The 120,437-nt window shown below is 38.9% G+C and overlaps 3 protein-coding genes and 1 long non-coding RNA gene across 6 annotated transcripts; 3 read left to right on the top strand and 1 right to left on the bottom strand.

Moving 5' to 3' along the window:
- Positions 1-4,225: 4,225 nt before the first annotated feature.
- Positions 4,226-5,599, bottom strand: LOC121904401. Its single transcript, XR_006098218.1, has 3 exons — positions 4,925-5,599; positions 4,679-4,786; positions 4,226-4,536 (listed from the first exon to the last, which is right to left on the bottom strand). It is a non-coding gene; the product is annotated as an uncharacterized LOC121904401 (long non-coding RNA).
- Positions 5,600-10,539: 4,940 nt separating this feature from the next.
- Positions 10,540-54,488, top strand: msh3 (mutS homolog 3 (E. coli)). 3 transcript variants are annotated; one of them, XM_042421360.1, is made up of 25 exons: positions 10,540-10,757; positions 10,860-10,977; positions 12,192-12,493; positions 13,471-13,692; positions 13,970-14,086; positions 14,210-14,327; positions 14,509-14,648; positions 14,906-15,072; positions 19,056-19,165; positions 19,361-19,475; positions 19,872-19,956; positions 22,019-22,128; positions 23,569-23,701; positions 26,466-26,653; positions 27,865-28,033; positions 28,249-28,313; positions 30,235-30,351; positions 30,619-30,726; positions 31,845-31,959; positions 32,600-32,757; positions 41,234-41,420; positions 51,659-51,785; positions 51,929-52,097; positions 54,060-54,167; positions 54,210-54,488. In XM_042421360.1, the coding sequence occupies exons 1-24, from the start codon at positions 10,662-10,664 to the stop codon at positions 54,139-54,141; spliced, it is 3,318 nt and encodes a 1,105-aa protein (XP_042277294.1). In that variant the 5' UTR covers positions 10,540-10,661; the 3' UTR covers positions 54,142-54,167; positions 54,210-54,488. The 3 variants fall into 3 exon arrangements, with proteins under 3 accessions (XP_042277294.1, XP_042277293.1, XP_042277295.1); XM_042421359.1 differs by having other exon boundaries at positions 54,060-54,488; XM_042421361.1 differs by lacking the exons at positions 51,659-51,785; positions 51,929-52,097; positions 54,060-54,167; positions 54,210-54,488 and adding an exon at positions 40,995-41,066 and having other exon boundaries at positions 41,234-41,314.
- A 429-nt stretch (positions 54,489-54,917) lies between these two features.
- On the top strand, positions 54,918-101,465 carry rasgrf2b (Ras protein-specific guanine nucleotide-releasing factor 2b). The gene is made up of 29 exons (XM_042420124.1): positions 54,918-55,562; positions 70,641-70,747; positions 72,263-72,410; positions 76,716-76,805; positions 77,000-77,136; positions 78,296-78,412; positions 78,581-78,660; positions 80,950-81,143; positions 81,293-81,402; positions 81,496-81,614; positions 82,891-83,051; positions 83,162-83,228; positions 83,622-83,758; positions 84,283-84,365; positions 84,714-84,962; positions 86,512-86,604; positions 88,179-88,666; positions 90,382-90,507; positions 91,879-91,968; positions 92,722-92,828; positions 94,093-94,205; positions 94,902-94,962; positions 95,567-95,670; positions 96,497-96,581; positions 96,684-96,881; positions 97,353-97,432; positions 97,529-97,646; positions 97,734-97,802; positions 98,964-101,465. Exons 1-29 carry the CDS (start codon positions 55,287-55,289, stop codon positions 99,054-99,056), a joined length of 3,900 nt encoding a protein of 1,299 aa, XP_042276058.1. The 5' UTR covers positions 54,918-55,286; the 3' UTR covers positions 99,057-101,465.
- Positions 101,466-108,183: 6,718 nt separating this feature from the next.
- Positions 108,184-112,971, top strand: LOC121904033 (creatine kinase U-type, mitochondrial-like). Its single transcript, XM_042421526.1, has 9 exons — positions 108,184-108,326; positions 108,760-108,958; positions 109,041-109,136; positions 109,236-109,457; positions 109,621-109,706; positions 110,823-110,946; positions 111,199-111,333; positions 111,428-111,553; positions 112,816-112,971. The coding sequence occupies exons 1-9, from the start codon at positions 108,184-108,186 to the stop codon at positions 112,930-112,932; spliced, it is 1,248 nt and encodes a 415-aa protein (XP_042277460.1). The 3' UTR covers positions 112,933-112,971.
- Positions 112,972-120,437: the final 7,466 nt, after the last annotated feature.

Consider the following 120,437-nt stretch of genomic DNA (forward strand, 5'->3'; position numbering starts at 1 on the left):
GGCAAACATTCAGACGGTCTGTGTCAGAGTGAAAATTTGGAAACAGTCCAACATGTTATTTTCTCAGCAAATACAGAAGTGAAAGGCAACAGATATTCAGTGAGTTGTCAGATCTGGGCCTTTCAGCTTTCCCTTTCAAGTGTATTTTTGCATCTGAAATGAATTTTCAACCTATCGGTAGAGCAATCGTAAGATTTCTCCACGCAACTGGCCTGTATTCAAAAATATAGGAGAAACAGCAAACCCTTGTCTGTGGAGGGCAGCATTTGTTTTTCAGTGTACACCCTGCTGGAAATTCATTAGAAGAAGCAGAAGAAGAAGAAGAAGGAGAAGTTTTCCTATTCCCTATTATGGGCTGTTTTTGAAGGTAAATATCATGTAAAATGTGACTGTTGGCACGAAATATCAAGTGACAGACATTAAAAAGTAATGGATACCTGCAGATTGTGAAATGCTGTACATTAATGTGTCTGTATTTGTTGAATGTTGACAGATATGCAGACAGTGTCTAGAGCATAGTCTTGTGAGGAACCTGATCTAATTGCTGTAGTGTCCTGTGATAAAGAAAAAACACATTTGGCCAGTGCTAATCGAGTGACATCTGTGGGAGCAGCTCCTTGCCCTCTGCTGGTTTGCCCCCTTGATCCTATCTTATGCCAACCGTGTGTCACACCATAGAGTCTAAATGCAAATACCCCCACTTCATTTCCCTGTGTTCCAAGCTGTATTTGCATCCCATCTGATCACTGCCTCACAATACCCACTATTTCCATCCTGTCTGATCACTACTTTTGTTTTACTGTATAAAAATGCTCTGGCCCAGCTCTGGCCCAGCCCACCGGCTCAGATCAGCTCTGTGTCTGTAAGTTCACCAGTGTGTGGGCACGCTGCATGAAACTCACACTGACCACATCCCACTGAACTGGACTTGAATGATTTTCTTCAACATCCACCACCACTCTGTTTGTGCTCTGGGAGAGATGCACTAGTTAGTATGTATTCATGTATTGTATCAGTTGCTGGAAAATTTCCGCTATTACTATTTTCAGTTGATTTACCTATAAAGACTGTCATATAGGCCTACCTTCTGTTTTACAGAAGAAAAATGAATATTTTTTGTTTGGATGTAGGGCACACCAAATATTTTATTTTATTTAAGTCTATAGTGGAGAGAGACAGTTGAGCTTTCAATGATTTGCACTGCAGTTGTGGTGTGAGAAGTAATCAAAGGCATCAAACCAGGAAGTCAGAAATCTGTCTTCTAATCTGCTTTGTTAATCCTCAGGATCAAACACTAACCAAATAATTTATTAATTTGCACATGATTGTTCATATTTTACGTCCTGTTATATCACTTTTCTTTCTAGTTAGGGTCTCATAACAAGACTGTTATTTGATGTAATGCAGATTATAAAAGAAATAAAACAATTTAATGGTCAATCATAATTATTTCTATTGAACAAACATGGATATCTTAGTGCAGTATTTCTTAATTTCTTCCTGTTTTTCCCACTTCTAAAAAAGAAATGTAGCTTAACACTGTGTTATACAGAAGATCAAAGAATGATATTTGTAGGTTTAGGTGTATAAAGACAAAGAGGTCTTATAGTGTCAGAAGAGGGGATGCATCATACTGCAGTATTTTGTGTAAAAAGAAAAACTTGAAGGCTTAGACCTTTAAAACATTTTTTTGGTTTAGAAATGTCAATGCCATGATGTGTAGGTTTTGAAAATCATTACTTTGGCACCATCTTGTGACCTTCTGGTGGTAGTGAGTTTGAAGTGGAAGTGTTTATTACAGCGCCCCTTCAAGGATGGGTTTACAAAATTTCAAGTCTGTGTTAAAATAAATATTCAGGTTCCCAAATGAACATTGAAATAGGTTTTTCTTGCCATGATCATCCCTCCTGTTCATACTGGTCACTAGAAGATCCCTTCATAATGCACTTACAATGTAAGTGAGGGGTCACAAAATCCACAGTCCTCCTGTGTAAAATTGTATTTAGAGGTTTATCTGCAGCTAATATGAAGTCACACCATAGGGTCTAAATGCAAATGCCCCCACTTCCTTGCCTTTTGTTCCCAGCTCTATTTGCATCCCATCTGATCACTGCCTCACAATACTCACTATTTACATCCTGTCTGATCACTACTTTTGTTTTACTGTATAAAAGTGCCTCCCTGTCATTGCTCTGGCCCAGCTCACCGGCTCAGATCAGCTCTGTGTCTGTCGGCACGCTTCATGAAACTCAAACTCTACAGACCACATCCTGCTGAACTGGACTTGAATGATTTTCTTCAACGTCCACCACCACTCTGTTTGTGCTCCGGGACAGATGCACTAGTTAGTATGTATTCAAATTCTACACATTCATTGTAACATTACAAGACCTGTGAAGATTGTCAATTGTGAATTTGTAGGCTCTTTCTTTTATAGGAATAAGCCATTATAGTTATTTTGCACCTTTGTACTAGCCTACTTATTTCTGCAGTCTTTTGTAGTGGGTGTTTTAGCATCAGTAGTTCATGGTTATCAATACTACTACTATACAGAACCTTGGTGTTACACCTTAAGCAGAAGTGTTACAGTGTATAGAGGAGAGTCCTCAGCTAGTACTGATGTAATTCATCTACAAAAACTGCATATATAGAAGAGAACCTTTTGCATGTTTTGTTTTAAAGCTTTTATTATTATTTTATCCCAACTGAACACCAAATTTTGCCAAGACCCCAAAAAGATATTTCTGTGTCCTGTAATTTCCTACATTGTAGCTCCTCTTAAAAAACAGAAAAAGAAATTTGCGTTGCCAAATGGTAATTTTAAAATCCGATTGGCACTCAGTCTGCATTGTTAATCCTCAGGATCAACAATTAACTGTATAATTTATCAATTTGCTCATGATTGTTCATGTTTTGTTTTATCACTATTCTTTCTAGTTAGGGTCTCATAACAACGCTGTTATTTGATTTAATGCAGAGTATATAAGAAATATCACAATATGATGGTCAATATGATGGTCAATCATTTTCCTTTTTTTTCCCACCTCCACCTAAACATTGATTAAAAACATTAGACTGTATATTAAAGTACTGGGCTTGTGCTCCAGTTATTGCACACTGGGAGGTGAGGGGATAGCGGTAGAAGCAGCATTGTTTAGTAGAACCACAGCCCTGGGAAAGAAACCATTTTTCTTCCTGGAAGTCCAAGCTGCAATGTTTCTCCTTCCAGACAGCAAGAGGTTGAACAGGTGGTGGTTCAGGTGGGATGGATTTTTAATGATATTGTGAGCCCGCTGCAGGCATTATAAGGTGTAGATTGAGTCCAAGTTCAGTAGATGGATCCCGATGATTATCATGTGCTGTGTTCACTATCCGCTGGAGAGGTTTTCTGACAGCCTGATGGTAAACCACACTGTCATGCGGTATGTCAGTATGTTCTCAATAGCACTGCAGCAAAAGTTTGAAGTGTAAGGGGTGGTATAGTAGAAGTGGTGATGCATTGTGCTGCAGTACTTTGTGTGACAAGAAACCACGTGTGCTTTACAGGAAGCCTGAAATCTTTTATGTCTACTAGTGTGCTTTGTTAACCCTCTGGATCAACAACCAAACATGACAGCAGTGATATGCTGCATTTGATATGGATGATTCAAACTTTCAGCCCCACAAACTAAGTAGACTAACTGCTGGACATTTTCTGCTATTATCATTTTCAGTTGATTTACCTATAAAAACCATCATATATATGCCATATTTCCTGTTTTTCACCATGTGTGCTTTACAGGAAGCCTGAAATCTTTTATGTCTACTGGTGTGCTTTGTTAACCCTCAGGATCAACAACTAAACATATAATTTATTAATTTTCTTGTGACTGTTCATTCTTTTTCTGTAAATAATGATGTGATCTGCCTAATACTTAAGAATAGTTGAAAATATGAACTAGAAGGGGAATTAGAAGGTTATGCATGCTAATATTTTCTGTAAATAATGATGTGAACCGACTAATCCTTACAACAAGAAACAAGGTGGTGATGCATTATGCATATATTTATGTCTACTGGTGTTCTTTGTTAATCATCAGGATCAACAACTAACCACATAATTTATCAATTTTGTCAAGATTGTTCATACTTCATGTCCTGTTTTATCATGCACACTACTATTGTCTGTAAATAGTGATGTGAAATGCAGCTCCTAAGGAATAAAACAACTTAATGGTCAATCATATTGTGGTTTTATTGAAAAGATATACATTTTTTGTCATTTCAATGTCATTTACAGCTTTTACATTAAAAATTGTTTATTCTTCCTGAGTTGTACAAGTTGGGTGAGAAAAAAAGTGCAGGATAGAAATAACAACATATTTTAAGCTGTAGCTGCTGAAGAGCCTCAAAGAAAGAGAGTGATGATGGCTGAGAATACCAGCAGGAGGATGAAACTGGGACCAGTAGGTATGGCATTGTTACACAAGTCCCCTTCACAGCAAGCTGCAGGTTTTTCACATATGTCACTTGTAAGGCAGCCCTTTGCGACTAAATCTGCAAGACATGATGGAAAAACCTAAATTTCAACAAGAGCCCCCGGACATTTAGTACAGAAATATATCTTGTCAGAGTTGATCATCTCTTTGAAATGCTCAGTGTTAGCTATAAATACTTACAGTGTGTAAAAACAACTTACAGTTCTTTTCCACAGAGAAACAACGGTTTGAGGTGCCAGTGCAAGTTTCAATGAGTGTGCAGGATTCAGGTTCAGTGTTTGAACATGTGTAGCATTTCAATCCACGTGCTGTGCAGAAATACAAATACTGTCACGCACAGTTTCATATACTTAGGATCTAAGGATAATCATGATACTGATTTCCACAAAAAAGAGGAAAATCATTAGTTTAAACATCTTTTTGTTTTATACATTTTAAGTTCCCACCAGTCAAAAACAGGTGTTTTCTCCCTCAAGCAGACACTCATCACCAGGTTGCACCATGGTTCAGAAATGTTTCCAGTAAGAGAATATGAAGAGGAGAAAGAGAGAGAAAACACAACACAAAGGAACTTGCTTATTATGAATCCTTATAACGTTCCAAAACTACAGTTCCCTTTAAAAAACAGAAAAAGAAATTTGTGTTGCTATATTTTAAAATCCCATAACTGTTAAAAATATTTCCATCCTTTTGAGTTAATAATGAACATCTTCAAACTCATTCATTTATATAATAAAAAACAAAAATAATAATCCCTGTCACACTTCTCTAAGTTATGGACACCACTGCCTTTTTCAGATTCTACAATAACCTTCAAACATTAACACATTTCATTTCTTTGTGTAACAACATCCAACCAAAGCATGTGAATCATGAGCTTTTCTTACCTGTAGACAGAGTCAGAAACAGGATCAGAGCTCCATAAAGCTGCATCGTGAACAGATTGTCAAACGTATGAGAGGAGAACTGGAGAGAAGATGTGCACTCTTCTAAAGTCTTCCTTTATATGTTTCAGAACTTGAACACTTTCATTTCCTCACAGTCTCCTCCCCAAGTGAATGCCAGTTGTAAAAGTGACCTCATCTTACCTGAGACAGCCATCTTACATGTGCTCTTGTGTAAATAAAGACAAGAACTGAAAGTGATAAAGTCATCGTTAGTAGCAGATAAAATCTCTTTTGTGTGATATGAATCCAATTTGCCATTTCTATGTACAAATTATAAACCAAATATTGTGAAAATTTTGGGTGTGTTTAAAATGCTGTTTTAGCTGTAAAACTTCTCATGTGGAGGACAAACTTACCATGTAAATTGGCAGAGTAACAGCAATTTTCAGCAATATTACAAGCTGTGGTACTTGTGCAGGATTTAGACTCAGCCATTGTGCATGAATAGCATTGTCATCCACATGCTAGATCACAGCTGTTTTTTTACTCATTCACCCATTAATACTATTGATTCAACCGATCCCCACAGGGATTTTGTGATCATATGCACCCAAGAGTTGAAGGTGTTTCCTGTTGCAAGAAGAAGCCCAATCATGTCTGCAGTTCTGCTTTTTTAAATCCTTAGGTTCAACAAAAAAAATATAATTCATCAATTTGCTGGTCAATATTCATATTTTCACATTTTGTCACTCATCTGTCATCTAGGGCTTCATAACAAAGCTTATGTTTGCAGTAAGTAGCACAAGGAATAAACATTTAATGGCCAGACATATTGCAAGTGCACATAGCAGGTGCATTAGACTCTATTAATTCATAGCTTTGTATTGAAAAGTTGTTTATTTTTCTGCAGTTGTACAAATTGGATCAGACAAAAAGTGCAGCATAGAAATAACAAAGTGTTCTAAGCTGGATGCTCTTTCAGAGCCTCAGAGAAAGTGTATGATGATCGCTGAGGATACCAGCAAGAGGATGACACTGGGGACACTGGGTGTAGCGCTGTTACACAAGTTCCCTTCACAGCAAGCCATGGTACCTCCACATGCTATGCTGCTTTGGCAGCCCTTGGTAACCACGTTATAACCTGCAACACATGATGGAAAACTTTCAGAAACCAGCTACTGAAACATGTTATGATGTAATTAGCCACCATTCATTCAGTATTACAAAATACTGTATTGTATCAGCTGCATCAGCTGCTAAATATAAAATTGTCTGGTGTGGAAGAGGAACTTACCCTCTACTTTGAGAGAGAAACAACGGTTGAAGATGACAGCACAAGATTTGGTGTCTATGCAGGATTTAGGGTCAGTGGCAGTGCATGTGTAGCATCTTAATCCACATGCTGTACAGAGACATATAACATTATAATCACACATATTAATTCAAGACATGACACATCTAAGACTCACAGACAATACCATCAATTTTAACTTATTTCAAGCCACTGATCATGGCACACTGCAGTAGTTCTTTTTCGTCACCCTAAGATCAACCAGACTCCAGGAAATCACATGACTGTGACAAAGCGGGTGAGACCACATTTGTCCCCATTGCACTTTGTAGGCCTATTTCTTTCCATACATATAATTTGTTTAGCCAGTATATGTAGCATTGCTTTCACATACTATCTTGGGTTTTGTTTGTGTTTAGCATTCTTCTGTTGCATTTACATCTGCATTTATGGTTTAATCAAGACTGACAAGTATTTTAGTTCACTTATTGTTTATTGATTTAAGTCCTGAGTTTCTTGAGTTATACATGAATGTTTCTTACCATACCTACCATGCTTTCCAGGAGTTGAAGGGGGACTCTCCCAATGACTTCCTGCTTTTAAGTTCTTGCTCACATAACCAGTGAAGTCATGGGTTTGACCAACAATGGGCGATATATTGTATTGAGTTAAATATTTGGTTTAGTATTTATGTAATTCTTACTTATTTTGGCTTGTAATGAGAATTATGTCATGGATGATGTGTTTACGTATACAGTGTTAACTGATACAAGTAACATTGTCATATGCTAGTTGGTAAAAGGAAATGAGACGCCTGCAAGAAATATGGTTCAGCTTAGATAGATTTGAAGGGTCAGTGTTTGGGGATAAATGTTGATTTAAGAGAGAACAGAGATGAAAGAGGATGTCCGTGTAGCTGTGCATGTGATCATGCCTCATGTTTAAGTTATCATGAGTTAAACCAGAAAAATTTCATTTTTTGAGACACTTGTTTTTTTGTTTTACTGGTCGGATTAACTCGTTAGGAGTCTGCCTCCTATCACCTTTCTTGACACTCTGGCTAATGCAAGCTTCCTAACAACAACGATAACCTGTAAAACATTATATTTACATCTTTACACTTTAATATTCTGACCCTTTAAAGTCCCTCTCCACTCAAAAATGTTTTTTTTTTTTGTTCCTACAGTTGGATGTTTAAACTTCACTGTGCAGAATGATGTATGTACAAAGTTTAACACTCGAAGGCTGTGTTGTGGAAAGTTTCTCTGTGCTCATTAAAAATCTGATTTTAAGGTGTGGGCCTACCTGCACGATTTGTGACATCACAGTGCACAAACACTGAGAATGGACTTAACAGTGAAGTAGGAGACATCTTGTGTCCAGCAGTTAAACTTTTGAAATGAACAATACTTACTTATTCATAGATTCTGGCAGTTTTAATGAGGGAGAAAGAGGAGATGCCTTTATAAGGATTTTAATGTAGTAATTATACTTCTCTTTCGGTGAAAACACACCCGACATACAATATTATTCCAAGCAGAGCATTTTTGTATGTCTTAATATATGTATGGAGGGAATTTTAAAATGGTAGGAAAGAGGTCCAGGTGTATCTGAAGAACTAAACAGCTCACCTCCGTCAGAAACCGACCACAGAGTCAAAAAACACAGTAACACTGAAAGTCCTGTCTGTGCGTAATGATAGGCCTATCTGTCCAATCTGGCAACGACTTATGATAATTTATAAATGTTATTTCTTAAAAGGTTTGCTTTAATGATTAGAAAGACTGTGTTTATTCCAAACTATTTCACTGTATAAGTTATAATCTGTGTAACAGCTGACCTGTCGGACACAGAACATTAATTACCGCGAGATGCTGACGGGATATTTAAATAATTAATGATGTTACAGCTGCTGTGCCACATGCGTAAAAGCGCACTCTCTCAATTTGGAGAAGCACTTATTGATCAGCCCTAACGACGCCACTGCGTAGCTTCATATTTAACAAGCACACTTGATCATGTTCATCAAGTTAAGATGTTCACTCAGAGCACATATAGATATAACTCAGTTCTCACCTGTAGACAGAGTCGCAAACAGGATCAGAGCCCCATAAAGCTGCATCATGGACGCAGAGAAAAACAGTTAACTAGCCCGGGAGGAGAACTGGATGGAAGCCTTCCTCTTTTTAGTCTTTCTTTCCAAGTCCACTTCTTTTAGAACTTTTGCATTTGCATTTCCTCACAAAGCCCTCCCCCCACTTCCCCCATCCCCCAAATGACCTGAATAACGTCGGCCCTAGAGTGACCTCATTATCCCTCAGACAACCATGTAGATTAACACTTACAAAAAAAAAAGAAAAAAGACAAGAACTTAATACTGCAAGATAGCCCACCAAATAATAATATTTGGATGCAGTACCAACCTTTTTCTTTCTTTCTTTTTTTTTTTTTTACCAAAAGGTACCAGCTTTTATTTCTCAACTCTTGCCTTATTTTGTTGCGTCTACAGATACTGAAAAAGCACTCTCGCTTCCTGAAAGTTGCCCTAAAAATACAGTCTGACTTGCCAGCAGGAGTGTCGTCAGCATGCAGTTTGTCCAAATAACAAAAACTTAAGAATTTTCCCCAGATATGATAACTATCTAAATCCTAATGCAACGAAAACTATTAAATTGCTAAAGATCTAATTAGATACATGTTGTTGTGAGAATAAACCTTACCTGTCTTATGGGAAGATGGCATGTATTGTCTCAACCAATCATGTTTTTTTTTATGACCAACGTTTTTTTTTTTAATTATTATTTGTTTCCATAACCTCACAACACAATAAATGACAGGAAACAGTACATAAACCCAGAACAAGATATTCCCCAACAGTGAAAGGTTCAACATGAACAAAAAAGGTAAAAATAAATATATATTCATATAAATAAGGTGCATTAAAAGTCTACTGTTTACACCACACCAAGATGAGTCAAGCCTGGTAGGTTCAAATACTCGCATAGTGGTTACAACTTTTCACCCATGACAGTCCAGCGTTGATTGTTTAGCAGAAGAAATCCGCCTTAACCTCATATGGGTTGTGCCTAATTGTGTATCACATAATAAGCTCAATAAGTAATAAGATTGACATATTTTCCCCATTTAATGAGGTACATGTCTATCCGGTTTACCATCCAGTAAGTCAGGCTGCGACTATCCACTGGTTTCTATTCCCTAATTAGGAGCTTTGAGTCCAGCATGATGACTGTATGGATCCACCTGGTCTCAACCAATCATGTTTTGAAATAATTTGATATATCATAATTATCTCAGGCGCAATATTATAACAATATATCAACAATGACTTTTATCTAGCAGCTATTCATTCTTAAGATGACACACAGTATTACACCAGTTTCCTTGCCTATACATGGTGTACATTGTTGTGTCTAAAAGTGCAGATCTGAAACCAGTGGTCACAAGACAGGAAGTAATTTCAATTGATTCAAAAATAAAAGCGTAATAATTATCCAGATAAGATTACATGCCACAAGTGGAAGAAAAAGTGTTCAAATTGCACTTTATCATGACTTAGATAGTCCAGATCTAACTTGTTCACATAACACTGGGTATTTAAACTATGAATGTGCGTCCATTTCATGAGCTCATGTGTGTTTTGGAGGCACAATTTAATCTGCAGTATCGCAAAATAAAAATATTTCTACTTCAAGTACCTCCAGTCCGAAAGATATAAAAAAAACAGTCTGTAAAAAAGATTAAAAAACATGCAAAATGTTGCGACATGGGCGAGATTAATTACTTTATTTTGAAAAATATAACCGGAAGCTCCATATATTGTGGTTGCTTGACGCTGGCTGCGTCATTTACGCGCCTGCGTGATCTCAGCACATGCGCCGCTCTGTTTTGAAAAGCCGGGACAGCTAAAGCTTGTCAGGCCACTGTGCAGTTCTGCGCGTGCACACATTTATTTATAATGAATCCAATAAGAGGCCAAATGTAAACATGCCAAAGTCTTTGAAGAAGTCATGCACCGCTCAGACCTCCATTAGCAGGTACTTCAACACTCCAAATCCTGCTGAGCAGCTTTCCAGAGGCAAGGTGAGGTGTGCTTTGGCCAGATCAGACCAGATTAAGTTAACTCTGAGTTTCCTAATTACTCAATCAGACTGTTTTTCTGCTTTTTTTTCTTGTTTTCTGCAGCAAAAGCTCTCCTCTCATGATGATTGTGGATTGCCAACAAAACGAGCCAAGCTTTCCCACCAAGACCAGCAGGTGGAGGATATAGACTGTGACACTGGACCCTGTCAGAGCACTAAAGGTGAGTGCAGTAAACCTTTGAAATCCTCTTCCACTCAAAAACGTGTCTTTCTTCTTGCCCCTTCAGTTGGATGTTCAAGTTTCACTGTGCAGAGTTTGACACCAGAAGGCTGTTTTCATATTTATCTGTTGAAAGTTTCTCTGTGCTCATTGAAAATCAGGATTATGAGCAGGATTTGTGACCTCACAGCTAGTTTTGAAGTCAGACGTGGTCCAGTATTCAACTTGGTGTGAAGTGTGATGTGGAGACTTGAAGCCTCCATTGCATTAACACTGAGAACGAACTTTTCAGTGAAGCACATTCATTGATTCTGGAAATTTTAATCAGGGAGCAAGAGTGGATGCCATTTTGAAGATTTTAAAGTGGTAATTATACTTTTTTTGTGGAAAAACCATATCAGACACACATTATTGTTCCAAGCAGAGTATTTTATGTGTCTGAATTCATGCCTGGAGTGGATCTTTAATAGAAAATGCATAGGATTTCTTCTCATCCCTCTTGTAGGGGTGAATATAAACAGAAGGGCTGAGCAATTAATTGAAATTTTATGGAAATTGCAATATGGCCTACTGTAATTTTCAAATCACAGGAGGTACAATATTTGTTAAAGGAGAAATGTGTGTGAAAATACTATTTTAAATGAAATGCTGTCATACTGCAGAGATGTCCTGGCCTACACATTATATTCTACAGATATATTCTTTGTTTGGTGCAGATCCCTGCAAAAATCACACCATAATCATTTTAGTATGTTTTTCAATGAAAATGAGAATAATGACGTAAAAGTTATCATTCCCGCTAATGTTGCAAATCATATCACAATTGCATTATCAGTCAAAATAATCACAATTAGATATACACATGTTTGGACACACCTTCTCATTCACTTGAATGAGAAAGTGTGTCAAACTGTTTGATTGGTACTGTAGGTTGAAGCCCCTTCACAGCTCCAAACATCAAATTTCACCGAGCAGTGTGTGCAGTGGTGTTAAATGCTGCTGTTGATTTGTCATAGTTTGATAGTGATGTGAGGCGGAGCTGCTCCTGGTTTATTTTGGTTGCTTAAAACCTGAATTGCTCTTAGATTCTAAGGTGTAGAATAAGGGCAGGAACAAATCTTTCTGAATGCATACAGGTGAAGATGTATTAGAATGCATTTATTAGGATTAGGTTACCTAACAATGATGCTTAAACTGTATCTCTTCACTCTTCAGAGACAAAGCAGCTGTCGAGCAGAGGGGCAGGTGGCCTCTGCTCCTCCACCTTGGAGAAGTTGAGAGGCTTCACCTGCACAGCTGAGCCCAGTGATACTGAGAGGCAGGTGAAGGAGACGGGCGGTGCTAGCAATAAAATCTGTAACCAAGGAAGCAGCGGCCAGTGTCCTCGAGACGTTACAGATCAACACAGCAGTAATAACAGACTCCAGCAGACAGAGGATGAGCATGTGGATGATGAAGAGGAGGAGGAGGAGGAGGTCAAAGAAAAGGAGAAATCAGCGCTGGCTGCCTCAAAACAGGTATTTAACATCAGCAGCAGGTCGGCCCAGAGTTAAATGTCAAGCTCTCATGATGCCAGTCTGCCTTGCTAAAGTATCCAGGAGCAAGGTAGCACAGGATCTGCCTCTCATCTCTGACCTTTTTAGAGGAGGAGAAACAAAAAAATCAGTTTTCCTATAGAAGATCAGTGATGTGCTGCACACAAAAGTTTGAGTTTCGTGGTGCAAAGGGCAGCTTTAGTCTGAGATATCTTTGAAAATACTCCATGACAGAATAATGATTAGGGGCTGCAACAAACAATTATTTTCGTCATCGTTTAATTTGCAGATTGTTTTCTTGATTAATTGATTGATAATTTTTACTATAACATTTCAGAGAGTTGTGAAAAATGCGTGTTATAATACCTATTAGAATGCCTATTAATGCCCGTTAGAGCCCATTGTGACATTTCCAAATGTCTTGTTTTGTTCTGTTTTGTCCGTTCAACAGCCAAAAATCCAAAGATATTCAGTTTACTATCACGTATGACACATAAGAATATGAAATCCTCACATTTGAGAAGCTGTAATATTTGGCATTTCTGCTAAAAAATCACTACAATGATTATTTGATTATCAAAATAGTTGTTGATGAAATTTCTGCTGCTCTAATAATAATAATAATGTAATAATAATAATACATTTGATTTTAAGCCCCTTTCACATAACCCAAAGATACTGTACATACAGAAACACTATGTAGTTGCATGTTAAATAGCATTCACTGCATGTTTAAGCTCCAAATATTATGATAAAACAGCAATGATCTAAAAGAAAGACATTTAGTACAAATAAAAGATAAAGTGAGTGAACACGCAGGAGTGGGAAATGGAGAACTGAATGGTTTAAGTGGGAAACATCTGGACACAAACTGTTGCTACTGAAAAGACAAAGTGATTGACAACTGGGTAAACTATTGTTTACAAGTAATCTAGGTTTTTTTTTTTTCCTATTTCCAGGGGTTCTGCTTCTCTCAGTTTGCCAAGCCAGGAGGTGGAGGTGGGGGAGGAAGGGCTGCAGAGCTGAATCCTCCGTCAGACTCTAGCGCTCCATCCAGACGTTCGAAGAGTGTGTTCACTCCTCTGGAGCAGCAGGTCATCCAGCTGAAACAGCAGCATAATGATGCCTTGCTGGCTGTGGAGTGTGGTTACAAGTACAGGTTCTTTGGAGAGGATGCAGAGGTGAGAACTCGGTATCATCTGTGCTCACGATACTGGGAGGAAATTAACAGTATTAATACAAATGTATATTGATGTTTAATTGGCAGAAAGACATGTCAGTGTTTTTTATTTTTGTGTGTAAGTGTCCTTTTTCCGCTGGTGGTATCTCACTTAGTAATGCTGGTTAAAGGATTTTTCCTGTGTTGATGAGTGTCATTTTTAAGGGTGCCCTCTGTCTTTATACACACATTTTTCTATATTTTTAAAAAGGCATTAATGTGGATGTGTGTGATTACAGATCGCAGCAAAGGAGCTTAATATCATCTGCCATCTGGATCATAACTTCATGACGTGCAGCATTCCCACACACCGCTTGTTTGTTCACGTCAGGCGGCTGGTGTCTCACGGACACAAGGTATAAAATACATCTTGCATATGGTTCCTGTTTAGCTGTTTAGGATCAGAGTAGCCACTGCTCATAAGCTTCTCCACGCTGTCTTATTGTCCTTATAGCTACGATATTGTCTTTAATTTCTAGGTGGGTGTGGTTAAGCAGACGGAGACATCTGCGATCAAAGCCTCAGGGGCAAACAGGAACGCTCTGTTTGCTCGTCAGCTCAGCGCTCTATACACAAAGTCCACTCTGGTGGGAGAGGGTATCCTTACAGACTGTCAATGTCGTGTGTGTGTGTGTGTGTGTGTGTGTGTGTGTGTGTGTGTGTGTGTGTGTGTGTGTGTGTGTGTGTGTGTGTGTGTGTGTGTGTGTGTGTGTGTGTCCTTAAAGCAGCCTTTTGTAACCTTTTATATCTAAAACATTGTCCTTAACAATGTGTTGAGATGTAAACCCGGTCTGCAGACTGGCGGATGTGGAGGAGGGCGAGTGTGGTGACGTGGTGTCGGACCCTCCTGACAGCTTCCTGTTGTGTATCAGGGAGAGTTGGGACAAGTTGAAGAAGCAGTTCACTGTGGGGCTGGTGGTGAGTCTGATGAGCGCTAATTTATATGGACCATTGATGATCAGAGTGTTCAGTTTCAAGCAAATGAATATATATATGTAGTATGAGCATTTTGAATGTATTATTTCATAGCAACATGATCCTGGAAAAATTACTAAAATGCTTCTATAATTCAGAGAAAGGAGTCAAAGACAAGAACATTTTTAACCCTGGTTTATGCATGTTTTTTTTTTTTTTTTGGTATTTCTTTAATGTGTCCATCAATTTTGTGTATGCAGGCGGTTCAGCCAAGCACAGGAGACGTCTTGTTCGACTGTTTCCCCGATGGTCAGTCTCGCTCCGAGCTGGAGGGTCGTCTCCTGAAGATCAACCCTGTGGAGATCCTGGTGCCCTCTGACCTCTCAGAACAAACCCACAGACTCCTGCAGAGCATCACCAATGACAGGTAGTCAGCTGTCTGGGCACTAGGGGGCAGTCTGCACCCATTTACTCCACCACAGTGGATTCTCGCTGAAGTGCAGAGCTGTGTTGTTTATCTGTGTGTTTGCAATAATGTGTGTGTGTGTGTGTGTGTGAATGTGTGTGCTTAGTTTATTTCATTCTGGGGGATTGTGCTTAGATTTCCCCAGGCAGGTAGACAGTTGTTTGTCTGGAACTCTGTGGGCTCAGTCTGGATGAGGAAATCAATGCAGGCTCATTGAGAGGTTGTGTGAAAATGGCCCTCAGCTCCACCGCAGGGCTAACCAGAGGCCAACTTGTCTATTTTAAAAGTTCAGAGACTGACTTTACTCCTTACCTGATGTTTTTATAATACTTTTTACAAAGATAAATCATTTTTAGGTGATGAAAACATTGAAACAAAAAGCGGAAGTTAATAGAAGTTGGCTGGCAGCAGGCTACTATTGATAAATGTGTGAGTCTTTTTTACAGTTTATGTACAGTTTACAACATTAACTGTACCCAGAGAAGTGGTGGAAAAAGTATTCAGACTAAAATTATCAACACTTAGGAATTTAGCAGCAGTCAAATCCTCCCAGTGGTTAGCTGAGCATATGCACCTACAGGCACAACTGGGAGTTGTTAACTTTTAGGTTGGACTAATAAGCCTCAACTGAGTCTTTGATGCAAATGCAGACTTCCATTTAATGCAGTCCAGACTACTGTGTTTAAGAAGAGATAAAAGGTTTTCCCTTCGCTCATCGGCTGATTAACAACACGGCCAGCGACAGTGACGTTGAGCTGATGTATTCCAGAAACCTGTTGCCTCCTATCGTGCTGCCATCCGGCTCCCCTTCACTGACAGTCTGCACCCAGCATGTTCACACGAGTGGGGATGATTTCCTCTGGAGGCTGCCTGTTGTTGCATTATGCCAAAATGAATATGAAGCGAGGGAGTGGGAGGGAGTGGAGTGGATTGAATTAGAAGGGGATGGCTGGATAAATGGAGGGATGTCTGCTACTTTCTGCCTCTCTTGTCTGTGACTCCTTGATTGTGCACATTTCTCATTATTCACCCTTTTCATTTCAGTGGCTATTTTCTGACCTTTTTTTTTTTTCTCAGTTGAAATTTCATTCTGGAATTTTTTTGTTCATTTGTATTCATTCCTCTTTTTCTTTCTCTCTCCTCCCTCCTCCTCCTCCTTCTTTCAGCCATCCGTGTTGAGTGATTATAGCGGAGATGGGCTTGTAAAGGCCAGTCCAATTATTGTGTTTGAACAGCACTGCTCTCTAGCGTTGTGCTCATCGGAGACAATACTCTCCTCAATTTGCAGCCTGTATCATACAAATACAGGGCAGCTTTGTCTGTTCAGCTCAGACAGAAAATTCATCACATTTATATTCATACACGACACTCAGCTATGTCGGGCCAATTACAGATCGCTACCGTTGGCAACCCCCCAAGATATTTTTCCAGGTGATTAGTTTCTTTTACACTGGAAATAATGACACTTAAAATGCACAAATGATTCTGAAATAGATGTTTTAATTTAGATCATCATTGGCACTGTTAATATCACATTAATGTCACCCTTTGTTGATTTATATTAGGAACCCATTAAAAAAGAAATACTAAAGCAAGAACCACCCAGGTGAACATTTAAAACAGGATTTTTGTGGCCACTGACGTTGGCTCAAAGGCCTCCGTGTCTCTGGGGTGGGCTGACGAGACGGGCCCCTTGGCAACGGGATGTGTGTGTGTCCATGGAGCGGCAGGTAATGAGTCCCTGGGTGGTTGGTAGTAGCTAGGTGCAGTATTAGTTGCTTTACTCATCTACAGCCTGGAGTCATGAGTCAGGATCAGAGCGGTGAAGGGGATTAGAGCGACTGAAAAGCTCACTGGCTGATGCTGTCAACACAAATGTTCTTGCTTTCTCGCTTTTTCAAAGATTTTAAGTCGATGACTGATGCTTGTGAAAGTTAATTTTACATTCTGGGTACATTGTAAGACAGCAGTCATGTATCAGGATAGACCCACACACCAACTGACATAATGTATGTGTTTTGGTGCGTGTAGATTTAAATGGCCACTATCAGAGCTCCATATTCACCCTACAGCAATAGATACTAATTAAGCACCTTAATCTGCTCTGCACACTAACCTCTGATCTCTGGGTTGCAACATCTCTGACTTAACCTTTAGCCATCCTCGCTTTTGATTGATTACCACCATCATAGTGCTCTGAGCATTTTAAAAAAAACAAAACAAAAACATCAATGCCAAAAAAGTGGTGCGTCACTTCTTGATGTGAAGCACTGCAGAGTTTAAAGGGTTAGTTCAACAAAATTACAAAAAGAGAAACATATTTTCTTGGTTTATTTTATGCAGATTTTAAGATATCTGTCTCTACCACTGTAACAGAAACTATTGACAACATGCTTTGTGAATTATCCAGAGTAATGGCGCTGCTGTTTTTGGAAAGGCACACTGCTATTAAATTTATTGCCACAGTAGCAGCATGGCTCTAATGTTCGTTGTTTTTTTGGTTCATCCACCACTTTGGTCCAGACTGAAATATCTCAACATTCAAGCTTTCTAAAAGATGAATGCCATTGACTTTGTTGATCACCTGATTTCATCTAGCACAATCATCAAAATTATAATTTGTTAAATACTTTGGTTTAAATACCTGCAAAACTGATGATTAACTAATTTCCATCAGCCTCAGCTTTGCTTTATGTTTAGAGCTTGTTAGAAAACGTTAGCATGTTAACACGCTAACCTAAGATGGTTAACATGGTAAACATTACACTTGCATGTTATCATTGTGAGCATGTTATTGTTATTGTAGTGTTGTGTGTAAGTACACTGGGAGCCACTAAACCGTAGTCAAATTCCTTTTATGCTTAAACGTACTTAGTCAATGAAGATAAAGATGATTCTGATGTTAGCATAAAGCTAAAAACACTGTTGGGCCTGAGTACAGCCTCACAGAGCTGCCAGCGCAGCTTTGTTTAAGTGTAGTTGTGTAAATGTAATTTTTCAATGCATTGAGCACAAAAGAATAACGTATTGGGGTGGAGGCAAAGATCTCAAATCAGACCAAACCAAAACTATTTGCAGGCTAGATACCACGAGTGTCTGTTTTTGTAATTAAAGTGAACTAAACCTTTAATTTTGACTGGATTTATGAGATGAACTCAAACCACTGGTCGAGTGTTTGCATAAACCTTAACCAGTGTCCAGCTTTGTAGTTTCCCGTGAACCTCAAACTCAACTTTCTAAACCCTGGTTCAAAACGACGGTGTCCTGTTTGGGTTTTGCAGAAATGCTACACTGCGCCCCTCTGTCTCTGGATCAATACCAGCAATTGCCGCTGTTCTTGTAAACCTCATAATATGGTTGAATTGACTGGTTGAATGATTAATGGTCATAGTTGCACTGCTGGCACAATATGCGCATACGATATTGATCACTTTTATATGATCTTTGCTCCCAGTCCAACCAGTGGCTGAGGTGAAAGATGATGATTCCTCTATGTGTGTGACTGTGTGTGTGTGTGTGTGTGTGTGTGTGTGTGTGTAAGCATTAGGAAACGGAAGAATGAAAATGCTTCAGCACTGCGTCCAGAGCCACGTGTTTGCCTTGGTTGCCCCAGCAACAACAGAGCGGACAAAAGCAACAGAGTCCTTGAAAGCAGCAATACCGTGCGAATGAATTGAGCAATAGGGAAATGCGATGGAGCGACAGGGAGATGCAGGGAAACTGTGTGTTTGTGTGTGTGTGACTGAGGTTTGTATGTGTGTGTGTGTATTGAGCTAAACAAAAGGACGGCTGGAACACTCTGTGCTGCTGTGTCTCGTTTTTCTTACACAGGAAGCTGATCAGATAATAGATATTGTGTTAGCATCATTTGTCTGTACTGAAAGTCACAAGCACCACTGACCTCTTGAACCTCTTCAAGCAGTGTCATTTTTTTTCCCTTCCAGTGCTCAGGCTGATGACAGAGTGCGAGTTGAGAAGAGGGACAGCGCTCAGTTTGAGTTTGCCACTGCGATGAACACAGTCACAGAGTTCTACTGCCACACCCAGGACAAAGGTGTGTGTTTGTGTAACTGTATGAATCTATATTTTTCAATCTTTTACTCTTTATTTCCTCCAGTTAATCATGTAGTCTTATTGAGACCAAGACAGCCTGTAACACAGTGGATGTGTCTGAGGAGTGGGCCTGTGACTCATGGTTGTGTTGTAATGATGAAAATGTGGCATGTGTTCATGTGTCTGTGTCCTCCAGGCTCTCGCTCTCTGTCGAGTGTAGTATCCTTGGAGAGCCCAGTGATCTGCTGTCTGGGGCCTCTCATCCAGTATCTCCAAGAATTCAACTTAGAGAGAATTCTTAGGAGTGAAAGGTACGCACAAACAAACAAACGCATACGCACACACGCTTAGCAACACGGGATACAAGCTTTGTCACTATCAGGGGTTTACACTGGTCAATAGATTCCTAGGATAGCGTGGGATTTTGAGAGACGTGATGGACTCCACAGGACAGCAGATTTAAGGGAATTTGTGCAGCGTTTAGCTCTTTCTTTTCCACATTTACAACTTTTTGAGATGAACACTAACATTTCACAAGCCTAGAAGCACCATTTTTCAGTCAGAGTTGGTCTAATTCGATTTATGGAATAGTTGTGGAATCATCGCAATCTTTACATTTTAAAACAACTTCCCAACAGATACATTGATAAGTTATTGTTATTTACATTGTGCAGCTACATTGTCATAAGATTTTGTGCTCCATGTAGCTCATTCCGACGTCTGAACTCTGAGTCGGAGGGTATGACCCTCAGTGCTGCCACCCTCAGGAACCTGGAGATCCTCAACAATCAGGTAAGATAAGATAAGATGTACCTTTATTGATCCCCTGTAGGGGAAATTCAATTTGACACAGCAGCACAAGGGAATGTAGTCAACATCAAAGCAAGAAATTTCCATGAATACCTGCATATCAAAAAGAAAGTAACAAATAAAATAGGAATAATAGACACAACAAAAGTTGACAGTAGTAGAATAGATACAGTAAGCACATATTTTAGTTGTCATGGCCACTAATCGAGCATAATGAAGGGGTGAAGTCTGTTTGGATGATACATGGTGCGCACTGCACCGTACTGTATGATCCCCTCATGTATACTAATTGCTAAACAGAAACATCTGCACTTTGTCTTTGGACGTCTGGTGAAGAAAATGATGCTTTTTAAATTACATTGGTGAGAGCCAGAACTGTTTTTTAGTCCAGGTCAAGGCTCAGTCATGAGTCGAAATCATGTTACAAGTCCAGCGTCAGATTATTAAAGTGACAAAGCATTTCAACATTTTTCTTTTAAACTTGTGTGAATAGAGTATTTTACACGGCTGAAACCAGGTCATTTTACTACACAGGCCTAATTATTACTTTTTCATTGTGTGTGGCTATGCAAGGAGTGCATGCTACTGTCTCATATATGCTTTGTTGTTCTGGTATTTTACCAGGTCAGAATTTGAAACTTCACCTGTATGCAGGTGTAGACAGTGTTTTTGTAATTACTCAAATATCCAGAAGGGGGAGACAAAAGTCCCGCACTCCAGCTTTAAACTGCCTTTTTTAATTTAATTTGGAAATTTATATTATATGATTTCATGATTAAATAACGTTCCATAAAGCAAATCAAATCTTGCATAAAACAATAATGTGGCTTTACATCATAGGCAGAGTCAGCATCCTGCTGTACAACACAAGACTATTAACAACAAGCTTTTCTGCTAAAGTCTCCTTCTTATCTAACTTATAAACATGAACACACCTCTTGTCCTGCACCTTAGCTTGTTGAACAAGCCACCAAACATACATTTGCTAGGAAATGTAAACATACCTAAAAATTTGACCTCTGTTTGGTTAGATGCTGGTTTGGTCATTGCCCTTCAAAATCTCTGTTAGCAACACACAGTCTGCCCATGCGTTGTAGCTACAGCAGTTGGTTAACTTTGTCTCTGTTCCGCATGGTGTAGCACCTACCAGTTAATGTCACTTAAATAAGCCTCAGACACGCCCCCCAGTTGGCTAAGACAAAAGCATTTCTGATATTTTTCAATTTAAAAAAACAAAAAACAAAAAAAAACATGTTTACATGATTTTTGACTGCACAGCGGGATGATTGAATGTGATTGTGTCTTCTGCTCTGGTTAGAGCCAGGTCGAGGGAAACTGCTGAACAGAAGTGCACATCAGTTAAAAAGCTTGAACATGATGTTTGTTACATTCACTTAAGTAAAAGCCTGGAGAGTACTCTGACTGACCTACTTTACTTGCATCTTCCATTTTGGCAATCTGTCAGCACAAAGCCGTGTCCACAGTTGGCCAGCTAGAAATATCATGCAGCTTTCCAGGTAGATGGACACCTTCCAGTGCAAATACTTTCTTATATACTTAATGTCACGACAACTGTCCACATGATTTTTGTGCAACTCGGAGAATTCAGTTTATACTCGTCATTGCACCGTGGACTGTAAACATTTAATGGGTGAGTTAAATTGTTCCTCCAATCGCAAAACAAAATGTTCAGTGACTAGTCAGGCTTGCGTGGGTGACGGCCCAAAAGTTCAGCACGACTCTGCCGTGGCATTTGTGTCAGACAAGTAGACATCCTGTACAGTACACGCACAGACATCACACACGGAGTTCAAGCTCAGTTCAAGTCTTCCCAACTGACTGCTTGTGGCTTCGATCACTTGCTCATGTCTTGAATTAATGACATCATAATTTACTTTTTCTTCCTCTCTGAAAGAACCATAGTAATGCTGGATAATGTCACATTCAAACTAAACCCTCTCCTCTAACTTGTTGCAAGCTGTGTGTATGTGTGTTATATTACGTGTAATTGGTGTTGTGTGTGCGTGTGTTTGTTCGACAACAGACAGATGGTGGTGTGAAGGGCAGTCTGTTGTGGGTGTTGGATCACACTCGCACTCCGTTTGGGAGGAGACTGATGAGGAAGTGGGTGAGCCAGCCCCTCACAGACCCACAGTGAGTACAGGAGCCCTCTGACCTCTGTTGCAGCACGACTGTCAGTGCCGAACTGTTTCAGCTTCTTTCTCTGTTCCTGTTATTCAGTTTTATAGTGCTTAACAACACATCTTAACAGTAGGAGTTTGGGGACTTTCTTTCCATGATTAAGCCTCTCAGGTGCTTATTCCTATCCACAAGATGCTCTACCAATCACATGGTTTTGTCATGTTTAGTTTAGAGATGGTTAAGGTTAGAGTTAGAGCTATGTGTTTTGTTTTTCAAAGCTGCTTTGCTGCAAAAAGAATTTCCTCATGTGGGACAATAAAGATCTGAATTGAATGGTTTGGATTCTGGTTTGTCAGTCTGAGTGCAGGCTGGAGGATTTTAACACAGCTTGAGAAGCCTAATCAAAAAGATTCTTACAGGAGCAGCTTTGCGTTCGCTTCGTCACAGTGGGACAGAAATCGAAGTATGGATTGTTATTATTTCATATGAATGATTAAATGCCATTTCAGGACCAGGAATAATTCTTCATCCAGCAGAGCAGCTGCTCCTCTTTTTTTGAAACACTGCAGGGTAAAAGCACACATAAAAAGCACTTTAAATAAAAACACTGCAACGGACTCAATAGTGCTTGTGTCATAAACAACCTCTCAGTTATAATATTGCTGTACTTCTCCAGGTCTCTTCTCTGCCATGTAATTTTATTATCCATTTATTGATTGTGTGAGTATTCTCTCTGTGTGTCGCTCCCTCCCACTGTGCAGGGATTATAGTTGTGGATTGGGCACTGCTCTCAGATTATACAGATAGCTCCTCTACAGAATATCAACATCAATAAAGCCCAGATTACACCCGAGCACATTAATTCCAAGACACACAGCACAGCAGCACATATCAATGATTGAGTGTGAGTTGATGCTCATTTTATAACATCACTAAGCTTTTCTCTGTGCTTTTTTCAGTTCATTTTTGCTGGATGTTTACGATCACAGGCAGGTTTTGTACTCATTGTGTCTTTTTAAAATAAGTTTTTTTTTTGCAGGAAGTTAAGTGTAATTTAGAAATCAAGGCAACTTGTTTAAGCTTTAGACAAACACATTTTAGTACTCTAAGCATCTACTTCATCATCAGAAGGTATGTGGCAGAGATGGCAACTAAAGTAATTCAAACACAAATTAGAAAATGAAGAAATTTCACTCACGATAGTAACACTGCAGTCACGTCTCTCACAGATGTTTGACTTTAAGCAGTGCCTGTTTAGGCCATCAGTAAACCACAGCACATCTATGCTAATCAGAGGCAATTTTGCAGTTATTTGTTCTGATTTTGAAATGTCTTTTTGAAAAAAAAAAAAAGCTCATGACTGGGTTTAAAACATTGATTTTCATTCCTCCCTACAGTTCTGTACCTTTCTTTCATTTCCTCTTTCATTTCTTTCCTTCCATAAACCCTCAGGTCTATCTCCGAGAGGCAGGATGCGGTGCAGGAGATTCTTGAGTCGGACTCTCTCACTTTAAACTCCGTCAGATCCCTGCTGTCACATTTGCCTGACCTGGAGAGAGGCATCTGTAGCATATACCACAAAAAGGTAAAAAGTAATAAACAAAAAGGGACAGGGTTCAAAAGCATGACCCATGAGACTGAGACTGATGGATCACATGTCTGCCCCACTTACACACACTGGTTAAAGGAAAATTCAGTTTTCACAGCCTGGGTCATATTTTTGTCATCATTCCTATCAGTTATTTTAACATTTACTCACCAGCTTAAGCTGAAATATGTGTATCCTTTAAAACTGCTAAAAACATTGGCTACAAACTAACGCTGCAAAAATCTGAAATTAGAAATGTAAAATAGCACACCTCCTTTTTCTTGCTATTTTGCATAAAAATGAAAACCAAGATAATTTTCTCCTTCTCTTTCTCTCTCTCTTTTTTATGGTGTGCTTCTTGATTAACAACAGGGAACAGGCGCCTCAGTGGCACTTACCCGATTGTCTGACACAATCTCATTTCCCATCGGACCCATCTTTGAAATGTCAGAAGGCTTCATCCCACCTGTGTGTCTGTGTGTGTGTGTGTGTGTTGTACAGAGATGAGAGAGGCACTCTGATCTTAGCTTGATGTCTTATTTCATGCTCAACGTTCTGACTCCTTCATATAGAAAAAAGAAAATCATCAAATGTCACTGAACACACACATACACACACAGAGGCCTTAAAGGTGACATATTATACTCCATTTCACCAAGTTAATATAGGTCTCTGAGGTCCCAAGAACATGTCTTTGAAGTTTTTTGCTTAAAACACCACTGATATTATGCATTCTAGCATACCTCTATACTCCTCTGTTTCAGTCGTGTTCTCGATGGGCTGTTTCTGTGTCTATGCAAATGAGCTGCTGCTCACTGCACCCTACTCTGAAACTGGTTGTGGCTTTCCTGCTCTGACACAATGCCAGATTACATGACCGCAACAAAAGAGACCGAGGGCTGTTGACAGTATTCATATTCATACTGGAACTGCAACGGAGCTGCAGTAGCGTCACTAGTACTGGTATTACACTAACACTAAGTGTTTCTGTGGACCAGAATGGGCGTATTAGCTTCAGCTTGACTTTACACACATTGCCACAAAGGACCACTACAGCTTTATGGTCTGAGAAAGTTAGCTGCTGGGTGCTAATCAAAGTTACACAATGTTGCCTAGCAAAGGAATACCTGCTGTTTGTTCATTTCTGTTTCACACGTGTATCGTTACCTTCATGGTATGTCTATCAATTACATTTACATAATGTTACAGCAGTAACACACACATACAGGCTAGGATCATGGAGCAGAACAGGCTAATATGTAACAAACCTTCCATAAAAAGCAACATGAAAAAACAGTTATCACCATCCAACCTGCTACTGTCTTTATTCAGCTGACTTCAAATGAGGCTTAACATTCATACAGTTCATCTTGACTGTCCCTCAATATTACATTAGTCCAACATTGCTAGCCATAATAGCCACACAACATGCTAATGCCAAGTTCAACAGGGCTAACCTGCTAAATAAACAGTAAAACAGCATAAAAACTTACTTAAAACTTACTGCTTCCAAGTTTGAGGTCGGGTCATGGACAGCCGGTATGGATCCATCACACACACATATAACAGTTTTCTGGTCGTTGTTGGGACATTTCCATCAAAAATAAAGTGGATCCAACGCTTCACTTCCTCAGATGATGGGAGGACATAAAGACTGTTGTGTTGATTCTTGCAGCCAACAACAGAACTTTGATTCAGATCAATATTTGATTCAATAGGCTTTCACTGGGTGGTCGTCAGCCTGCTGACATCATAAAGGGAGCCAAATTTAAACTGTGCACACACATTTACTGAGAGAAAAACATATCTATATTGAAAAGACACGAAAAAGTGTATTTTGCATAACATGTGACCTTTAATTATCACTTTTCCCATTTGTAGATAAATGGGACTGTGTGTAATGGCCTGTGTCCCTCTGGCTCCATTGACATAATGCGAGGGAGGGCATGCTTGTGGTCTCCAGTCACTTGTCTGTTTGAATTCATAAAAGAGCAACATGGGGGCTGCTGACATGGGGGACCATTAAAATGGCAGCATGTGATTAATACCATAAACCATTGTCGGTGTGACACTCATTAACCTTTCATGACTTGGTACTATATTGTGACATCACTAATGGCAATAATGAGGCAATATAATCTCCAATATCCCCTCTTTTCTGACGCATTTCCATGCAGAGCATTGATTAATCATTATCTTGTTCCATCTTAAATGATTTTATTTTCAAAGCTGCAGTATTGATCGTGTTTGAAATATTACACACTGTACTTTGTATTAAATTCTAGACAGAACAGTGATAAATAAACAGTAATAAAGACTGATAGATATTACATAGTGATGACTGAAGTTCTGATTATATTCTGTATCTGCCGTTTGATGACGTCACTGTCACATGTTTATTGTATTAAAGCTCCCGTTGTGAAGACTTGCTAATAAGCGGTGTCTCTCAGAGCATTTGCTGCTTGACTGCCATATCCAATGCAGATGAGATTTAGTGATCTAATCTCGCTGGTTTATAGACTCTCCCAATAACAGAACAAACTTATATACACACATATATATATATATATATATATATATATATGTATATGTATATATGTATAATAAGAATACAAAGGTATTTCTTAATTCCTGCTTTATAAATGGCTGATAGATTTTTTTTGTGATGAGATGCAGCTCCTTGTGCAATTGAAATACAATATGTTGGAACAAACTATTTACACTTCAAATATTTTGCATGTCTTGTGTTGGTGTGCTCCAGTCTTCCACACAGGAGTTTTACCTCATTAGTAGCAGTCTTTCTCGCCTGGGACTGGAACTGCAGGCCCTGCTGCCAGCTATCCAAGCACAGATCAGTTCGGCGCTGCTTCAAGGGCTTTTGTTGGACACTCCTGACCTCCTGGCTCCAGCCAACAGCTTCCTCAAGGTGCTCAATGAAAAGGCGGCCAAGTGAGTATAATCGGGGGTAAAAGAGGACGATCTGAGTAGTTAGACTCAGCTGCGATAATCCTCCCACCACAAAAAAATCTGGAAACTGCACAGAAAAAAAGGGGAGAAAAAACGATTACAAAGTAAAATAGCCCTTAGGAATCACACTTTGATACACAAATCTGGGACAAAAATAGTCATTTAATAGTGGTGAAGGATGGCTTTATGAATGACTGATACGTGGCTCAGAATGTGATTGACTCTCAATAGATTGTGTCTGAGTGGCATTATTGTTCATTTTGAAAAGAATAGTCAATCAAGTCTATGTTTGATCATTTAACTTGCTTTGTTGTGCACACTTACTGCAGTCTGGTGGATACAGAGTGCAGGGCTTTCAACTAACAATTACTGTCATTATAGATTCATCTATTGATCTTTCTGTACTAATTGTTCAATCTATAAAATGCCAGAAAATAATGAGATGTGCCCTGCATCCTTTCTCAGCCCGAGGTGACCAACAGTCCAAAAGATAAGAAGATATGCTATTCATAATGATAAAGAAGAGAGAAAAACGGCAAATTGTCACATTTGAAAAGCTGAAACCAGAAAAACTGACGTAAAATGATAAATTGATGATTAAAGCTGCTGTTTATTAAAGATCTGTTGATTTATTGACTAATAAACATAATCCAGTTAGTTTGTGGGAAGATTGGCTTTCAATTTAACTTGCCTGTTAATATGAGAACAAAGACATCAAATTCATTGGAAATAGACCTGAGAGCCACAGGAGACTGCATTCAAATTCATTTAAACACCTTGATTTGTTAAATATATTTTGTAATTAAAATGTGTAAATCTGTGTCCTTGACATCTATGTGACCCTTTTACTATTAATTTCATCCAATTTCATTGTTAATTTCATTCAGTTAGATTGTTAAACACTCGAGCATAGTAGATCTCATCTAACAGGTTGACATCAGGCTCCTATGTTTATGTCTACGTTTATGTGAAAATCAGAAAAACACCCCACAGTAAGAATGATGTATGATCAACAGGTGGCATGGAGCACCAGAATGAATAGTGACACATGGATGATTTATTTATTTATTTTGTTTTCACTGTTCAACAGGTAGGATGACTAACCTTTTATGTCTCAGATGCTCTCCGTTACTGCGTGTCTGTGTTGTGATATGTTACCGGCAGCTGTCACATTTGGACTGGTGTTTGTGCAGGTCTGGCAATAAGACAGAGCTGTTCTCAGACCTGTCCGGCTTCCCGGTGCTGCAGGAAAGGAGGGAGCAGATCCAGAGCGTGCTCAATGAGATCCAAGACCACCGCAAAGACATCAGGCTGGTGCTGAAGGCCCCTGCACTCGACTACACGACTGTGTCCGGACAGGAGGTATCGTCTGTGTGTGTGTGTGTGCGTGTGTGTTTTAGGCAAAGAGTGAAAGACAGGTGGGAGGTTGATGGCCTGATTTGGGTAGAAGACTGAGTCACAGTGATGATCTGATATCTGTGTGTGTTTGTGTGTCAGTTTTAATCAACAGCGACACATTCTGTTGTCCATCTGCTCCGGTCTTATTTATCAAAGTCTCTGCCCTCCTCTGCCCTCAGTTTCTGATTGAGGTGAAGAACTCGCGGTCTTCCACCGTTCCACCTGACTGGGTCAAAATCAGCAGGTGAGCTCACAGTTGCAGCACACATACACATGTAGGACAAACACACACAGTCACAGAAACTTTCATCAGGACAGTGATATGACAGTAACCCTTACTGTCATTCTCTGTGGTGTTAAATATGACCTCTGAGCTGACTAACCTTCTTTCTCAGTTGAATTTAAATGCACTGATTTATATCCTGAGAATTAGTTGCAAAAATAGATTTTTTTTCACTGAATGGGGTAATGGATAGCATTATATGTTATGCACTGTACATAAAACACTTCAGATAGCAACTTAGCAATGAGGAAACAAGGTGATAATTGTTAAAAATCCCCTTCAGACAGGTTTTAAGACATAAAATTACTCTGCTTGGAATAATAATGTGTGTCTGATATTGTTTTTCCACAAATAAAGTACAGTTACCACGTTAAAATCCTTAAAATTGTATCCTCTCCTTCTCTCTCACTGAAAAATCCACAATCTATGAATATGCAGATATTGTTCATCTCTGAATGTCTGCTGGATGCAAGATGTCTCCTACTTCACTGTAAAGTCCATTCTCAGTGTTTGTATGCTGGAGGTTTCAAGTTTTCACATCACACTTGGGAAAGTTGCATATTGGACTAGGATTGGTTCCCAAACTAGTTGTGATGTCACCAATGATGTTTAAAGATACGGGCCTTAAACTCAGATTTTACAGTGAGCACAGAGAAACTTTCCATGTTCAGCACATGAATGTGAAACTGCACATAAGTCATTCTGCACAGTGAAGTTCAAACATTCAAGTGAAGGAACAAGAACAAAAACACATTTTTGAGTGGAGGAGGACTTTGATGTATGTTAAATATATATTGTATATATGTTATACCATGGCCACGGAAAGCACTTGTTTCTGATTGGCTGGCAGGTGGCTCTTCAAATTGGTTATTGATTTAGGACACTTGAGACGTCGTTCAGATCAGCAGTTCCAAATCACTGCACAATAGTATTGAACTGCAAGTCACCATAGCAACAATACTTGCGTTTGAACTACACTATTGGGTAATTCAGAGATTAAACTAATCCTTTGGTTCAGTTTTACTGCTTGAATCAACCTCTTTTTCCAGCTCTGGTAAACCCTCTGAACACCTGTCCAGAGCGAAGCAGCAGACAGACAAAGTTAGCGACTAGATGGTGAATAGTGGAGAATTTAGAAGCTAAAGAGCCAGATATTTAATGGAAACTAAAAAACAGAGGTAAATGGAGAGTGAATTTGTCAGGTGGCTAGAGTAGATAGAACTCTATATTAATATTTTCATGTTGCTGCGGCCTGCAATTGCCAAAAAAAATCAATGAATGCTCTATGAATTGATGAAGAAACCTTAAAAAAGTGAATGACAAAGAAAACATTGCACTCCGACTCTGAGGTGGCCTAAAATTTGAAATTATGGAATCAGCAGAGGAAATGCCTAGTTGCAGTGTTCTCCACCATGTCTATTATTTTATAATTTCATTTACAGGACTCTTCTTCATGCAATATACAGTACGTACATATTATAAATCTCTTCTAGGGCAGCAGTTTCCATTCCGGTGGTTGGAGTTGCAAATCTGTGGATCTGAGGGGTCACGAGATGATTAACATGAAAAGAAAGCTGAATAAAACATTTATGCTACTCAAATTATTTTTTTCATTTTTAGACAATCCTCTAATTTAATCTCTTAAACTCTTTGGTTGACCTGGTCATCATAACACATTGACATATGTGACTGTTAACATTGGGTAACAAGTAGGCAGAGCTTAATTTCAAGGGTTCAGAAGGCAGAAAGGTACCTGAAGCTCTGTATATGATGTCAGTTTTTAACAAAGGAAGATTGATTCAGGAATGCTTCAGGCCCCTGTTATAAGTAGATACTGAACCTTCCTTTCTTTAACTTCACCTCCATCTCTTCTCCTTTACAGTACTAAGGTTGTCAGCAGGTATCACTCTCCGTTTCTGGTGGAGCGCTACAAGAAGCTGCAGCAGCTCCGGGAGCAGCTGCTGCTGGACTGCCAGAGGGAGTGGACCAATTTTCTGGAGTATGACAGTTGCATGCACACACATACACACACACACACACACACACACACACATACATGGCTGAACTTAAATGAAAACTGCTAAGAACATGTCAGGCTCTGGTTCAGAGAGATGCCTCCAAAGCTCTCGGCCTGCCAATCTGTTTTAGTCAAGTGCATCATCAATGCCGTCTGCTAAGAACACAGTATGCACTTACCTTAATTTACACTTGAAAATCTCTTTCCTCCCCCCTCTCTCCCTCTCTCCCCATCTCTCTCTCTCTGTAGTCAGTTTGGGGAGCACTATCACACCATGAAAAGGGCTATTAGTCACCTAGCAACCATGGACTGCCTCTTTTCATTGGCTGAGGTGGCTAAACAAGGGGACTATTGCAGGTGATGTCCTCTCATGATGACCGTAAATATTGGTGTATGTGTGTGTGTTCATGTAGTGTGTGAGTTTGTATTTTTGTGTGTGTGTGTGCATGTGTGTGGGTGTCCTGTGTCGTGTCCTATAGTCTCAGACAGGCTGTGTGTGGGAGTGTGCACTGGGCTCAGCAGCGTGCTCAGCCAGATCGCCAACATCTCTCCCACTCACTCAAACACACACACAAACTCACACACATCTTTTATATTGTACATTTCTACCCATTTAAGTGTTTCAGTTTTCCTTCCAACCATCTCTTATTGCTGTCTCTCTTTTTTTCTTGTTCAGAAGGCCTATGGTACTTGTTATAAGCCAATATTGGTAATCACAGATATATCGGCTTATATATTGGCAGATAAGAAATTATAGAGCAGTAAATTGCAACAAGAAAATTTTTATTAGCTGCAAATGGAATATATATTTTTTATTTATTTTTAGATTTTTTTTTAATTCAAGTACATTCTTGTTTTATGTGTTTTTTTTATTTATATTTATTATTTAAAATACTTAAAGTGTTTAGGTTCCCACGGTCATGGAGAACCTGGAAAAGTCATGGAATTTTAAAATCTCATTTTCCAGGCCTGGAAAAGTAATGGAATTTCATTTTGTTGTTTGTAATGAAATTAATACTTAAAGGTTGTGAATCTTCACGGAAATTATATTATTTCCTTGAAAAGTCATGAAAAAGTTTTGAAATTTTGTTTGTGAAAATGTGTGGGAGCCCTGTAGTGTGTATTGCTCCACTGTAAAATATCTTAAATCAGTTTCTTTATGTAATATAATATGGACTGATGTATTTTTACTAATTTTTACAATTTTTTTAATGTGTATTTTTATTATTATTTTACTTGAGACATACAAACATACAACAGACATACAAATGGCTCTTATAAGTTTAAATATCGATATTGTCCATTAAAATCCAGTATCAGTCAATGTCTCATTTTTAAACAATAAATAAAGCAGATAGGGACAAAAGGAAGCAAAACACAGTGCACAGTGTTATATAATTGTGGTTGAATGTGTTTAATTGTGTGTGTGTGTGTGTGTGTGCAGTTCTGACTGTGTGTGTGTACTCTGTTTACAGGCCAGAGGTGTGTGAAAGTCAGCGTCAGATTATGATCAAGGATGGCAGACATCCTGCCATAGACTTACTGATGGGAGAGCACAACCAGTATGTGCCCAACCATACAGAACTACAGGTACACACACACACACACACACACACACACACACACACACACACACACACACATTTACTTTTAGGTCACTTTTGGGGACATTACATTGACTTGCATTCATTTTCTGGAGACTTACCATAGCTACTACTTGCCTAACCTAGCAGCTTTTTCCAAATGGGGGACATGGCCTTTGTCCCTAATGGGACAAGCCATCCTCTAATTAACTGGTCTCCCCTCGCCCCCCACACACGCACATGCACAGGCTCATTCAGAGAGCTTTGAAAGAAAGTTGAGCCAAAACACACACAGACATTTTCTTGCTCACTAACTCATTGAGACAGTTCAGAAACAAAATTGCAACAGCACATGCAAACATAGTTATGCTCACACACACGCACACACATAAATACACACGACGCACACACATACAGGCGTGCACAACACACACACACACACTTCCTCGCTCAGTGATGGAGTGGGCGTAGGTTAATCTTGCACAGAACAGAAGAACAAGCCAATAGGAAGAGGAGCCAAGCTTTCAGTCCACCCACCTCCTCAGCTGTGCAGGACAGCATGCAAATATCTTATTCTGTGTCTCTGTCTCTCCCCTTGTTCGCCTTCTGTCTATGTCACTGCTCCTCCCCACCCTCCCCCGTTACAGGGTGATGGCAGGAGAACTATGATAATTACTGGTCCTAATATGGGAGGTAAGAGCTCCTACATTCGCCAGGTGGCCCTGATCTGTGTTATGGCCCAGATGGGCTCCTTCGTCCCGGCCTTTGAGGCCCGCCTGGGCATACTGGACGGTGTTTACACCAGGTATGAACAAAAGCACACGTAAAAACAATTGTAAGATATTTAAAAGCTGTGATTGAACAGACTGCATTTGATGACTTGCTGGAAATGAATGTTCACCATATTTTCAGGTTTTGAGAAGTGACTTGGAAACATTCACAATACTAAAACTCACCAACACTGATATGAACATCTCTGCTGTGTTTATTCTCCCCTGTTTTTAATTGTATTTGTGCCCTCTACTGCTCCTCAAAGCACGCTGAGACTGATTTGTTTTGTTTTAAGTGGTTTGATTTAATGTTGCCTCATTACCAACTACCTACTAATGCTGCATCAGTAATAAAAGTAGGGCTGTAGTCAACCAAAGAAAATCTTGGTCGACTAAAATCGTGCATAATCTTCAACTAATCGATTACCAGATAATTATGGTTTTATTGTTTTTAACTGTTTTGAGATACTGTACCTGCCTCCGCCCTAAACTACTTGAGAAATAGACCCTATGAAAACTGCAGAGAGCTGCTTATGCTAAGTGAGAACATTTTTTTTTTGTAATTTGGGTAAGCTGACACTTTACTATGGACTCACTAGCTTGTGTGGATGCCTCGAAAACATAACATACAATTATAAAATGATTTGATGGAGCTGCAAAGAAAAAAAGTCTCTTGGTGACGCAGACATTTGTTTTCCAGGCAAGCATATTAAAGCTGATAAAGCTCTTCAAATATTAAAGATGACACATCCATAAAGGATTCACTCTTAATATGCAAATAAACAGTCATGCGTTCATACACCATATGTGTAATTTTTACGTGTACCTAAAGCGACACACCAACACCATCACAAATTACTGTATTTCTTTCTCTTTATTGATGGACAGACACACAAACACAGTCAAGAAGTGATAGCTGACTTTTTCAAGCTTTGTCTCCGTCAACAGGAAGACGACGACAGTGGCCATGACAACACCGATAGAGCGCAACACACTTGCTTTTTCACCTCTGCACATTCTTTCTTATTAGAACAATTAAAAATAAGGACGCTGGTGAATCTGATGTAGAGATGACCTTTCCCACATCATTCACTTTGTGTCACTTTGTGTCATCTGTGACATGGTCAAGTTTATTTTTAGGGCTGACACTCCGACTAATCCCTTTTAATCCCATTGTGTTACTCATCACACGGGAGCAGGTGTGTGAGGGGTGAAAATAGATGAACAAGAGTTGTTTGACAAGGCGTGCTCCATTGTTCTATCATGGTTTGGTACGATACGGCTCTCCCTCAGACAATGAGGCTTTGTTGGAGAAGATCTTTTTTCCCCACTCATGATTATTCTCATTATGATGAGAGTAGCAGTAAGCTCTGCATGTAGTTTCCAGTCCTGACTACATATTAGTGTGGAACACAGGCCAACATACAGTATGGTCTCACTTATTCTGCCTCTTCTGCACTATGTGATTAGACTTAATGGCTTGCAGATGTGTGTAATTGTCTTTTTTTGTGGGTTTAAGCATGTTCTTATGAATTAACCCAGTAGGAGCCAGAGGCTTGTCAGCACACCAGGAGTGTGTGTGCGCTCTTGCACTTACATCCTTGAGACATACAGTTGGGGGTTTTAGGCGTCATATTAGTGTAATGAGGTGATTTTGGCTTCTCCTCACATCTGTAAGATTTTACTTAAAGGTTATTAGGACCATGATTGGAGTTGGGTTTGGATGGACAGAAGTGAAGTGACTGAAAAAACACCCTAGTATTGATGCAGATCATATGCCTTTGATCCTATAAACCAGTGGTTCCCAGCCTTTTTTACATGTGACCATTTAGCACAAAGCAAAGCTGTATTGTGAGCATTTCGATCCAAGTGATTGTCCATTCTCAAAAAAATTAGGGAGCCTGAACAGGTAAAACTAGACTTTTATACATGAAAAAAGCAAAGATTAGAATATAAAAATATAAGCCTAATTTTGAGGAGCAGAATCTAGTTTTATCGTATTTCCCACCCTGGTAATAAGAAAGAGAAGAAATAAAAAATATCTCAGTTGGCTGATGTAATTAGTATAATAACTAAACTTCAACTTGTCAAATTAATTGCACAATTCTTCTTCTTCTCCTTCATCTTCTCCTTTTTCTTCTTCCTACATCTACTTCTCGTTCTCCTTCTTATTCTCTCTTCCTCTCCTACATCTTGTTTTCCTTCTTCTACTACTACTTCTACTACTAGTATTACTACTACTATGCAACCATTTCTTGAGCTGTGCTTCTCACAGATTGACTTTGTTTACTGTAAACTATTTATCAAAACCTTTTAAGAGAATGGGAACATAAAATCAGTTTAAACTGATTTGCCCCTTTTTTAAAAACTCTTGGTATTTTTAAGGTAAAGTTGGTAAAAAATGAAAATAATAAATCTTAGGACTTAGAATTAGGGAGTAATTAGAGTCTGCTTTAGGTCAGAGGAGCAGTGCAGGTTCAGATTAGGGAAAGATTGTTTTCTAACACTCATTGCAGAGTGTTGCATGTGTTTGATTGTGGGTGTCCCTCTGTTGTTTAGTCTTTGATTGGGATTGGAGGTTAATATTCCCTCTGTCTATTAGAAAAATGCAACATAAAGCTAATTAGTGTCCACAGAGAAAACGCACACACACACCCACAGAGTAAATATCCGCCGTCCTGACTTCACCTCCTCTGTTACCTCGATCATCTTTTCTGTTTCTAATTGGATTGCTCAGCCCCTCTCTTAACACCGAACGTAAGATCCCGAGGAGAATTTGTCTCGATAATAAACGCTCAATCAATCCCCACCGCTGTGTCACACATAATAGACGCAGCGAGAGGGAGACAGACAGGGTGGGAGAGGTTGTGAGTTTTACTAAGGTGGAATAAGCAGACTTTGTGGGTTGGGGGTAATGAGATGGTGCGTAGGTGTCTAATGGGATATCCTGTCTGAACTGATCCAGATGATTGATTATCAATGAGGATAAAGTGAATAATCAGGAGATTGGTTTAAAGCAGCGGGCCGCCTCACAGAACTTTGGTTTTATTTTCCTGCCCACTCCACTGTGCTACAGCAGTTTTACAAACATGCCGTACACTGGTTTGTGCATAATTCTGCGGCTGTGTGTGTGTGTATGTGTGTTTGTTCACAGCAGGCTGTCGTGTGTGTGTGTGTGTGTGTGTGTGTGTTTCCTGGCGGCTGACTGATGCACATGTGTATGTATGCAGCTGCTGTGTGTGTGTGTGTGTTTTCTTGTCAGTATTGAGTCCTGAAGGTTATAGAGCACATTCTTCCATCCCTTCATGGTTGTTATGGAAACAGCAAAAGGAGGCAGAATGTAAAACCGTGTTTTGAAAAGGACCTTTAATCGACCATGGACTCCTTCAGCAGTGATTATACAGTGTTTTACTAAAAGTCTTTCACAAGCTTCCCTTCCAGCAGAAAATGCTGCAAAATTTTTTTTTTTTTTTTTGGCAGCCAGAAATGTGGCTGATATCCAGAAATTTCATAAGACCTCACAAACAGTGGTGAGTGTGTTGGTGCCAACGGGTCTCTGTGTAACATCATCACCTAGGTGGGTGTTGTGTAGCGATGTGAGACATGTTGAGTGTGTGGAAAAATGCTGTATCCTAAATTGACTCCGTTGTTCCTCAGTTTTTATAGCGCTGCAGTGTCAGCGCGCCTGTGCCATCTTGTAGGCGGCGTATATGGCTGTTTAGGCCTTCATAGTGTTCCACAGGACTTGAGGGTGTAAAATCAGCTATTGTGGTGGTAATACAGAAATACATGATTCGAAATGGTAGCACAAATCTGAGGAAAACTCATAATAAATGATAAATGTTAATCAATGTGCTTACTTTGAGTAGTATTGTATCTAGATAAAAGGATGAGTGATGTGTAACTTTATTATTTATTATTCATTTGGATTCCTGTTAGCTTACTTACAGTAGTTGCTAGTCATCAGGGGTCCACATAAAATAATCGTCAAAATAAACAGCCATTTAAAATCACACAGCATCAGTGGAACAAGAAAATAAAAGCAGAACAAACCAACTATAACCATCACCGCTAAGATAAAATGCAAACTCTCACAAACAAACGAGAAAAAGAAAATTTCAAGATTTAAAGTTGAAATCCACTGTGAAACAATTAAACACTGTTGTCTGGGGATGTTGCCGGCATTTTTGGGCCAATGTATTTTGTCCTAGTGGATAATGTGAGGTGAAGTTATTCAGAAAAAGCTCAGCTACAATATGGTTTAAATGAGGTTTAAAAAGCATGTCAATCCTTCATATCAAAAAGCAACAGTTCCTGTTTACTATTTATTTTAAACATTTAACAATCATACTGGGACAAATCCACTGTTGGCAAAGCTTTCTTCTCTGTCGGTCTCCTCAACAGGCGAGGATGAAATGTAACAGGCGGATAGGTGGTGAGTAGCTTACATCATAAAAAGGTGAATAACATCCCGAACACTTAGAACATTGTAGATAAGTGATGCAGAGTATAACTGTAACTGTTTTTCTGTAAGTGCTTTAGAAAAGGAGAGAGTGACCTCCTTCCACATCTCTCGGAGTATCAGTATGACCTTTGAAAACAGACTTTTCAGTGTTAACTTTTTGGTCTTGGTTTTCTGCCAAAAAGTGTAAGTGGAAGCACACATTTTCATGCACCTTATTCAGCCAGACTATGACTGATGTGATGATAGAATGATAAAATAAAATTACTGCTTGGAGGGAGTCTTGAGCGTCAAAAAAAACACTGGAAATGTGGCTAAACATGTTTTCTAGAGAGATGTTTGGTGATGATAAATGGAGTCTATTTTCAGAATGTGTTTGTTTGGCGGGAAGGAGGAACTCTCTGAGACCAGCAGGACACCCAGCTGGTGGAGTATTGCTGTGTTTCCGCTGCACATCCCCTCATCAGTGGACAGACAGAGTGTGTGAAGAGCACTCCTCTTTTCATCTTATTCTGTCCGCTCTTGCTGCCACATAGTATAGATCAGATTGTCATAATTTCCCCCGAGTCTTAGGCATGCATGCACTCAGGCCCACTATAAATTAGCTAATGAAATGCAGCAGCATGGCTGCCACACCCCTCTCCTATATAGCGTGTGGTGTAACCATGGTAACTCATGTGCTGGAGGCTCCTGTTCGTGGTTCATTGACAGGTACTATGGTGAAGGTCAATCAGGACAGGAAAAGACAGATTTAAAGGTGGGAAACAGTGACTGCCAGAGAGATGTGGCATCTGTGATCTAACTTAAGTTGAGCTTTTATCAGATGAGTCACTGCGCTGTCTGTCAGTCTCCATGCATCAGAGGAGCACTCAAACTGTCTTTTAGGCTTGTGAAGAATTCAACATGTCACTTTGTCTCTCTCATCTGTAAATATCTACGTAGATAGACTTGACAGCAAGTGGAAACATGCAAGTGCGTCACTGCTGGAGTTAAGAGTTTTGAATTTCTGTCACTGGTCTTAAAGGACCAGTTTGTAGGATTTAGTAGCATCTAGCGGTGAGGTTGCAGACTACAATCAACTAAATACACCCCCCCCCCCCCTTCCAAGTGTGTAGGAGAAACTACGGTGGTCGCAAAAGTTGTGAAAAATGCAAAAGGTCCTCTCTAGAACCAGTGTTTGTTTTGTCCGTTCTGGGCTACTGTAGAAACATGTCGCTGCAACATGGCGGGCTCCATGGAAGGGGACCTGCTCCCTATGTAGATATAAATGGCTCAGTCTAAGGTAACAAAAAACACAACAATTCTTATTTTCAGGTGATTATACACAAATGAAAACATAATGTTATATTCCAATTCTGCCAATAGATCCTCCTAAATCCTACACACTGGTTCTTTAAATGAAGCCTCCTTAGATGACATCAGAACGTCAACAACAATTTTACTTTATAATTTGTCAGCGCATTCATTACATATACCTCATATGGCCAAAAATAAATGGACACGCTTGTCAAAATACTGTTGTGTACTTTTGGTCTTTGACTGTTAAGCATGGTTAGATACAGTCAAGGGAACTCTCACACAAAGCCAACTCCATAGAGAAATGGTGTTCCCAGTTGGGTGTTAAAGAGCTCTACTGGCCTGCACAGAGCTGTGACGTCAACCAACCCAACACCTTTGGAAAGAACTGGAAAGCCGAAGTCTTGCCAACCAACATCAGTGACCAAACCTCACTAATGCTCTTGTGGCTGAATGGGGGCAAATCTCTGCAGTGGAAAGCCTCCCCTTAAGAGCTGAAACTGTTATAGAAGCTGATTAATGATGATGGATTTGGAATGAGAAGTTCAACACTCACATATGTATTTCATGTTTGGATGCGCGGATACTTTTGGCCATACAGTCTGGACTTCCTGTTCTATAAAACCCGTCTTTCTCCAAAAATGAAAAACAACAACAACAAAAACAAGACAAAAAAAAACCCTGAACTGGTCACACATAAGATAAAATCCTAACTTCTAAGGTTTTGCTTTCATAATATGGATTTGTAATATTGGTGACCAAAAATACAAAAGGTTCATAGTCATAAAACAACTTTTGAATGCCTGCATCTGTTTTCAGTTTGGGGAATATTACAGTTATTTTTTGGAGATAGATGCATAGCCTATGAATGATTTAAAGTACTTTACTTTTTTCCTTTTAAGTCTGTTAGGCTGTGTAGTGATTTTTGAATTTGCTAGGGGGTTTTTGACTGCAATGCTTTAGGCTGAATAAGGACAAATCCCAAAGAATTTGACAATACAACCTGAAGAGATTTCAGAAATAGCTGCATGTTAACTCAATTAACCTGAAATGACATGAGAAAATAAATTTTTTGTAAAGAGAAATGTGTAACCAGAGTTACACACGTCAGAGAAACAATGTCAAGAAATAAGCATGGCTTCTTCAAAAGAGCTTGACATTGAGGCACAGTGTAGAGTTCAGAGTATGATATGTATAAACAACATTTTAACTTCTTCACACCATCACCCACACCCTATGGCTGCTGGTTGACTTCCTCTTTTTTTCCTCTGTGCAGTTAAAAAAAGAATGATAGGCTGTTATATTCTCACTCTCTCCTCACCCCTCCATTTCCATTTCACTCTTATTTCTTTTCTTGGTACTGTATGTAAGTTGTTCTCCTGGAAGAAGACCTTGTAGGAGCAAGTTCACTGCTAGAAAAATGGCAGATTCTCTGTTTGTTTGTGGGTGGTTTCTGGAAGAACAACAACAGTTGAATTGTCTCTTTTTCTTCCACTTGGAGATCAAATCATTTAAATACTGGATGCATCCTAACTTCTGACTGAAATTTTATAATCAAAGCAGGGAGATCATGAACAACATGAACTGAGGAGTCTTCCCCTAGCAAAGTATTCACTGTCAGAAATGTACAGTATCAGTCAGAAGTTTGGACACAGCTTCCCACTCTCTTGAATGATAAAGTGTTTCCAAACTTTTTTAAATGATATTGTTTCATAACCTCATAATGCCATACAATCTCTGAAAGAGGTATCTTTGCATTATTCATTCTATTTGGACCTAATCTGTTGTAAAGATACTTAGATTGTAAATAATCTACAATGGATTATTTACACTTAGTTTATAAAGAAATAGAAAAAAATCTGAAATCTAAAATGGTAGAAATTCACTTTTTACAACCTTTGTGCACACAATGATTAAAGTAAGCCCTACTGTAAATATTTAATTTTTTTTGTAATAAAGGAACTACAAAATACAAGCACTGTATAAAAAACACTAGGTCTGTACGTGGAGCATCGTAAATGAAATGAACGTCTGGCACCACAATTGCTTGTTTTTTCTCATGTAGTGGAAGACAACAAACACAGCATCTGGGACGCCTCACAACATCCCCAATTTTTTTCAATTCTCTCACCTAGTTTGAAAACCTCTGTGATATGTTCTTTGACATTGACCAATAGGAGCACAGAGAGCTTTTCAGTGCAAAACTAACTGTAATCATGGTGACGCCAAAGAGGAATGATGATGTATTTAATTTCAAGGAACCAGTAACCATTTAGCTATCGCTCACAGATCGGGAGCAGTATACAAATCAATCAGTTGAGTCATGCAACGTCACCTCCTGTCGAGTGCACACATATGTAAAGTATGCTGTGCACCCACACGCTCAACTTCCCTCTACTCATTGGGAAGGAAAAACCCAGTATGCAGAGTGATGAGGAATGGTTCCAGGTACAATTTCCTTCATTAAACTGTGATTACATACAGTATGTAAACATTTACTGTTGGTGCTGTCAGGTGGAACAGTGAAGTCAGTTCCTGGCACCATTCTGAGTTGTGAAGGACAGCACACTATTAATGATCCAATAGGTAATTTACCATATCTGTTGGCAAAGTCACAGCAAGAAATCAGGACTCTAGAATATCCTAATCCGACAAAGTATTCATCTCAAAAGACAAAAATATTACGCTGTCTCTCTCGACTTATTACTCTTGACTTCTGACTCTCCTTTTCCTTTGTCTGATTGGTTTATCAGGATGGGGGCGTCAGACAACATCTACAAAGGGCGCAGTACCTTCATGGAAGAGCTGACGGAGGCCTCAGCCATCATTTGCCGTGCGACCGAGCGCTCATTGGTCATCCTGGATGAACTGGGGCGAGGCACGAGCACCCACGATGGGATCGCCATCGCCTATGCCACCCTTGAGTACTTCATCAGAGATGTAAGTGTGTGTGTGTGATGTGGATGGACACTCTGTATTATGGCGTGGGAATAAGACAGTTGTAAATATTTAAAGAGAGGAGATGGAACAGGAATGGACTGATGTGACAGTAACCGATAGTATGGACACTTTTCTTTCTCTTTTGTCCACTGCACACAAATTTTTTCTTGTTACTAAATCCACATTCGTTGTGGGACTTTGGTCCAATAAACCATCAAGTTAATGGCCTTCAGTATAGCGCTTTGTTTATATGTTTCTATTTGTGTGCATGCAAGTGTTTGACTGTATGCAGTTATGTGCTCTGCAGACCCCTGTTATGGTTTGTTTTGCATAGAAAGACGAGGCACCAGGGAGGCTTCAGCAGAACAGCTCTTGAAAACTGAGCAGAACTGTGGAGAAGCTTGATCTATAATGTTAATATCCTGTTAGAAAGCAGTAGGCTGCAGTGGAAAATGAGAGCAAAAGAGAAAGGGACCCCTAGATACTTAATTGTGCTCAAGGGGACACTAATCCTCATGAAACACCCACATAATCAAAGCTGATGACAGGTTGTCCAATGTCCACCTGTGTGCTCACAAGGGATCATACGCATCATTTCTTAATGACATGTGATTATTTCCTGTCAGCTGTCATTAAAATGATGTTTATGGAAAGCATAAAGGTCCAATTTTAGCCAATATGAAGAGAAGACCTGTGCAGAGGTTCACTGAAGTGGAAGACGGATATGTAAGGCTTTTCAGCTCAGAGTACTTGGAATCAATAGTCCTATGAGAGAGACTGTGTGTGTGTGTGTGTGTGTGTGTGTGTGTGTGTGTGTGTGTGTGTGTGTGTGTGTGTGTGTGTGTGTGTGTGTGTGTGTGTGTGTGTGTGTGTGTGTGTGTGTGCATGCGCGCACTCTGTTGGGATTATATGAACTGGCACAGTCAGGAGGCCTTTGGGTGTTGCACAATATTGCGTATAACCATTCTGACAGAACAGATGACTGGTACCACGAGAGAACGAGTCAGGAGGAAGGTGCTTGTGTTTAAAAGGGGGTTTTATCAATACCAGTGAGTGCAACTTGATACAGTAGTCATCTCCTTGTGGACAAATTGATATTTATATGTACCAATTTGTCTTGACAAAATGGATCAATAACGTGAGCACAGAAGACTCATTATTACATGTTGACACGAGCTGTGTGCTTGAGGTGTAACATTAGTCAGGACATACCGCCGTTCATTTTCTCCACTGTTGATACTCGGAATATTTTCCACCATTTAATAGAGACTAATGAAACATGAGGCTTCTTGTTAGTTCTCAAAAGATTCTTTCTAATTAGCCCACCAAATGAGATCTTCCTCATCAGTTATCAGCTTCAGTTTATGTTCCTAGTTTCAAGTCAAGTCAGTTGTATTTATATAATCCCAAATTTCCATCAAAGAGCTTAATAATCAGTTTAACATCCTTAGACCATTGATTCAGCCAAGTATAAACCAAAGAAAAATCCCCTTTAACAGGAAAAAAAGAAATCTCAGGAGGAACAACGGAGAAGGAAACTTCACTTCCATGACAGACAAACATGCAGTAACTGTTTTATGTACAGTAGTAGAGTAAGTTCCATTTTTTTAACACAAATTTATAAACATTTTAGCCATTGTCCCTCAAATTTGGTTATTAAAGAGTTGAAACAAAGTGTATTGACTGAGGCTAGATATTTACAGTTGAACAATAAACCCTACTGTCAAAAATGACAGTATTTGTAAATATATATTATATATACAGTATATATACTTATATTTACCATTAAAATAAGACAAATTTAAATGGTAAAAATGCAGCATATAAAATATTTATGTACTGAAATTTCGATGTTTGTATCTGCCAACATATCAGCCAATATGTCTGCTTGCAGAAATATCAGTCAGGCTTTAGTTTGATTGTAATTCACAAGACAAAACAAAACAAAACAAAAGAAAAAAACAGGAAAGAGCACTATTAGCATAAGTAGCATAGAGGTCTTGTGTTCTGAGCAGTTGGTGGTGTGCGTGTGGTATTAGTGTCTTCACAGCTGTGGCATCTCTTGGGAGAAAGGATTTATCAACTCAGATGGTCCATGCTGACCTTGGGCAGCGTGTAGTTAATCTCGCACCTGAAGAACTTTGTTGTCTGGCTATCATGGATAATCACAGCACCAGCTGTTCATCAGACAGTCAGTGGACCAAACAAACCACTGATTCTGGCCTCCTGGTGGTTTGGAAGGATGCGCGCCAGGGTGCAGCTCCCACTTGCCATTGATGGGTTTCTGGAGGTCCACCATTACTGCATACTTTCTAGGCCCCATGTTGACTGCTGCCTTCTTGGTAATCAAAGCTTACAAGCTGTATCCAATCTGTGAGAGCTGGTATATGTTTATTTTCTGTTTTCAAAGACTTTAGTCAAAAAGCTCCAAATTGCCCTGAGTTACCTCTGCTCAAATATAGATGCATAAACATTTATCTTTGAAAAAATCCTCCCAGTTTTCATGTTTTGCCAGTTCCACATTAATTTTTGGACGGAATCTTGGGGTTATGTAATTTTGCTGGAAAACGTAAAATGCAAATGTTTAGGTAGCAGCTAATGCAGCAGGGAGCTGCTGCTGGCAGCAGGAGGAGGGAGAGCTCTCCAACTACCTGTTGTGTAACAGCATTGATTTGTTAGAAAAGCCTTGCTATTAAAGGAACGACAAACAAAAGAGCACAAAAGAAGTGATGCTTTACAGCAAAAGGCCTCCTCAGTACGGGCAGACCTGCAGTGCTTTTAATGCTCACTCCTCTTCCTCCTCCTCTGCCTCCTCCTCTTCCTCCTCCTCACCAGACATTACTGCTCGTGTCAAAAGTCAGACTACTCCTCCTGTGACTTGGTTGTTATAGTAACACACCTTTCCCTGCCCCCAACACTCACCTGAGAGGTAGTTAACAATGTAGATGGATTTCATAACACTTCTCAATAACGACAGCCTTGATGCAGAAAGAGAATAAGAACCATAAAAGCAGAGGAGAATCACTAAAACTAGATTTTCCCTCAGAGTTGCAGGGTTTTATGCTGAAATCTCAACCAGCAGGATGTTGGCTTCATGAGTTTTTGTCTCATTTTTAATTCCCTTCTAAAAGTGAAGATGTGAAGTACGTCATACTGTCCTCTTCTTTAGCCATTACTCACTCTCAGACATACTTGGACACTCTCTTTTATTCAAACTAACAGCAGGTCCTGCCATTAGCCTCACACTAAGCTAAGCACTAAACATCGCTCTCAACTCATACCATGACTCAGACTTGCATGTGACTGCACAAGCATTGTGATACTGCGCTGTAACAGCAGGCAGAACTGGGTCCAGCTTTACACTCGGATAAACAGGAGAACCAGAACTCACTATAAAGCTCGCTTTCAGCTGCAGTCTAATGAGTGAATTTTCAGTAGAATGTGACACTCCACGTGGACGTTAATGGCCTGATGTGCTCACACAGTAGTACAAAGCTCCTACAAAAGAACCACATGTGTGCTCCACTGCACTCTGTGCTGCTCTATGCCTGCACTGCACTCACATAGAGCACATGGCTAAGATGCTAGCATGTCTTTCGCTCAACTTACTGTGACTATATTCTGTGGTCAGAATTTCTAGCTTTTGCCAGTTCGATTGTAGGAATTTTGTTTGAAGCTTCATTGCATCTCATACAATGTTTAGAGTAAGAACTAAGAGATCAAGTTAGATTAAAAACCAAAACACAGGTTATTAAGTCTAATAGATTAAAGTCCTTCAGAGATGTTGATGTTACAGATTTAAACAAAGAGGTCCATTTAACAGGATTTTGGATATTTCTCAAAAATATTGTGGGAGTTGACTAAAATCATTTAACTGATTAAAAACAAGCTTCTCTAAAATTTTACTTAAAAATGGCAAATTGGATACTGTAGTTATTAAGACTTGAGGGATCTAAATTGTTTTGCTTCAGAAGAAGTTTAACTATGGTAGTTTTAAGAGCGGTAGAGAAAACACCCATCTGAAGAGAATAGTTAACAATGTTGAGTAAATCTTCATCAAAAAAAGCTGTAAACTGTTTTAAAAAAAGGATGTGGGAATGGGATCTAAAAAGCAGGTTGCGAATTTTAATTGAGAAATAATTTTGCCAAGCATCTCAGCATCAGCCAGGACAAATTTGTCCAATGTTTTCTCACATTAAAACAAAAGTTCTGGGTTATTAAGATTCATAGACTAACAGTGACATAAATTTGTTTTAATAGTGTGCATTTTATCTGTGAAGTGGACTGTAAATTCTTCACATTTGGAGTTGGTAGACATACTGCCAGACTTTGTAAAAACAGGGTCAATGGTTGAAAAGAGGATTTTAGGATTATTCTGATTGTCGGTCATCAATTTTGAGAGGTGTACTTGTCTTGCATGTTTAATTGTCTTATCGTAAATCATCAACTGTTTGCGGAAAATGTGATAATTGACTATTAGTTTATTCTTTCTCCATCTTCTTTCTGCTGTTCGACAGTTTCTCTTTAATTGTTTAATTTCCTCATTTCTCCAGGGAGGTCTTGAATTAGAAGTGACAAAGTACATGCGTGGATGAAATGAATTAACAAATGAAAAGTTCAAAAAAAAAAAAATAGAAAAGCTCTTTCAAACACTGGCATGGACAGTGGCACAGCTTGCTTGAATCATTACAGTTTGCTTGAATTCTTTTCAAAACTTGAGAATTCACACTCTCCTGCGCTTAGTGCTGTGTGGCAGGTGTTGCTGAAAAATCGCTTATCTCAATCAAATGGTTAAACCTGAACTATGCAGGATTTTTATGAATTTATGTCCTCGGACTTTATAACAAACTGAGCTTGCGGCTGATTAAAAACATCATAACCCACTTATTGAGATGGAATAAACTTGCCACATAATACATTTCAGGCGAATCTAATATGACATCTCTTGGCAAACAGGACAGGTTACTAAATCAAAATTTAAGACCAAAATGTAAAATTGTAGTCTAAACAGCATCGAGACCTCCATTGAATCTTGAGCAATGGTCGGTCTTGTGCTACATATTTCTGGTGGAAATCTTTTGCAGCCACTTAAGTGTGAAGTTATCTGCCCTGTGCAGCTGTATTCTGCATCAACTGACCATGCAATTTATTAATGTAATACTCTTTAATATTTACTATTTTCTACTTTCCCAGTCAGGCCAGTAGGTCAGAGGTCTACTTTTTTAACTGATCTACCATTCGAAAATCCAACTAATGACTTTAACAAAAACGATACTGTAGGGTGGAAAAACTTCAGGAATGGCGTGACATATTGTGTGGACTAAAAGGACACCAAGTAAATGAACTTTAAAATTTCAAGTTAATAGATGCAATATCTTTCCTGTCCACTCTGAGTGGTCAGAAAAAGCACAAATGCTAAGACTAGAAGCTTTTTTTTTTTCAATAATCAGTCCAGTGACTGACTGAATTGATCCTACTTACAAGTATTGTGTGTCTGCATCCAAACTCTGATATATCATATTCCTCTGTGCTGTAGATCTCCATAGTTTAAAAACAAACTATTAAAAACACATCAATGAGCCACATTGCTGCACTTGGTGACACGCTCCTTAGTTTGTTTAGAAACGGTTCCAATAGTTTAAACCGTGATCACCTTTTTAGTCTCAGAAGAGTAGTTTCGTGTAAGGCTGACACCACTATGCATGCGTAGAAACTCCATTCTGTTTACAGAGCTTCACTAGCTTGTTGAGCAACATATCACAATCTTTTGACTTTGTACTGAAGTTCTTTGAGAAATTGTAGACAATACAGTACAAAGTACATATAAGGCTTTTGATACACACAGTACTTGTGAGTAGATCGATTCATTTGTGGTTTGGCTCTGCACATATTTATTGACAATAAGAAAAATATAGAAGATTGCCAGCCTTATCTTTTAATGTTGAACCCTGGATGTTAGCTATAAAAATGGATGTAAAAGTATTTCCATTTAAACAGAATACTAGACATGACCTAAAGGAAAGGTCATCACTTATGCACCTTATCCTCAAACCAGGCTGGGATAAATTAGGCCAATGAGCGAACAAGACAGACTCGCAGCCTAAGTCGAGGTCAGTGACACACACACACATGCGTGCTTCATTGACACTGAATCTCTCCCTGTCTCTGTCTCACACACAAACATACACACAGCTCCTCAGCAAGAGCTTTGTTAGTTGTGAGGTGAGAACACGAGGAGCGAGGAGAGGGTGTTAACTCCAGTTAGAATTGGATTTGTGTCTAATTGGATAGAGAGGAGTAAACGAGACAAAGAGACAGCAATAGTGGTGTTGACACCTCTAGCCCTTTCCTCAGGATCACTTTACTAACTGGAGGCACACTTGCGTGCGTGCACACGTTCACGTCCCACGGACTCTTTGACAACATATCATTATAAAACTGCTGGTTAATGGTAAACCAGACACCAATTCAGAGCTCAAAACTTATCAGAGACATATTATTGGAGAAGAAAAGGTGGACAAGGCAACACAAGAGACAGTGTTATCTGTGGCAATGCTGTTTTATTTGAAACAGTCAAGTAAGCCTTACACCCAGCCTGTCCTCTCCTCAGTGATTCACTGCTCTTAGCATTCCACTCTGTTTGTATTTATAAACATACAGTGCACCAGATTGTAGTTCACATATATGCATGGACTTTGCTTTAGAAAGTCCTGCTCTTCAGACTTCTCATTATCTCCCTCCTTTATTCCCAGTCTCCCAGTTACACAATTTTATCTATATCATAGTCGTCATTGGCAAATTTAAGATCATGCATTAAACCTGGATCATAGTTAGGATTACTTCTCAACAGAGATCTTTTAAATTGTGATAAAAAACTTTTTGTAACTATGTATTTCTGATGATCTGAATAGAGTGAGACACACAAAGAGGCATAAGTTTGAATACGGCTTTATTTCCGGCTGGGGTTCTGTCACATGCAAATACGATGAACAACAAGCCAACTTGAGCTGGGATCTTTTATAACTTGCCACCTCTTCAACATATGTTTTCCATTATCAGTGGACTTCTCCTTTGTATGATGAGTTCTGATATGGACCTGTCAACATGTCAGACATCTTGGCGTCGTTCCAATCAAGCTACTGAATTTACACGTAAGGGCCCCGCACCAGATGTTGTTCCAGTTTGTCTTTATGACACATGAACATTGTGCCTCAACTAAAGGTTTCTTACATTCCTAAAGATGCATGCAACAGAAGGAAAATACCTAATATCTTTATTCATGCTAGGGCTGCAACTAGCTATATTTTCCTGACCAGCTAACTTAAAGCTGCACTAATCAGTATTTTAATAGATGAAATGATGAAGTGTCGCTCATCGTGACAAACCCGCAGAGATTTATTACCCAACTCTGCGGTTCCCAACAGGTCTACGAAGCATTTTAGCATCTTTCAGCTTATTGTTTTGGTTTTACAGTCCTTAACTGTACTGTTTTGTTCACTCTTGCTGCTCTCTACAGCATTGTTTTCCAGCAACAGCTCTTATAAATCAGCTGTATACAACCTGATCAGCACCAAAACTAGCAAGTGGCTTGAACTAGCTAGAACTTAGTGAAGCATTTAGCAGCTAAAGAGCCTGATATTTTTCTCAGGAGTTGATTGAGACCACTAAGAGAACTAAGAGGAGAAAGAATATTGAAATTAGTTTTATCAGGAAGCCTGAAACACGACTCTAAATGAATGCTAATGTCGCTACATGTAAATAAGCCACTGTTTGCTAACGTTCACTATAACAACTTTATAAGGTGATGTTTTGTTTTTAGCTTGTTCTGCTGCCCCCAAGTGACCAAAAAAAATTCAGGTTTAATGATTATTTAAATTGTTTGGTCTATAAAAGGTCAAATACAATGAGAATGTCAAAGAATGTCTTTAAACTGCTCGATCAGTCAACAACTGCATGAATATGGATGTACAAGATTGGAGCCTGAGCCTTGAACTAGCTAAATGTTTTGGGATTTTACTTTAATGATTAATCAATATATAAATTGCCCTTTATTAATTTTCTGGTTATCAACTAATCAATGAATTCACAAATCATTTCAACACTAATTTCATCACATTGTACAGCTCTGCAGAACAAGGCTTTCAGTACACCCTGGGGTGCTCTGCTAATGAGCAGCTATTAGCACCTAATCAGACCATTATCCAGGCTGCAGCCTCCCTCTGCCATGCTCCATTTATTTTTACCTTTTCAGTGTAGATGGACAGGAATGACTGAAGTCACTTGTGTGTGTGTGTGTGTGTGTGTGTGTGTGTGTGTGTGTGTGTGTGTGTGTGTGTGTGTGTGTGTGTGAGTGTGTGTGTGTGTGTGTGTGTGTGTGTGTGTGCGTGTGTTTCAGTGGGTGCAGGTCTGTGTGTCTTTGTTGGAAGCATGTAGGAGTTGCCCTGCATGTCTCTTTCGGAGGGAGGTATTTCTAGTGACATGTGACCTTTCTTAGACTGAGCGGTTAGCGGGCCGATCCTGGAGCCAGCCGAGTTCTGCAGCTGCATGTTTGCAGCGATGATATAAGACGCAGGCCTGCTCCACCATGAGAGCTCATACACAATTTGTTATCATTACTGTGATCATCAGACGTAATGATTATTAATACTAGTGTTTTTTGAGATATTTAATCCAGCTTTCTGTCTCAAGACTGTTAATTGTATGTGGGAGAAAATATCTTCACAGTATTTTGTGTTAATGTGTCCTCTCCACTCCATTTACATGTGATTGAGTTGTTAAAGTAAGCAGGAAAAGGAAATGCATTTGTTTTCGTGAAGAGCTCTCAGCAGCTGTCTGTGAGTGCAGCGCTGAGAGGAGAAAATGCCACCCGTTTTTTTGTGATTTTAATGTCTTAACCCTAATGCCAGAGTTCAATCATGTAGCCTTTGGGTGGCTCCCAGGCCTGACAGAGATTAAAGAATAGCGGATGAGGTGAAGGGCCTTCACTTAGTCGAATCTCTCTCTAGAGCCTGTAAAGCTAAATGTTGTGTTTACAGTGACTGCAGGAATCCCCAAGAGAATGGAAAAGTATAGAAAAAAGACCGATGGTGGGGAAAAGGTGACACAATGCTGTTTATACTGGTAGTAATATTCACAAAGCATGTCTTCATATATTTGTTCAGCACACTGCAGGGTGCAGAGGCAGTTAAATGGGCCAAAGTACAGCAGATGTAGATGCACTTTGTTTTTCAGCTATGACTCTTGCTTAGTTGTTAACACAGGCTGTTACATAATACAGTATTTGTTATGATATCTACCATTTGCTATATGTATTAGATTTTTTAAATTTCTCCTCTTTTTGTTGTTTTTGCTCCCATGTTTCTCTTTTGTATTAGAGTGAAATAAGTGTAAAAATTTATTTGATAATAATCACAGACGTCAAAGGACAAACAAAATCATTTAGTAGGATAAAATCATATTGTGAGGGTAAAAATGGAGCTTACAAACCTTTTCATATTCACAAGGATGTTAAAATGAGTGAGCTGTGAGGATGAGGTCACTTGGTACAGTGTGGCTGTAGACTCTTAATCTTGTTTATTTTACAGTTATGGCCCACCTTGTTTATGAGAATGTTTCTGTTTATTATTGTGTTTTATTGTTCTCTGTCTGACTCATTCATTTTCATATGTGATCATTCTATCAACATGTCCTCTTTTACACTTGGTAATAAAATGTGATCTGCATATGGATGTGTTAAACAGATAATCACAAATCCAAAAGTAATATCTTAACACACAGTTTTTATGATTTTATTGTCTTCATTCTGTGCACACTGATCCGATCTTATTTTTCACGGCCACTATGCAAAGCTGGTGAGTAGGTGGGGAAGTTCTATTGTCAGTGAAACCAAACATGGCAGGTGTAGGGTCAACACAAGTGATGTTACTGTACAGCCTGTACTTACTTTTCGTACTTTTACCAACAAGCTTCTGTGGCAGGCCGGAACAGAGCAGAGACTGCAAGTGATGACTGCGGTAATGACATCTCCGCCTGCAGCAGTGCTGTGCTCTACTGCTCGGCTGAGTTTTTATGCGAACACCATGTACAGATTTCATTTACACCTGGCTGACCTTCATAATGATTGTTTTCCTGGTCCTTAACATTTTGATACTGGGTATAAAAGGATGATGTGATACCAGAGACCCTGCTCACCAGACATCCTGGATGTTAGAACTTCACGCTCCCCTTCCTCTTCTTAGGTGAAGTCCCTCACCCTGTTTGTGACCCATTACCCTCCTCTGTGTGAGTTGGAGCGGGTGTATCCTGAACACGTGTCCAACTACCACATGGCTTTCCTACTCAATGAACCTGACATTGCCACTGACGGTATGTGTGTGTGTGTGCATTTTTGTATGCATGTAAAAACATTTTTGGTGGAAAAAATTGGTTCAACAGTTGTCTTGAAGCTTAATTTAGAACAATACTAACAATTTCTAAATCATAACATGTGCACATGTGCATGCTAACAGATGGAGAGGTTCAGCCAGAGTTCATCACCTTCCTCTACCAGTTAACTGAAGGAGCTGCAGGGCGGAGCTACGGCCTGAATGTCGCCCGATTGGCTGACATCCCCGATCCTATACTACACACTGCTGCACTCAAGGCCCGAGAGCTGGAGAAAATGGTGAACTCCAGGAGGTACAGCCAACGCACACATGAATATCCTGACAAGTTCTTAAAGTAAACGAGTACAGAAACTAATTTTACACATCAAGATCAGTTTACTATGGGTTTAGGTTTGTTGTATAATGTCTTGGCTCTGGAGGAGCTTTTTAAAGTCTGGGAAAATAACCTGGATGATGTCATCAGGGTTATCTCGGCTTGATTTGATTTCAGTTCGCACTATAGGAAGTAAAGGATTCAGTGGATTTTTACCCGTATTAAAGGTTCCCTGTGGAGTTTTTGAACTCTGGTAGCGCTATGGAGAAGTTTCTTATGAGTGGGTACCTGTTGTTTGCGTCGTGCACGTGCACCAGGGTGACATGATACACAGTCCTACCGGTCGTTTCACACAGTTCCACTGATCTACAGGTGGCTGTAATGCGCCGAGAAACACAGCAATGCACCAATTTAAGGCAGAAAAGAAGAATATCTCAAGCCAGTAAACATGGATGTAAACAAAGCAGGATTTAAAATACTTAATAAATCATTTTGCAATAGTTTTATGAGGAAGAAAATGGATTCAACACATTTGTAGATCACAAGGATAAACACAATGAGTTTTGGTGAGTAACGGTGAAGGTAAACATAACTTTTGTTTGTTTACAAGAAAACTCCACAGGCCCCCGTTATGGATTAAGTTAGCATATCTCAACATCTGCAGCTCTGATTTTGACCACTCTTTTTAATCTGCTCTATCTCTCACAAGTCCTCCAATTTTATGAAGTATAAAACTAAATTAGTGGATGAGCCTTTAAAACCAAAAGCATCCTCTCATCGATCACAAATGGAGCTGAGAGCTGTGAGTCTAACGTGTGTCGTGAAGAAATCAAACTCAAAGCAGCTCCACTGACACTAAATCGAATGTTTATTTAGAGTTTAACACTCAAATGAACTTGATTTCATACTTGTACTAACACGTCAGAACCAGAAAATGTACCAATATTCCTGGAATATGAGCGTGGGTACAGATCAGCGGAGAAGCTCCGGCTTTGTCTCTCGATGATGTCAAGAGGTTTCACAGGAGACAAACACCTCAAAGTAGGTTTATGACAGGAAGTTTACTGGTTTGAAATCTCTGGATTGCTGCCAGAATTTGGACCCTTTGTTTCTGAGACATAAAGAGCCTGTTTTAGATTTTAGGTCTTAGTTTCCTTTGAAAATTGTTTTGCTATCAACTTTATTTTGAAGACATCTCAAATGGAATCAGCCATGTCAAATTTTAAATATTTTTCTTTTTTTTAAAGATCTGATTTTAAATTAATGTCCCTAATGTGGTTATTAACAAAAATATTTGCTTATATTGTTGCTTAAAACCAAACTGAGATGCTTTGACAGTTTTTATGAAACAGGAGGTCCAAATCTCATTTTCTTCTGGCTAATTTATTTTCCAAATATTGAGAAAGAGGTAGAAAGAAACACTAATGAGGAAATAAGGAGAAAATATATTTTTAATTCTGATGTAGAAAAGTTTTTCTACCAGGATGAATCACACACCGGCAGGCAGAGAAGTTTCCGCTTACGATTGAGTTAGGAGGTGGAAATACAGCTAATTCTTAGTTTTTTGCTGTCAAAGCATCAGCATATTGCACTTTCTCCAAAGAGTCTTCTGTCTCTGTAAATTTGTACACAGCATCTTCTCGCTCTGTAACAGACAGCCTACTGGGAGTTGATGCTGCTGCTTAGTCTCCTCCTAAGTAATCCTCACCATATGAAATATGTCAGCACACACACACAGCCATACCTCTCCGTCAGTTTAATCCTCCCTATATGAAATGTTTGTACTTCATTGGAGTGAAGCCATGCTCAGTACACAATAATCGTACGCAGAGGAGTAGAGCTGCTGGTCAGAGGTTAAGAACAGGGATTGTGTGTGAGAGGACAATGTATTTACAATAGCTTGATGTACAGTGTTTGTTTTTTATTTCTTTGTCTCTTTAGGAAGACTAAGAAACTCCTCTCAGATCTTTGGAGCATCTCCGACAGATCGTCCCTCATGGAATGGCTACAGTCAAACCCCTAACATCGCTGAGACTCAGCACCATCAGAACACACACACACACACACACACACACACACACACACACACACACACACACACACACACACACACACACACACACACATGTTCATACTCAAAGAAGCAAAAACTTGTTTCAGAGAGAACTCAGTGGTGATGGAGCAATGTGCTCGGTATTTGCTAGTGGGTATGTGTAGGTGTGTTAAAAAGGATCTGGCTATTTTCTGTAATACAACCTAAATATGATATTAGCATCATTTGAATACCAAACAATCACAATTTTACCTACCAGAATGTGTGTGAAATCAATGTGTTTGGTGAAAAAAATAAAGAAAAACAGACAAACTTTCTACACTTGTTTTGTTTTTTTTTTTTAAAAAAAGAACCACTGCACTTATTTTGCAGGGCAGAAAGCATTATAGAAATCCAATTTTACATCAGGAACATTAAATTGACTTTTCCGAGTTCAGTCAAGGATAACTATTGTGTTCATTTATCTTTTTATTTTAATCCGTGGATGTAGTCATTAGTGTGTGTGCTCTCAGATCCAACACCATTAGTAATACAGATACAAATCACAACGTTTTCCTCTGAGAAAATCTGCACTGACTCTCACTCACTTTCACTCTCAAATACACGGCCAACTCACGCTCCGCCTTTAATTCCGCCAACTCCAAGATCAGCGCGCGTCGAGAGAGAGAGAGAGGAGAGAGAGAGGGAGAGAGACCTTGTGTAGGAGTAAGCGCTTGTGTGGAGAGAGAGAGTTAACCAAAGTCAAAGCCGATTACAGCTTAACGGGTCTGTGATCGTGTCACTGTCTGTCCACTTGAGGGTTTTCCCCTCTGTGAGCGACACGCCACTCGCTTTCTCCTGCTTGTTAGTTGGTGTTTACCAATAGAAGTGCGAGTTTTTGGTGAGCAGCATGGATTTACTGTAGTGCTTTTGGCACTCGGACATCTTTACTATGAGTTCCTCTGCCGAAGCGCTTCCGCCAGCGGGGCAACTTTTCCGTGCGCAGCGGTGCCGCTGAGCCGCGCGTCTCTCGGTGGGAAAGTTTACACGCATTCCCCGGTGAAGATGGGCTCGCAGTGAAAGACGCTGTGGTGGTTGTCCCACTTTTTCCTCTCTCTTCTAAACCGTTCGACAAAATGCAGAAGAGCGTCCGTTACAACGAAGGGCACGCGCTGTTTTTGTCGGCGGTCGCGCGTAAAGAGGGAACCAAACGCGGCTACCTGAGCAAGAAGACGGCGGAGAACAGCCGATGGCACGAGAAGTTCTTCGCCCTCTACCAGAATATACTGTTCTACTTCGAGAATGAGCAAAGCGCGCGACCTGCCGGGATTTACCTGTTGGAAGGATGCACCTGCGAGCGCGCGCCGGCGCCCAAGATGTCCACCACTGGGAAGGAAGCGCTGGAGAAACAGGTGAGAGATTTAAAAAGAGCAGGGAGCGTCAATCTACTGAACACTGCTGAGAGTGGACAAACACTCACATATAATCTTGTCTGCTGTCTCCACAAGTTCCCAAAATCTGCTCATAGCCCACTGACATCATTATGGGGAACAAATTGGTGCAGTCACTGATGCTGTGATAATGTGACAGATAATTAGGCTCAACAGACATGCACATCAAAGAGAGCACAATTTGTGGAAGCTGCTCTGTTGTCTTTTTCAGATAGCCTATGGCTTCCAAAGAGATTGCTATTGATTGTAGCTTGTTCATTACACTTTGAGATGTCCATTATCACAAAAATCGTGATAATGGAAAATACAATATTAACGTATTTCCTCGTGCTCAAACTGGCACTCATGAAAAAACAGTAGAAATGGCATTGCAGCAATAGACTAAATTGGGTGCTGCAGCAGCTCAGCCTCCCTGCTCTCCGGAGTTTGAAAAAGCCCTGCAGTGTCAAGAGCTCCAAGTGCATCCTCCCAGATCAGGTGATTATCCACCAGGGATTCAGATGTGCAGATGGAGGAGGCTGGTAGGAGCGCATCCCCACAGCATGACTTCTTCCAATTCAAAACAAAAGTCAGGTCTTTACTTTTGAATAGATTAATTTACTATTTCTCCGTTTCTCTCCCAGCTACTGGGAATAACGATTTTCTTCACCAGATCATGAAATTTGCTGGCTGCAGCCACAAATTGGACTTAGTCACCTGTTGAGTGTGAATCCAATAGTCTGTCACACTTTCACCGTAGCGTAAATGTGATGTAGTAATTTCTTTATAGCTTAACATATTCACAGGTGACAGGAGTTAGGAAATGCATCTTTGTTCTACACTATATCACAACAGTATTCTCAATATTTTCTTGTTCCAGCACATATATGAATTTTACATCTATAGAAATATTCAATCCTAAAATGCCATGTGTTTTTTTTTTTTTTTTATAGCCATACCATTACATCACATGGATCTGGATGCCTTTTGGGTGCTCTTTTTTAAGTTACAGAAATTCCAGCACTGAAATGTATCTTTGAAAACCATGTGATATTAACTCCCAAGTGGGTTTAAATAATGCTCCTTGCCATCAAAATAATAGACACACTGGTGAATCCTGCAAGTCTGAAAACAGGGCATGATGTTATGACTTTAGAGCAGTGATATCAAGGAAAATATTTTGGGCAAATGCGCTGGTGACTGTGTTCCTGGAAGTTGCCTCAGCATTTTTGGTCCAACAGTTAGTTAGATCTTGTTGCTAGGAAACATTTGAACTACCATTTGCACATGGATTTCATTGAGAAAAAATGACATGTATGCAATGTACTGGTCAGAAATCTATCATCAACCTTGGGGCTTTAGTCAAAAACCTAATACCTCTACTTCAAGAGAGTAATCAGAGAGAAAACAGAATGATTTCTGTTTCTCATCCCAGTTCTCAGCTGGCCTCGGGGACTGTGTGCTTATGTGTGCACAGGCATCATGCCCATTAACATTTAGGGGGAGGGGTACACTGGAGAGCATTGATTTTTTTTACAGTTTGAGAAAGTAGTGAGAGGACAGTGAGTGGATGTGCATATAATAATAAAAGAGGTGAGGAGAGATTTAAAAAAAAATGCCACCAATCATGCAGGAACATCCACAAGTCTGTTCATCACCCCAAACTCCCACCTACTTATTGATGTCTGTCCCTTTAAATGTGCAGTATGTGTAAGGACAATTAATGCCAGATGTATACAAATGGAAAGAGGATTCACAAGAGCCAGAAGATGGTACTTTGAGGTTTTGATCAAGTCATACATAATGCAAGAAGAGTATGTTTTTACATCTGTAATAGACTTGTTATTAATGATGATGAATGGAGGACAAATCTCTCCTTTTGAGCGCAAAATTACAGGCTATTCAACCACTAATATTGGGACTCATGTTAGCAATAAAACCCGATTCTTTGGATGTGATAGAGCTTGGCAATTATGAGGTCTTATTTATCCTCTTTTCTAACACACTGGAAGTCTCAATCTCTTGCCCTGCCTGTCTCACTCTCACACTACAGCTGTTATGTTTAATTAGGGTTATTTTCAATCTGCCCTCAGCTGAAACCTTGTGTGCTGCCATGTACTGTGGCTACATAGCCATGCAATGCGCACAGGAGGAATAAACCAAATTACGGTAACACTTTGTCTGAATTATGAGGTTGTGTGTGTGCTTGTGTGATTGAGATGATTAAATCTCAGTCAAGGAGAGTTCAGTCAGCTTCTGGGATTTATTCTTCGTGTGAGGGTTTGGTAGGATAAAGTAAGAGAAGGCCTTCCATCTCTTCATCAGTATCTCCTGCTCCTCACTGCTTCTCTGTACAGTAGAGTGAGTCTGCCAGTAACCTGCAGTATCACACCCCCACAGTGAGCCACAATGCAACCACACAAATAACACAGAGCCACTGCCTCCCACTCTCTTTCTCTCTCTGTTGTACTCTCAGATAGACACAAACCCTTCAAATAATTTGGAGAGCATTCATACTGGTCTGAATGGTTTCCACAGCGACTTCAATGTGTGAGTGTGTGTGCAAAAGGCTAGCAGATTCAGGTGCATGTAATTGTCAAACTATTCCTCCCCCCATCGTCAAGCATCGGGTAGGGTATTGATCCCAGAGAGAAGCACAGTTCATCAGGGGCCATGAACTACGGGGGAGATGAACTTCAGATATGGTGTAGACTGGTTCCAATTTGACGCACACGTCAAATTTTACTTTTAAAGTCTTGGTGTTGCTTTCTTGAATGACCAGTTGCCCAGTTGTGGCAACAACCGAGCCAGTCAGCTCCTTTGTAGGTTGGGAACATTATCTAATTGTGCCAAAGCTAGGATCTTAACAAATATAGAGACACTGCTGCTAAATTTGGCTGACAAAAAGTAGCCTAATCAGAGTCTAGCCCAATTTTTATATTTTGTCCATATGAACAGAGCAGAGGAACTTTTTGTCTGGGGAAGTTGCCCAAATGGTGCCAAATGTACCCCAAGTTATCACAACCCACACAAAGCATCCTCCCCCCTCCCTGCCCAATCAAATAAAAAGTATCCCAACTGTGCAGAAAACTGCCCAATCTTGAAACAATGTATAGAGAGACAGGCATGGACGAAATCAATGCAGCTACAGAAGCTGTTCTGAAAATGACAGCATTCAAATCAGAAAGCTGCTTATTGAAGGCATTTCTACAAAAGAAGCGTTTTTTTTTTCCTCTCCATGGGTTTGAGGAAAAAATGTAATAGGTCTGAGTTGTTTTTTCCCTTGATAGAGCATTAAATAAAAGAAACAGAAATCACTCAGGTTGTCAACCACATGGCTTAGAGTGTGCAGCAACAATGAAATAAAGTTAAAAAGACATTACTTGACATGTTACTGACAACATGTTACTTTGATCAACACGATAAACACCAAGCTAACTGTTCTTTCCGCTAACACAAATTCTGATGTATATAGACTGATCACTGGAGAGACCATGAAATGAAAATTCAGTGAGTAACAGGCTATTTATGGTGTCCTTAAGGTTCAAGGAATTGTAAAATAATCAACAAACAGTAAAACAAAATAAACACAACACAGCTGAGACACACAAACCAACAGTTTAGAAACTATAAACCTCTGTCTGATTTTTGATTCTGATTGGATGTTGATGATGTCAAGAACGGTAGAGAAAAGAGGATGCACAGGTGCTCTTTTGTGTGCATCCTGTATAGATGGCTGTGATGAAAAAAAGGAAAATATAAGACATGCACTGATTTGCCAGTGTTTTTGTAATACTGCCATAGTGGCCTTGTTCAAAAACAAAACAAAAATGCTAATTCTGCATCTAATATGTTGCAGCCAGGATGTTATGTGTACTGTAGCAAAAGCTTTATGATCCTTGTCAGAAAGGACTAACGTTTATCTGTATGTAAAATAATCAGAACCAGCCTTACTGTACAACAATCAAACTATGTGTTGTGTTGTGCCAGTGTGTTTTATAAAATGTTATGCTTTCATGAAATGTCATTTTTGTTGAGTTATTTTCTGAAATTTTTCGTTTAGCATCTCTGGACCACCACGTATAAGACTTCAGTTTCACTGTAACTATGAATCAGGAAATAAACAAAGTTTCAGGCATTCCTCCCAAGTCATGGATCCGTATTTTGTCAGAGTTTCATGTGGATATAAGGTTCAGTGTCCAAGTCCAGCATGCATGGACAAATTGGCTTTCAAGAGGATAAAATCAAGCCTTCGCTATATCTGTATTGCAATGGCTGATCTACAATGAAATATAAACTTTACTTCAATAAACGATACTTCAAGCACGGGGTAGATAGGACGGGTTAATAAAATCTGGTGTCATCGGGCTGTATTGCCTTTGATAAAGCGTGTTTTTGTTGAGCTATAGTCACATAGGGCTTCCTTTCAACAGTCTCCTTCCTCATTAGAGTTGATGCAAGAAAAGGTGGGGTGACACTTTTGAGTTTAAGCATCAGTGCTGACTTCCTGGTGGTGTGTGTGTAATTAGCTCTCATTAGAAAGCTCCTCTAGCTCTAAATGCCTCTCTCAGAACCTCGCCTTTTCGCTGTTGCTCGTACTAATCGTTTGCGTCAAGGAACCAATTCTTCCTGTGTTCCCAGAGTCTGATCTGCTTCTCTCCACGGGCTGCTTTTCATTTTCCTCTTAAGTTTTCTGCCAAGTGTTAAAGCCATTATGGACCTCATTAGTGTCAGATAAGAATTTAACGCTGGCATCTGTCTTAAAATCTGTCTCATGTGTTTGAAATACAGCAGTAATCGGAGTACAGATGACAGTAATGGGTGATTTTAGAGTCCTGGTACAACAGCAGTGTTGTACCAGTGTTGCATGTAGGCAACCAAACAGGCAGCTTATTGCCAGGGTAATGACCAGGACATTACTTAAGGGAACGTATTACGCACATTTACAGGTTTATGTTTTTATTCAGGAGCTCTACTGATTTACAGCTGATTTTTAGTTGAAAAACTCCTTGTTTATCTTATACTGGCCCTTTATACAGCCCCTCAGCTCAGCCTCTAAATAACAGAAAATCTCAAAAAGCATGATATGTCCCTTTTAAGGCCATTATGGCCCTAACATTAAATTGATTAAAATAATCTCTGTCCCAAATTTGCTATATGTCTGTTTGTAAAATGACATATATACACACACACACACACACACACACACACACACACACACACACATATATATATATATATATATATATATATATATATAACAAAATATGAATATGCTCCACTATATTGATCAGCCTACTAAAACTGTTTATATATCTTGTCAGTCATCATGCTGCCTCAGGTTAAGCAGAGCAGAAGAGAGAATAATACATAACCTAACTCTCTCTCTCTCTCTCTCTCTCTCTCACACACACACACACACACATCCCAGCAGATATATAATAACTGAACTAGTGCTAGGCTGTTTGTGGGGATGCCCTGGGTGATAAAAGCTCTCGGGGCATCGAGTCTCTGTACTCTTCCATGGTGTTATTGTTATTTCTGGGGCTGCTCCCATCTATTATACATGCTCCCGCTGTCACCAGCTACAGGTGCTGATGTGGAGTGATTGTCATGTGTTTGTTGTATCTGTGCAGAGCTTATGAGCACTGTTGTTTTTTTTTTTACAGGATCAGGTTAGGCAATTCTCAAGAATATAGTAAAACAGATTTACAGTGTGTTTAGACACTTCTGCTGTAGCACTGTCTTCTTTCCAGCATCCATGGTGTTAAAGCGACAGGGTTTTTCAACAGTTCCTCCTGGTGATGGAGTGACAGCAACTATAAAGCAGCAAATGTGTAAGATAAGAAAAAAGACTTGATGATAGATACCTATATATTATGTGTGTGTGTGTGTGTGTTTGACTGATGTAGAGTAAGGTGACAGCAATGAAAGTAAGCAGTGAAGGAGGGGAGCAATCTTGTTTTCTATGTTTCATAACAAGATAAACAGACAGAGGTAATCCCTGATCAGAGTGCACTGAGACAGCAACCCAGTCTCCCATCAAAATGTATAATAGCTGCATAGGTCCTCAGCGCAAAATGTAATAGTTTCACAATAATGGCTCTAAAATTGTGAGATGCCTACCTTTATTTTGGCCTATTCTTTTCTATTGGCCTGCGTCCACATTGCGTGACTGTCAAGTTTCTGTCTGCCAAAACAAAACAAAACAAAACAAAAAAAAGGCTGATATTCCTTTTATTTTTCAGTGGAAAATGTGTGTGTGTGTGTGTCTGTGTGTGTGTGTGTGTGTTAAAAGTGGCCCCATACTTTGTTATCAGAACTTTTTTGGAGGAAGTGAACAGCATGGAGGGCAATGAAGAAACAGCAGGATATGTGATGTTGATTCAGTGATCGTAACATTAGCTGGTACATCATTAGTTGAATTCAGTGGTTACATAAAGTACTGCTGCTGCTGCTGCTGCTGCTGTTGGATTAATGTTTTGTTCTCTTCAAAATGAGAAAGTCTCCAGGAAATACAAAATCTGTTCTTATTCTCTAAAGTGAAATGAAGCTTTCTGGATTTCTGAAATTAAAGCATGAGTCTTACAGATATAGCCTACAAAGAGGGTTATTTAAATTCTAAAGAAGATTAACATGCACTACCACATTTACTTTTACATCTTATATGTTTTTCTTGTTATGCTAGATTATAAAATGTATAGCTATTTATGCTAGTTATTCTAAAAAAAAAAAAAGAAGAGCAAAGAAAGCATTTTGAAGGAATAGTTCAATAGTTTTGGGAAATATGCTCAGGTGCTTTCTTGCAGGTGGTTAGATGAGAAGACTGAGACCACTGAGACATATCTGTCCGTTAAATATAAGGCCACAGACAGCAGCTGGATAACTTAGTTTAGCACAGAGACTGGCTGGAAATGGGGTGGTTACAGCTAGACTGGCTCTGTCCAAAGGTAACATAATCTGCTTTTCAGCTCCCCTAAAGCACTACAGTACAATATAGTTATCATGTTATACCCTGTTTATTTGAAAAAAACAAAAATTTGTGATTATTTTTTAACCTGGCACAGTACATTCCTTGTGGCTTGTTAGGTTGCCAGGCAACCCACTGTTTTCAGTTTAAGCTAAGCTAACCGGCTGCTGCTCCAGCTTCATATCTACCGCACAGACACAAAAATGGTATCGATCTTCTCATTTAACTATCTGCAAGAGAGCCAACAAGTGTATTTCCTAAAATGTTAAACTATTCCTTTAAGCCTTCAACAGGCTTTCTTGGCATCACTGTGAAGTTGCCAGGCAACCAGCAGAGACTCGAGGAAGTCATTGTGTCAGCCAGGAAATAGTCTCATATATAACCCTCCATAAAATCATTATTTTTTTTTTGCACTTCGGATTTTGCTTTCTTCAGACTTTTTCACCCTGTCTCCAGCCTTTATCCTAAGCTAAGCTAACCGGCTGCCGGCTTTAGCCTTACATTTAACAGATGCGTATGAGATTGGTATCGATTTTCTCTTCTAACTCTTTGGGAGAAAAAGAATGAGCACATTTCCCAGCATATTTTTAAGGCACGAGATGCTTTCATTCTATCCACTAAATTATTTATTGTGGTAAATATGATGCTTGACACCTGGTCACTTCCATCAGGTGTGAGCCTGGAGGGGGTCATGCGTTTGATCGTGTGTGTGTCCATGTGTCTGTGTGTCTGTCTGCAGCAAATCTCGCATACTACTGGACTCATCAGCATAACATTTTTTGTGCACATTTATGACTGTATATGCTCAATGACCTCTTGTGGTTGTGGTGATTCACAATTTTTGAAAAACCTATTTTATAACGCCATTCCTTATGAGCCTATCATATAGATTAGACTCTCGTCTGCTCACTGGTCCTTGCCATTTTACAATATGCGACAATTTACGACAAAGCAAAAGGCATTTCTAGCAATCGGCTTGGCTAAAAACAAGGCTTACGTAGTCTGTTGCAGGCTGCATTTTGGCCTTTGTTGTGGCTAAAAAACTGACATCCATAAAAAAGTTTGGTCTCATCTTGAACCGTAGCATCTTCAGATTAATTCCATAACTGATATGTTATGATCCACTGATGTTAGGCACAATACGAGATGAATAAATCCCCATTTCTGTTATCTTTGCCACCATCTTGACTGTACACACCTGGCTGATCTGCACTCTGCTGGGTGCACTAGTTAAAAATAAATTCAAAATCTTGGGTTTTGTCATACAGTATATAGATGCATATGTAGTACATGTAGCAGCCCACTGTAATGAAAATAACATTATACCATTTAATGTTCAAGGTTTTCATGTCAACAGCAGTTTGTTTCTTTTCACTTGTCCTTGGAGCATTTTATGAAACTACATCCAACACAAAAAAAACATTATTGCCCCTGTGGGAGCACGACAGGAGCTGAGAAATGAGAGGAATATAAAGTGGAGAGAGGCAGATTGTGAGTCTGATACAGAAGACTGGTGGGTGGAAAAAGTGAGCCCACACCCCTCTCTTCTATTTATCTCTCTAACGCTTCTTTTCACAAATGACTTTTATTGTCTCAGTAACTGGTTTAACCCCGGTAATGGGCAATATTATTTTGTACAGCCTGGGTAGTTTACAAAACATGGAAATTCTCAGATTGTATGGAATAATCTGCACACGTTATCAATGAAATTTCCTTCTGAAAGGAAAATCAAATCAAAATTGTCAACAAGATATTTCAGTTATTTAAAAAAAACACCATCAGTGTTAGGATATTATCGTTGAAAACAGGTTTATGTTCTTCTTTTTACAAAGTGATCTAACTTCCTCTTACATGTTATGGCTCTTTTTAATAGAAAAATTTTCTGTGTGTGTTCTTTAAAAATCCAAATAATTGATATGTGTTGTAGATCTGCAGCTATGAATCTCTTCCTGATATTTTTGAGGCATTGTGTTCCCCCATGAGAATCGCTAACAACAGGTGGTTTGAGATTAGCTGTTTTGTTAATCACTCACGATCAGTACACATGTTATTGTAGTATATCATTGCCTGTTTTCCTCTATTCTTTTAAGTGAAACACACATAGTGTATGTCCTCCCACATACAAACCGTGCACACATACAGGGAATCCAGTTTATGGATTATATCAGTTTCTTCTATAGTCTCACATACACACATGAATCTGGTCTACTCTCTGTGGTATTTCTCTGTAATGGTAATTATCGCCCTGTGGGACTCAGGATCATTGAGTAGTGCCAGGTTCACCGCAGAAAGGCAGTGCAGTGTGGAGACTCATTATACATCAGCTTCCAGTGGAGTTCATTGTGTCAATGACTTTTCCCTTTCTACCTTGTAATCAGCACATATGGAAGTAAAGAATAAGACAGAGACAAAAAAACTGTTTCCATTCACATGACATAGTGCAGAGTATCAGCCATCCTGTGATTGCAGCATTGAATTATATTTCATAAACTATCGTCATTCACCTACTCATTGATGCTATGGAGCCGGTTAGTTGGCACAGTTTTCCACTTTTATGCAAAGTACAGTTTGTGCTAAACCAGTTTCACACAAGCATAGGATATATTTTACTCAATGGTGGCAGTGTCTTATCTCAACAACTGCTTTTATGTAAATCAAGTTCCAACAAAGCTAGGCTGACCTTATTCTTGCGAAACACACAACCACAACACACACGGAGGTGAGGAGAACACGCAGACCAACTTTGATGTTATCTCCACTAAACTTTTGCATTGCGATGTGAGTAAACAGTGTAGATCTTCAAAAATGATATTTATTTAGTGCTCTGATCCAAAGTGCTTTACATTTAGCCTCTCATTCACCTTTTCAAACACAAGTGCACACACTAATAGCAGTAAGCTACCGCGCAAGGAACTGCCCTAACCATCGGGAGCAACTTGGGGTTCAGTGTCTTGCTCACTGACACTTTGACACGTGTACAGGAAGAGTCAGGGATTGAACCACCAACCTTGCGATTATAGACGACCCACTCTACCTGCTGACCCACCCATTCAAAATCATGGTTGAAATTTTAACAGTTGGACTTTGTGTTGCAGATCAAATTAATTACAAATCATGTATACTTTACATGACTTGTGTAAGCTGTCATATTGTCAACATCATTAATATTAAGTCAATCTGTATTAAAACTGCATTTATACAAAAGAAATCGGTATGAACAAAAATTATTGCAAACTCAGTTGTCCTCGTGAGGGATTATACAATTTAAGCTAGTTTTAAAGCACCTACTAGCCCTCTAGTTCACCCCCACACGTTTTCACCTGATTAGTGTGGGAGTGTACAAACTGAGCTTGATTGACAGCTGTCTCATTCTCCTTTTTACATCTGTAAGGGGGAGAACTTACAGCATTATCATTTTTATTAGTACAATCAGTTTGTTGACATCACATAATTCCCAGTTTAGCTACACCCAACTTACACCCAGATCAGAGGTCTTATCAGCTAATTGATTGAAAACACCTGTGTGGATGTACAGGGTATTTCAGATACTGGTCATTGTTCATCTAATCCTTTGTGCAAATGAATGGATTACTTGGAAAAGTGGGAAAAATACATCCGAAGATCCACAACTGCTTAGCATGCACTCAATAAACGTTCAACTAAAAATTTTAAATACATATAATTTGTAGTTAATAAACCCAAATTTGCAAACCCACTGGTGTCTTCCTTAAAACAACCTGTGAGAAAAACATGAATGGTGCCCAGTGTAATGGCCCAGTGTCATTCTCTGTCGACGCCAGTGATAAAGTTGTAATCATTGTAATCACTGTAACAGTAATGCCTGAGCTTATACATAAACTATACATTAAAGGTGCTTTCTGTGACTGAGCAGTACCATACGTATACAAAGTACATATTTAGCCCCAGTAGGGATCAAACCTTTAACACTTTCTACATTCATGCCTCTGTTTACTCACTGAAGTAAACAACACTGAGGCAATAAAATGCCAGTTGCTTTGAAAGGCAAAGAGTGCGAAAAAAAAAAAAAAAACGAGGTCCATCTGTAGTACTGTACAGCACAGTTTGGCCCCTCATCAGTGCAGATACCAAAGCAGACGGCAGTATTGCATCATTAGTGGCTATTCCAGTCCCTAATCATCAGTGGATCCCTACAGTGATTCTGTCATCTCTGCTTTTAAATATTTATAACAGATGAATATTTCTGGATCCCCCAGTCATAGTTTGCCTAATGAATCTATTACCACTGAATCCAGTTTCATCTTTGACTCTTAAATCTTTAATTACGAAAGAAGTATTTCATCACAGCGCCATAATGGAGGTGAAGGTGTGGGTGTGTGTGTTTCTGTGTGTGTGTGTGTGTGGTAGGTTCACATTTCCTAATGTTAAGTCTCTGTTGGACAATGATAAGTTGTCAGTCTTTGTTCAGAAAACCTCTCACTCCTCACTTCTGTTCTCACAGCAGGCAGTTTTTAATGACTGACCTGAAATTGCGTTTGAATAATAAAATTTGCTGCCCTACTGTGTGCCTGTGTCTTGCTCGGTGGTGGTAAAACACACTCCTTTGTGTCACACTGTCAGTCTCAAAGTCTCATTTCCTATAATAGCCATTCCTCAGATTAGGAGAAAAAAGTTTCAGGTGAGTGATAAATTGGTCATTAGTGACATAAAGAGTGAAAGAGTAGAAAAGAGTCTCTGTCTTCTTGTCTCTTTGTTTCTCTGGCTTTTCCACTGTGTCTTTATTTGTCTAAATTAAATTTCTTACAGTACAGTGAAGGCCCTGAGGGTGCGTTTGAGCCAATTTGAAGGGAGTGAGCCAGTAGTCCAGGATGGTCCTGTAGAGTTGGAGCAGCGTTTAGGAGATGTGTAGTGCTCTCTCTTTATACACTTTCCAGTGGATGCAAAACGCTAAGAAACCATATCTTCCACCACAGATGAAAATTCCTCCTCCACTAATGAGGACACAGTACAGTGTTACAGTGTAAATTATTTCAATGCACTAGGAAAACATTTTAATGCCATGAGGTCCAGTTTGATGCAACATCTTCTGTAAAGGAAGTAATACCATTAAATTTTAATGATTGCCTCGGAGCAATAGGGTCAGTGTTGCAGCAAATACAGCGGAGCTTGAATAGAATTAAAGAAGAATACAAAATATATCAGATCATAGTTATTTAAACATATAGAATTGACAATTTTCACACAAGTTAAAGGATGGGTTCAAAATTTTTCAAATCTGTCTCAAAACAATAGTCAGGTGCCCGTATGACCATTGAAACAGGTTTTGCCTACTGTAATCATGTAATGTAATCAATGGAGGGCAAATTCCACAGTCCTTCTTTTGAGAAAAATTGTATTTAAAAGTTTATCAGATGGCTAATTCAGACAGCTTTCTGATGGATATCTTCCACAGTACCAGATGTTTTAGGAAGAAACTCTCTTTGTATCTCAACGGACAGTGTTTTTTTGTTCAGCTGCTGTGGAAGAATCGTAACAAAAAGAGGGAATTTGGCACTAAAATGACTTTATTTGACTAATTTGCATGGCTGAAGCTTCATATTAGCTTCAAATAAACATTTAAATACAGTTTTGTATGGAATCACTTACAACAAATGCATAATGAAGGGATCTCTTAATGGCCAGTATGAACAGGTGAAATGATTATGGCAAGAAAAACAATGTCAGTGTTAATTTGGGCATGAGTATCGTTTTAGGACAGTGTGAAAAAGAGTTATAAGTTATAAGCAGAGAGTCGGAACTTCACATTCCAAGAGGAATTTAATTAAAGCATTTACATTATGTAAAGCATCCCAGAGAGGGAAATGCTAAGAATAGAAATGATATCAATACACATTTATGCTGTATGCAGAGTCGTAGTGATTTACTTCAGTAATTTGAAGTAGTGTAGCACTACATTTCAGATGGAAATTTTGGACTTTTTATTCCACATTTATTTGACAGCTACAGTTTACAGGTAAAGGTGTGACATATAAAACATATGATCAGCTTATAAATTATGATACATTATTGCAAACTTAAGTACCCAATGACATGTAATAGAGTTACACTTCAATCCAACTTGACCAGCTATAACATTAGAATGCATCTTACAAGTTAATTTTTTAAAAAAGTTAATTAAAAATGAATTAAATTAATTAATCTAATAATCAAATATTATAAAATATAATAACACAACACTAACAGGGGCCATTCTACCTGCATATTGACTACTTTTGATATTTAAGCATATTTTGCTGATAATACTTATATGCGTTTTGTACTCTGAACTTTTACTTGTAGTAGAGTATTTTTACATTGTGTCATCTCTTCAGTAAAAGATGATTATTTCTTGCACCACTGAGTTTAAAATATGTGGACCACTTTTACTGTATTACTCACTACTGTGTATGTGATAATAATGAGACATCTGTGTGAACAGCGCAGCCAGATGAATCATTATCAACATGATGTGAAAATATTTGTGTTTACTTTAACAAGGCTATTAAGAGGCAGATACCCAGAAAAGAATCCTGACATATAATGTGCATGGTAAAAATCTTTAAATATTGTCAATATATTGTGTTATCTTAACTGTGCAGATAGCAGTGACTTATATTATCTATGTAGAGCTCCAAAACCTGCATTAGCAACATTTTTTTTCATTTTCTATTTAACACTCCCTTCCTTTTCATGTCTAAAACTGCAGGATGGATCAATAAAAGCATTTAATGAATAGAGGCAGCGCTGAAAAGCAGAAAACCAAAGTGTAAAACACGGTGGAAGTGTCGGATATAGCGTTGCCATGGAAATGTTATCTTGTTAGGTGGTGACACAATTTAGAAATATGTACTTGGTTAAGAAATATTATGTAACAGCTCCCTCTCCCCTCCATCTCTCAATCCTTCTCTGTCTTTCTTTCTCGCTGTCAAAGACTGTTAGAGCACAGATTATTGTTGATGTAATAATATCTAGCCAGCCAGTGAATCGAAATGACACATACATAAAAAGCAGGGATAGAAGGATGGAGATGGAGATGGAGGAGGGTCTGAGTGTGTGTGTGTGTGTGTGTCCCAATAACCTTGGTGACTCTGTCCCCATCCCATCCCCACTGCAGGACCAAAGCCCATCCATCCTCCTGCAGGGTAAACGTCTCTCCTCTGGACTCCGTTTGGTTCACTGAATCCTTACTGAGAGGCACAAAGAGATGAAAGTATGAAGGGATGTGGAGATGATGGAGGAGGAGGAGGAGGAATGGGCTTTGACAACAAGAGAAGTGAGGATGCTGGTTGAGCAGGGCAGAGGAGGCGGAGTGGGATGATAGGTGAAGTGCAAAAGAGAGAGGGAGGAGGGAAGAGGTGGTTGGATGAAGAGAAGAGAAGAGGAGGAGGAGGAGGAGAGAGAAAGTCCATGCAGAGCTCAGTCTTCTCTGTTTTCCCTGACTAAGAATAGCAGCTCTTCTGGTAACCCAGTGCCCCAGGACATGACCATTTGAATAAAAGCTTCTATCACTTCACATAATGCCTGGTGTGTGTATGTGCTCTCTACTGTATGCGTGCATCTGTAGGTGTGTGTCTCTGTGCTTGCATGTGTTGGCACGTGTCTATGTGTACTGTAAGTGTGGGGAAGTATTTTAAAGGCAGATACTCAGGGAAATTCATCAGTATAATAAGAGAGACAGACAGGAAATGAGGAAGATAGAGACAGAGAGAGGGCTAATTGATAGTGATGATAATAGGCTGGCGGAGAAGGGAGCCACAGACAAGACTTGATGTTTTATTTCAGTGAGCAAATAACTGTGTCGTGTGTGCTGAGCCATCCCCTCTCCCTCCCTGTCTGTGGCCTCAAGAACTTCATGGGATGAATCTGGGCAAGAAAAGAGCGTGAAAAGCAACTGTAGTTGAAAGCAGTGTTTCCATATGTCTGTTCCATATGTGTTGATTAGCTGTGGCTAGCATCTCAAAGGAGCAACCAACACATTGGCACAACTGAGGGGCGGTGTTATACATGTGTTTGATCTCAGGGGTCGCAAATATAAGCAGCTTCTCTCTCTCTTTTGTATGTCTCTTCTTCAGCACTACTTCCTCATTGTGTTCGGTCATGATGGACAGAAGCCTCTGGAGCTGCGGACAGAGGAGGAGAGCGAGTGCGACGAATGGGTGGAGGCCATCCAGCAGGCCAGGTACACACAGCATTATATAAATGTGGGTAGAATATTGTGTATTTAGTTTGCCATTAAGATTAGAGAACGTTGATATGAAAGTAAAAGATCATACTAGTGGTTCCGTTAGAGTCCACTGAATATAAATCATGTATAATTTACTCCAAAGCTGGTTGTGTTCCAGCATGTGCCCTAACTTTTTATACTTGTTTCCAAACTTCCAAGCTGCCATTAGTTCAGTTTCAGTACAGTATGAATATCAGTTTCCACAAACTTGAAACTTTTTAGAATTAGCTGATTTTTAGAAAAGCTCAACATTCACAAGTTCTGTTTCCTGAAAACCAAACCTGCCAGAGATACCACCAAAGACAACTAAATTTTTATCGGTTGTGGCATACAGCCTTAGGTTAATTAGTTGCTCCTGGAGTCATCTGTGCTTCTGTGTTTCCTTCAGTCTAACTGGTCACTGCATATTTTGAACTTCTGAAATTCGGAACTGAGCAGCCAACTATACATGACATTATAATGCATGACACTGAAGGCTCTATGCATCCACAGTCAACCCACACAGGTGTTTTTTCACTTCTTGTGCCTGATTAAGTCTCTTTTTTTTTCTTTAACTATGTGGGTATGTAATGGCTGTGCATAAGTGACATTTCTTCTCAATCAGTTTACTTTGTTGCACCTGTTAGGGCAAGACATCTTAAATATTTATCATTTTTATTGGTACATGTAGTTTGATAACCTCATGCATCAAGATAACTCCATCCAACTTCAAACTAAACAGAGGTCTAATCAGCCAGAATAAGTAAAGACACTTGTAGAGATATGTATGGCCTTTGACGTGAAGGCCCTTTTCACTTAATATGAATCTGTCTTAAGTCTAAACTAAATAACTCTGAACCCTCCATAAGTTGCACCCATAAAAGGAAATTATGTGAAAAACATGTGATGTCTCTGAGCATATGGTCAGCAAGATTATAAAGTATACACATTTGTCATCAAAAGGCCAAAACATGCAAAACCATCAGCTCCTATGCGAAACCTCAACCTTTCATCAGTGAAAAACTAGGACAAAAACGAAAATACAGAAAAAAACTGTTGGCAGAAGATTTTGTGTTCATAATGTTCCCATTGTTCATACTGTAGTAAGAAGCTCATTCAGATAATTCATTTTCAGGGCCTTTACAATTTTAAAGCTTCATACAGGGTAGATCAGCATACATTTGATTCTTCCAGTAGCATTCATTTCGATACTTTCAAATACCGTAAGTGTGTTTTTGTCATTCACTCATTTTCTGCCATAACACACAATGGGGTACAGCAGCAAGGAGTGTGAACTCCAGGGTTTTGTATAAACAACTATGCAGTCATATTTATGATATTTTTTAATGTCTCATTCAGCTGTTCATGCTGATTTTTTGCACTTCTTTATATATATATATATATATATATATATATATATATATATATATATATATATATATATATACATATATATATGTACATATTCAAATACTTTTCTTTTCCTTTCAGTTACTCTGACATCATCATTGAACGAGAGGTTCTGATGCAGAAATACATCCACCTTGTACAGATAGTGGAGACTGAGAAGGTGGCTGCCAATCAGCTGCGCACCCAGCTAGAGGATCAGGACACAGAAATTGAGAGGCTGAAAGCAGAGGTATGGCATATTGTACTGTACACACACAAACACCCCCCCTCCCCCACACACACACATCTTAAAGGTATAAACGTTAAGATTTCCATTATATCAAAGCCCATTTCCTTACGGCCAGTAAGGAAGTCATGGCCAACATTTCTTCAGCAATAGCCATTCACTGTATTTATATTCAGTTATTGTCTCTGTCACATGGGATTCAAATTGCATACTGACAAGGAAGAATACATGTATGTAGTAGATAGGATGCATAAGACAAAAGACGGTGCATGTGTGCATGTCATTTGACTGTCTACTTTAGTATTTTTTAATTAAAAAATCCTCCTGACCCACCGTTTGTTTGGCTGCGCTGTAAAATAGATACATAGGTTGCTTTTCTTCTGTTATATTCCTGACAGGGTATCTACTTAAGATGTGTTTGTGACCCTCAGTGGTTGATACACATGTCAGTTTGAAAGAACAAATCAAGCACAACTGAAAACCTAAGAATCACAATTTTAAATGGCATGTGTATCCTTTTCATCATCAGTGAAATATTATCTTGGTTATAACTGTCATAACAAATAGATTATAGTCTTCATCCCATGCTCCTTCACTATAAAGCTGATTCAGTTCTGAAAAAAGTTAAAGGTGCCTTGTTACATTCAGTGTTGTGCACTAAAATGCATTTTGTGAATCCTTGAAGTCTGACAAACATGTTGAATACATTAGGAAAGCTGATTTTTTGAATATTTTAAATTGTGCATCGTTTACATAGATGTTTGCTCTCTTACAGTGTTCTTCTTCCTTGCCTTTGTTGTCACATCACTACATTCCTTTGTGTGCTATGTATATCATATCCCCACAATGCAAATAAAATGGGCGTCCATTTTTTAAAATCATTGCTCCATTATGCTACTAGCGGTCTAAAACTCCACAGGGTACATTCAAGACCACATTTTCCATCAACCAGTTTCTCCTTAATTTTTCATAGCTGTTTTTCAGGCATTGAAATTTTCAGACATATGCATACTCACTCACTCACTCACTCACTCACTCACTCACTCACTCACTCACTCACACCCACACAGCTCCGTGATTACTCTCCTGCCATGAATCATCAGAAGAGTTAACCAAGGATAAACGTATGTGTGTGTTTGTGTGTATATATATATATATATATATATATATATATATGTGTGTGTGTGTGAGGCAGCGGAGGAGTGGGTGTGAATGGTGCTCTGTCATCTCTGAGTGTAGGAGGAGAAGCCCTCTGCTCAATAAAGACAGCCCATCAGATTCCTTACAAACAGCTGCCAAACCATTACGCTTATCGAACACAGCATGTTTCTGTCCTGCCGTCACAGCGCGATAAATCAGACGTACACTCTCACACACAAAGCACAACTGACCTCTACAACACTGTTAATCAGAACTAATTGCAGTTCTCTCTCACACAAACACAACAGCAGGTCATTATTGGTTTATGGTAATACAATCAATAGCTCTAATCTTTTCTGAAGTAAACAATAAGTGAGCTTACTTTGGATCCTGACATCACTGTCAGACTGCTGAGAAAAACCTTCAACATTATTTAAATTAGGGCTTGGAAATAATTCATTATTATTGTTTAATATGTTTCATTGAATTGTATTGTGATGATATTATCATATAATTACATCATTTTACAAAATTGTTTGATCCAAATTAATGATTCCAAGCAAATTTTAGTTGAAAACTAACAAAATAAGTTCTTGACATTTTTGTTACACATTTGAGGAGTCTATCTCATGTGAAGCATAAAGTACAACAGTTTGTGGCACTGAACAGCAGGTTGATTATTTTATTTATAAATTTATAATTTTGCATTCATGTGGCATATAATGACGTATATACAAAAGTTAGAACAATGTTCTCATTATCATCAAATTGATTTCAACCATCCCAGCCCTAAGTTATGTAGTTTGTGTGTGTATATATATACAATACTACAATACAGATGCGATATAAAATTGACCCCAGAAGAAGTAATTGGTAGCAGTGATTTTTCTTTATAATGCTTCATTTTACACTGTAATTTACCTTTAATTTCAGAAAAAATTCCAAATAATTTTCTTGAAGGTCTTCTTGAAAGAACTGTGTAATTTGATAATTGAAATATGTGGAAAAAAGAATAAAAGAGCCCTGTATTTAACCCCATGTTAATATACAGTACCAGTCAAAAGTTTGGACACACCTTCCCATTCACTTAAATGAGAGAGTGTGTCCAAACTTTTGACTGATACTGTGTTTATTCATTATTTATTCATTATTGGAAACCTCACTATTCATATATGTTTAATTGTATGCTTGCAGCTTTTACATTTCTGCATGTTCAGCTGACCTGCTGTGCACTGACAACAGGACTAATTTATTACCCGGAAGTTTACCAGCTGAACACTGTCTCAAATTATTCCTATAATTACCACAAATAATATAGTTATTTAAAGGAAAATATATGTAAGGAAAATATTAGGAATGTTTTTATGAAGATTAAAGACTTATAAAGTAAAGTATTTACCTACTACTGCTGTGGTGTTTCTAAAAATTGGTGGCTTATCAGAGATTGCAGTGATTTGTCAAATCACTGAGTGTCTCTGTTGTATCAGACATGAAGTGATTCTCAGGTACGTTATGTGCTACATAGACAGCCAGAAGGTATTGTAGAGTTATTCTTAATGTATAGGCCGATGCTTGGTTGAAATTGAACTCTTGGCTGCACAGCAGTTGGCCCCAGGGGAAGCTATTTGTGCATTGGGCCAGCTGCTAACATCTCTATAAATCACACCTCCACTGTCATTTCCAATTCTGTCTCTGCTCATCTGTGTCAATAGCTGCTTGTATAAATAATTACTTGTGTAGGCTATTTCTGTCTTTGAGAAGAAATAACACCATGTTTCATGGATTACCTAGTTACGCTGCTTTTCGTTGTAATTCTCCCTTGGAGCAACAAGTGTGGCAGATACGTCGCTGCACGCTGTGATTACAGTATATCTCACTGGCAGGATAGAGTGAGCCCTGGTGAAAATGAAAATGCTAACGAACGACATTTTATATTAGGAAACATCTGCCTGTGTAATGGGGCTGCTCATGAAAAAAGGATTAGAGTTTGAGAGCCCATGTGCAGTGTGGTGATCCATCTCATTAAAACATACCCTTGTTTGTTTGTTTGTTTGTTTGTGTGTGTGTTGCTCAGTGTTTATGAATAATTAAACCAACTAGCCGCTGTAACTGTCAACAGTTGGCAGACTGGTTCCTCTCTTCTGCCATTTGCATGATAGTGCTAGTGAAGAAGAAAATAAAGATGAAAGTGTGTGGCTTAAAATGGATTTGGATTCATCTTTAATGCTTTTTCTCCATCTGTGATAAACTGATGTCGTCAAGAGGCCTAAAGGTAGAACAAACAGGTGAAAATAATAAAGTACTAGAGCTGATCTAAACCTCCGCTCAGTTGATTTCTGCACAGAAGAAAGTGTTGCCAAGAAAAACCTTTTACCAGCCATGTTTGAAGTTGGTCATTACTGTTATTTAAAGAGAAGTGGTGCTATCTACTATTAAGTTTACAATGTGAAATCAGATTTTTTTCCCACTGTTTAATAACATTTCCTAGTTTGGCATCTGCCTGACTTATTCCCTCTGGGTTTCTCATGTCTCACGTATGCTTCAGTTTTCAAACCTGCAAGATGACATTAACTTTGTGGTAGGCGGTTGGCTTTTCGTACCTCCAGCAAGGAAATGTCACTTGTCTAAATGCTAATCTGTCTTAATATAGTAACTCATGGCTGTAAAAATGTTACAAGAGATGACATAATTAGAAAAAAGGTCTTAAAAAGGTTGATATTATGGTTTCCATAAAGAATTTTATGCTAGAAAAAGAACATGTTTGGCAGCAGAGGATTATTCTTTGCCTTCAGTTTCTCCCCCTGTGTCCTATTCTGCACTACAGATGATCAGGTACATATAAGCCTTAATTTGGTTACTGTCACCAGCTGATAGCAGCCCTCTCCCTCCTCTGTCTGTCTGTTTCTGAATGAATGCATGAGATTGTCAAAGATGAGGAAGTCTGATGTCTATCTGGCACAAACACACCAACAGTCCACTGAGCACACACTGCATGGCTATCACAGATATTCACATATTCACACAAATGACTTTCATTCCCTTTAGAAACATAATATCCTCACTAACTGTATTGTATCACTTATCACGGATATACCATTGTTTTTATTTAATCTGATTTTGTCACCAATATCATACTAAAATGTTTTATGACTGCATTTGTCTTAAAAGATTATAGCTCTGAACAAAACTAAGGAGCGAATGCGGCCTTACCATGTCAACCATGAAAATGAAGACCCGGATATTAAAAAGATCAAAAAGGTAAATAAATAGATTCTACATGCTCATATTAGATATATTTTAAGTTTCATGTGATTTTGTTCTCTGTAAACTGTTGTCTCTGTTGTCATCATCTGATATTTCTCACATGTGTTTGTGTGCTAGCATATTGCATACATACATGTGCGCTTCATACGTCCTTGTTTAATCTATCTTTTTTTTTTTAATCTTCTCAGGTGCAGAGTTTCATGCGAGGCTGGCTCTGTCGGAGGAAGTGGAAGATTATTGTCCAGGACTACATCTGCTCTCCACACGCTGAGAGCATGAGGAAGAGGAACCAGATCGTCTTCAACATGGTGGAAGCAGAGACAGAGTATGTTCATACAGTATGCCTGGTGTAGCAGCACACACAGTAGAAAAGTTGTCACTATTGTATTTGCAGTGCATGATGTCACACTCACTGTAGACTATAGGTCAGGTAAGAAAGCTCCGCATGATGTGTCATAAGAACTAAACAGTAAGGTTGACTGATATGATGATATACACTCACTGAGCACTTTATTAGGAACACCTCATTAGTTTTACTTTTACAAAGCTTAAACATTTTCAATTTTTATTGACATTGTCAGAAAGGTGATAATTCTACTTTATTGAGGTTGTAGTGGGTGGCGGTGGTGTACTGGGGTGCATTATATTGAAAAGTGTTCCTAATATTTTGCCTCCCTTATATATGTTAATGTGGTGGACAAAATATTTTTAAAAGCTTTGTAAAAGTAGAATTCATGGCAGAGCTGTTTTTTTATTGGATTGCATTAGATTTCACAGGTGTTCCTAATGAAGTGCTCGGTAAGTGTATGTTTATGTTTTACCATTTATACTGAAGTAGATATCATGTCAATATCTCTAGTTGTATTATACCATTGTAGACAATTTAGAGCAGGACTGCTCTATGACAATATTGGATTTACACAACTTCTGTTTTCTCGATTTGTCAGGTGTTAATTTCACTGGATAAATGTTTTTATTGAATTAAATGGATTTGAACTGAATCACAGTCACAACTCCTCTAATTCAGATAAGGCAAATCTTTTGAGTCGAGGCTTTTGAGGGCTGATTTTATCAAGCTCAAGTAAAGCTGTAATGCATGGATTATAGTTTAGAAATAGAGAAACATAGAGCTGAAAGGCTCTGATTACATCTAATATTATTAGAAAAATATTTGACTAAATACATCTATATTGATAATGCAAGAGTAATGACAGGTTGAGAACTGGCTGGTTCAAAACATTGTTAGAGGAAGAAACTTTCAGAAAAAGATCGTTAGTAATGGGGATGTAATGTGCAATCAGGAAGAGGCATTTGTTACTCATTAAACTCAAAACATTGTCTTAATGGAACATATTTGATCATATACTGTACTAGTCAAAAGGTAAGACACACTTTCTGGTGTGTCTATGATCTGTCTATGATCATTATGATCTAGGTGATACCTTTAATTATTTTTGTTTCTCCTCATGTCTCTATAATGGCAGGTACGTCCATCAGCTCTACATCCTGGTCAACTGTTTCCTCAGACCTCTGAGGATGGCTGCCAGCTCCAAGAAACCCCCCATCAGCCATGATGATGTCAGCAGCATTTTCCTCAACAGGTGTGTTTGCCTGTGCACATGTGTTTGAGTGTGATTAACAAACATGTTGTGTCCGTCATCTGTTAATGATGCAGAAGAAACAAGCAGATATTGACAATTAAACAAAAGAAAGCAATAAAACCTCTTTTGTTGTTGTGTTTTCACACTGCGTTTACACTGTGTCTTCAGTGAGACCATCATGTTCCTGCATGAGATTTTCCACCAAGGCTTAAAGGCGAGGATAGCCAACTGGCCTACTCTGGTGCTGGGTAAGCTGTTGCTCACACATTGCACAAAACACACAAATACACACTCAGTGACATCAAGGTCAGGTTTTCAGTGGTTCTCCAAATCCAGTTTGTCTTGTTCAGACGTCAGCCTTGACGTCTTACTGTCGCATTCACACACATACACACACACGCTCATTTCCCTATCTCAGTCTGCAACATGCACACTCATTGTGTTGATAGACAAAGACCACTCAGACCAGAAGGCATCCCACTTTTTCACCTCCTAAAACCGAAGCCCCCTCGACAGATAAGCATCACCTAGGAGACAGACTACTGACAGACACTGCAGCAAATTACTTGTGACAAATTCAAGAAGAAAAGGGTCCACTGATTAAACATTTCACCCTTATCTGACTCCCTGCTTCAGGCTGACGCAGAATGTGGATTTCTACTTCAACAATATGTTTTACATCAAACCAATTTCTGTAGTGTTTTCAGTGCTGATTCTTTGTTTTATTATTAATATTGTTTTTGAGCAATTTAGCCTCCAGCACAGTATCCCAATATCCCCAGTATAATGAAGGCTTTTTAAAACTGTGGTTTTACTTTTCCTTGCATGGTTTAATTCTTTTATCCTTTTGAGAGCATGGCCGTTGAAAAACCTGATGATCGAGTAATTTGGTTCTTTGGCAGTAAAATAGGAAATAGCATCAGCTACATCAGATGCTATTTCAGAATGGCCCATAAATGTTCAAATGAGGTTTTCTTCATTCACTGAGAAGACGTGGTAATGTACCTAACTCCATTATGATGCCTTTTAAACCAATTGCTTGTGGTCTGCTGGTGGTTTGTACAAAGCCAAAAAAATAACTGGGACGCAGTCACTCACAAAATTACTAAAGCAGTGATTTCTGAATTTATTATTATTATTTATCAGGAGTCAGTTTCACAGCTGCACAGTTTTGAAATGTCCCTCCTCATTTTCTTCTAACATTTGCTTGGTTTCACTACCTACCTCCCTTGCAGTTTGCATAACCATTTTGGGGCTGACTTGAATGAATTCATTTCAGGAAATGAGCCATGCACTCTACAGGAAATTGTATTTCCTTTATTTTGATCATTAATCTTAAACCTCTGTCTTCTGTCCTCTCTATGCATGTAGGTGCACAGCTCTACAGTGAGCTAAACACGCTTCCAATAAAGATTGAAGACAGCAGTTGGCCTTTTATGTCTTTTTTTTTGGGAAATAATTGTCAAACTGTGAAAACAGTATTGGACAACAAATTCAATGATGAATGAGAGACCCCAGCTGAGAGTTAGACCAAAAAGTACTGTAAGTTCAGGAACTGGATTCACATTAGTATAGGCAGACTAGTTAACGTTATCACTGTTAACAGTTAGATTTAGTTACATTTGTCCCTAAATGCAGGAAGAAACAAAGTAAATGAGTGAAAGATCAAGAGTGAGGCCCCAGACTAATTACAAACTACTAATTAATCTAGTGAACATGTAGTGGACATACACAGTCCACAAGAGTAAAAGTAAAAAGAGTAAAATAACAGTTACCCCAGCAGTAAATCAACAGTTATTTAGTACTAGCCAGAATGTTGTATTAGCTACAGATTAGCCTCAGCTCCCAGATGGTCAGCTTGGTTAACAGTAAACTAGAGCTGCAACGATTACTGCCAATTGATTAGTTGCCAAGTATTAAATTAATTGCTCGTTTTGAGTAATTTTTAAGAAAAAAACTTTCCAAATATTCTGATTCCAGCCTCTCAAATGTGAATATTTTCTGGTTTCTTTAGTCCTCTATGATAATAAACTGAACATCGTAGGGTTGTGGACTGTTTGGCGGGACAAAACAAAACATTTGAGGATGCCACCTTGGGCTGTGGGAAACAACAATCAACATTTTTCACCATTTTCTGACATTTTTTGGACCAAACAACTAATTGATTAATTGAGAAAAAAATCAACAGATTAATCGATGTTGAAAATAATCGTTAGTTGCAGCCCCACAGTAAACAGACAGTAAACTAAATTCTACAAATCAACAATCACAAATACAGATAATTCTTCAACATCTGTGGCCTAGATTAAAGATGTCTGTCAATATTCGCCTGGTCACAGATCTGACAAAATGATGGATGTAACAATATCAGTTAGCTAAACTGTAGCTGCTATGGATCTGTGCCAGCAGGAGTTGCTAATAGCAACAGAATATTCAACTGAAACTGCTGGTGGCAGAATACTTGAGAAATGCATTGCTGGACTTTAACCCTGTACGTATATGTGTATGTGAATATTTATGTTTTCTGTTTTGTCTAGCTGACCTATTTGACATCCTGCTGCCCATGCTCAACATCTATCAGGAGTTTGTGAGAAACCATCAGTACAGCCTGCAAGTTTTGGCCAACTGCAAGCAGAACAGAGACTTTGACAAGCTGCTGAAACAGTACGAGTCCAACGCCGCCTGTGAGGGAAGGATGCTGGAGACCTTCCTCACATACCCCATGTTCCAGGTAAACTCCAGGGCACCAGCACACACGTGTGCTCACAATTGTCAATTCTTGTCTCTATTTGTCTATTTGTCATCAAGCCACCTCTCTTTTACAAATTGTTCACATATGTTAATATCTTTTTCTTTCACTTTGCGCTCCTCTCCTCCAAGATTCCCCGCTACATCATCACTTTGCATGAGTTACTGGCACACACGCCTCATGAGCATGTGGAGCGCAAGAGTCTTGAATTTGCAAAGTCCAAATTAGAGGAACTGTCCAGGTATGTGTCTGATTGTCAGAATAATTACCTCGCCATCATATGTCCTGATATCTAATACTGAAAATGTATTAATTTGTTTATGTATGTTACCAGAGTAATGCATGATGAGGTGAGTGACACAGAGAACATTCGGAAGAATCTGGCCATCGAGAGGATGATAGTGGAAGGTTGTGATATCCTGCTGGACACCAGCCAGACCTTCGTCAGGCAGGGTGAGTCTTCTTCAGTTCACTGCGCTGCTCACCAGGCAGAAAATTTCTGGAGGTTTTTCTGACAGTAAAACCCTTCTGCCTGTCAACTGGTGATCTGAGTGTACAGATGTGGTACCTTGGTGGAGCTCAGTCACTGAATCATGACATTATCTGCTTTACTAATACTATCTACTCGGGGGAGGTTTGGCTCTCTGTCAGCTTGCCTTAAAAAACTGTGGGAGGGATAGTATCAACTAAGGATGTGTAGAGGGCCCAGTATTTGTATTTGTATCTGTATTTGTTGAGGCAGCAAATTTGTATTTGTATTTGGGCACACCCCTAGTATCAACTAGCATAATTTATAGTAAAAAGACTGAGCTTTCACCAAGAACATTTCTTGGTGAATGACTAATGACTTAGTCCCAATTTTGTACTTGTACTTTGTTTAACACATTTCATGTAAAGTTTCCTATATGAAACCACCAGAATGAACCTGTTTCCCCTTACTAAACAAAAGACTAGTGGCATAACAGTGAACATACTTGCACTTCCAAGTTTTCAATTACATTTAGCTGTCATGGAGTTTAAATACACTTAATGTGAATAGATTTGGATAAAAGCATCTGCTAAATGCTCTCAGCTAAGCCTTAGTATACAGTGTTAAATGATCTGCTGAGACTACATTGAGAAAACCGAGTCCTTCCTGATCACCTTGACGTGTTCTTGTTCACGAAGAGCGGTGTTAATTAATGCAATGTGCAAAAACCTAATAAGCATAGCTTTCAGCTCTTCCAGATGGATCTCAGATTAATCAAAACCACTTATGCAGATCAGGTCAGAGACAACGTTCCATTTAAAGTAAAGCAAAAATAGTCTTACTGAGTAAATATAAAGTACTTGTTAAGTGAAACGTGTTAAGGAAGCAGCCTTATGACCGTGCAGGAGAGCAGATAGTGACGATAGTGCTGCAGTTGAGTCACAGGTCAGGAGATGAAGAGGACACCGTGATTTTTCCTGATCCAAAGTTCCTCTCTGTTTCCATTCCTTCTAGAGGTAAAATAATGTTATATCTCATATTTTTATCCTTTTTTTGGCCCATTTTAATGATCTCCATTTTTCCTCTTCGTTGCTCTGCCAGGTGCACACACAGAGAGTACATGTATAGAGAAGTGTTCAGAAATACAACTTTTTCTACATGTGTGTTTGTGCTACTGTAAAAGCTTTGTAAACACAGGCCTACAGCTTAGTGTCAGCTTAATGAAATGTAATGTAATCCTGTGCCCCTCCTGCTCTCCAGGCTCTCTGATCCAGTTGCCGTCGGTGGAGCGAGGGAAGCTGAGTAAGGTCCGTCTGGGCTCCCTCTCTCTGAAGAAGGAAGGGGAAAGGCAGTGTTTCCTCTTCACCAAACACTTCCTTGTCTGCACACGCAGCTCTGGAGGAAAACTGCACCTTCTAAAGGTGAGAACACCTTTTTATTCAGTAGTTTAACTAGATCTCGGTGAGGAAATCCACTTTTTGAAATTGATGCCAATAAACTGTTGTGTATATTTTCTTCTAAACTCTTGCAGCAAGGTGGAGTTTTGTCCCTCATTGAATGCACGCTCATAGAGGAACCAGATGCCAGTGACGAGGAGTGTAAGTTTACTACATTGCTGAGGCAGTCTGTCTACATTGGCAGCTCTTATTGGCTCATTTAGGCCCCTCACCACTTATGGAGGTTAATTAGGTGTCAGATGATAAGTATCCAGAAATTACTTCCCTTTAAATATCACATGCTCACCCCTTTAAATGTCAGGTTATGATCTTTTGACATTATAGGTCCATTTTTTTTTTCAAGGATTCCCCGCACCCTTGAAGCTTAAGCTTCAGGGGTGCGGGGAATGGAGATAGCAGGTCCATTTAATTAACCTGTTTAACTGTGTATGTGTGTGTATGTTTGTGTGTGGATTTTACTATCATCATCATCATGTAGAGGTCTGCCGTACTATAGAAAATACAAATGCTGTATATTTTTCCTTCATCATACAGCTAAAGCTGGCGGTCAGGTTTTTGGTCAGCTGGACTTCAAGCTTGTAGTGGAGCCATCAGACTCACCTTCATTCACTGTGGTGTTACTGGCACCATCGCGGCAGGAGAAGGCTGCATGGACCAGTGATATCAGCCAGGTAATACACAAAGTGACACACATACACACACCAACACCCAGACAAACACAGAATAACAAGAACCTCCAAATAGCGAGAGCATGTCTCCTCTGGGCATTGAGAGGACTTAGTGATAAGTAAACAGAGACACGGGTGTAGCTCCCCAGGGGTGAGTTCAGCTCACTGCCTCAGTACTCCACAAACAGAGTAGCACCATACAAGCATGTCAGACTGGATTAATTCTTATCAGACAAAAACAAACAATGACAGTTTTAAATGGGGTCTTTTTTCCCCAATCCCTTAACAACCTGACTCCTAAAGTAATTTTAAAACAAGTCTCAGCATTTGTGTGAATCCGATAGAAGCACTCAGATAAGCAAATAAGTAGCAGAAAGATTATGTTAAAGTAAAATATAGAGTATTTTTCTCAAAAGCATGTTTTATGACATTGCAGACTCAACCTGTTATCTGCTTTTTCCCTCTTGCTGCCATTGTTTCACTTCATTCCTTCAATAATAGTCTTGTTTTTCTCTATGTCATTGCAGTGTATAGATAATATCCGCTGTAATGGCTTGATGACCAGTGTATTTGAGGAGAACTCTAAAGTCACCGTGCCTCATATGATCAAGTAAGTGTGTTTGTGTGTGTGTGAAGAGGAACACCATCTCTTCATGCCAATGTTGCAAAATAAGAGTTTAAAGCATATCTGGGCGACAAAGTTGTGTTGATTTACAGTTGATGTTTAGGTTGTATGTTTTGTATTATGCTTTTTTAATGTTTATTTATGCTGTTAAAATCTGACATCTACAGTATTCTTTGGTATGCACCCCTGTTTTAGCATCCTTCTTTGGGATATATGGATTTTTTTTTTTTTTGCTTAATTTTGCTCAGCTACTTTCATAACCTTTTTTCTTGTTTACCAGTCCGGCAGTCACCCATGCTTGGTTATGTGTGTGTATGCGTGTGTATCCATCAGATCCGATGTGCGTCTCCATAAAGATGATGTTGACATTTGCTTCAGCAAGACGCTGAACTCCTGCAAGGTCCCCCAGATCCGCTACGCCAGCGTGGAACGCCTGCTGGAGAGGCTGACCGACCTGCGCTTCCTTTCCATAGACTTCCTCAACACCTTCCTGCACACATACAGGATCTTCACCACGGCAACGGTAGTCATGGACAAACTGGCCGACATCTACAAGAAGCCCTTCTCTTCTATTCCTATCAGGTCATCCACTATATACATGCAAATGTGAACACAAACACAAAAACACAGATGTAGATGCAGGCCACCACAGAGGCAAAGGCACATCATAAATCTTCCCATAATACACCTTTACCAGTATGGACTCCATAAATGTCTTTAATGTACATGAATGTGAACTTGTGTGTTTGCACATATTTTTATATCGATGTTTGTGTGTGTCTAGCTATATGTGTGTTTGTACAAGTTTATGCAACGTGCAAGAATGTGCATTGGCTTTATGTGAGTGTGCTTGGAGTGTTTTATTAGTTTCCCTGTCTTTTTTAAATTCTGTGAACGATGTAGTCAGACTGGGGTCAGTGTTTTGGACTCGGGAGGCGTCTCCCACCTCTGTGCGCAAGGTTAAATACATACTGGCTGAAATACATACCAGCTTGTGTGTGGACGCCAGCAGAACAGATGCTTCAACAAAGTTTTTGGCACAGTTATAGGAATATATTGCGTGTCAGATGAGGAGTTTCTCTTTCTCTCTCCTTTTACTCATGCACTCTCTCTTTTATTAGCCTTTGGCTGCATCAGAATTGTGTGTTTATAATTCTTCCTTGGCTTTACTTAACGTAGCTTTTCAACAGGAAAAGCTCTGTCTTTTCCTCTGTCCAAGAGCAGGTTTGTATGTAAAGCCTATGGCCTGTGGCTTCAGGGGGGACTCGTCGAGTTACTAGAGGTGTGCAGGATGACTACCTTTTTTTAAGCCTTAACTTGAACAGGATCTGCTTCGATTTGGTCCTTAAGGTCACTGCAGAGGGACACATGAGCCGCTCAATGGTCCTTCTAGCCAACCTTTTTTTTCTTTTTCTTTTTCCTCAGAGTACAATAGGAGGTTTGTAAAGAGGACATGATTTAATGCATTCCAACAGTTATTACTTTGAAGCCTTTTTAACCTTGTGTGTTTATTTTTTAAGGCGCTTTTATACAGTAGTTTAGTGGTTCTATATACATCTTTTATGTCGCAGATATTTATTGTAGTTTCTTTTAATTAGCATTTGTTGTCAAAGATTGGATCATGTTTTTACAGATAATTAAATTGAACCTTACTCCTTGAACCTAGAACTGAAATGCACCTCAAATGCCCCCCTTTGGTTAACTCAAATGCCCCTCTGTTTTTCTATTTTTCTAGGAGGTGCCTCCTATTTTATTTTTCATGCCTCTTAGAGAGTCTATGCACATCACTGTTATGTTAAGATACACAGACTTTTACTCAGCTCTGTGCGTCCTTTTTGCACTGGATTTTTCTCCAATGTGGTCATGTGTCAATATCTGGGACACTGAACATATGCTCTCGTGTTCTCTCACTCACACACTGCCTCCCCTCCTCCTCAAGCACACCTTTCCTCTTCCTGGAGATTCATTTATCACCCTCTCATCATCTCCCCTCGAACCATCCTCCATTTCTGTCACATGTCCCACTTGCATTTCTCATTTTTGTCTAAATCCAGCCATCACAACCATCCATTTAATTGTTTTTTTCTGTGTCATCCATCCCTCTGTCTCTTCGTGTTCCCTCCAACTACAGGGCACAGTACCACTCATATGACCGTCTGTCCATCTCATCCATCTGTCCTGACTACAGTCTGAAGATCAAGAAGATAGCCATGGATCAGTCCAAGTAACCAACTCCTCTCTCTCTTTGTCCTTCCTTTCTGTCTCTTTCCCACATTTTCTTCCTTTTCTTCTTCTCCTCTGGTCTTGGTCACTGATGCATGATATCTACCCGTTATCTATCTCTGTATATGGATGGGCTACAACAACTCATGGGGGTTGCAAGTGGAAATATTTTAGGTTAATTTTAAGCATGAATACAGGAACCTGGAGCCAGTGTGTAGCATGTTCTCTCACTGTAGCATCACTTACTCAAAGCTTTTTTCCTCTCTTTATCCACATTGATCTTTTTTTATCATTTCTCTTCAGTCTGTTTTATTTCCCTCTCTGCAAGTAGCTGCCTGTCTCTTCTTCTTCCACCGCTTGCTTCTTCTCTTCTAATATATTCCTCTTTGCTTCTCATGCTTCTTTTCTTCCTCTGTCCTTTCATTTTTCCTCTTTCAATCTGGGATGCAATTTGTTCTTCTATTTCCTGCTGAATAAAAGGCTTGTGTGAGCAAACGATGGCTGTGTTTATCTATGCATGATTACTCCTCCCTTGATGTAGTTCTCTCTGAGCAGTGTTAATTTGGTTACAGAATTGATAACCAAAATAAATGCTTGTTGATTAAAGCGTTTGCACTTTCATTGCTTAGTAAATAAGGCGTTTAAATGTTGCAAATGTAATCTGCAATAAAACATTAATGCAATTTAGGCATATAATCAGGTACAAAAATCATCAGTAAGGTTGTTTGATGTTCACATCCATGCTGGCTGAACACTTTTAGGTTAATATTAGCCCCTTTTGTACATAGACCCACAATATTAGGACAACCCAGGATTTTTAGGGCTAAACAGTGAACATTTCTTGCCCAAGGCCAAGTCAGTCACTTGTCCTCAATCAAACTGAGCATATGTTTCACTTGCCGAGGACCAGACTTAAGGCAAAAATCCACAAAAAGAAGCAGGTACAGTGAAGACACCTGTTGTTTGCCGGTGCCTGTGGGTCATACACTTTAGACAGTCAAGGATTTGCAACCAGATATTGAATTAATTTAAGTTTATGTTATAGTAACTTTTCCAATTACCTTTCTTACTCTAAAAAAAAAAGGGGAACCATGTATAGAAACGGCTACACAGTTCATCTAATGTGGATGTGAAAACGCTTAAAATAAAGCTGAGAGAGAACTTTAAAGGCATTTTTTGGTTTCCAGTCCAGTGTGCTGGAGAACGGACACAATACAATGAAACCTGTGTTACTGTTCTAATACTTTCTGCCTGCACTGGACGTGCCCTCTCATTATAAGTCATTCTGGACGTCAGCTAAATGCCCAAAATTTAACTTTGAATGCCATACACATTATGCCCTTTTCTTTTGGCCTTATACCAGACATACTGTATATTTCAAATATAGAAAAACTATACGATGAAATTAATTTGCGAACAAACCTTTTATCGTTCAGGGTATAGAGACAAGCAAGGTCTTATTTTGAGGTACTGCAATTGCACATTTACTTTTCATCCTTTTCCCTGAGCTCTCTCTTTATTGCTTTTTAAATCTCCTATTATTTTGCTAAGATATTGCCTCTTTCCCCCTTTCAGGTCCTTGGAGCTGTTCTTTGCTACGAATCAGAATAACAGGGGTGGTGAGCACATAAACGACAAATCTCCTCGTCTCTGCCGCAAGTTCTCCTCTCCCCCTCCTCTTTCCATCCCGTCCCGCACCTCCTCACCTGTCCGAACACGAAAGCTTTCTCTCCACTCACCCATCACGGCCAGGGTTGGGGGACTCGACCTAACCAGTCCTCTTTCCAACTCTAGCGTAAATCACAACACTTCCCAGTCTGCTGCCAGTAGCCCCACATCTGCACACACCCCCCAAACCCCAACATCTCAGACCCCAACCCCGACGACATCTTCTCCTCCTCCCTCCTCCACCTCCCCCCCGCCCAACAATTCCAAATCACCACAGGACCAAAATCCTCCCATTCCCTCATCCCCGGACCAGAGTCCCTACCAGGCTGCAGAGGGTGAGGAGCTGCCGAGGATCGACCCCTTCTGTGGCAAACTGAGACGAAGCATCCGCAGAGGTAAGCTGAAATACACTGTACACAGATGCAAAAACACTTGTTCTGTACATCAGGGCTGCCACTACCTGAGTTATACTGACACCAAAGCAAAACTATTTTTATTCCTTACATGTTTTTCTATAAAACCCTTTTTTATGGGGTTTTATAAAGTTCTCAAATGTTAAATGTCTAAACACAAGCAGCTGCACAAGAACTCCAAAATACACATTTTTTATTTAAATCAAGAATTATCTGTTCCACAGACACAGGATTTCTTTCTGTACCAAAAAGGCAATTATATTCTTTTAACCACAATTATTATTCCTTTAAACCATAATTTAGAAAGCAACAGTGATAAAGACTTAACTCTAAATTATAACAGTATGTTAACAGGGTTGTGGAACAAATTAAACAAAAATTCAACGATAGTAATTACTTTCTGGGCTGTAACAGTCATTTGGAAAATTGTGAAGCACTGGCCAATGATTTAAATGTGTAAAACGTGTTTATTTTCATCTCCAGCGCTGTGCATAGCCTCTTGCCATGTGCAGCTGGATAACATGTACAGTTTTTTTTCTTTGAGTATATAAGCTATATATCCTCAGTGACTCAACATTAACATACAGAGCCTTATTGGCATACTGAAATAGTTATGAAGAGCTTGGGGTCACTCATCAAATGACACAGCATGAAGTGTTCACTGTAAGAGCAGAACAGGCACCTGGTGGGACATCATTATCTCTTTTCATTTGTGTGCTTGAGTCAGCTAAGCTGCTCAGATCTTCTAATAGTAGTGGTTAAACAGCCCTCTAAGACTGGAGAGAGATAGCGTCAGAGCATCTGAAACAGCACAGCAAGGACAAGCTGCAGTAAGACCCTCATTAGCATGTGCACACACAATATGTGTGTGTGTGTGTGTGCCCGAGCGTGTGCATGTGTGACAGCTGCTAACTGCTCACTAGGAAACAAAGAGCCATCAGTGCTCGTACCAACATGCCACTCTCACCTCCTCTGCATACTGTCTCTCGGTTTCTTAATCAGTCAGAGTATTTATGTGTGTTTATATATATCTATGAACATACAACCATTTGTATATCTTCCCATTTGTCAGTTGATGAAGGCCTTTTCTTGACTTTTCTCTGTAGTTGTGTGTTTGTGAACACTGCATGTGACTTCCATGATGAAGAGAGTCATTAGGTGTAACCTCTTACAGTTTGAAATGGTCTTTCCATCTCTTTCTTTTAATTTTAGATTAGAAGTCTTGTTGGAATGAAACAATGTATTGCCGAAGCAAAGCATGCATAACATACAGTACATACATGTTGTTGGAATTCCTAGACAGACTTGAATTATCGGCCCTTTTCCTGGTCACTGTGCACATCCAAAGGTTAAATATGTTTGCATTCAAAGACATCAAAGGAATTCTGATTGAACCTTTGCGATGCTAATCAAATATGAAACACAGGCATGTTTGTCTATATGGATGCAGATACACACACAGTACTGTACACATAAATGAATGTGCACACACATACAAAAATGTTCAGGGAACAAATAAAGTCTTGGTGTTGTCCACTGGTTATACTGGTCTCTGCTCTACGGCAAACCTGAGTATGATAAAGTTCTCCTCTCCAGTAAAGCAGCAACAGTAATGGCCACCACCGTGACGGTCATCATCATCATCATTATCATCATCATCATCATTATTCTTGTCATTATCCTCTCCTCCAATCTAGCTGTGCTGGAGTCAGTGTCACTGGAGAAAATCATCCCAGAATCTCCTCAGAGCAGTGAAGCAGGTGACATGTCACCATGTCGCTCCCCTTCCACACCTCGACACCTCCGCTACAGACAGCCTGGAGGTAAGACTGTATGTGTGTGTGGTTTATGACTCATGGCTAGACCACTACGCCATAGCCAGAGGTCTCGACAGTGGGCAGTGCTGTGCCCACTGACAGGCTACTCTGCAGAGAGACACAGTCAGGCAAAGATCTCTGACCCTGCAGCCTGACATCTTTAGTACAGAAGCATAATACAAAGCTCAAACACAGCCAGACCATCGCACACTTGGGATGGTCTTCTTTGAGATGTGCCCAGTTAAATAGACTTTCTGGATGATTTAAAGGGACTGTAAAGGGAGTGTCTCCTGCATGTAGGACAGCTGCAGAGCCAATAAACTCTCAGTCAGATTGAGTTGGATGATAATGATGATGATGATGATGATTTCAGTTAAAAGTGATGACTTGTATGATCACAGAGGGGGTTCCTGTATGACAGTGTTGTTGAAAATATTGTTGTCAACAGTGCGGAAGATATATATGATCTGTAATCCGTCTGTGACAGTAATGACAATGATGTTGATGATTGATATTGATTATTGAAGGTCTCATCATCAATGATAACTATAATGATGATAAAGATTACAATAATGAAAGCAACACTGATGGTGATCGTTATGATGATGATGACATTTTTATTTTTTTTTGAAAGTCTTTATATGAGTTTAAAAGGGTAGTTAATTAATTAATAGGTGTAATTGGCTTAGGCTTCAGCCTATACCTTTCTGGTATTTAGAGACTGTTTCTTGAGTTTATTATTATAAGAAATTATGCATTGAATTCAGTGTATGTTAAACATAATAATATATGTACAAATGGTATATATATGATTTTATGTTTTCTTATGGACTGGAGTATACAAATGAAAATTTAAAAAACACTCACAAACAGAAGTTCAAATATTTTTTTCACTTTTCTTCTTTTTTTTCTTGTTACATATTTAATCCTGCTGTAATAAGTATATGAACTAAATAAACTTGTCAATTTTCCACAAACATTATACTCTCTGCATTAAAAACACTTTTTAAAATTCAATTACAATATAGCCATTAAATGTGTGTATTCTGCCTTATTTTTTCATAGGTTTTTTCCATAGGTCTTACACTCTTTGGTGAATATTCAATCAAGATATTGCCAAGTGAATTATAAATTATATTGTTATTGTGATTGACACAGGAACATTCACGAAGCTGTGATTGTCATGAAAATGTAATTTGATTATAATAGCCACTGTGACATTTATGTCACATAAAAATATGTATCGAAATGTGTGACCATTGTAATTATGTTTCATATGTTAGGAGGAAATGAAAGTTAATTTTTATACACTGGTGGTCCCTCCTCTTGATGATAATTGTTGTCGTTGATGATAATTTTGTGTATTTGTGTCTGCAGTCCAGTCAGGGGAGAACTCCCGCTGCTCAGTCTCTCCTGCTTCAGCCTTTGCTATTGCCACAGCAGCAGCAGGACACGGTACACCACCAGGTACACACACACACACACACACACACACACACACACACACACACATACACACACACACATACTATGAATTGACATTCTGTAAAACTTAATATTAAGACCAGGTATGTTTTTCAGAGTTAATGTGAATTAAGAACAGTCTGTATAAAGCTGAATTAATGGGGCAAATACACTAATGAGTGGCAGATTTTGTTTTTGTTCCAGTCTACAATAGTCATAATATATTTTTATCTGATATGTTTTACCTACAGGAGTAAATATTTCAAGGCTTTTGGTATGATAATGTACAGAGGTATCAAAAGAAAATATTGTGTTCTTCATTATAATTGTGGTAGTTGCGTTTTCCTTTAAAATACATCGCATTACTATGAACTAGAGTATATGTAGTTAACTCGTAGATGTAGAGCTGCCTGGACCAATGAAAAGATTGATACAATTAAAGCATTAAATGGTCTGTCCACCCAAATTATTTAATTAAAAATCTTATTTTTCAGTTTTTTTCTCAGTTTCACAGTTCACAGGACCATCCTTTTACTTTTAATAGTTTATTACACTTTGCTGCCAATACTTTAACTCCACTGTGATACTGCTACTCTTTAAGTACAAAATTTGATTACTTTCCCACTACAGATGCTTTTGTTATTTATCCCCAGATAATCACTGGACATTTTATGTTATCACACAACATTAAAATAACACATTCTTTCTCTCTCTGTTTCTCTCTTCCTTTTTTTTTTGTTTAAAATTTTCCTTCAGTGTTCACAAACTCTGAAAGAACTTGTGATAAAGAGTTCATCATCCGCCGAGCTGCAACTAACAGAGTTCTCAACGTACTGCGGCACTGGGTCTCCAAACACTCACAGGTCTGTCTGGGTGGGGTGGGGTTCGCCGATTTTGCTTGGTTGATCAAGTCTGTGGTCTCATTAAAGCAGGTGTCTGATGCATTCTCTCTGCTCCACTGCTCTCACTTGAGCATGTAAACAACCCAACCATATGCACACAAACACACCAAATATTATTGCTGTGTCAGATGGACAACCAGCTCCACCCACCTCAGTCCACCTACCTACTCTACTGCTAAACAGTGGTGCCTCTAATGAACTGAATATCAACATAATTGCCTGACTCCCTGCCTAGAGGTCCTTCCAGTCTAACTGCATCGATCTGTTTTATGTATTTTTCTTCAATAATATAAAATGCTGTGTTGACAGGCCAGCTTTGGTCAGCTTATTAATGCAGAGGCAACTACAAACACTCACATACTGTATACACCCACTCACATTTTTCCTTTGGATGCCAAAGAACAAAGGGCTTGTTAAAACTGACCTTTGAACAGGAGTTAAATTGGGGTAGAAGCGACAGGGAAAAATAGGAGGAAAAGAGGGCGTTAAGGCTGGAAGGAAAGAGGGAGTTCAGGCAGAGGAATGGGTGGTCTGAGGACATGAACAATTATACAACAGAGATTATGATCAAAAGTCATTAATGGACAGAAAGGAATACAGAATGGAATCACTTGCCAGGTATTTTAGCATAAAATATGTGTAAAATTCTGGTCTGTGTTTGTCTTGTACCTCTATTTTGGTTGAGATGATAGAAATTTATCAAGATCAGAATTTTTACATCTAAAGTAGATATCCCTTTCGTATCTTAAGTTTGTAGGGAATTGCAGACAGTGTTACAAATGAACAAGCAGGATTAATTGATAACAATGCCTGGCTTTTATAGAGTTGGTGCATCAATCTGATACCTTATCAGGTTTTTAATTTGCTGGATTCAGTAAAAACAGACATTCCTGTGTTATTTTATCAATTAACACTTTCTTAATTAATTTTACAGAAAATATTACAAACACTATATCACAAAATATACTAATATCATGATATAAAATTAATTATACCATGATGGATAATTTTGTTCACCTCTAACTTTATCTGTGACAAACAATACAAGTTTTAGACTTTGAGAGTGAGAGAAACGTTTTTATTGGCCTTTACTTCTTTAAAAGACTGTTTAAGTGTGAAGATCTGGTTTTAGAGTTAAGGTTAGAAAAAGATTTTGGTCAAGATGAAGGTAATTCAAGTATAGAAGTTCATAGTAGTGTGTGTGCGTGTGTGTTTGTATGTTTAGGATTTTGAGATGAATGGGGAGCTGAAGATGTCAGTGATCTGTCTCCTGGAGGAAGTGCTCAGAGATCCAGACCTTCTGCCTCAAGAGAGAAAAGCTACTGCCAACATACTAAGGTACAGAACACATACACACAGTGGTGTTTCCATCACTTCAGAGGACATTACATTGACTAACCCTAACCCTAACCCTAACCACTACTCCTCTAACTCTTACCTTAATCTAACCCTAACCATACTTTAACCATACCTTAACATTAAGACAAATCTTCACTCTAAAATTTAAGGATTTACATAATGGGGACTCGACAATGTGACTGTGTAAACAGATTTATGTGACAACAACAGAAATATAACATGAGTAATACCTGGTATACACACACACAAACACGCACACATATATATGTTTAAACATACTATGGGGACACATGTAAAAACAACCTTCCTTTGGGGACACCACTTTCTGAATGGTTTAGAAGGAAGATACCACCATCTACAGATTACTAATGCCATCCACAAAATAAAAATCACTTCATATTTCAGAAACAACAATCTTGTGCACCATGTGAAATCATACATTTAGTTTGGGGACAAGTATTAAGCTACCTTAAGCTACTCAAGTCTTAAGAAACCAACTACAGGTGACTTGAGAGAGCCTTTTCATTTTCATGGCTTTGAAAAAACTTGGACAGCGACATGTAAACACTTGAATAAAACACTGAAAGTCAATCAAAGAGTTCTTGCCATAATAACATCTTGCATGTAGCTTTTAATTATTACAAAACCTTCATCCTATTCTGTTCTATTCCCTAGTGCCCTTTCTCAAGACGAGCAGGATGATGCCCAGCTGAGGATAGAGGACATCTTACAGATGGTGAGAAAATTGCATGATTAACTTGATTATTATGTTACTGGATCAAGCAGCAGTAAATTGCAATATGAAAGAGAAATTCTACCTTTTGCTGCATAACCTAAACCTCTTGGTATTTCAGACTAGTGGAGTGATAGAGCTTTTCATTTTAAATATTTATGTGGTGCTCTATGGGTTGAGCTCGTTTCATGAAACCAGACACCCTAAAGTACTTACACACTGATATACACCTCCTCCAAATACCTTTACCGGTTCTCAGAACATCAGGAGTCACACATGTCATTAATTGTCTTGACTTAATTATGACAGAGTATTGCACACAGATACACTCCATTGTCTTTGTAATATGCGCCTTGGTCGGTACACGCTCTCCTATCCTCCAGGCAGAAGGGGTAAATACACCCTTTCCTGACAGTTGACAGTCTCGAGGGGACTGTGAACTGTCATAAAACATATTCATCATAGCTAGTCTGTCTATTAGATATTTATAACTCTTTGTTATTTGTGTTAGTGTGATTATTTGTTTATAACTGGACCTTGCATCTGCCTGTCTGTGTATGTGTGTGTGTGTGTGTGTCTGTGGATGCATGTCCGTATGTGTGTTTAGGCGGACTGTCCGAAGGCGGAGTGTTTTGAGTCTCTCTCAGCAATGGAGCTGGCTGAACAAATCACTCTGCTGGATCACATTGTCTTCAGGAGCATTCCTTATGAGTCAGTCCTCTCATAACTCTCTCACACTATGAGCTGCATCAGGCCAAACAAAACTTCATCAACTTTATGGATACTGTGTATGATGAGACACTTCAGCTTAGCTCACACTCAATGTGCTCTCAGAGGGACATCTACCAATGAATACTGAGGCATTACATTTGAACTTCATAACTCTCAGTTTTAAATTTGTGTTTGAAAAGATGAGGGTTTTATTTCCATAAGATATTGGCTATGTAGTAAACTGCTACCACAATGATGGTAAAAATGACTCATGTTTAGTCATTTAATTATTGAATAATACATCTTGGAAATATTTTTGATTAAGTAATATACCCCAGTTTCCCCTACTGTTGGTGGAAGTTAGGTGGAAATGTGTTTGTATTTCTTCTATATAATGAAACATATTTCTGCATAGCATTACATATCATATAGCAGAATAAATAAGTTAAAACACTCACTGTACCACCGTCTAGTGAATTTTTACTCAATTAACAATCTAGGAATGCAGCTAAATTTTAGAAGCAAAGCCGTTTAGTAGTTCCTCAAATGTTTATGTTCTGGCTATAAACAAGATTTTCATACAAAAATAATATTATACACATTATGTTCAGTTCTTGATTGAGCAAAGTCTTTCGCAGCAGCTGTTTGTAATTACGTTGCTTTTTCAGTTCAAGAAAGCCCTTTCAACCCCTGCTGTGTCACAGGTTTTAGCTAATATAAAGTAACATATCTTGTGAGATTACTGTGCCACATTTCAGTGTGAGTGATCGGATCTGGTTTCTGGCTGACTGGGATATATCACATATCTTTATCCTCCCTCTCTAAGAGAGTTCCTGGGCCAGGGCTGGATGAAGGTTGATAAGACAGAAAGGACGCCATACATCATGAAAACGAGTCAACACTTCAATGATGTAAGCTCTTTAAATGTCTTCAAGTACCTTTTTGTTTTCAGACTTCTCTGTAAGTATCCTCTGCAATACCTTTTTATTTTCTCTGTTCTCTTCTATGTAAAGATGAGTAACCTGGTGGCGTCACAGATTATGACCCACACCGATGTAGGCTCGAGGGCCAGCTCCATAGAGAAGTGGGTGGCAGTGGCTGATATCTGCCGCTGTCTCAACAACTACAACGGCGTACTGGAGATCACATCCGCGCTCAATCGCAGTGCCATCTATCGTTTAAAGAAGACCTGGGCTAAAATCAGCAAACAGGTATACTCCATCTTGTTGTAGTTAAAACCTAAAAATTATACAGAAAGCTTAACACAAGTTGTCAGTAAGTGCTGTGTATCAATACAAATTTATGTAGTTCCCCTTTTCAGAGATTGTTAGAAGAAAGCACTTTTGTCTCTGCAGAGTTTATAAATTTGTATCCCCCTGGGAGAATGGATGTCATTACAGAGCTCAAAGCAGAAATGTAATGTTTAGTATCTGCTCTTTGCTTAATTCTGATGAACACTGAATCGATTAAACCCATAGCCATCCAATTACCAGACAGTCTGTCTCTATACCAATCCACGCTGGCAATTTGAGACTGAAGCAAATTTGATTTAGTCATTTCATCATGATTATATCTTTTATTAAGAGCAAGTGGTTCTGAGATTAATGCAGCAATCTCATTTGTTCTCTGTACTTTAGAGTAAGTAGTGTTTTATGATTTGAAATATGTATTTGTGTGTCCAGACTAAAGCCCTGATGGATAAACTGCAGAAAACCGTGTCCTCTGAGGGAAGGTTCAAAAATCTGAGGGAGACCCTGAAAAAGTGAGACTTTTCAGATGCGATATTATTGTACACGCCACATTAAAGTTGAGCGACAAATGGTTTTGTTTATGTGCGTTACTGCTTTTCTCTCAATAGCTGCAACCCTCCATGTGTGCCATACCTGGGAATGTACCTGACAGACCTGGCCTTTATTGAGGAGGGAACACCCAATTTCACAGAGGAAGGTCTTGTCAACTTCTCCAAAATGAGGATGGTACGCACACACATGCATCAAAATGTACAATGTACAATTTATCTTTCAACTGTACTGATATCAACTTAAAATCCACATTTTCCTCAGATTTCCCACATCATCAGAGAGATCCGACAGTTCCAGCAGACGCCCTACAGAATAGAGCATCAACCCAAGGTACCTTTTTCTGAACACACTGGATTCTGTCTTTAATCGATGGGCCATGTCTTTCTCAAGAGCATCAAAACAGCATATAATAAGCAATAATAAATAATGAACTTTATTTATTTAATATTTTAAAAGCAAAATTACAAAGTGCTTTAAAAATCATAAACAGAAGGCCTTAACGTCCTATCAGTCCCTGGGGCAAATATTTGACCCCCACTATACATGGTACTACTCCAGAGCTGAAATAATTAGATGATTAATCAATAAGTTCATTGACAGAAAAAATAATTGGCAACAATTTTGATCATTTAAATCATTTTAAATGCCAAAAAAAAAAAACTTACAGTAACTTTTCAGATGTCAATATTTGCTCATTTCCCTAGTTTTCCATCATAATGAACTCAAAATTTTGGAGTTTTTGACTGTTGGTCAGACAAACCAAGTAATTTTAATATGTTAACTTGGGCTTTAGGGAATAATGATGGGCATTAAAAAAAAAAAAGACCAGGACCATAATGATGGAGGACCTGTCAATATTGTACTTCAGTGGTGCAAAATTCAAACAAACTTGCGATTAATCAAATTTTGTAGACCCAAATGATATGGAGTAAACTTGGGACAAAAGCATTAACTGTATAAAACTACTATAGCAAGATAGAGGCATATGTTTGACAACACAGATCCTTTATGAAAGTACTGGCGTTGGCTGTTGTGAAAGGATTATTGAAAATCACTTTGATATATGGCTGTCTTTTGGGTAAAGTTGAAATATGTTTCTGAATGCCAAAACCATGACCTTATAAAAGTCAGCTTTAATGTTCAGTCCTCTATTTTTCCTACTAGTTATTAATCTCTCAAACACCCACAGAGTATCAATTTAACCCTCGCAGCTATTAGCCAGATTTATCAGAAAACTTTAAGAATAAGATTAACAATGAGCTGTAAACTCAATTTGCACATTGTTAGCACAATATTTTGTAAGTGACTCACTTGCAAAGTCATTTTGGTTTATTTCCTACTGAGACTTTCAAGACTTTAATAAGCAGGCTAATATTTGTTATGTGGCTCTGTGAGACTGCAAAACATGTTAAATACTGAAAATAACAAAATTTAGATTAACCTGTAAATACAGGTTGCTGATGTGAATCCTCCATCGTTTTTTCTGCCAAGGTGACCCAGTACCTTCTGGACAAGACACTGATCATGGATGAAGACACACTCTATGATCTCTCTCTGAAGATCGAGCCCAGGCTTCCTGCCTGAGTGGCCGCTGTTTGTGGCCAGTGGGAGCCTGCCAAACCTGGACCCCCAAGGGCAACACGCCCACGCAATCTCAATCAATCAATCAAGAGGAAATCAGGAAGTTTTCGGAGAAACGTGGAAGCAGAAATAAGAGGGAGACCGATTGACAAGACAGAAAGGTCTTGAGAGTCAACTTTGAGAAGGGTTGAGCAAGCGACTGGCGGAGCGTGAAAAGGGGACAAGGTGTTGAATTGATTGTGTTCAAGGAGAACAAGAAGAAAAGGTTTTGGTTGCATTGTATGAGAGTTTTGAGGAAATGACATGTCGCTGTGTGTGCTCATCATTTCTCAGTCAGAGAGTGTGGTGCACATAACATCACACTTCATCAGACAGCCTGAGAGTACAGGAAAGGCTGAAAGCATGGAGTGAATGGATAAAATACCGTGGATATAATAGAGATGTAGCATATACAGATAGTGTGACAGAGAGATGTCTGAGATAGTGTCTCTGTGCTGTTGTCTGTGTTCTGTTGCTTGTGCATTTCCGTGCCATGTCCTGAAGCAAGAGCCCCAAAAAAACGCTTTCTGTCACGATGGTCACTGCATAAATTTGCATGATTTCTGCTTGGGATGTAACTGTCTAAATGGCCTTCAACCTGACCCCTGACCCTCAGCTTAGCATGCCTCGCTCTTACCAGAGTGACTCTCTAAGCCACTATGCATCTTCAGCGGGCTGGGTATGGCAAAACGCCTTCAAGCCTTCACATATAATGTAGAAAGACACAAAAATGAAACACTTAAATGATCATTTAAAATGAGAAATCTAATATTTTGAGATAGTGAATTAATACTGTATTTATCCTCAGACGGTCTCTGCCTAAAAGCTACTCATGAGAATGGACAGCTCCCTTTTTTTGAAATGTCCATATGAATGATAAAGTAAAAACCTTATTGGTGCCTTCCAGTAGTGTAGGTCAAATCCCCACATTTGCCAATCCACAAGCATAAAGTTGAAGATTTATATATAGAAAATCCTGCTTGAACTGTTTTAAGATTTGCTTTAAAAAATGGATTGTAGTTCTACTCATTCAACTTCCTTTTTTTCCAGAAAATAGGTAATGTAGGCTAAACCGTAGCATGTTAGTGTAATCACAGTAAAAGCATTGCAGCAATTGATCGTCAGCAAATATCTCCCTCTAGTGTTTAAACATTGTTATAACCTCTGCTGCCCCGAAGCTTTTTCAGCATCTGTGTGCAGTTAGATTTTTTGGCTTTGACAAACTGTCAGGTACTGATGTGTGTAGTCAGTTCCCAGTGTGTAACTCTTAGATGTAGGCTGGGACAGTTTTTGCACTCTCTGAGATGTAGCTTCGCTTGAGTGACAGTATGATCGTTCTTTACCATGCTATTTATTTCATCAGATACTGTATTTATGTTATTTTTGTATATAGTGACTCCACACATATCATATGGTTGCTGAAAAGAAATTTTTTGAATTGTTATGCTGTGAATATTGATTCGTTGACTTGTTTTTTGTCTCTCTTGCTCTTTATGTTGAATTCTAGTTTTGCATCCCAGGCTCTTGTATTGCGAGAAATCTGTTTAAACTTTATTCTAAAAAAAAAAGATTTGTCTCTTAAAGGTTAAAAAAATGTAGCATTTGAATAATCACAAATTGTTTTCCGTATTGCTGATATAATGAACATAGTTGCCCTGCATGCACACAACAGCTGCATGTTGTGCACGTCTGACTGGACGCTCCCTGTACCTTCTCCCTCTGCTTCTCTATAGTACTTTTGTCTCTGTAGCTGTCAACCGGCTCTGTTATAAGGCATAAAAACAATATTTTGTCCATCAACTGGCACGTTTGTCTGTTAGTGTACCTCACAAAGTTAGGCATAGTCTTGAGGCTATGTCATCTGCAGGACAGACCTGCCAACTCTCCTGTTTTTCCTGGGTTTCTCCCGCATTTCAAGGCCATCTCCCAGTGCCCTCCCATTTTGTTTTTTCTCCCGGGAAACTCCTTTAATTTGCATGGCCCTTAAACTTTATTATGAATAATTGTCATACATGGATCTATAAGTTTTGTATGTCTGTCTGACGTTACCCAAGTTGCCAGATCAGATGTCGGCAGGTATGTGCAGTAGCAGTGTTGGAGGTCATCTGCAGAAAACTTTCTTCATAGAACAACCTTGTTCCACTAATTGGAGGAAATGTTTTCATGCTTTGTTTTTTTTGGGAAAACTTGTCCTTTGCACTGCGTTTGTAATTCTGAGTGCCAGTTTTACATACTGGTTTGAGACTACAGTACAGGATGCTATGTTTGTTTGCATTGTGATTTTTCTTTTGTGTGTATGTTTGTTTGTGTGTTTATTTATTTGTTTGCATTTTTCACTTGTAGGTGCAGGGGAAATAAATTCAACATGCCTTATGTGTCTGCGTCTTTTCTTGGAAGATGTGTTATGCTTTACAGCAGTGACATTAAGTGGCTTCACCTGCTGTATCATTTGGCCTCATCTTAATTTGACGACACACTACAGGATACAGCAATCATCCTGTAGTGTAATTCATCAACAACTTTCATCTGAAAATCTCCAGAGAACAGAGGAATAATCACTTTTTTATCTTTGGCAATAAATCAGGAAGAAACCACCACCTGTTGAATTATAAAATAAAAACCTGTGGTGGAAAATATCTGGTTCATACAATAGACAGGCATCAGATTACACAACAGCAGTCAAACACTGTTCGTACACACTGTATGTTTACAGAGAAAACAGTACCCGACACAAAAGCTAATGCATAGCAGCTTATGTAACTCATCTTAATTTAACTAAGAAGCCTTGAATATTTATGTCTGACATCCAAGGTTATATGTAATGCATGTTTCTAAAACTACACTGAGAGCGGATCCACTAAATTTAAGTATTCATATTATTCCCATATATAGGACAGTCCAGTTAATAACCTACTTGTACATATGAGATTTTTTCTTTTAGTCAGACACCAGAACTAGATTTTAAATCATACACAATCAACATGTCAAAACTGAAACTGCCCTTAAAAAAATGAATAATTAAGGAGTATCCTTAATTATTCCCTATCCTTAATTATTCCCTATACCCTTCCCTATCCTTAATATCCATCCTTTGTTGTCATTTAGACAACATCTGCGTTGCCTCACTGAGAAAACTGCAAATTTGGACGCTTTATTTTTTATAGTAGGCTCTCTGTATATTTACAGATTATAAACTCTTAACATATGTCCACAAATAGTGCAAGACTGTCCTAGGTGACTGAAATTAGAGCTTCCATTTTAACTTATATTAAGGCTATTTTTCAGGTTATCTGGTGACTCTGACAGCAGAATACTACATCTTAGGTCTAGTGCTTTGACGATAGTCCATGTCTATTTAAGACACAATGACAGTATGAGACCACATATCATTTGGCATATGAAGCACTGTTATTATTAAATTCTCCGTGGAAAGGGTCTTGGGCTGGAGAGACGATGTCATATTGATGTAAACTAGGAAATATGAACATTAGGGTGGTCAAACCATGTGCCAAGAATATGAAAATGTTCATTTAATCAATATACAGGCTACACAAAAAAACTAACACATTGGATTTACTGACAAGGGACAGTTAGCACTGGAAGAACATTAAAAAAAATGTGTTTAAGATTGATTGTCCACATCTTCCACAACTTTTCTTCAGCCATTATCAGCTGTGGTTTAACTTATTCACTGAATCAAAAGGTGCTACAGAGGACAATCTCTGTCTGGATATCCTCACTTTGAATGACATGAATCCTTTTGAACAGGTTGTCATCTAGTGTGATCTTGCACTGAGGCTGTCCTGCCACCCTATGGTCATGGATGACATTGCCTCGTTCTGCACCAGTAAAAGCACTTGCACAACCTGTGATCATATCTGCTGCTTGTCCCACTTTCTTTGTAAATCTGTCTTAAAACTGAAACAACGGTATGCAAAAAGTATAAAAATGCATGGATGTTGCACTCCATGCTGCCCCTTCATGGTCCAAATAGGAGGTGCTCAAATTTAAAAAAAAACAAACAAAAAAACACTTGGTTGCAGGTCACAAGACTGTTAGGTAGTAAACATGCAACTAAAATGTTTTAAAACTGAGAAATTAAATTTGGAGATGGAATGATTCAACAAAGAATCCACCTTTTGAAAGAAACATTGAATTCCCTGTAAGCATCTGCAAGAGGAACAGCAACAGACACAGATTTTCATGTTTTTTTTGCAGGAAATATGATTGGAGTTGTGGAAATGGAGAGAAACTGATGGAGACAGGCCAGACAGAGACAGAGGGACTGAGTAAGTGAGAGAAAAATTGTGTGAGCAAGTGTTTGCAAGGTGATGAAGTCATCGTTCAAAATGTTGTCGAGGAGATGAGCCAAGTTGTGCGGGATCTTCTGTCACTTTTTAGAGCCAGTAAACTGAGTGGAGGGCTGTAGGTTGTAAGCATTTGTCTCTCAGTGGGGGAATTATAGCAGATGAACCAACACCACTCCTGTTTCTGACGGAAAGATGGATGACAGTTACTGAAGTTTATCACAACACTGTGAGTCTGACATCTTAGCCCTTTACAGTCAACGGCAGCAACTCATGGGCTAAGTGAAAATCTGTTAAAGTGGTCATTAAATACTGAGAAGAAAAGGAAAAGGAACCAACATTTAACATAAAAAGAACAAAAAGGAACACAATGCTTAGGTAATAGTGACTGACTTTCCCTGTTTACACTTGAGTCCTTGGAAAACCTCTGCTTTTGTCCACACCCCCCATGTCAAGTACTGACACTGGACTGTACACTGAATGATACAAAACAACATGCTGGAATGTAATGAGGAAGTGGCAGAGTTCATATTCCTATAAACAGATAAGATAACCATGCAAATCTTTGTAACATTCTACCTATGGAAATAAGGAACCGTGCTGCATGCAACATTTTTAAAATCAAACTTAAAATAAGATTAAAATTTACTCAGATATGTGCTCATGAATGATGATTTTGTATTGATTAACTCTAACTTGATTGTATTGTTTTATACCTTTCTGATTGTATTGTTGATTAAGATTGTTAGGACAAAGACTTGTGCTACATTTCCTCTAATTATGAAGTTGGTTTTTTCCATTTGTCAGTTTTAAGCTGAATCGTACTATGTGTGCAAAATAGCTGTTGAGCTGTTGAGCTCAGCACATTTACATGTTGTTAAAATGTCAATGCTGATTAATTTGCAATAAATAAACAAACTGCAGTAGTTTAACCCTTGTGTTGTGACACTGATTGTACTACCTCATAGTTTGAAGTTCTACTGACCTCACTGATGTGTAAAAATAATAATCATAATAATTGCAAAATTGACCACTTTCCCCTTTAAATATTTATTTACTTTTAAAATGTATTTATTTATGACCTTATTAAACCCAAAATGTATGAAAATATTGAAATGGTAGGTTAACACATTCATTTGCCACAAACTGAGCCTGCCTATTTGACTGTAAAGCATTGCTTCTAAAATATTTGATATATTATATATTATATATGCTATGAATTAATAAATGTATATGCATGCTTTTGAGGGTCACTGTTAGACCTCTTATGAACCAAACTCCAATGACAGAACTTCAAATAGATTTTTTGGGGAGGGGTAGTGCTATTGATATTGAACATATAAACATCCATTTTATTAAACCATGTTGTACAGTTGAGGTCTCTGAGACCCCAAAGAGAAATAATGCATCATTTTCTGTAGAGGACTTCTGAAAAAAATACAGTTTGGGAAAGTCATGAAGTATCAAGTTGATAAATTTGGTGATAAATAAGAGCTTTAAAGCTGTTAAAGAGGGCTCTCGGTTAAACCTCAGCTGTCAGAGTTCACTCGGTTAAAGATGTTCTAGGTAGGCGTGGGAAGTAATGTTAAGCTAATGATTTATTACAGGTGTCAGGAATTGCTGTAGGTGTTATCCAGCAGCTAAGGTTCACTGTTGTTACCTCAGTTATGTTATTAATGTGTAAAACAGCAAAGAATTTAAGGTTTTTAATGGCCAGAGTGTCATCTATATTGTAAACACAAGCATATGGAAGAAAAAGATAGAAGCCTACAGTCAGCTGTGTGTGTGTGAGCGTGTGTGAAGAGGCAGGCAGACATGCTGACTGACAGTAGAAAGAGGATTTTCTGTCTGTTGCCCAGTGAGAAGCTAATCCTGAGCCAGTGTCCCCATCGCTCTCCCTCTCTCTCTCTCTCTCTCTCTTCCTCTGTCTGTCTCTGATCCCATCTCTGTTCTTCAGTCTGCTCTGACTCTGCAGATTGAGCCTCTCAGGACTGAGCTACAGGAAACTAACCAGCCCCTCTGCTCTTCAGACTATACTCAGGTGAGTGATGGACTTTCCCTCCTCACTTCTCAGCTTCTCTTCAACTCCTCATGCTTCCCTTTAAGAAGTACCATAGACTTGTTTCAATCATGTTTTTTTGTGTCAGGGCATCAGCTTTCTTCCTGACAAATGGGAATATTCTGAAAAAATACAATGCATTTGCTGTACATTGTTGTAAGAGTATATTGGGATTCATTACACTTTAAATCAAGCTTTATTTATATTTACAGCATGCTGTACAGCCTACACAGCAGCCTAGTGCATTAGGGCCTCTTAATCTGCCTAATATTAATAGGGACTAGCCACCTGTCAACAACTGTTCCCATTAATATTTCCTTTGTCAAAGCTCAAGCATATCTCCTACAGTACATGCACACCCAAAACTAATAACAAAACCTAATAACAAACAACCAAAAACACTCAGTAATATATCTTTCCCCATTTCAGGAAAGGTCAAACGTCTATAGGTGCCTCTCCTCATCAGTCTCCTCTTCATTTAATCTAGTCTCCAGTGGGAATCCCTTAATCCTACTTTTTCCACTCTCTTTCTTCTACGTGACCTCTTCCTTTAACCCCTCCCCATGACCTTAATGCTTCTCTCTCCTCTCAATTTCTCCTCTCCCTCTAGTGTTTTTGACAATCTCTGGCTTCTCTGTCTTTCTTCTTTTGCCTTTGTCTGTATTTTTATCCACTTAAGTAGCTCCTTAATTTCCCTCACTTCCTCTCTCCTCGTCATTCTTTCCAGTGTTTGTTCGGCTTCTCTTCATCACCCGCCCACTCGCAGTCCCTGTTTTCTTCCTGTCTGTCTTGTGTAAGCACAGCTGACCAGCCCAGAATGTCATAAAGGATCATGTGTTGGCTGATGCCAACTCTAAGCTGGCGCTTCAGCTTAACCTCACCAAAATCTACTATCAATACTACGTATGTGTGCGTAAAAAGTGACTTTGACCTGTGGCTCGAGACAATTATGGGAAATGCACCTGCTGATTACATATAAAGCACACCCATAGCTACATTTCTTAGCTCCTTGTTCCCCATTCCACTTCACAACCTCTTCGATCCTCAAATCTTGGCCTTCTATCTATCCCCCACGCAAACCGCAAATCAAAGGGTGACACATTTGCACGTTTGCATTCTTAGCCCCAACTCTGTGGAATCATCTTCCACAATCTGTTAGATCAGCTGAATCCTTGGTCTGTTTTAAACAACACCTCAAAACCCATTTATATCGGCAAGCCTTTCTATAGACATCCCTTCTTGTTCCCATGTCCTGTTTTATTTCATTTTGGTTGATTTCTCTCTGTGTCATGTTTGTCTATTTTATTAATCTATCTGTTTCAATTTTGCATGTGTATGTGTCTGTAAAGCGCTTTGTAACTGTGTGTTTTAAAAAGTGCTATATAAATAAAAGCTTACTTACTTACTTACTTACTTACTTACAAAGCTACAGAAATGCCTCATAGAAATGCTGTAAAATTAATTTATGTGCAGTATTTGACACCATTACAGTGTTCCTCATTTAATTTCATATAGTTTATTTACTCCCAAAATAACAGAGAAAAGAGAATAGAAATAAAATGTCAACTAACATTGAACCCCTTTGATTGATGTCCTCTGATATTTGATTGACATTGTCTGACAGACAGTGTTACACTGTGTGGGCCCGATGACATGTTATATTAATATGGTGGCATCTTTCTCAGCATCCAATCACAAATCATCTTAACACCTGAGCTGTTGGCTCTCCTGCGATGACCAATCAGAAGGCCTCTATCTGTTTCTAGAATAATCTAATCACGCAGACTGTGGGCATATCCGTTACTTAAGCATTTGATAGCTTAATGCAATTAGTAGTTTAGTAGGCTGACTGTGTACCTGCAAAGATGTGTGATCATACAATGTAATGTAAATATGAATGTTTATTACACTAACAAAGGCAAAATATTACCAGCATCCATTTGCATACTCATAAAATGTATTATTTCAGGACTTAAAATCCTTTTGTATTGTGTCTCCTTCTTTGCACTGAGGTCACAGAGCAACAATTACAAGAAGTAAAATATATTTTGCAGCATTTTTAGCACTGTAATCCAAAAAAGACTGTGCCCTGTAATAACTTGAGTTATTATAATTTCATAATCTCACTACCATGTTAACAAGCTACCAAGTTTTCTGAAGAGACACAATTGTGCTATAAAGTAGTACAATAAATATCCTACCCCGCTCTCATACTTATACTCTGGTAATGTCACAGATTGTTGCCAATCCACCCTCCTTTCTACACTTTTTTTAATACTCTGATTCCCAATTATCAGCTTCCTCCAAATGCCATCTGTGACATTCAGGCAGGATGCCGCGGTAAAGTTCAGACTTGGTAAAGCCAATAGCTCAGCATGCTACAAAGTAGTGCAAATAAACACAAACATTTACCCTGACATTTCTAGCTGCCTAATAAGACTACAACCAACAGTTATCACATTCGGATATGGATGGTATTCAGGGTAAACTACCTACATGCCTGCAGGATGTAACCAAATTTAAAGGTGAAATTTAATTGACAAACAGTGGTAATACAACATGATGTCACCAACTGAAAAAAAGACACAAATATCACCTCTCACTGAGAGGCTGGCAATTGATTTTTTTTTTCTTTTTTGAGTGAATAGAAATCACACTTGAAGCTGATGGAAAGTCACGTTTGCCGTCTTATCTATTACCAGGGAATATCCCAGACAGCTTAACCATGGCAAGCTCTTTCACCCGCATGGTATCTGGCCGTAACACGGCAGTGATTCTGGCCAGCATAGGAGCTGGCACACTGGCATCAGGATACCTCCTGAGTGACAGCACTGCTGCTGCTGACAGGAAGAGGCTCTATCCACCCAGGTGTGTGTGTTTGTGAGTGTGTATATGTGAGGTGTTTCACTAATTACCTGTACAAAGTTGTTTAACACTGTTTCCTTTAAAGAATAGATTAATGCAGCTTATCAACAAGTTAAAATTGTAAATATTAAATAAATAAACTATAATACATTGCAGTGCTTGTTATTTCTGCAGACTGCACAAGCAAAACCTCTGATGCAAAGTGAAGTCAGATTGATTTGTGTGTTTTTTGTCTCACCGCTGAATTTCAACCAGAGAGAGACCCACATCTGTCACTGCATAATTTCTTAGCAAAGCTCTGCATTTGCACCGAGCATTTTTATTTCAAAGAGTTATTTGTCTTAAAAATTGCTCAGACTGAAACATGAAACAGTTCTACCAAAGTGAAAGTAAACTTGTCTAAGTAACTAAGTTACTTCTGGAAACATTTCTACAGTGCTGATTTCCCCGACCTGAGGAAGCACAATAACTGCATGGCAGCAGCCCTGACCCCAACCATTTATGCACGCCTGAGGGACAAGACAACCCCCAACAACTGGACCCTGGACCAGTGCATCCAGACCGGAGTGGACAATCCTGGACACCCCTTCATCAAGACTGTGGGAATGGTAGCTGGAGATGAGGAGAGCTATGAGGTTCGTGTTATTGTTTGTAATGAGTTGGTGCGTCTTTAGTCCTAAAAAATGAGGAGCTGACAGTGTTTACTTTTTCCATCAGGTGTTTGCTGAGATCTTTGACCCTGTTATCAAGGATAGACACAATGGCTATGACCCCCGTACAATGAAGCACCCCACTGACCTGGATTCTTCCAAGGTTATACCTCCATTTGTTCTCTACACCACATCCATGGCCTTGTCCGTCCATCACTTCTTGTATACACTCATACAGTGACCTGACCTTTCTCCTCCTCAGATCACCTCTGGGATGTTTGATGAACGCTACGTCTTGTCATCTCGTGTCCGCACTGGCCGTAGCATCCGTGGGTTGAGTCTTCCACCTGCGTGTACTCGCTCTGAGCGCCGTGAAGTGGAGCGTGTGTGTGTGACAGCTCTGTCTGGCCTGAAGGGAGACCTGACTGGTCGCTACTACAGCCTGGGAGAAATGTCTGACAGAGAGCAGCAACAGCTTATTGATGTTAGTGACCTACACACACACACACACACACACACACACACACACACACACACACACACACACACACACACATACACACACACGGTTGGTTTCTGTACTTTTATCTGATGACCTTTGACATCTAATGTCCCACGGTCCATCTTTCCCTTTACTGGCCAATCAGGAGCACTTCCTGTTTGATAAACCTGTGTCACCTCTGCTCACGGCAGCTGGGATGGCCAGAGACTGGCCTGATGCTCGCGGGATCTGGTAAGACTAGGAGAGACTCAGTCCAAGATATACTGTTGCTTTTATAGCTGCACAATCTGTAGTCTTTGCATAGTTTCCCTAGATTGCTAAGAAACTTAGATTTTTGAAGAGGCCTCAGGAGTTCATTCTGTCATCCACAGCCATCGCTAGTGCTTGGTTTGTAATGAAGACAACTGAATTTTGGTTTAGAGTTACAGCAACTGAAATACAAACAGCCAACAGCTAATTTGTGACAATCTTCATTCTGTAACTTCTTTCTATCAATATGTGTTATTTGACAACATTCACCAATTTGTAAGATACAATTAAAGGTCAATTACTAGGGGAGTGACATGCTAATAACAATCCTATACTCATAGCTGATCCCAGTACAGGATTTAGGAAGGATTTGGGAATACTGTCTGACGTCAGACAACATTAAGCACCATCACCATTCAGTCGGACTGATATGACTAGAGAGAAGTGGATTATACAGTAGAATTAGATTACACTGTTTATTCTGTAAATTATGTAAGAACTGATTATACAGAAAACATTGCACCCCCACTGCTGCAAGGCTTAAAATCAGCAACAAAAATGAAAATTGGACTCCCACTGCTAGGATTTCTGTTTTCTCATTTTACATGTAAATTCCATTTTCCCATACATTTAGTGCTTAACACACCTCTGGTAGTATCCTGAAACTTTGGATGAATGCACTTGCAGTTCCTCCAGAATCAAACCAATGTAGGTTACTTTGTCTCATGTTTTAATGCTTTTGACATGCTTCTTGCCTATCCAACTGCTTTTCTGAACTGATCAAATTTCACTCCTCTCTGCAAATCCAAAACATCTCTCCTCATGCCTCTCTTCTCCTCTTTTTCGTTCAATAACTGGCAACTTCAGGATAATTTCTTTTTCAATGTTGCTGTTGTTTTTTCATGTTGCTCCCACCACTCACCTCCCCATTTGCTATGCAAAGTGCCTTGCTTCCTTGTGTGTGTTTTTTTGAGAAAAATCAAAAATATGTTTTCCTTTTAATGTTAAATGACTGAATTATATGAGAAGATGTACTTACATGGACATCAAAATCTGGCTTTTGATTGGAGTTGAATTCTGCCTCCCTGATTGTCTCAGGCACAACAACGAGAAGAACTTCTTAATTTGGGTCAATGAGGAGGACCACACTAGGATCATATCCATGGAGAAAGGAGGAAATATGAAGAGAGTGTTTGAGAGGTTCTGCAGAGGTCTTAAACAGGTATGTGTGTCTCTATGTAATCATTTACACAGTGTGGATGTTTCCAACTTCAGTCTGTTCACCATCCTGATGGAAACAGTATATGCATGTAGTTTATCTTAATGTTGCAAAGACTTCATAGACACATTGTACACAAGTCATGTGAAAACAAGACAAAACTGCAAAAAACAGATCCAAAATGTGTGTGTAACTGCTATTTCTTATTTGTTTACTGCTTGTACTAAAAGTATGTTATGTTCTTGTGACTTCTAGGTGGAGCAACTAATTCAGGAGAGAGGCTGGGAGTTTATGTGGAACGAGCGTCTGGGCTACATTCTCACCTGCCCCTCTAACCTTGGTACTGGACTCAGAGCTGGCGTGCATATTCGTCTGCCCTTCCTTAGCAGGGTAATGCAGCAAAAACACTAACAGGTCAACTTCAGGATGACTGTATTCACCCCTGTGTATAGTGTTTCTCACGTATGTGATGTCAATGATTTAGGACCCTCGCTTCAAAAAGATCCTAGATAACCTGAGGCTACAGAAGAGAGGCACAGGAGGCGTCGACACAGCTGCCAGTGGAGACACCTTTGACATCTCTAACCTTGACCGTCTGGGCAAGTCAGAGGTAAACACACAGGGAATGAAGAGAGGAAGGCAACGGTTAAAGCAAGCAAAAGTAGAAATGGGCAACAGGCTGAGAGAGACAGAGCCAAACAGAGGAGAGTAGACATCTCAACAGGTGTGGGCTGTGAATAACCTCTGCTGTTCTTTAATCTGTAATCCAGGCAGGGATGTGCCAGTTGAGGTTAACAGACTTCTGATTCATGAGTTGAGCCTCTCATGCACCACTTCCTCACAGGCTGTGAAGCAACCTCAACAAGAGCTACCAATCAAACGCTATAAAAGCTCATAGATTGCTAAGGTCAGGTTTATAGTTAGGTATAACTGGAGCAGCCAAAACAGCCACACCCGAAATGAACTACCCCCATTCAAATCAATGGGAGGACTGGCGTTTTCGCCGTACCGCCTGATTTGGTCTGAATACAGCCTTAGACTTAGAAATTTCCACTGAGGGGGGTAGTATTTGTATATGTCCTAAGAGGAAGTCCTGTCTGGAAGGCTAAACTCAGGGATCAAAAGTCCCCCATTTTAGTTGAATTTGACACTGCCTCCTGGCAGGATGAGCCCTTCTAAACATGTATAGGGAAGTTACAGCCAATCAGATGCCAGATGATGGAGGGGTGAGAGAAATGGCATGGGCATCAGAAATAGTTAAGAGTCAAAACAGCATAGATTAGCAGAGGATTTAAACTGGGAGTTTATAACAGCTCATAAACAGATGAAGGTCAATGGTTCTCAACTACTGTGTCTACTCAGTAGTAACTCTACTTAAAAAAAAGTAAAAATCAACAAAATAGTTTCTGCAAATCAAATCACTTTCCTCTTCTTTCCTGACTGGCTGCACACTGTGAATGGTTTAACAGCTGCCCACTCATGAAAGGCTGAAAAAATGTGCTGCATTTTATGGGTGCAATTGCAAATGCATTAAAGCAAATTGCAAAATAAAACTTACTTCAGAAAAAGTAAAACTGCTCAGTGTAAAATATACTCACTTTATTCCAACTAAACCAGTTGATTCCACTTTTTGCACTTTAACCTGAGACAAGGAACTAATCATTGAAATCAGCTGGAGGTCTTGTCAGATTGAATTAGATTCTGAATACTCTTGGGCCTCAGTGGCACATGGTGGGAAGCCACTGAGTTAGAGATCTGGTGCAATGGTTGGTAATTTACACAGATATTAATTAAAATGTCACCTGAACTTGTGAAACTGTATGTTTTGATGATGTGATTGTTAATGCACCACATCACATTATGCATCCACAGGTCGAGCTGGTGCAGCTCTTGATCGATGGTGTAAACTTTCTAATTGAATGTGAGAAGAGGCTGGAGAAGGGTCAGGACATCAAGATTCCTTCCCCCATTGCTCAGTTCAGGAAGTGAACATTACCTCTGCTGGGTATCCTGGAGTAGAGCAGGCGCTCCAACCGCTGGTCGTTAAACTGTTGGTCTTAAAAAATATTCATGGCATGTATAGCATCTTACTGACTTACATGCAGAATAAATTAATTACATGTATATGAATTCAAAACACAATAAACTCTCTTGATGAATCAAACTGCGTCACTTACAGGTGCTTGTCTGAAGACTCAAGGGTTTTGTTAATTATTAGAACATAATAATTTCTGCTTTTATACATGTTGATTAAAATTTCAGTGGTGTTACAGCATCTGTGGTGTGATGCAGAAAGTTACCTGAAACCTAAAAAAAGGGGGAAAAAATGGAAAAAGAACTAGGCCTATCAAACAATTCTAACCAGATCAAGTTCATATCATATAAAGCACGTGGAAAAGTGGCAATGAAAATGAGATCAGATTAGATTAGACAGTGATAACTATCATAAAACCATACCACCGGTAAATAAATGCAAAACAAGGTAATAAATCCAAGCTAAATCTAGGCCAAACTCTAGGTCAGAAAATATAACTACAGTGCCAAGAAAGTATATTACACACACTCTCACGTGTGTAATATACTTTACTCCCACTGCTCTGCTGGTTCCTCAGGCAGAGATGTTGTTATCAGGCCATGGCTGGTTGCCAGACTGACAGACAGATGGAGCTACGTATGTTGGACAATAATGTCACAACCTTTGCATCTCTATAATTAAGTGTTGAAACAAGACTTGTCCTGAACTATGACCCCCAAAGAAGGCTGTTAAAGCTGCAGCAAGTACACTCATATTCTTATGCTGATCAGATTTTCTTCTCTGTCTAATAACTGGGAGAAAGAATAAAGCTACCGAAGGCAAAGTGAATAAAGATGGATGGATTACTCCTCATCAGCTGGTGGTTAACCTGGCATCAGACATCACCTGCCACCTATGCAGGGCCTTTAATCCAGGTTAGCTCATTACTAACAGACACCAGACAGGCCAAACAGTATCAGGTTAACACCAACACACAGCCAGTTTCATCATATTTACATCCTTAGGTGAGAAGTGAGGATTATACTTTATAAATAAAGGCATCCTGCCATGAGAAATTAGTGTTTTAATTATTTGGGCGAATGGCCCCTTTAAATCCTGCTGCTCAGAGAGTCTCTCTGAGTCGCTCTTCCTTTTCTGGCAGCAGATTAATGACGTAGATGTATTAATGCTATTAGAGATCTATGCTAAAGAGCTCACAAACCATGTTTATGATGTGTGTGTGTGTGTGTGTGTGTGTGTGTGTGTGTGTGTGTGTGTGTGTTGATAATGAATTAATGCTGCAGTTATTACAGTCTGAATGAGGTTAGGATTTATTTGAGGGACACTAAAATAGGATTTTGTAAACAGTAGTGTTTAAATGGGATTCACTTAAAGTATCCTAGTGCTTCTAGGAAGCCTACAAGATGACATTTTTACAGTTATGATATGAATATTATGTCAAGGTCACAGTAAATCTATTGTATGAACATTAAATAGTTACACATTGACATCTCCACCCTTCAATCTCAGCTTCACCACAGTTGAAGTGTTCTGGGCAAATGAGTTGCACAAATAAAGGACAATTAAGCTGTGTCAACTCAAACTAAGCAATAGCTTGTTGACACTGGAACTCCTTTGGTTTCATGATGAATTAGTGAAACTGTTGAGAACTATAAAAATAGACTAAAGTACCATCTTGGTGGCCACTCCCCCAGTGTTACCTGCCCAATTAGCTTTTGGGACTAAGCCAATGGCATGACAATGTTTTGAGGCTATAAAACACACAAGGAAGTGGATAATGTTCATTTGATATCAGAGGTCTGATAAGTTGACAATTTTCTGCAATTTTTCCCATTTGATCAAAGAGTCAAAATGAGACTGTGTATAACTTTGGCTTTCATCTGTTCGATGCTGTCAGCAGGTAAGAGCACTAAAAATTAACAAACAGCACAGAAATTTGGTCTATTATTGTTGACTTTTGTAAAACTGTTGCATTCTCCTTTGCCTGCAGTGTATGGATTAAGGTGTTTCACCTGCTATGGTGCAAACCCTGGCACCTGTAATCAGATTTGGGAGTGTGCTCCCCATTTTGACCGCTGTGCCTCCACCACTGGTAAGTTTAATTTACTACCAGACATGGCTTGAAAATTATATTTTCTATATGATGTGATTCTCATTTTTCCTGATATGATCTTGTTGCTGTTATTTAATATATTATTAATTATTATTATTATTATTATTAACAGCCACAACAAACCTGATTAACATAAGAGGCTGAATTATAAATGGAACCTACTTATGTACATATTTTCATGGAACCTCTCCTGTCTTTGTTGCAGTGGCTGAAAATCTGGTCAGCAAATACTGCATGAGAAGTGATATGTGTAACAGAGTTTATTCTGTGGCTCACCGATGCTGTTCTGAAGACCTTTGTAATGGAGCAAAACAGACTGGAGTCTTTGTCCCTCTCCTTTTAGCACCCATAGCCATTATTACACTCTTTCTTTGAAGCCTAATGTCCTCATTTTTACATCCATCCTGTAAAAATCCAAATCTGCTGTGGTGCTTTGAGGGTTAGAAAGTGGAGGATGCATACTTGTAATCAAAGACCCTTTGAAGCAGTGGTGCACTTTGAATTTGATCACGAAGGAAACCTTTAAAAACTAAAATTCTTGTGGACTTTTGAGAAGGATTTGCTTTTTGTATTGTATCTGTAATTATTCAAATGGTTCCATGTATAGTATAAATGTGTCTTCTTTTTTTATTTTATTTTTCACTAAAAACAGACTGCTGAGTATTACTGCCATGGGAATAAGTCTATATATTGTTTCTATCTGAATGTAAACATGTAAATAACTGAAAACTGTAGCTAGTTCATTTGTGTACCGTATATTTTAGAGGAAATAGCAACTTGTTTGGAAAACACTTCATTTAAAGAGGATACCATGTATCATCCTGTGTGTAGTTGAAGAAATCAGGCAGTAGAGGGCAATATAGGAGTAATCAAAAGGTGGCGCATGAACTCTATAGAATGATGAGATTATAAGAACAAGTCTGTAACTCTTTGTGTGATTGTAATGTTCTCCATTATTATGCCTAAACAAAACATGATATGTTTTGTTTATAGATATGAGTCTGTTGCATGTACCTTAAAAATATGAATAAATATAAATTACTGTTAATAACTGACCTACTTTAACTGCTTATTTCAAGGAATGTGCAACATAAAATATGTTATTAAAGAATAAGTTAATCAATCTGATGAGCTTTCTTTTGAGAATCTCCCATTACTGATGTGTCATTATGTTACTCATAGTGTTATGGTCGATGTAATGGTAACATAGTTCAAACTTTGACTGTGCATATGTGTTTTAGGAGCTCATCATGCGTTGTGTTTTGCATGTGAAATCATCAAAGAAAGATTGTCAAACTACAACATGCTGAGTTAAAAGCTGCAAAAAGATTCTTAGACATTTACAGTTTAATGGCAGCCATAACTTCAGATATCACAATCTTATTTACTGCGTTAATGATATTATGAGTTTAATATGAGTGGACATTTAATGAAGTGAAGTTATAGCCAAGAAATTGCCAATTGACCTAGTATTCACTTCTGAAAGAGCAGATTAAGGCTGCACCCAGCTGGTTATCAGCTCTGATATCTTTTCAAGGACTGTCTAAACAGTGACACCCTGCACATAAACTAGACTTACTCTCCTTTGTTCAGTCACACTTGAGATAACACAGTGTGTTAGATAAAAGAACAACTAAAACAACTGTGGTTTAACCATTATACAGTCACTCCAGTCTCAGGACATAAGTGTTTGTGTAAACTGTATTCATAGTTCACAGCAGTCAAGAAAACTATTGTCTGGTGTTTGTGGTTAGTATTGCTTTATGTCATCAATAACAAGTAGATGTATTGAATCAATCTACATAAAAACATACATTTCAAGTTATCTCTAATAAACCTCTAGTTAATCTACATATGCTGCTATTTACTTTGGATCTTCAAAGACATTGTAACTCATTCAGAGAATCTTTCAAACATAATCACACCAAAACACACATTAAAAAAAAAACATTTTTCACAGTATGAGTCATGCCAATATAGAAAAAAAGCCTCGGTACGCTAGGATCTCCACACTGTAAATTTAGCTTGATGAGTCACGTCGTCAGTTAACTGAGCAAATGACTAAATATAAGTAAATGTTTATGTTGTAATTGTTTATCTTATTTACATAACAGCTGCAATTTTCAAAATGATTGTCACGTTGCATGGACTGCTGTAGATCAGTACAAATGAATCTTTAAAGACTGTAAGACATAACCTACTCTGATACATTATAAGCAGCGTGTGGACGACGTACTGTATGTAATTTGTTTTGATATTCTTGCTCTGGGGTCAGTTGACCTGTGAAATAGATGTTTTAATGCTCACTGAAGAGGCAGCTGAGCAACTAGAGAGCCACAGAGCCGAGGTCACATGTAAACTGGTAGCTAAATGTGTTTACACCAATGAACGTTCATTTATGGAGGGAAATGCTTACAGTCTGTGTCTTGCTGGAATTGATTTATGCTCTTTCCATTGAGCATGTAAAACACATGTATTCACATATGAGTGGGGGCGTATTTGCTGTCAGTCTCTCAAATTTCTAACATGAGCCAAGCTGTCAGGTAACAGGAACAAGCTGCTTGATTGTTTTGGCTCCTTTTACATTTTAAATCTTGAGTTCAAATTATTTTTGCTCTGCTGGATTTTACTGTATAGAAATTGAAATTTGATCTGCTTTTATCATCTTACGTACTGTTTCCTAAGCAGTTCATCAGACACCACCAGAATCAAATGATTTAAAACAATGTCACCAAACACTTAGCTCAAGTAAATAAACATGGCTTTGTTAAAAATTACTAGTGACTGGGTTAAAAAGTTAGAGTTTTACTTAGTAACCTCAAGAATGTCCTTAAAAATATGTTTAATTAGCTTTCATTACAGATAAATTATACTGTTCACATTATGAGCCAAAACAATATACTGTTGGCATGTAATATATTATCATAACCAATGGAAATAACAAGCCAAAACTAAGAAAATATGATCCAGGTTGTAAAAAGCCAGAATTTTTAATAATAACAACATCTGGAGTAGTAGCTTAGTGTTGCTGTCACACTTAAAAACACATAATTTCCCAATATGAGCATTATCGGTGTGATACAGGAATGTTTATACATTAATTTTCATAGAAACACAACTAAATTTAACAAGTTAACAATTCTATAATTAGGTGTAAATAATGCAGGGCAGTGGTGGAAAGTACCTTTACTCAACCACTAAACTGCACTACTAAGTATTTAAGTACAGTTCTGAGGTACTTGAAATATACACTAATATTTAAATCCTAGCCTAGTCTAGCCTCTACTACATATGATTGCTATAGTTACTAGTTACTTTGCAGATTAAAAATCCACAATGCTTACACATAATACAATGGATTGTCATACAGTAGATTAAACTACCAAAAGTATATAACATTGTAAAAAATACTCCACCTTGACCTTCCAACACTGCTTATACATTAATGTATTCATAATAATACATTATTATAATGTATATTTACAAGGGGATTTACAATAATGAGTACTTATACTTTTGATACTTAACACTGCTATGATCATTATTTTTATATTTAAAATGGATGAAATGACTACTTGAATGTGAAAGGAGTCACTTTCAGTAACAAACCCACTGAGAATGACCACCTGACTCTGCAGTTTCCCTAAACTCCACAAATCTTTTTGGCATCTTTCAGGTTATTGTTTTGCTTTTATGCCCGGAACTGTTTTTATTCACTCCCACCGCTCTCAGCAACGTCACTTCCATCAAAAAGCTCTAAAAAACCCAACCCCAGCAGCTCAAGAGCCAGATTTTTCCTCAGGAGTCAGTGGACACCAAGACAGAGCTAAAAGAAGAGTTGATATTGGACTTTTATCAGGTGACAAGAAGTACAACTCAAAATGAATATCTGCAGTACTTATAAATAAACAACTGTTGATAACACGTTTGCCATATAAACTTAAAAGATGACCATATATATGTCAGTGTTTTGCTTACTGCCTCTAAGTGGCCAAACTATTAGTTAATGCCAGTTACAAGCACACTTTGCTGAAATGCAAAATGTTTACTTATAGTGTAGTAATGATAAATTTTGGTCATTTTACTTCTTTGAGGCAGAACATATTATGCACAGAGGACATTCAGAATTTGTGGATATTATTCAGTAACAAGTTTGTGATTATAATGCAAATGTTGAGAAGTTAGTTAGGAAATCAGAACTTCTGTGCAGTAGATGATATCAGTTCATTGACTTTAAGAATGATATCAGCCTTGACTAGCGGGAGTGAGTCAGTGCTCGGAAGTAGTTACACTCTTAGACCTCACGCAGTCCAGACCTTTCCTGGAAGCACAGGAGCCTAATTGGCTTTCCCTCTTAGACCAGGGAAATCTTGCATTGCCACTTACACAGATACCCAAATAAGCTCTCTTACAGTTTGTCATTGTTATCCAATTTACTCAACAAATGGACCAGCGTCTACCACCTTCCTTTTAGAAAGGTCCTTGTAGGGGCGAGATGTTGTGGACAAGCGTAAACCTCTTACATCTAGTCATAATAAAAGCTAAAGGATTCCCCTATGAAAGTTGTAAAGTGGTGTATTGTCTGTATGTCACTGCAGTGTTACAGGTGAAATCTAAAAACATATTATAACATAAAAATATATTATGACCTAGTATAAACTATACTAATGCAGAACAGTTTTTTAGGAAGGAAAAGAAAAAGAGAGAAAAAGGATGAAACAGAAGCTGTACAAGATTTTTCTCTGTGTGTTTTATTCATTTACCAGTCCAGTGTGTATAATATCTTAAATAAACATAATTTCCTCTTTCTGTTACTTCAGTGTTATTAATAACACAAGCATGTCTAATTCTGTGCAGAGTCACATCTCATCCACAAGGACATGTGACCCCTTTTGGCCCTGATAAGTGACAAACTCATTTACAGTCCACCATCTCAGGCCACTATAAATACTTTTCAGAGTATTCAAGACCGCTGTGTCCAGCTCTAGAAACAAATAATCAGACTTTATCCCCTTCGATGGCATCCAAAGTGCATTTCATTCTCTAATGAAGACTGAAAATTGCAACACATCGAGCGAAAAAAAAGACATCCGCTGGTTAATTGAATCATCGCGGTTGAGCAGGTTTGAGATTAATTCCACGTAAGGAGAAGATCAAAAGTGAGCCAGTTAGAAGGATGTCGAGGGGAATAAGAGCACTGAGGCTTGTGGGATAATCCCATTAAGAGCTGCACATTCATTCAGATTGAGGATCCACAGCTGTACAGTATGTAAGAGATTAAGGCTAAACAGTCAAGTGGTGGAGAGAGGTCACAAACAAACCTGTATTCTCACAATTTAAGAACAT

The sequence above is a fragment of the Thunnus maccoyii genome, chromosome 9 (genome assembly GCF_910596095.1).
Source record: "Thunnus maccoyii chromosome 9, fThuMac1.1, whole genome shotgun sequence".
Lineage (NCBI taxonomy): Eukaryota > Metazoa > Chordata > Actinopteri > Scombriformes > Scombridae > Thunnus > Thunnus maccoyii.

Excerpts from the sequence above, each read along its gene's own strand:
- msh3 (XM_042421359.1), top strand. The coding sequence starts at position 10,662 with ATGCCAAAGTCTTTGAAGAAGTCATGCACCGCTCAGACCTCCATTAGC. Across the intron at positions 10,758-10,859 it reads AGCAGCTTTCCAGAGGCAAG|CAAAAGCTCTCCTCTCATGA; the intron begins GTGAGGTGTGCT and ends TGTTTTCTGCAG. Across the intron at positions 23,702-26,465 it reads GTAGCATATACCACAAAAAG|TCTTCCACACAGGAGTTTTA; the intron begins GTAAAAAGTAAT and ends GGTGTGCTCCAG.
- rasgrf2b (XM_042420124.1), top strand. The coding sequence starts at position 55,287 with ATGCAGAAGAGCGTCCGTTACAACGAAGGGCACGCGCTGTTTTTGTCG. Across the intron at positions 81,403-81,495 it reads AAATTAGAGGAACTGTCCAG|AGTAATGCATGATGAGGTGA; the intron begins GTATGTGTCTGA and ends GTATGTTACCAG. Across the intron at positions 96,582-96,683 it reads CGAGTCAACACTTCAATGAT|ATGAGTAACCTGGTGGCGTC; the intron begins GTAAGCTCTTTA and ends TTCTATGTAAAG.
- LOC121904033 (XM_042421526.1), top strand. The coding sequence starts at position 108,184 with ATGGCAAGCTCTTTCACCCGCATGGTATCTGGCCGTAACACGGCAGTG. Across the intron at positions 109,458-109,620 it reads AGCAGCAACAGCTTATTGAT|GAGCACTTCCTGTTTGATAA; the intron begins GTTAGTGACCTA and ends CTGGCCAATCAG. Across the intron at positions 109,707-110,822 it reads CCTGATGCTCGCGGGATCTG|GCACAACAACGAGAAGAACT; the intron begins GTAAGACTAGGA and ends TGATTGTCTCAG.